This window comes from Sturnira hondurensis, unplaced genomic scaffold (assembly GCF_014824575.4).
Source record: "Sturnira hondurensis isolate 20B ecotype Veracruz unplaced genomic scaffold, ASM1482457v3 Scaffold0021354, whole genome shotgun sequence".
Taxonomy (NCBI): Eukaryota; Metazoa; Chordata; class Mammalia; order Chiroptera; family Phyllostomidae; genus Sturnira; species Sturnira hondurensis.
In genome coordinates this window covers 1,307,272-1,451,450 of record NW_028093985.1, presented here as the reverse complement: position 1 = coordinate 1,451,450, position 144,179 = coordinate 1,307,272, and the positions used below count along the sequence as shown (strand labels likewise).

General features: G+C 37.8%; 1 protein-coding gene, 1 long non-coding RNA gene and 1 pseudogene across 6 annotated transcripts; 1 reads left to right on the top strand and 2 right to left on the bottom strand.

Annotated features, from left to right (window-relative positions):
- Nucleotides 1-26,957: 26,957 nt before the first annotated feature.
- On the bottom strand, nucleotides 26,958-143,928 carry FCHO2 (FCH and mu domain containing endocytic adaptor 2). Of its 5 annotated transcripts, XM_037032452.1 has the most exons (28): nucleotides 143,486-143,592; nucleotides 125,177-125,268; nucleotides 109,523-109,597; nucleotides 106,369-106,510; nucleotides 106,128-106,280; nucleotides 97,106-97,210; nucleotides 91,045-91,143; nucleotides 90,134-90,230; nucleotides 74,890-74,934; nucleotides 73,147-73,219; nucleotides 68,860-68,884; nucleotides 64,294-64,351; nucleotides 63,312-63,487; nucleotides 61,885-61,896; nucleotides 61,496-61,520; nucleotides 60,561-60,603; nucleotides 58,130-58,224; nucleotides 56,225-56,311; nucleotides 51,879-51,982; nucleotides 46,725-46,854; nucleotides 45,030-45,089; nucleotides 43,271-43,382; nucleotides 39,696-39,851; nucleotides 39,200-39,332; nucleotides 34,979-35,178; nucleotides 34,195-34,259; nucleotides 29,348-29,512; nucleotides 26,958-29,071 (listed from the first exon to the last, which is right to left on the bottom strand). In XM_037032452.1, exons 1-28 carry the CDS (start codon nucleotides 143,516-143,518, stop codon nucleotides 29,049-29,051), a joined length of 2,583 nt encoding a protein of 860 aa, XP_036888347.1. In that variant the 5' UTR covers nucleotides 143,519-143,592; the 3' UTR covers nucleotides 26,958-29,048. The 5 variants fall into 5 exon arrangements, with proteins under 5 accessions (XP_036888347.1, XP_036888348.1, XP_036888345.1 ...); XM_037032453.1 differs by lacking the exon at nucleotides 56,225-56,311; XM_037032450.1 differs by lacking the exons at nucleotides 45,030-45,089; nucleotides 125,177-125,268 and having other exon boundaries at nucleotides 143,486-143,928.
- On the top strand, nucleotides 55,889-76,051 carry LOC118977514 (uncharacterized). Its single transcript, XR_005064539.1, has 3 exons — nucleotides 55,889-55,899; nucleotides 59,892-59,894; nucleotides 75,865-76,051. It is a non-coding gene; the product is annotated as an uncharacterized LOC118977514 (long non-coding RNA).
- Nucleotides 103,876-105,975, bottom strand: LOC118977314 (Golgi SNAP receptor complex member 1-like; annotated as a pseudogene).
- Nucleotides 143,929-144,179: the final 251 nt, after the last annotated feature.

The following is a 144,179-nucleotide window of genomic DNA, read 5'->3' as shown; positions in this document are numbered from 1 at the left end:
TGTTCCTCCCTTTACCTGCAGCCTAAGGTTCTTTGCTGTGTGGCTCCAGGTCTCAGAATGTTGGAGCCAGAAGGCAGTAGGGGAGCTAAAAACAGCTGTTTTTCCATTGAGGAAACTGAGGCCTAAAAGACAGAAAGTTAGCCCATAGCTGGTTAATGTGAATCAGATATACTGACTCTTCATTGTTCTTCCTGGGTATACCTGTCACCCAGAGGACCACAAACTCAAAAATGGCTTTTAGATCATTATAACCATACAGACACTGCATCCCGAGGGTATTGCAGCAATCCGTGTCCAGACTGGAGACAATGCCGATCACAGTGTCAGGTATACCACGTTCCGGAAAGGCCTCAAAGCACACCTGGCTAACAAGCAGATTGCCCACAGCGGTGGTTGCCTCACAGCGGTGGCACCAGCCTAAGACCGCAGGCCTGGACTACAGAATTGGCCCTCTTTGCTCAGGCCTGCCGACAACTCCTTGTACGAGAGGCCTCGGGTCTCCTCCCTACTCATTCTTACCTTCTCCCTTATTTAGAACTCAGTCTCTCATGTGTTGTATGTGGACCTGCAAGGGGCCTGTTGATACAGCTGCCCCTCTGGTGCCACATGACTGCAGGCTGGTCACACATGACAGGCTTGAATGTACTGTCACCAAGGACAATCAGATTAGCTTCCACTTGGAATATCTTCTGCTTGGACTGTTTGTGTCCTTTGGAGCCCATCTGACTAAATTCAACTCCATGGAAACCAGTTATGGGTCAAGTATGAAAGACATACCCACCAGCCTTCATGGAGCTGGTCTTGGTAGCAGACCTATGCTTAGGAAAGAGACTGGATGGCCCCGTCACTCTCTGAAACCAAATAGCCTTTTCCGGCCAGTTTAGTAGTGAGAAAAGACAAGCCCAGGCAAAATCCTTAGAAGAGTAGCATCAGAACAAGCTTTAAAAAATGGATGAACCTTGAATTTGGGAAGCAAATTCAGGGAATTAAGCCAAGGCAAGCATTCATGTATTCGGTTAGCAAATATTTGAGTGCTGACCCTGTGCCAATAAAGAAAACAGTACATCCTTTGCCAATGTGGAACTTATATTTTAATGGGGGAGAAAGACAATAAAAGAAACATGTAAACTATATGGAGTATTAGAAAGCACCCGTGCCACGGAGAATCAGAAGTCACAGAAGGAAACTGGGGGGTGCTGGGGAGACTTCAATTTCAATAGGGCAGTTAAGGAAGGCATGTCCCCGAAGGTGACATTGCAGCAAAACCTGAAGGGAATGAGGAAGCAACCATATTCATAAACCAAGATTGCATAACAAATTACCTCCAAATTTAGACGCTTAAAGCAACTAAGATTTATTATCTCTCTGTTTCTGAGGGTCAAGAATCTAGGAGCCACGGAGCTGGGTGGTTCCAGCTCAGGGTCTCTCAGTCAAGCAGTTGGCTCGGGGCTACCTGCTCTGCAGGCCTGACTGGGCGGCTCCAAGTTGGCTTGCCCCCACGGCTGTGGGCAGGAGGCCTCAGCCTCTTGCCCTGTGAATCCACCCACAGAGCCGCCTGGATGTCCTCAGGACATGGCAGCTGGCTTCCCCCAGAGTGATCCAAGAGAGAGCAAATGAGGAAGGCTGGGCAGTGCCTTTTACAATGGCGTAGTCTCCGAAGGCCCACACCACGACTTCTGCTGTATTCTAGTTGTTAGAATTGAGTCTCGAAGTTTCAGGTTGCACTCCACCTCTTGATGGGGGAAGAATCTGATGTATTTTAAAACTATGAATTTGAACCTGTTTTAAAGCTATGACAGAGAAATATAATGGTATTTGGAGGAAGAAGGGAAGAACACTGGCAGAGGAAACGGCCAGTGCAAAGGCCCTAAGGCAGGAACAGGGGAATTCGAGGAAGGAGAAGGAAGAGGCCCGGGTGCATGGAGCAGGTGAGCAAGACAGGGAGCAATAGGAAAGGAGGCCAGAGATGGTAGGTGTGTGGGTGAGCACGCGCACCAGGTTGTGCAGGGCTTTGTTATGGGCCTTTGTAAGTGCTTTGAATGAGATGGGAAGGCTTCGGAGGTTTTTTTTTTTTCCAAGCAGAGTGTGATATGACCTGACTTATTTTTAAAAAGAAGACAGTTGCTTCTGGGTGAGAATAGCCTGAGGAGGAGGGAGAATGGAAGGGAGGAGACCATTTAGGAAGCCGTTATAATAACCCGGGAGAGAGAATTCTGCCTTGTGTTCACAGGGGATAAAGGTGATTGGGTTCTGTATGTATCTCAAAGACAGGGTTTTCCTGGACTGGATTTGGGTTTGAATTGCAAGCTTTTTGGCCCGAGGACCTGGAACAATGGTTCTGGCACTGACCACAATAGGGAAAACTGAGGGCCAGTCAGGTGGAAGGGGGAGTTTTGGGGCTCAGTTTGGGGCATGTTAACTCTGTGATGTCCACTAGGTATTTGAGTGGAGAAGTTCAGGAGGCAGTTGAATACACATGCCTGGCATTCAGGAATTCTGGAAGGAATACTGTCCTGTGGCCGGCAGCGACGCTTGTTACAAAATCAAAAAGGCTGGAGGAGTTGATAGGTGCATGTGTGGCCCCACCTGCCGAGTGACGATCTGCTGCCAAGGCCTCCCAGAAAGCACAGAGCAGGGGACACAGCTGGGAGGGATGAGCTTCTGCTCTGTCCTCAGACCGGTGACCTAAGGGCCACGTGTCCTTCACCCCACAGCACTGGCCGCATGACCCTCCCTGGGGCACTGCCAACCCGGAAAAGACATTCTGGGCGAGTGGCGTGTTTTGGCTTGCAGAATTTACTAGTGCCATTTTTCAGAATTGAAAAAATGACAGAAAGACACTCAGTCATTAAGACTGCCAGCTTTTAGTTTATCTTTTGGTCTCCCTCTGGTTCTGGCCCAAATGTGCCTTAGCGCCCAGAAGGGTGCATTCCTCCTCCAGTTCCTGACACTTCCCGAGACTCCGCTGGGGCTGGTGTGTGGGAATTTCTTCTCGAGTGCTCAGTCTTGGGTCGACATTTCATCGGTTACTCCCAGGACTGCCAGCAATGCCTCTGAACATGGCAAGGCCCCATCGAGCTGCAGACCCCTGCAACAGGTGCTGCGGTCAAGGGCGGCTGAGCTTCCTGGGCATTTGCCTCCTCCCCCACCCCTAAGCTGGACTTAGACCCAGGAGCCTGAGATACAGGTCCGGAGTAAGACTGGCTGATTTGACAAGCTTGAATTGAGGATTTAGATTTAACTCCTTAGCTGATACCCAGTGGAAGGATCAAACTTTTGCAGTCATTTTATTGCCCGGGATGGTGCTGTTATTTTGGCAAGGTTCATAACAGCTCAACTTAAGTGCGGTTGGCTGGAGCCAGGGGTAGGGGATGCACAGAGTTATCTCAGAGAGAGTGAGGACTTGCCTGGTGCTCACGTGGTTTCCCTGGTGGAGGCCTCCACGACACCAAGGGAGAGTCACCCCTTCCACAGCAGCGACAGCAGCTGGGCCGCAGGCTAGAGGAGACCAGACATTGACAGTAAGGGAGACCAGACATTGAAGTGCGGTGACCTCCTGGCGTCTTGTGTTGGCTCCATCAAACACCTACTGCTAAACAGGGCCCAAAGAATGGGTTATTTCTCTACAGCATGTAAAAGGGGGACGAGACAGACCTTAGTTTACATCCTGGCTTTGTCACTGGCTGTGTGACCTTGGCCAAGGAAACAGCTTTCTGTACCTCAGTGTCCTCACCTGGAATGTGGCAATAAGCAGACCTACCTCAAAGGACGTCTTTCCTGGCACATGGCAAACCGATGATAAATGTTTTTCTCTTTGGCCTCTGGCGATTTACCTCACCTTTCATCTGTGGCTCTTCTCCTTCCGGGAGGTTGACCTGATGAATCCATGGAGACGGGAAGGAGAAGGGCAGGGAACTCAGGGCTCTGGGGGAAAACAGAATGAGGCCGTGCTGACTTCTGGTGCTCAGTTTGCTCTGGTTTGGGCTGCCGCCAGCACACCTGGCTTCTCCCTGCGCACATACCCCCGGTGTTTCTAGACGTCCTGAAATGTTTGTGTCACACGATCACAAAGACTCACCATACTAATAGTTACCTGTCTTATCTCCTCTGTGATTCTACTTCTGCTCCACCCTTACCAGCAGGCACCACAGCTTCTTCGGAGTGCCTTGCTGCTGAGGTGTCCCCGAGGGGCTTGTGGGGGCCCTGCCAAGGTGCTCCCCCAGCCAGTCAGCAGCCAGGGTTCAGGGCTCCACCTGCCTCACCTACTCTGGTTCCACCTGCGCGTCTCAGGCCCCATTACTTTGCTCCCGTTCTGGCCCTGAACTTTCTGGTTGACACTTCCGATTCCAAAAAGGATTAGAAGCAGCTTGCAGTGCTCCAAAAATACAGCAAGGTGAAATAAGTAAGAAAGTAAATGAGAAAAAGAAATAAAAAAGAAGCAAAAGGTTCACAGCTTTTCTTGAGTTATTCAAACAGCTTACTGGTAATGTGGTGGTGGTGGGGGGAATCATTTTGACATTGTCCACACAGGAACTTACCTGTTTCAGGATCAGATGTGGTGACCTGTCTAAGACCTTGGAGATGACTCTCAAAATGGCCCGACCCAGACACCTGGGACTGCTGTGGCGCTGTGTGTGGGGACCTCAGCACCTGGGTGCAGCCTCAACAGGTGGCATTGGTCACACACTTGGCTTCTCTCACAGCAACTGCTGACCTAAAAAGTGAAGCAATAAGAACCTGAACACCTGAGAACTGAGAGTCTGATAAATTAAAAGGCAGTTTGGCAGGAAGCCACCCCCCCAAATGCCCCAGATATTAACAAAAGGCGCCTTGTCACACACAGCCACAGAATGCAGGAAGGGCCAGGGCTTGGGGCAGTGTTGATTTAGAAAGAAGAAAAAGAAAACTTCTTTGGGGCTTTTTTCCCCTAACCTACCTCACAGGGTTATTGAAAGAATTAAATAAATATATAGAGAAAAACCCGCTGAGATTTGTGCCTGGAGGCAATTCCAGGAGAAACACCTTCTCCTGAATAATGGCAGCAGGGGACCCCACATAGACCTCCTGAGTGGTTTTGGTGATGGATGCATCTCATTTGCATTCCATAACAAGCCCACGAGGTAAGTACCACTGCGCCCCATGCCCAGAGAGGGCGGGCAGCTCTTACCTCCCCTGGCCAGGGAGAGACAGAGCTGCATGGGGAGCGCCATATTTCTCTCTCTCCCAGGTAAGCCTGTCCACAGCATCCTTTCTCACGGCGCAGGGTGACAACTGTGGCTGTGTTTGCAACATCAGTTTAGAGTCACTCAAGGACAAGCTAACAAACTCTCATTCACTGTTTAATTCTGCCCTTAGATGTTGTTTCCCCAGAGAGACCTCCTACTCTAAACCCTGGCTCCCCACGCCACCCTTGCCCTGTCATTTTCAGAGTGCCTTGTCCTTCCCACTCAGGGCACTCATCACAAGCACAGTTAGTTGTCCCCCCTTTGAGACCACTTTTTTCCTGCTCTTTGCTCTTTAAACCACCATGTCACCATCTGCCCTTCCTGTTGCTATCGTCGGTGACCTTCCAGATCTCCCGTCTTCCAGCTCGGGCTTTGACACCTGGCACTCAAGTCTCTTCTGGTTCAAATCCTGCCTTCATCTTGGGTGCTTTTAACCTCACATGGATGACCCAGCCTTTTCCTCTCGAAGTCCTTCCTTTCCCATCCACCTCAGCTGACCCCTCGCACCAGCTCAGTCTGGACCAGCTGAGACCTGAAACCAGTCCCCCTGCAAAGCAGGAGCTGGAGTGTCTCCTTCCATCTCCCTTACCCCACCCTTCCTGCTACAACGGTCCTTTCCTCCCACCTGGACCCTTTGCTTGCACTGATCAGCTCTTAAGACTCAAATCAAGTCTGTGCCTTTCCATCACACCCATCTGGCATCGCTGCTTCGCTCTGTGTCCTGAGCCTGTGCGTCTGTAGCGGAGCATCCCTTCCATCCGCTCTGTCCTGTGCATTCGGAGCGGAGCGCTGATGGCCAGTGGCGCCGGAGAACCCACCGCTGTCAGTGCACATCTGCCTTCGCTCAACTTAAGGGCCCTCGGTGGCCCAACCCCATTTTGCTCCGAGACTCACTTCCTACACAGNGCTTGCACTGATCAGCTCTTAAGACTCAAATCAAGTCTGTGCCTTTCCATCACACCCATCTGGCATCGCTGCTTCGCTCTGTGTCCTGAGCCTGTGCGTCTGTAGCGGAGCATCCCTTCCATCCGCTCTGTCCTGTGCATTCGGAGCATCCCTTCCATCCGCTCTGTCCTGTGCATTCGGAGCATCCCTTCCATCCGCTCTGTCCTGTGCATTCGGAGCGGAGCGCTGCTGGCCAATGGCGCCGGAGAACCCACCGCTGTCAGTGCACATCTGCGTTCGCTCAACTTAAGGGCCCTCGGTGGCCCAACCCCATTTTGCTCCGAGACTCACTTCCTACACAGTTGTTTCAGCAGGTGACCCAAAACCCAGGGAGCCCTTTCCTCTGCTCTGGCGTCACCCTGACGCTGCAGATCCCCGCCTGGACAGCATGGTTCCTCAAGGGACGCAACCACAGCAGCCCCTTGGCCAAGAATGCTCTGCCAAGAATGCCCCTGACTCGGGGTCCCAGGAGAGAGCTCTTTAATTTGTTCCTGAGTTCTTGTTTCCCACAGCAGGATGGCCCCAGTCATGGGCCTTCAAATCCTAGCCTCCAGCTGTGCCAGTGGGCGTTCTCCCTTTGCAGAGACTTTACCCTGACACTGGACTTGGGGCACCCTCCTAGGCTCCCGTCCCTTATGATGAGTTCCTCCCCGAGGCCCCAAGCATTTCTTGCCGGAGGCCTCAGTTAGAACCATCTCCATCCATGAGAAGGGTGTAGGGGAAAGAAGATAATTTTCCTTCTATGCTTCTGAGTTAAAACTCTGTACTAAACGACAGATTAACAAGCGAAGAACAAACAGACGTTGGTAAACCTCAGAACAAACAGAAGTTTACTGACATGCGCACATGGGAGATACCCAGGGGGAAATGTGGGTATTCCCAGCTGAGGCGGCTGAGAACTCAGGCCCACACAGCATCTGAAAGGGAAAGAGGTGCGGGGTGGTGGCCTCTTCAGCGAGAGCAAACGCTTTTCAGGGACAAAGAATGGGCCCTGAGAACAGATGGGAGGTGTGATAGCTCATGAGGAAGTCTGTCGGGGTGCGGTGTGGACTTTCAGTCTCCTTCCGCCTGACTAAGGTCCATCCCCTCTGATTGTTGAAATGCCCAGAAGGGATTTATGACTGTTGAGTGCCTTCTGGAGGCCCTGCCTTCAGGCAGATGAGGGGACTTCAGAGAGAGCCTGTCCTTGCATTTGCTGTTTCTCAAGTGCCCTGCAGCTAACAATAACCAAGAGGCCGAAGTGGCACGTTTGCGGGTGGCATCTTCTGCTGCCCTTCCAAGTCTTGATATGCAGCAGCTCGACTTTCTCCAGCAGCAGAGAGAGCGGGGAGATGCCACGGGCACTCAAGAGAGGTGCCAAGGAACCAGACCTAACCCCCCACCCCCCACACCAGGAACCAGACCTAACCCCCCACCCCCCACACCAGGTACACGTACAGACTCTTACAGTTTAACTGGTTTATTCTCAGACTATACAGTTCAAAAAAGGTTGCGGCTGGTTTACAAAATACATATAAATCAGTCATATAAAGTGAAATAACAAATACCGTGCTAAAGTAGAGTCCTGCCTGCTGCCCCCCCACCCCCCGAGTTTGAGATCTCTGGAGACCAGAACTCTTGCCCCTCCCTTACCGGGGGGGGGGGGTGCTGCACAAGGAGGAACAGAGGACACGGAGAGTTAGTCTCCGGGAAGCCGCATCTCTTCCCTGCGTGGTCCTAGGACAGGAGGGTGTAGATTCTGGCACAAGCCACGGAGTCATTGGTTGCCACAGGAGTTGAGCGCCGTCCAGGAGACCGATGTTTCTGCAATCCAGGGACACAGGGGAAAGTGCTGGCTGCAGCCCCGCCGCCTCCCAGGCGGTCGGCACCACTGCCTGTCCACACAGAGCCTCTGTGTCCACAGGCGCCCGAGGTCTCTGCGGGGCCTCTTGCTCCTAACCGGCTTCTGCTGGCTCAGCAAGGAGACTTGCCCAGGCAGACGATATAATGGCTCCAGGGAAGGACACGCTCTGCCGACAAGCTATGTGTGTGCCGATCGGACATGGCCATCTCACTAGTCAGGAGACAGAAAAATACACTTGGCTCCTATTTCTGATATTCCTGACTAGCCCACTGTGCTGTTTATGACTTTGACCAGGAGGACTGAAAGATGGAAAACAGCATCTTGGAAATAATTGTGCAACTTCACAGATTAGTAGCGAACCTGACTTCCCATTACCAACTCCAGAGTTGTAATGTGCTTTATTTTCGTTCAATCTTTGACTACTATGCAAAAGAAAAATCTACCCTCAAATCTCTATACTCTTTGTAATTGGACCCATTTCTCTCAACATCCAAGAATTGTAAGAGACCGATAAAAGGTATCCATTTAAAACACGAATCATAAGTGGGTTAAATAGAGATATCGCCCCAGTCAGAGAGGATGTGTGTGTATGTGAGGTGGGTTTCTCATCGGGTAGATTCTTAGAGATTTAGTAGCTGGCCTTTAGGTCATAGGTTCAACTCTCGAGTATTCCAAGGGCTGCTAGTGAATGTTAGACTGAAGTCCTCTGAGTCGAGCCCAACCATTTGTAACCTCAGTGGGGGCAGCAATGCAGGGGCTCACACCCCGAACAGCGAGCAGAGTGGTCAGGGGGTCAGCGAGCGCGATGATAGGGGAGGCTGCGGGTGCACGAGCAGGCGGTGGGGTTTGTGAGGGAAGGGAAGGGAAAGGCCTGAGAATCTCGGCCCGGAGGGAGGAGCATCATCGTCCTCCAGGGGGATTCGGAAAGAAGCAGCCACATCATTCACCGCACCCACAGGGGTGGCGGGGGTGGGGCCTCCCCGCAGCAGTTGCTCCCCGTCTTCCCTAGGGCAGGGCGAGTGCCCTCTTCCTCTCCGTCTTTCCCAGGACAGTCCCCTGATAATCCACAAGGGTGTGCTGAGAAGCAGTATCAGGGACCTGGTGTGCAGGAAGGACGATAGGGACCTCAGGCTGACACGCTGGGCTGCTTCCTGAGCCGGGGAGACCTGGGCCTGGCTCCCCACACAGCTGGGTCCCAGTGCCAGGCTGCGCGCGGACTCCACCCACAGACCTGGAGGAGGAGGTCGCGAAGGCCACATCTGAGAGATTTGACTTGATTGCTGGGAACACGTCTGCAGAGGGCAGGCCGAATGAGGACACTAGCATCACTGGGGAACGTGGGGCTGGCCTCCCCTCCTGGGAGGCACTTAGAATGGGGCAATGGAGTCCTCCTGACGTTTCCAGGTCGCTCCTGGGAGGACATCTCCCAGGTCCATGGAGGCTGCTCTGGGGTGTTTCCAAGTTTCGGGGGACGTGGGGCTTAGGACCACCGAAACTCATGCTCAGCGAGGAGCAGCGCACGGGGAAGCTGACGGGACGGGAAAGTTCTCCTCTCGGCCTGGCCTGCAGAAGGAACCGTTTCTGGTTTTGTTTCTGCTTTTGTACTTGCAGATGAGCTCCATTCCGGGCATTGTGTCTCTACCCCGCCAGTAGATGCCAGTCCTGGTGGAGCCCGCTCTCCTCAGCTTCGTCTTAACTCACTTTGCTCTTTCTCACATTTCCCATTTAGGGGGCGTTTTCTTTTCCCAGGGGAAAGCCCTTATGGGGGTGCCAGCTGGGCAACATCAACCACAAGGGAGAGCCGCCGCGCTTTGGGGTCAGTAACCAGAACGCCCAAATCTCATCCCAGCCCTGAGCAGGAGCCCAGGGACCGGTCTTGTCTTTCTGTGCCTCCGTTTCCTCATCTGCGAAATGGAGTGGTAAGGACAACTTTCTCTGCCGGCCTCCACCCTGAGGCCACGAAGAGAAAAAAGCTTTCTGGAACGGGAGAACCGGCGGGAGCCCACCTCCCAGAAGAGCAGTCACTGGCCAGGAGAATTTGGAAGGTGGCCAGGCAAATCCATGCTTGGGCCTGAGCCTTGTCGGCTCATGGTTCAGACTATGCTAGGGAAGGAACAGAGGGTGCTGGTCATGCCGACGGTGAGCAGGAAGGACCGAGGGCTCTGAAGGCGTCCTGATCCCCACTCCTGGCTGATGCGCAGAGGGCTGCTGTAGAAAGGGCCCTGGGGCTGGAGAGGGGAAAGTCTGCTTCCATCCTAAAACCCTTTACTCATTTCCATCTTAGCAGGAGAGCCCAATGTGTGAAACTAGGCTTGGGCTGGACTTCCTGAGAACACAGCTTGCTCCCAGGGATCCTGCCTGACCTGTCCTTCCTTCTATACACAAGGAAACTGAGGCCCAGAGAACCCCGTGCTCGGCTCAGGTCACGTAGCTAGTCCATGAAAAAGCCAGCACAAAGTAAACGGTCCAGAGGCCTTCTCCTGTATGGAGCAAGGTGGATTTCAGGATGAGCCTGGAGAAATGGAAGATGGACAGAAGAGGCAGCCAGAGGTAAGCAGGGTGTGGTGAGGGGACACCCAGGGAAGACAAACTCCTGGGGGAGAGATGACCCCCCCTGTTCCCAGGTGGAGGAGAAAGTGAGGGCCCGTGAACAAAGGGGGTGGGAGTCTGGAAAGGGGTCAAGTCATCTGAAAGGGGGGTGGTGGCCGAATGTTCACCTTCCTTCACAGTAACTCTGCCACTGGGGGAAAAGCGCCAGGACGCCTTCCAAGCCTTCCAAGCCTCTTATTTGTGTGAGCCTGGGAAGTGGTCAGGGCCTGAGTCTTACTACAATATCTGGGGCAGACATGGGAGATATTGCAGGTTCAGTTCAAGACCCTGGCAATAAAGTACACTGTAATCTTTTTGCTGATGAAGGGTATTGCCTTCGATTTGTAAAACCTCAACATTTGTGAAGTGTGACAAGGTGGAGCACGATGAAACAAGGGGCACCTGTATGTGGCACACGTGCGTTTGGTGGGCCATTAAATGCTATGCAAGTAAAGACTTCCTAGTATTGTAGCATAACTGTGTAAGCTTGAATTAAAGTTATTGCAAATTCAAGAATAGATCAAATAACTAAATTTGATAAGCTGCTGTAGCAGAGCTAATGCCTTTTTTTTTTTTAAGATTTTATTTATTTATCCCCAGAGAAAGAGGAAGGAAAGGAGAAAGGGAGAGAAACATCAATATGTGGTTGCCTCTCCCACGCCCCCTAGTGGAGACCTGGCCTGCAACCCAGGCATGTGCTCTGATGGGGAATTGAACTGGCAGCCCTTTGTTTCACAGTCTGGCGCTCAGTGCACTGAACCACACCAGCCAGGAGAGCTAATACTTCTTAAGGCCAAGGTTGTTCCTCCAATTAAACGAATTAGTAGGTGGTCAGCTATAATGTTGGCAGTTAGTCACACAGCTAAGTCTATTGGATGAATACATAGGCTGACGGCTTCAATAATGACTAATATAGAATAAGTGAGATGGGTGACTCTTGAGGTGGGAAATAGGCTAACGAGTTGTTTTGTGGCAGAAACCAGTGACTGCTGTTCTGCCCATAGGGGACTGCCCATTCTTAGGTTCCCTGGCAGCTGTGTGGGATGTGTAAATGAATGTGTAGAAGGCCTAGTAGGTTTGGTGATATGAATATTGGAAATCAGGCCTGTCCTTTATCATTGTGAATGGCTACTATTTTTTAAAGTTTTTTTCTTATTTTATTACCATTGTCTCAATTTTCCCTCTTTGCCCTCCTCCACCCAGCTACTATTTGTTTTAATGTAAATCGAATTAGTCATTGATGGATGAAAATAAAAAGCACTTATTACTTAGGTTTGGGATATAAAGTGCTTGGAGATAGAGTAACAAGTAATCCTATTATAGTTGGGTTAGTGACAGAAGCAAATAAATTTTTATTCATTTTGTTTCTTAAGGGACATAATGTTTCGATGTTTTAATTCTTTAGTTCTGGAGGTGAAGGATAACAGTGTTTTGAAATTTTTAATTGAAATACAATGAATGATACCGTAACTGATAAAATAGTAATAAATCATGTTGATGTATCTTGTGGCATATCAGTAAGAAGAGGTTGAAACTCTGTCTTTAACTTAAAAGATAAATGCTATTCAAGTTTTTTTTAATATTTTATTTTTTTTTTAGAGAGGGGGGAAGAGAGGGAGAGAAACATCAATGTGTGGTTGCCTCTTGCTCGCCCCCTACTGGAGACCTGGCCCGCAACCCAGGCGTGTGCCCTGACTGGGAATCAAACTGGCAAGACTTTGGTTCACAGGCCGGCACTTAATCCACTGAGCTACACCAGTCAGGGCACTATTTAGTTTTTTAATGACTTTATATTACAGACACTGATCATTCATTGAACTATTTTAGTAGAACTAATTTGAGGACAATAGGCATAAAGATATGATTCAATCAACAAATTTGTGATCATTGTCCATAGTAGTATAAGCCTGATGTTAGGGTTGTTTAATTAAGGCACCTGGAGTGATATTTGTCTTTCAGCCTAGACAAAGGGAAGGAACACATAGCTCACGAGTGCAGGCCATCTTTGGTCAAATTGAGCATTCAGGTTGTTCCTTCTGTAGGTAGAGCTGCTTCATTGTCAACTTCTAGTAGTCACAGTCTTGGCTTTTGGCCAGTTGTAAGAATTACCTAAGTCTTTGTAGTCTGTGTATACACAGCCTGAATATCGTTGGTGACTATAGGTTTTCACAGGTAGGGAAAGTTATTAATTTCATATATTATATAAAGAATTTGCCATGGTAGAACAATTAAAATTAAGATAACTGGTAGATTAGTTCGAACTGTTTCCACCTGTGCATCGGTTGCACTTGTGTGGCTTAGTTTAGTTGTTAATAGTAACAGAATAACGTAAAGTCCTAACAAATTAGGAAAACGATTATTGGTACACGATCATGAAAATGGAGAGATCTTTCTGTAGTAAGTGGTGTCGCACCCTGGCGTCTTAGCTGGAATGGACATGCCACACAGATATAAAGGGTTTGAAACTATAATACTTTAACTTTTAAAAAGCGATGTAACTTTTACTCTCTCACTTATTGAGAAAGACATGGTTGTGATGAGGTTGGCTTGAATCCACTTGGAGAAGGTTCAGTTACCTCCTTTCTTATGTTAAATTTATAGAAATAGGTTCTTCAAATGCATGATGGGGGTGGGGCGGACACCCACACAATCATTTGAGATTGGCAGTTCGAGATGGGCAGTGGTTAATTCTGCTGATGCTTCTGGTTTAGATGCCAATGCTTCTCAGTGTATAAAAACTCCCCATTCGTACTGCTGCTGCCAACGAAGTGAATGGCCTGTGGGTGGGACAGCGTTGCATGTTGTGCTTGCAGCTTGATGGTCGGGTCCTGCTGTGGTATCTGTGAAAGGCCACGAAAATGCTGCAGAAAGAGAGTTGTATTACTGCCTACAAATATAATTGTAAAATAAGTTTTTGCTCAGGCAGAGTTGAGTGTACAGCCTGAAAATAATGGAAAGCTGTGGACAACTCCTCCTACAAGTGGCAAATACTGCTCTGCAGAAAAGACATAGTAAACACGGGTTACTATGGGGTTGGCCAGTAAGGTTTTCTTTTTTTCTGTTAAGATGGCTCTAGTTGCGCTTAGTTGTCTTTAACTTTGTTTGGAACAATTTTGTTAGATTGTATTGTGACAACTATTGTATTATATTGTAATATCAGTGTGCATTAAAAAACTTACAAAATTGGTGAATTTTTGTGTAGCCATTCTAATATTAAACATGGAAGATAATAAGCAACACTTTCAGCATATTATGATCTATTATTAACTGAAACACACAAAAAGATGTGTGTAGTGTGTGGAGAAGCTGCTGTGACCGATCAAATGTGTCAGAAGTGGGTTGCAGAGTTCCAGCCTTTCTGTTCCTTTCTGATTCAGTCTTGGTGGTCTGTGTGTTTCTAAGAATTTTTCCATTTCTTTTAGGTTGTCCAGTTTGTTGGCATTTGTTAGTTCATAATAGCCTATGATTTATTATATTTCTTTGGTATCAGTTATAATGTGTCCTTTTTTATTTATAATTTTGTTGATTTATGTCCTTTTTTCCATGGTTAATCTAGCTGAAGTTTTGTCAACTTGCCTATTTTTTCAAAGAATCAACTTTTAGTTTGGGTAATTTTTTCTATTGTGTCCCTGTTCTCTAATTCATTTATTTCTGCTGTGATCTTTACTATTTCCTTCCTTCTAACCTTGGGCTCTGTTTGTTTTTCTCTAGTTCCTTAAAATGTAGAGTTGAATTGTTTATTGGGGATATTTCTTGCATCTTAATGTAAACATTTATTATAATGAGCTTTCCTCTTAGAACTGCTTTTACTATATCTCATAAGTTTGGGTATGTGTGTTTCCATTTGCATTTGTCTTGAAGTACTTTTTAAATTCCCCATTTAATTTCTTCTTTGGTCCATTGATTGTTTAGAACAGCACTGTTTAATTTCCATGTATTCATGAATTTTCTAGTTTTCCTCTTACCGTTGATTTGTAGTTTCACACCATTGTGGTCAGTGAAGATACTTGATGATTTAAGTATCTTCATACCATTGAGATGATTTCCATCTTCTCAATTTTCCTAAGCCTTGTTTTGTGGCCTAACATATGGTCTGCCCTGGAAAACGTTCCACATGCCCTTGAGAAGAGTGTGTATTCTGTTGTTGGACAGAACGTTCTGCATATGTCTTTAGGCTCTTTGATTGACAGGGTTGTTCAAGTCTGCAGTTTCCTGATCCTCTGTCCAGATGGTCTGTCTACTATTGAGGGGTATTCAAGTCCCCAACTATTATTACACTATTGCTGTTCATTGTTCCTTCTAGTTCTGTTAGTTTTCACTTTATGCATTTAGATACTCTCATGTTGGGAGCATAAATACTTAAATTGTTATACTTTCTTGAGGTATTGACCTCTTTATCAAACCCTTATCTCTTTTTTTCACCAGTTTAAAGTATATTTTGTTTGATATAAGAATGATTACCCCTGCCCCCACTTTTATTACTATTTGCCTATCTTCTTCTATCTCTTCACTGTCAGTCCATGTGTGTCTTTAAGGTTAAAGTCAGTGTCTTGTAGGCAGTATGTCCTTGTATGTTTGAAAAGATCCATTCAGCTACTCTATGTATATTGATTGAAGAACTTAATCCGTTAAAGTTTAAAGTAATTATTGAAAAGTAAGGACTTGTTATTGCCATTTTGTTTGTATTCTTGAGCTTTATAAATCATTGTTCCTTGTTTCTTACCCTTCTGTCTTTGTGGATATATTTTGATGTCGTGTATTAGTATGCTTTGGCTTCTTTATCATGTCCTTTTGTGTAATTACTATAGTTTTTCCTCTGTGGTTCCTATGAGGCTTATATGAAATATCTTAAAATCATAAAATCCTACTTTAAAAAAAGATTTTATTTATTTTTAGAGAGGAGAATGGAGGAAGAGAAACATCGATGTGAGAAACACCAATTGGTTGCCTCTTTTATGTGGCGCGACTGGGGATTGAACCTGCAACCCAGGCATGTGCCCTGACTGGAAATCAAACTCATGACCTTTTATTTTCAGGACAATGCCCAATCAACTGAGCCATGCCAGTCATAGCTAAAATTCTACTCTAAATTAATAACAACTAGAATTCATGAGGTTTATCTTTTTACTTCTCACCCCCCTCACATTTTAGGTTATTAATATTACAATTCATACATTTTTGAATATTGTGTAACTAGTAACAGATGATTGCAGTTATGGTTATTTTTTACCATGTTTTTAAAAATTTTTTTTAACTAGAGTTGTAAGTTAATTACGCACTACCATTATCCTATTACAGAATCCAACTTTAACTATATATTTACCATTACCAGCAAATATTATACTGCCTTATGTTTTTATGATGTTAATTAGCATTCCCTTATTTCCACTCAAAGAACTCCCTTTAGCATTTCTTATAAGACAGGTCTAGCAGTAATGAATTCCCCCAGGCAGTATTTTTTTTTTCAGGAAGTCCTTGTACCTCGCTCATTTCTGAAGAACAGCTTCATTGACTATAGTAATCTTGGTTGACATTTTTGTTTTCTTTCAATATTTTGAATATGTCAACCTATTTTCTTCTGGACTGAAAAGTTTATTTTGAGAAATATGCCTATATTCTTATGGGGCTTCCCTTGTATATAACTTCTTTTATCTTGGTGCTTTAAAAAATTTTTGTTTTGCCTTTGCTTTTTGACTGTTTCATTGCAGGGCCCCAGTGTAGCGCTCTTTGGGTTCAACCTATTTGGAACCCTCTGGGCCTCTTGGATCTGGATGTGTATTTCTCTCCTCAGCTTTGAAAACTTTTAAACATATTTTCTGTTTCTTTCTTTCTCCCCTCCTTCTGAAATTGCCATAATGCAAATAGTGCTCCTTTTCTTTGTGCCCCGTAGGTCCCATAGGGTTTCTTCACTCTTTTTTCTTTATGCTCCTCTGACTGGATAATCTCAATTGTCCTACCTTCCAGGTCACTGGTTCTTTCTTCTGCATGGTCAAGTCTGATTTTGAGGCTTTCTGTTGAATTCTTCAGTTATTGTATTTTTCAGCTCCAGGATTTGTTTTTTCCAGTGGTTTCTATTTCTTTGTTGGACTTCTTGTTTTGTTCATATGTTGTTTTTCTAATTTTATTTCATTTACTGCGTGTTCTTACAGCTCACTAACCTTCTTTAAGAAGACTATTCCTTTTTGACAGTTCTTAGATCTCCATTTCTTTAGAATCAGTTATTAAAGCTTTATTAGGTTCCTTTGGTGGTATCATATTTACCTGGTTTTTAAATGACCTTCGATTCCTTATGTTGGCCCCTGTGTATCTAAGTAAGCAACCTCCCCTCCTAGACTCTGCAGGTTCCCTTTGGCAGAGACGATTTTTCACCGGTCAGCTCAGTTCTGGGTTTCTGGATGTGCCTGTCAGTAATGCCTGTGGGCAGGTGAGGTCTGCGATTACAGTCTATTTGGGGGTGAGGGAACAGTTCTGAGGTTGGAAGTGGGGGATGTATGCCACTGGCTAAGAGTAGCTGGACAGCACTGCTGGCTCACTTTTCTGCCCAAGCAAACTTCTAGGATGGGCTTCACAGTTACTTGGGTTCTAAGATGAGGCTTACTAGACATTTGGGACTGGGTACTAAACTCCAGTATGTGGAGCTATGAATTAGGTTCCCTGCCCGGGCAGGGCAGCAGGATGGGACCCAGGGACTTCATGGTTTGTTATTTAGGAGCCTGAATTAGGCAAGAGTGTACATTAACTATCCTGGTCAGATGAGGTCACCAGTTTTGCCCTGAAGACAAGAAAAGCCATAGGCTGTGCTTTTGTCTACTTCCACCATAAACGGGGCTATTGGATGAGCAACAGTTTCCTGTGCCCTCTGATTCCCTGGTCAGGCAGGCTGACAGCTGTATTCAGCAATAAGAGGGTTATGAAGTAGCTTTCTTGCCCAAACAAGCAGGGAAAAGCAGTTCAAAGGCCACTAATGCTCTTTGTGGTTTGACTCTAGCCAACTGCATCCCAAGTTCCCTGACCAAAGAGGGCCACTGACTTTGCTCACAGCAGGTGCAATAAGCTCTGTCTGTCTTCTTCTCACCTGGAGAATTGCTGGGTTACACAGCTTCTGGGTGTTCTCTCCCACCTAGTTGGGGGCCATCTTCTGCAGTGGGTGAGGTTATATGTTTGGTTCCTGCTTGGGTGGGCTTGGGAGGGCCTATTCCAGACAACTCCCACATTTTCCCAAAACAGGCTTTCTGGTTGAATGGGGCCAGGAGCCATAGCTGCAGGTTGGTCTATGGTTTAGCTCTTCTCCCTGGGCGTAGGCAGCCCAGGCTCTAGGTCTGAGAGAGCTCCTCATTTGGGAAGCCGAGTTAAGCAGACCTGCACCCTGCCAAATTCCCCATGTGCCATGGCCTGGCTCTGCAGATGAGCAAAGCCATAGTTACTACTTCAGTTCTGCAGGTAGGAACTTGGTCTACCAAGACCCAAGTATTGATTGTTGGAAGCCCCTCCCTGCGTGGTCTCAGTTGACTCCCAATGGTTGAGCCCCATAGATTTCTCTGCTGTCCTCACTGGGTGAAACCATAGTAGGGGATTCCATGGAGCAACCCACAATGCTGGGGAGAGGGTGAATGTCACCCCTGGACTCTCTCTTCCCACTGGAGGTACCTTTGGCTCAGGGGATACCTCTCGGGATGGGCTGTACCAGTCATAGAGGCAAAGCAGTCAGTGTGTAGCTTGGTCCTCTTATCCTAACACAGTCTCTCCTGGTCTCTGTGGTGCAGAGGGACACCTCAGCCTTACTCCCTAGTTCCAGGATAGTCTCAGTAGTGGTCAATTCATTGATAGTTGTGAGTTGTTCTGGTGAGGGGGAGCAGAGTCAGGAATGACCCAGGTCGAGATCTTGGTGATATCACTTCCTTTCTTTTTTTCTCTTTAAAGATTTTATGTTTAGAGAGAAGGGAGGAAGAAAGAGAGGGAGAGAAATATCAATGCGTGGTTGCCTCCCATACACCCTCAGCTGAGGACTGGCTTGCAACCCAGGCATGTGCCCTGACCAGGAATTGAACTGGTGACACTTCGGTTTACAGGCCAGCAATCAATCCCCTGAGCCACAGCAGCCAGGGCCCTTTTTGTTATTTCATGAATAATCATTCATTCAGATAACCCCCCCTGAAGCCCCTGGTGGGAGGCCTCCTACTAATATAATAGGGGCAGGGTTGCCAAACTCATTTTCACCGGGAGCCACATCAGACTCATGGTTGCCTTCAAAGGGCAGGATGTGATTTCAACTCCTTAACAGTTAAGGAGTAGTTACATTTATACAGTCCTAAAATTATTTCAGCCCTTTGAAGGCAACTGCAAGGCTGATGTGGCCCCCCGGTGAAAATGAGTTTGATGCCCCTGCAATAGGGAAAATAAAAATAGCAATTAAGGTATTTTTGTTTCATATATAGGTGGAGTGAAAGTATCTGAATTTTATATACATAACTGCAATAACAGTTATGATATAAATGAGTTTATAATTATTATAGTTGTATTATAAATTATAATAGGTATTACTCAACCTATATGAGCAATTGATGAATAGGCTGATTTTTGTAGTTGGGTTTGGTTGAGTCCTCCCCAATCTCCCACTATGATATATAAAATAGCTGTAATTAACAGCCTGTTTACTTTAGTGGATGATGAAATTTGATGTAAGATTGACAGTGGTGCAGTGTTCTGTCATGGTGTTAAAATTAGGCGGGTGTTAGTGGAATAGCTTCTGTACGCTTGGGCACGCAAAGGTAGGCTAGGGAAAGTCCCAGTTTTATGATGAGAGCTATTGTCATTGGCCAGAATACATTAGATTTATAATAGTAGCTATTATTATTTTAATCCTCACCTGAGGACACACTCCTTGATTTAGAAAGATAGGAAGGGGCCCTGGCTGGTGTAGCTCAGTGGATTGAGTGTGGGCTGAGAACCAAAGGGTCGCTGGTTTGATTCCCAGTCAGGGCACATGCCTGGGTTCCACGGGTCCCCAGTGGGGGCCGCGTGAGAGGCAACCATACACTAATGTTTCTCTAACTCTTTCTCTTTCCTTTCCCCTCTCTCTAAAAATAAATAAATAAAATCTTTTAAAAAAAGAAAGACAGGAAGGGACAGATGGATGGAGCAAGGGGTGGGGGGAAGACAGACAGACATTGATGTGAGAGAGAAACATCGACTGGTTGCCTCCCATACCCGCCCTGACTGGGGAGCAAACCTGCAACCTTCTGGTGCACGGGGCGACTCTCAGCCCACAGAGCCACCTGGCCAGGGCCATGCCAGCTGTTACTGAAAGTGCAGATCTGGTGGTTTGAGTAACATATTTAGTGAATGCTCTCATGGCTTGTGGGTCGAATTTGTTCAACATGGAATGACAGCTAATACGATTACTTCAAAGCTGGTTCAGATTACTAATCACTGTGAGTTTAATGTAACAATTGTAGGTCCTGAAATGACAGTAATAGAAAAATAAGGAGATTTATCGGCACAGGGAGAATATAAACCGGCACTCTGGGGGTCCGGGTCTAATGGCGCACGGGGCCGAACTTACTGGAGTAGGGCGTGATGCGGAACCACAGATTCTTCTTTAAATTCTTAGGAGTGGGTTTTATCCCTATAATTCTAGAAACAAGAGGATTGAAACATCTATAATTTACTCTATCAAAGTAACTCTTTTAAGACATTTCTTTTGTGTGTGGTGAGATGATTAGTATAATAAATGACACATGTCATATGCAAAGAGCTAAAGTTAGGAAAATTCTTCATAGATGTGTATTCACAGGAGATACTGAGATTCTTGGACAAAGTTTTGATAACAAAATGGACTATTGTTCTGCTATATGGAGGGTATAAAGTGCTCCTGGGAAGAACATCGTTGTCATGACGACGACGATGACAATCACGTTGGCACGTTCTGCTAGGGAGTGCAGGGCCAGTGGCCCTGCTGCGCACACCGTGTGGCAGCTAAAAATGAGTTGTGCTCCTCCTCCTGCTGGGCCCAGTGGAGCTCGGCTGGTTTCTGGTCTGAGATGAATCATTTTATGGCGAGGGGTCAAGATAGAAAAATTAGTCAGAAGTATTCTTGTTAGTGACTAATGTTGAGGTGAATTTATATATAATAGAATGATTGCTAGTGTTACTTCATATGAAATTGTGCTACTGCTTGTAGAGACACAATCATATTTTGAATTTAAAGCTCAACCCAACCAAAGAATAGTGCACCTGGGTTTATGTTTGATTAGTGGATACGGTACGGGGAACGCAATTCACAGTGCCAGGGCCACAGTGAGGGCTACGATTGGTGCAGTATGAACATCTCGATGATATTAATGGTTGTAGTGGTGGTTCTTTAATGGCTTGATGGCATCAACCATGGGTTGGAACAGGCTTTGGTCCTTTACAGAGTTGAATATAGCCTAGGGCTTTTCATTCTATTGGTGCTATGTAGTAATAAAGAATGTCATGAAGAGTAAAACAGGAATAATTAATAAATGAAAGTTACCTACATTGTTAAGGAGAAAAGGCGAACCTCTGATTATAAAGGTTTAAGTTTTATGCTATTACCAAGCTCTGATATTCTACAAACCCTACTCTTGGGCAGCATTGGTATAGGTTAGATTAAGATCATGTCATCTATTAATTTGAAGGTCCTTTTGTAAAGAAGCATCATTTCTCGTGCTTTTTGTACTATGAGAGAGAAGAAACAGAAACCGACCTAGATTACTGTGGTCCGAACTCAGGTCTCAAAAACTTTAATCACTGAACAAGCGAATCATGCTTAGTAGTTACACCCCTGGGTTGTCCTAATTCAACGCCGAGGTCATAAACCCTATTATTGATACAAACTCTGGAACAGGATTGCCCTGCTATCCCCCAGATAACTTGTTAGGCTTTGTTAGGCTTTGCTGAAGAGGATGGTAGGTAGGCTGTATTAGCAAGGATTAGTGAGGTTTACTGGGCTTTATGTAGAGTGGAATAAAGCACCATCAAGTTCTTTGAGTTGTAGGCATTCGCTAGTAGTTCTCTGGTAATTTTGTTACAGTAACTGTTTGGGTTGAGGACTAAAGCTCAGCGGGGCATCTAATCCCAGTCTGACTCCTAGCTATCAGGTAAGTAACAGTCACTTTCATAATTTTTTTAGCTATAGCTTTTTACAGCCTAATTAAAACTTAACTTTTTAATGAAAAACTTTGACACACTTTATGCTAAAAATCTTTTTTTAAAGATTTTATTTATTTATCTTTAGAGGGGAAGGGAAGGGGAGAGAAGGAGAGAAATATCAATGTATGGTTGCTTCTCCTGCATCCCCTGCTGGGAACTGGCCCCTGCCGGGAACTGGCCTGCAACCCAGGCACGTGCCCTGAACTGGGAATTGAACTGCAGTTGTTTGGTCCGCAGGCCCGCGCTCAATCCACTGAGCTACACCAGCCAGGGCTAATCATTGGTTAATTGGCTGACTGGAGGCTGGTGCAAAATAGACAACCCCTATTCAGTTTAACTCAGTCAAACTTATCACTGCTGTTTCTGGTGGGGGTGCCATTAAGGAAAGTGAAGTGGGCTATTTGCTAACATGCTTGATGCCCGCTCCTTTTAATCACTGGTGATACAGAGGCCGTTCTCACTGGGATGTAGACCCTTGCATGTGTAATTAAGAATTAACAACAAGGCTGGACCAAACCTGTGTTGGTGGAATGAGAAAACTCATGTAGGCAATTCAGTGCCTTTATTTGTGAAGCTACATTAACAAATAGATCAAGTGGCTCCCTGTCCATTGAAATGTGACTCGAAATTGCATGCGAGTTGTTAGTGGAAGTATTTTCAACTACTGGGGAGTAAGTTTTTCTAGACCATAGATTTAGAAGTGACAATTTTAGTGTTGTAAATTTTTGTTTAGTTAAGGATCTTGGCTAAAATAGGTCTCAGTTTAATTTGTAACTTAGATACTTAGAATGGGGTAAGCTTTTATGTACCGTTATATTTTAATCTTGTTTCGGGCATTTGCCAAGATTAATAAATATATACAGCTTAAGGTCTACAGGGGGTAAGGGAAGTTTGCTAAGTTAATTTTTATTTCATAAACACTTATGTACATGTACTGTAGTCCCCCTTATCCATGACTTTGCTTTTTGTGGTCTGTTACCTGTGGTCAACTGAAAATACTAAATTAGAAATTCCCGAAATAAACAATTTTTGTTTTAGGTTGCATGCTATTCTGAGGAACATGAAAAAAAATCTCACACTGCCCCACCGTGTCCCACCCAGGACTTGGCTCACCCCTCCACTCAGCGCACCCATTCCACATAAACTGCTCGGCTTTAAGTCACACAGCAGCCATCTCGATGATCAGAACAGCTCATAGTACACGGTACCTTGTTCAGGATTATTTAATAAAGGCACCAAAGTAATTTATAACTTTTCGCAGTATATTTTATCATTGTTCTATTATTGTTGTTAATCTCTCACAGTATTTAATTTATAAGTTAAACTTTATCATAGGTACATACATGTAGGAAAAACATAGTATATATGGGGTTCAGTACTTCCTGCAATTTCAGGCATCTGCAGGGGTCTTGGACCATATCGCCCCTGGATAAGGAGGGGCTACCACACATGCAAAATTCTCTTACGACCTGTAAGCACTGACTAAGTAACACCTTTTGGCTGATGTTAGTAAAGGTAAATACTGTTGGACAGAAGCCTAACTGCTGGTTGCTTAACTATATTAAGGTCTCAGGTGGCTACAGATGAGTCATAGCATCTCCCCCTAATTACAAAATGCCAAATGTATGATAATTTAGGTATGTGTGAGCACGGGCTGATTAGTCCATCAAAATGTCTTATTTAACAGGACAGAGTGGGTGATTCTAAGTGAGATGGTCATGAAAAAAGAACCAGACACCAGATACAGTTCAATTCTAGAAAACCCCATGTTATGAGCCTGCAGTGAGAAGGGGACACGCTTGTGGACACATCGCTGGTTTCCTGCAGCTGGTGACTAAGGAAAGCCATCTAAGCATGGTGACTGAGAGCTGGCATGACATAACAGGGTATGGACAATCCAGTATTATGTTCTCTGTGAGGGGGTCAAACATGGTGAAAGGAGACTAAATCTGAGGTGGTCAGTGCACAGTACAATATACAGGTGCTGTATTATATAGGACACTTGAAACTTACATAATCTTTAAACAAAGGTTATCCCAGTAAACTGAATTTAAAATACTGACCCATAGACTTGTGAATAAGTGCTTGCTGTTTTGGGCCACAAAAATATGTTCTATGTAGTGTCGATTATCTCTGTTAGTATTACAAATAGACACATGGAATTTTATGTACAATGACCATCCTGTTATGTAATCATACTTTGATGTGCTTATGTCCATGGAGTAAATATGACTGTACATAGTATGTGTCATGCAGATCAAGCATGTAGGTGCTAATACATTGCAATGGGGTAGGCAACTTAATACGTGTAGTACATAGTAATGGAACAGTCTAGAATGTTTTTTAATTTTTAAGAATTAATTTAGTTTTAGAGAGGGGAAGGGAGGGAGAAAGAGGGAGAGAAACATCAACGTGAGGTTGCCTCTCATGCGCCCCTCACTGGGGACCTGGCCCACAACGCAGGGATGTGCCCTGACTGGGAATCATACCCGTGACCCTTTGGTTCGCAGGCTGGAACTCATTCCACTGAGCCACACTAGCCAGAGCTCATTTGTTTTTTGACATAGCACGTGACAATGTTTCTCTGTTCACAAGCAACTTTCAGGAAATAGTTTAAGTAGAATTTCAGTTTTGGTTGCTGATGGTGGAGCTGGAGCTTCTTCCTTGATGACCTAGGGAGGTTTTTTACCTTCTCTGTTGACAAGACCAGAGTAATAAATATACTACAAAGATTCTTCACTTTAGATTATAATTTTTATTAATTTGAGAGAGAGAGAGGGAGAGAGAAACATTGTTGTTCCAATTATTTACGCATTCATCCGTTGCTTCTTGTATGTGTCCTGACCAGGGATTGAACCTGCTATCTTGGAATATCAGGATGACACTCTAACCAACTGAACCACCTGGCCAGGGCCTAGAGGATTATTTTCGATTAAGCTTGTGAGATGGTGTAAGTATGAGAGTTAGAAAATGTAAGACTGATGCAAGTTGGCCAACGATGACAAATGGTTTGTCAACGGGTTGTCTTCCAATTCATGTTAATGCTAGTAGGTCTGCAATGGAATAAGCAACGGATGAGGAGCCAGAACATTATGCTTTGTGGTTTGGATGTAGGGATAATTGCTAGAATTAGAATAGAGATAATCAGAGCTAATATGCCACCTAATGTATTGGAGACGGGTAAGACTGCTTATGCAAATAGGAAGTATCACTCTGGTCTAATGTGAGGTGGAATATTAAGAGTAAGCTGTGTGCAACTGGCTGGATCTCCTAGAAGAATGAGTGACAACAGGATTAGTATAGCTAAGTGCAGAATTAAAAGTCCTGGACCACTCTCAATTGCATAGTAAGGGTGAAATGGAATTCTGTCAGATGAAATTCCTGATGAATTATTTGATCTTGTTTCATAAAGAAATAGTAGGTGAACAATTACTAGGCCTGAAATAACAAATGGGAGAATGAGGTAGAAGACGGAAGCATCAGGTGAGTGTAGCTCTGTCCACTGAGACCCCTCCTCAGGTCCGTCTGACTAGACTAGTGCGGTGTGGAGAATGGCTGAGAGTTCTGGAAACTGCTGCTCCTCAGAAGACCTCATCTAGTCTACAAATGCTACAGCCACTACTGTGAATAAGATGATGCCGTATTTCACATATCTAGGGAGGTATAAGATCCGTAACATAGGCCTCGTCCTACTTGAATGAATAAGCAAATCAAGGCTACAGATGCTCCACTGGTGTGTGCATACTGAGTAATTCATTGGTGGTTCATGTTTCAGCCGATGTGGGTTATGGAGCAGAAGGCAGTTATTACATGTGATGTACAAGTGTATTTGTAAAATCAAGCAGATTCCTAAAAGGGAGGCAAAACTTCATCATGATGAAATATTTAATGGGCTGGTAAATCAATGAATGAGTTACTGATAGTTTTAATTAGTGGGTGGGATTTACAGGTATTAGTCATTAGTATTCTTGCAGTTGAAATGCAATTATTTTTCATGACATCACTAGTTGATTAAATTCCATGTGAGAATAACATATGTTGTATTTATTTTAACTATGTAAGTTTTTAAAGTTTCTCTTCAAGACTCATTTATAGTGGTTTAGGGATGGCTGTAAGTAGAACTGGTTACAGTATTATAATTTTTGGTTGATCTTTTCTTAGGTTTATTAGTTTTTTAATTTATTTGGGGGGCAATGTTGGTAGTTTCTGGCTACACAACAGCTATAACTACTGAGGAATATCCTGAATTTTGAGTTTCTAATATAACTGGACTATTTCATTTGGTGTTTTTGATAGAGGCTATAATAGTTTTACATATTTTGAAGAATGATGAGGTAAAGACTCTATTTAAATGTAATGGATTAGGAGATGAGTAACTTATGACACCAGAGATCCTGGTGCTTTTAATGAGGAGGCTATGGGGTTGGGATTTTGCTGGTGGTAGTGACTGGCTCATCGCTGCTTGCTGGTGTCTTGACTGCATCAGAGGTTACTCGTGGAAATTAAATAGGAATAGGCTTAGGGCTAATGTAATGAAGAGAGAAAAAATATAATTAGGCCTTTTGGGTCAGAGATTAGTGTTGAGACTTTTGTTTTGAAAATGGATTTTGATAATGTTTTCTATTTAAGTCTAATGATAATGATTCTGATTTTTGGCTTGCTGAAAGGCCAGTGTAAAATAGTTTTATGTAACAAGGTTAAGGCCAAGTGCTAGAATAAAACCTGAAATAGTCATGGCAAGGGCTGTTAATTTTAGATAATAATGCATAGGGCTGTGTGCCTGGCCATGATACAAAGCTCAAGACCAATCATGACTTCCTTACCCAGCTGGTGGTGTCCTAGCATCTGTGACATGGCTGTTCCTGTCAATAGGAGTACAAAGTCACATAAACTAGCTGATAAATTATATATTACATGTTTATTAATGGTACAACTTTTATGTAAAATTTACATTTTACGAAAAAATCAAAAATATTTACAAAATTTTCTAAGATAGATTTGCATTGTTGTAATTACAACTCAAAGTAGTAAATAATTCTTAAAAACTCACATTTGTTAGAGTTCTGTGTTTACAAATTCTTGGTTAAAGAGACAACTACAAAGTTTAATCACTATACATAAGCAAGAACCAGCTTGCTAAACACATTTCCCTTTGAAAATCTACTGGTCTCTTTTTTTTTTAAACAACATTAATGGGGTTTAAAATGAAAAACCAAAACAAAACACCTCAATATAAACTCATATGGCTTCAAAACTGTAACCTGCACCCAGTACAAATTTATGTATTGACACTTTTTATGGTGTGAAGACTGTGGTAATTAAGAAAGTGCAGAAGTTTAACCACTTCACTAATTTGTACGTTTTTAGGTAATACTTGATTAAAAACAAACATTGTAAGTATAATGGTGTCTGAATTCCAATAATAAAATATTAACCGATCAATAAAAATTTAACTGCTATGCAGTTACAGTTAATATTCAGTGAGGGACTATAACTGACATTTAAAACATCATAATAAAAAAGTTGGAATTTCTAGTTTTGTTTACTATTTAGTAAAGATGAACATTTGAGCAAATTGTCTCCCGTATTACTTTAGTCAAATCTAAATTTAGAATTGGGCTAACACTGAATACATTAAGAAAGCACACACTGTGTTATATCTATATTGCTAACAAGTAGATTTTCTGCTGTGTTTAGTGTAGCAACATGGTACATAAATGTCTAGCAGTTTTACTTTCCGTAAAGCATAACAGAAGTTAGTGGTTTTATATAAATTATCATATACAACACAATTTATCACTTCCATGCAAAATGCAGGACAACCGGTATTTATCCTCATAAATAAAATTTCCATTTGTAGATTATGAAACCTTGTCCAAAATATTTAATTCCTTCAATTAATCAGGATTTGCTATAAAGTTAGGCTTTTTACTATTTAATTATTAGTTTAAGAAATGTTTAACCAACCCATCACTCTGAAAACATACAAATTGGTAATTTTTCCAATCATTGAAATTAAAACAAATGGCAGACTTCTCTAATGCCAGAAACAATGTTTTCTAATAATTTATGTTCCTCACAAAATACTATAAAATGCATGCTCACAACACATTCAATAAATAAATTCCCAATGATAAATGGAGTGGGGGGAAATATTAAATTGAGAGTTAAAATACTAGTTACCAATTTACCATTATAGTTTTTCAGAATTTAAGATTTACATACTTTTGATAAAGTTAAGACCAAATAGCTGAAGGTAATTTTTCCCCTTGTAAACATAAGCCATTAGGTAGCTCTTTCTCTTTTAGTGGCTACAGTGTTTCACTAAAGAAGTGAGCCTGGGTTCTTAAGTATCAATTATCCTTTAGTTATTCCAAATTCCCTTCCCAATTCCAGCCAAAGTTGTTTACAAAACCTGCAATTATCCTGTAATATGCTTGACCACCGTAAGATTCTGAATAGAAGATCCAGACTGTGAGGAAAAAAGTGAGGCACATTTATGAACACAAACTGGATAGGCACATTTCTGGTTTTTGTTACTGTTTAAAAAGGCACACATTATGCAATCCATATAAAAATAAATTAAATCTACAGCATTAATTCATCAAAACAATCACAACTTCTATAAAGTTAACTGCAGAAGTAAATTTCTGTCTTTTGCAAGCTTATTTTAAAACACATTGCACTTGAGGATTAAAAAAATCATATAAAACACCATTTACAGTTATATGTTTATAAAAATCAAATGATAAGGTTTTTGCATACAACTTGGACTCTGGTCTGATTACTTTATGGCACATAACTCAATTTGATTGAGTGTTCTAAATTAACATTATCCAAAACTTAGAATCCATTCAATATCAAACTTGTAAAATTTCAAAGCTATCTCTGACTCTAAAATTTTATGGAAAGTTAAATTACTTTGTGCTTGCTCTCATGAAAGTTTAGGCTTGATATTACACTATAACCCCGTTTTTCAGAATAGATACTCAAGATAATTTAAAATTTCAGCCTATGAAAACTTTTTTACTGAGAAGCTGAATCAATGTGCTTCCTGAATATTGCAGTTGATCATTTACAGCGTTGAAAACCATTTCAGTGCTATTTCTTCTGATGACTCACTTTGAAGGTGCAATTTAATATTTACAGTCGGCTTTCAAATATGTCTAAGTTTTAAAGACATAATATAAGTTAGAATAGTGTTTGGAAAGAACAGATAATGCAGAATGGCAGGTCTGTACTACTCCCTTGAGCCAACCATTTTGCTAGGTCCATCAACAATCCGCCAGGTATCGTCCTGAAAAACACCAAGTAGAGCTTTGCAATTATAACTTCAAATGAACTCCAAGGACATTTTCACTGTGGTTGAAGATACAGGACCCCAGTTCCCATCTGCTGTTTACAATACATTATAATCAGATCACAGGTGTTCGGCTAGAGTGATCATGGATATTCTTTCCCAGGCGTGTCTCTACCTGGCGCCTTATTCCAAAGGTCAAAGAAAAAACTTCCTGGCCTTTAGAACACAAATGTTTCCCATATACATGAAAAAACCTGAAATCTCCCAACTTACCAGTGGCAAACCGCTTCTTCACTAAGGAAAGTCTATAGCCAGTGCCTACAAGTTCAACATCCACTCCTGAGAGGGTGCTTCCTTCACTGAGAAACTGCACTGCAAGTGTTGTGGGTTTACTGGGTCCTTCTGAAAGATCAAATTTTGCTCGGAGGGACCCAGAACCTGTAAGGGAAAAAAAAAAGAATTTACACAGGGTAACACACATTTCATACAAAAAAAAATCAAACGAGAGCACTGATAGGCTAAACTATTATCAGTCCTATGCCAAATTCATGACATGTAAACGAATCATAGTCCTATTTCTAAATCAGACTTTATTCAGTGAACCTAAATTTTCGTTAACTAAGTAATCTTAATTCATGCTTCTCTTTGAGACGCCGTACAAATATCGAAGGCATTTACGATGGAGGTCCCCATGCTGCACGCGCATGCAGAAGTGAGCCAGAAGAGAAGTCAGTGAGGGTAGTCAACGGGAAGAGCCAGGAGGAATGTGAGTAGGAATAAATTCAAAATGAAAGGAATGCTGTATGTTGTATCATGGGGGTGGGAGAGGGAAAAGGAAAAGATGGCTAAGACTGAGAAGAGCTCTATCAACATTACTATTTTCTATTTATCTTTTTTTAAAAAAAATTTAAGGGATCTAGCCCTGGCCCAGCGTGGCTCAGTTGACTGGAGTGTCATTCCATAAACCAAAAGGTCACAGGATGAATTCCCACTCAGGACACACACCTAGCCTGTGGGTTCCGTCCCCAGTCAGGGCGCATGCAAGAGGCAGCCAATCGATGCTTCCCTCCCTCCCTCCCCATCCGTCTAAAATCAATTAACGTGTCCTCAAGTGAGAATAAAAAATTAACTGGTCTAACATGCAAAATAGATGTTGCAGAAGTACTTTCTTTTTGATATAACCATTTATTCAACACGCCTCATGCCTAACAGCATGGCAAAAACAGTAAACCAAATAATTATGAGGGAGATGACAAGTGCTGTAAAGAGAGTTCTCAGAAGCCGTGGGACACGAAAGCACATAAAACGGTGGTGGGGGTGACCATGCACACTTCAGGCAGAAGGAACTACAGCTACAGAGATGGGAGACTGGGGAGAGCATGATGCAGCTAAGGGAACTGCCTCTGTGCCAGAAGGGCTGGAGAACAGGAGGAGAGTGGTAGAATATGAGCCTGGAATGGTAGCAAGGAACAAGCTCTACGTATCTCTACATGCCACGATAAGAAATTACCATATGGAGCCACCAAAGGTAAGGAAGATTAAAACATTTCAGATCCATGTTTCGGAAGGGAGGATAGGCGAAAGATGCATGGTATGGAAACCAACTGTAAGTCCACAAAATAGTCTAGGGCTCTAGGTGACAGAACCAGGGGATCTGAACTAGGCTGAGGAAAAAGGGAATGCATCTGACGTTTGTTTTTAGGAGCTGGAATCAAGAGGTGTGAAAGGAGTTACTAGGTTTCTGGTTGGGCAAAGTGTACAGATTGCTACGTAGCAAGAGTGACATTCTATGATTCCTTGCACATAAATTAAACATTATAGAGAAAACCTGGAAGAAGCTACCTTAACACTGATCCACCCCATACTACTGTCAGTAGGGGAGATGAACTGCAGCCAAATTCTTAACCACTGTCTAAGCCCCCTTTAAACTTGTACAATTCTTCTTTTTCAGAGATTTTACTAATTAAAAATTTTTTAAAAAATAATTTTATTTATTTTTTTAGAGAGAGGAGAAGGGAGGAGAAAGACAGGGAGAGAAACATCAGTGTGTGGTTGCCCCTGACATGTCCCCCAACTGGAGACCTGGCTCACAACCCAGGCATGTGCCCTGACTGGGAATTGAACCAGTAAGGCTTTGGTTCACAAGGCCTGCGCTCAATCCACTGAGCCACACCAGCCAGGGCTAAACTTATACAATTCTTGATTTGCAATTCAATCCTGTTAAAGTTCCACCACAGCCCAGGAGCAGCCACCTTGGCAATCCTTAAACTTTAGAATTACTTCCTGTCCCTCGTCTGGGCATAGAGCCAAAATAGGAATAAATTTCTATTTTACAGTACTCTAATTTGGTATTTCTTTTTAAACGCTGACCAACCCAATCAGAACCACATTTATAAGACTTTTTCATTTCCTCACATGGGCACCCTGATATACGAATAGCAGAGAACTATTAAAATATCTGGTTAGAGCGGGCCTGCGAACCATACGATCGCGGTTCGATTCCCAGGCAGGGCACATGCCTGGGTTGCAGGCCAGTTCCCAGCGGGGGATGCAGGAGAAGCAACCATACATTGATGTTTCTCTTCCTTTCTCCTTCCCTTCCTCTGTAAAGATAAATAAATAAAATATTTTTTTTTAAAATCTGGTTAGGAATTTTGTATTTTATTTTTTAGAGAACAAATTCTTTTTTTGGTAAGTAATTGCCCTAGTATAGTTCCATAAAATGGGAATATAATATTATACATCCTTTTATTCCTTGCTAACTGGTTTTAAGCCCTCAATTCAACTAGTATTTCTGGTCTACATCCAGTTTCAGCTATAAGTTTCAGTTCTGTTCCCCCAAAAGCCATACAGGTAAAGGAAAAGTTGATCCCACTGACTACCTGAAAACAGACATCCTTTAAGTGTCAAACAGCAACAAAGGAACTGCAAATTAGCTTGGTGATTTCACAGCATGTGGTTCTCTAGTAAGAGTCAGATTCGACATGACAGGCATAAATGAATAGGCAATACAGGTATGTTCCTGGTCCTTTATGCAGAAATATATAGGAAAAAGACTACTGGCAATGTTTTTATGCTTTGATCATGTTATGCTTAAAATATTCAAAACAGAAAAAACTCAGCAAAACCTACTCAATAGGAAAAGTTATTGGAAATTAATTAGGCATTTAAAAGACAGCAGGATAGTCCTGGACAGTGTGGCTCAGTTGGTTGGAGCGCTGTCCAGCAACCAAAAGGTTGCACGTTGCATCCCGGTCCAGGCGTGCCACAGTGCATGCAGGAGGCAACCAACTGATGCTTCTCTCTCCCACATCATTATTTCTCACTCTCCCTTCCTCTCTCTGCAAAAAGCAATGAAAAAAACATGTCCTTGGGTGAGGATTAAAAAGGGGGGAGCAGATTATCCTTTAAGAGAAAATGCAAGTAATATCCTGGACTGAGTTAGGGGAGATACAAGAGTGCTGAGCCAGCGATGACTTTTCCTTTGCTTTGAGACACAGATGCGAACTTGGTGAGAGGAGGCAATTAACTTTCATCTCCTTCAAAAAACTGTAGAATTGAAGGCCATTTATGGTTGGTTTAATAAAAGGAAATGATCAGGAAAGGCTTTCTTAGGAAAATGACATAGAAAGAAGAAATTAAAAAAAATCTATTGGGTGACACTGGTTAATAACACTGAATTTGAAGTACACAATTCTGTAATACATGATCTGTACATTACACCGTGCTTGCTTACCACCCAGTCTAGTCTCCTCTTGTCACCACATATCCGACCCTTTTATCCCCTTCGTCCTTCTTCCACCTCTGGCAACCACCATACTAACTGTCTGTGTCTACGAGTGTGTTTGTTCACTTGTCACTTTGTTTTATATCCCACGAGTGAAATCATATGCTTCTTGTCCTTTTCTGTCTTATTTTCACTGAGCATGGTACTCTGAAGATCCATCTACACTGCCCCACATGGCAGTGTTTTCCTTTTATGGTTGAGTAGTATTCTGTTGTATGTATGTACTGCATCTTTAAAAAAAAAATCTAGTCATCCACTGAAGGACACTTAGGCTGTTTCCATAGCTTGGTTACCTTGAATGATGCAGTGAACATATGGGCACATACATGTATCTTTACAAATCAATGTTTTCAAACTTTTGGGGTACATACCCAGAAAAAGGCTTGCTGGGTCATACGGCAGCCCTATTAATTTTCTGAGGAACGTCCACACTGTTCTCCACAGTGGCTGTACCAGTCCACCTCCCCACCAGCAGTGTGTGAGCTTTCCTTTTGCTCCACATTCTCTCCAATGCCCGCTATTGTTTGTGTCATTGATACTGGCCACTCTAACAGGTGTACAGTGGTATTTCATTGTGCTTTTGATTTCTCTTAAAGCTAGTAAAGTTGAGCATCTTTTCGTTTATCTGTTGGCCATTTCCATGCTTTCTTGGAAGTGTCTGTTCAGGTCCTCTGTTCATTTTTTAATTGGAATGCTTGGATTTTGGTTGACGAGTTATTTGAGTACTTTATATATTTTGGATATCAGCCTCTTAACAGAGGTATTGTTTGCAAATATCTCCTCCCACTCAGTTGGCTGCCTTTTTGTTTTGTTGATTTCTTTTGAAGTGTAAAAACTTTAGTTTCATGTCCCATTCATTTATTTTGTCCTTACCTCACACGGGGGCTCTGTAAAGTCTGAGAGCTTCCACATGATCTCTGGGAGGCCAGGAGGACTCCCTTATCAGTGAGCAAAAGACTATGTTAAATCACTTTCAATGATTATCAAGTGACCTAGCTGGAATTAATGTTCTCTTTCTTTAAATTTATTAGGCATTTTCTCTTAATGTCAGCATGTGAACATAAGAAACTTCTACATAATATTTATAAAGTTACAGCAAAACAAACTTTTTTTTAAATAGAGAACGCATACTCAATTTAGAGGGGGAAATTGCATTCTGAATCTCAACTGATCCACTCTTATTTAAGGTATTAACTTCCACCTAGTGGTCAATTCTAGAACTGAAGGCATGAAATTCCGGGAGAAAACCTTCCATAGACATGCCTTCAAAGGTCCATTTTCAGTGACCTCACATTAAAAAAAAAAAAAAAAAAAAAGGCAAGCATACACTTACCTCCATTTTCAGATTTTTCTGAAACACCAGACAGTTTCCAAAAGGCCCTCATCTGTTCTGCATTCCTATAACATAAATTTTCAGATTAAATGGCTAGTATTATATACCTTATACAGGGAGGGCCCTCAATATATGCATTTTAAATATTTCACTAGAACTACAGTACTAAATTTACTTTCAACAGTATTACCTGGTGATTATAAAATGATACTATCTTTCTCAAATAATGCAATTTTTACCAATTTATGTGATTCTTCTCATTTCTATCAATCAGAGAAAAGAAAGTTGAATGTGTAGGGGGCTCAGTTCCTTCATTATTCAAGAAAAACACATTTTTATTAAATGGTGAGATAAATATTAAGACTGCTTACAGTCCATACTAATATTAATAGAGAGGACAAGAGAGGTAGTTAATAAATGAAAATAACTAATACTACTTAACACTAATCAGATAAGTATCTATAGATATGCCAGGTGTTATATTAAACCCTGAAAAGAATTATTATAATCTTTCTTTTTAAAATAAAAACACAAAAGTCTAGAGAGGCTAAGTAATTTGCCTAAGGGTAAAGTAGTCTTGAAGCATTCAAGTCTGGCTGATGATAGCAAAATTAATTTATTTTGGATTGAGGCTAACGTGGTTTGTCTAGTCAAATGAACATCTTTTTATAGCATGTTTTCTATGGGAAAATGCACTAAGACTTCTCAAACTTACATAATTGAGGTTCTAAAAGTTGAAGGTTAACACAAATTCAGTAGGAATTCAGAAATCTACTTAATTTACCATATTGCAGGGGGAAGGGACTGCATATTTGTGACGCCGCCATCCACTGGTACCACCACCTGTATGTTAGAAAGCACACTCGGTGCCGCCATAGCTTCTGGGTTGTACTTATAATCCACTCTAAGATCTGTGGTGCTGGCACTACATTTCCAATATGTTGCAAGATTTAGAGGAGTGGACTGAATACCATTTGATGATACCTTTAAAGAGAAAAATAAAAATTACTTGACCTGAAAAGTAAATAAGTTATGTCAGTGACATGCATACTTGAACACAGGAGTTCACAGAATCAAAAATAAATGAGGGAGCTGTCTGTTGCCAGGGTAAAACAGGAAGTAGTAGGAGCCACTCCCAAAGTCTGGACCTGGAATTACCTACATCAAAATTTTCCTGGTGCTTGTTTAAAAATGCACATTCCCCTGGCTCTAAATGCAGAAACTCTGATTCAACAACTTAGGTACAGAGTCCAGAATTCAGCTATGTTATGAAATGCTTCTTATTTATGCATGTAATGTTTGAAAACCTCTCAACATTCAATACAGAATTCTAAGTTTTTTTATGAATTATGAGAATTTAGATTTAGCCCTGGCTGGGTAGCTCAGTTGGTTAGAGTGTCATCCCAGTAAGTCAAGGTTGTGGGTTTGATCCCTGGTGAGGGCACATATGAGAATCAACCAGTGAATACATAAATATAAATAAGTAGAACAACAATATCAATGTTTCTCTCTCTCCCTAAAATTAGAGTTTAGATTTAAAACAGAAAAAATGGAGGAGTTATCATGAAGTTCTGCAAGCCTGGAATTAGAATACTTGCAACTTTAAATGTCTGATTTTAATCACATGACCCATAGTAAATATTACAATTCTAACTCTTCAGTTCCTTGCTCAAATGATTCCTTTCCAATGAGACCTACGCTGATCATCCTGTATTTTCTGAATTGAAAATACAACTTTTTATACCTTACTCTACACACTTTCCCCATACCACTTATTTTCTAACACACAACACTATTTACTTCTTATTTTACTATCTCCCCATCCAACTCCCAGCAACCAGCAAGCACTGAATTACAAATGTTTGTTGCATGAGTGATAAACGAATACTTGGAATAAATTTTAAGCCAACTTGCACTTTTTTACTCCTTAAGTATTTCCTAGAAACATAAGCCATTTTAGATGAGATCGGGTACGTTCAGGGTGGTACGGCTATAGTTGAAACATGAGCCATTTTAATAAAATTACCCTACTAAAAATTTGAACACTACAGAAGTACATGCAATAGGAAATTTATCCCTTGGCATTCTTAACTCCTCACTGGTAGCATAGTAGCACATATCCTTCCAGATTTTTTAGGCATATGCAAACCTGGAGTTGTCTCATTCTCTTTAATGGTTATAATAATTCATTTAATCCATCTCGTCCTCTGTGAATGTGTAGTTAGGTGGTTTCCAAGCAAGGCTGCAGTGAATCCTTTGTAACTTACCTCCCCCACATTTTCCCCCTAAAAAACAGATTCCTGGAAGTGGAGCTGTTGAATTAAAGGTTCAACCTTCATTTTTCAACCCTGGCTGGTGTGGCTCAGTGGATTGAGCCTGCAAACCAAAAGGTCACCAGTTCAATTCCCAGCGAGGGTACACACCTGGGATTTGGGCCAGATCCCCAGTTGGGAGTGCACGAGAGGCAACCACATACTGATGTTTCTCTCCCTGTCTCTCTCCCCCTTCCCCTCTGTCTAAAAATAAATAAATAAAATCTTTTAAAAATTACGTTTTTTAAAAAAAGATTTTATTTATTTATTTATCTTTAGAGGGGAAGGAGAGGGAGAGAAACATCAATGTATGGTTGCCTCTCGTGCGTTCCCTGCTGGGAGTTGGCCTGCAGGGAACCTGCCTGCAACCCAGGCAATGTGCCCTGACTGGGAATCGAACCGCGATCATCTGGTTCGCAGGCCCGTGCTCAATCCACTGAGCTACACCAGCCAGGGCCCTAAAAACTACGTTTTTCAACAATCTAATAGAATTGCCTTCTAAGATATTCTATTAATTTGTACTCCTATTATCAAATAGTCTTAACTCTTTTATTTTATTATTTTTTAAAGCCAGTCAAACTGAGTGGGGGGGTTGTATTCCAACTTTAGTGACACTAACTTTAGTTGAGTTCTGGTACCCACCACCATCAGGCCAGCCACAACTCTTTTATTTAATACAGCAGTCTTTATTTTTGTTAATTAGATGGCTAGAACCAGTGCCTCAGTGTTATCTAAAAACGCACTGCTCTGATCTCTACTGACATCGAGCATTTTCCCCTAAGATGTTTACTGAATTATTCAACTTTCACTTACTAATTTATAAGGGCTCTTTGGAGTAAGCCTTTTGGTCTACTTATATTTTACAAATAGTTTTCCTTCAGATAAAATACTGATTCTGTTAAGGGTTTGCTTGTTTTATACACAAATTTATTTTTAGTCAAATAGTTCACTCTCTCCCTGCGTGGTTTCTGGGTTTGGTATCATTCTTAGAAAGGGCTTCCACACATCAAGATTAAAAACTGTAATAAATCCCTGGCTGGTGTGGCTAAGTAGATTGAGTGCTGGCCTGTAAACGAAAGGGTTGCCAGTTCGATTCCCAGTTGGGGCACATTCCTGGGTTGTGGGCCAGGACACCAGCTGGGGGCACGTGTGACAGGCAACCACACATTGATATTTCTCTCCCTCTCTTTCTCTCTCCCTTCCCCTCTCTAAAAGTAAGCAAAATCTTTAAAAAAGTGTAACAAATAGATATTATACTTCTATATACACATATGTCCATAAATAAACATATATTCACCTACAGTTTTTCTTTATGGTTTCATTTATTATTAAACCTTTGATGCATGTGGATTTGATTTTGGTTTAAGTTATAAGTTAGGGATTTAGCTTAATTTTTCCCCAAATCTCTAACCTGCTGCCTCAGCACCATTTACTGAAAATTCATCATTTCCCCATTGCCTTAAAATGTTACTTTGTCATATAAACAATTTTCCATTTATTCTTAAATCTGTTTCTAGATATTCTATTATTTTTCCCCATTCATCTGGCCATGTACTTTTGTGCCAGTTGCAAACTATTTTAAATAGTGTCGCCTTATAATAATTTTCCTATTAAAACTAAATCATTACTCCACATTACTATTTAAAACATCTCTTAACTTACTCTAAATTTTATTCTTCCAGAAAACTTAAAAATGACCATCTCCAAACACAAATACATAAACACCTGTACTGGGTTTCTGGTAAGTATTACATTAAATTTATAAATTAATTTAGAAATAGCTAAACTTTTTTACAACTTGAGTCTTCCTGTAAATGAATAAAGTACTCCTTCCTAACTATATTCAAGTCAGTAAAGAGAAAAACATTGATCAATTGCCTTTTCATACCTGTTGAGCCCAGGAATTGTAGGCACCTGGACCAGGGGCCAAACCCACTACCTTTCAGTTGTGGGACAACACTCCAACCAAGTCACACTAGTCAGGGTGAAAGCTATTAATTTTTGTATTAATTTTATAAAAAAGATTGTATTTATTTATTTTTAGAAAGGGGAAAGAGGGAGAAAGAGAGGGAGAGAAACACAGACGGGTTGCTTCTCATGTGCCCCAACCAGGGACTGGGCCCACAACCCAGACATGTGCCCTGACTAGGAATTAAACCTGTAACTTTTCACTGGGCAGGACGACGCTTCTGAGCCATGCCATCCAGGGCTGTATTCATTTTTAAACTGCCCAGTTCACTAAATTCTTCTATATCAAGTAGTTTTTCAGTTGATTTTGGGTTTTCCAGAAATATAGTAAATTACTAGTTACAGGTACTATTATTATTTTATTCTCTTGTCTGAGCTAACACATACGAAAAATCTTACATGCTAACAGAAATAATGGTTGTCCTTGCCATTCCTGACTTTGATTGCTTCAGGTATTTTAAGACTGATGCTGCTGGCCTTTTTAGGTTAAGGATGCATGCACGTATTTATGTTTACTCAATATTTTAATCAGAAATAGATGGTGAATTTGATCAAACTGGTTAAAATCTTCATAGGATTATTAATAGATTTTTCTGATTTTGAAATATCCTTGCATTCCTGAAATGAACCTCTCTTGGCCATGACATATTATTTATTTAATGATGTATAATATTCCCTTTATTAGTATTTTAAATTTATGATTTTTTAAAAAATAGGACACTTACCTGATACTTTAATACATCTACGTTATAATAAGAAGCAGTTGGATTTTGCTCTGATAGTTTCTTGAGGTAGACAGTAACAGCTTGCATGTTCATCCAAAAATCTTTTGTGTTAGAATCACACTGTGATGGGTCACTGCATGTATAAGAGATAGGTTTGTTACTTTATTTGACTTATCTTTATACTTTGCCTCTGTACAATAATTTGTGATCTGGGTAAAACTAGTAGAAAGGAACCAAAAGGTGGGATGAGGGAAGGCTAAAGTCTGGGGATAAAGAATAAATCATAGAAGCTTGCCTGAGAGATGAGAAAGATGGACAGCAGAGAAAAATTTAATGATGCAGTAATTACTTCTACCATCAAACACAAAACAAAGACAGCAGAAGGCTGTTCAATCATAAAAATAATTTTGGTATTGTCTTCAAATTAAGTAATTAGTACTTCAAAAAAGAAAAAAATCTTAAAAAGAAGTTTCACCTTCAAAGGAAAAGTACAAACCTGAACACAAGTTGTGCATTTGGAAGAATCTGCTCTAGTCTGCTGATATTTTTCACCCTGAAGCACAGCACAGCTGGAGACGGATTGCTAGTGAAGACTTTAATAATTCCACTTGGAAATGATATTGTCATATCACCAGTGATCTTCACAATACACCTGAAAATTGGGGATTTTGACATTTTTAAATAGTTTAAGCTGCTTTTATCTCCATTTAAAGCATATTTGATTTAAAAAGGACTTTATGTATATAATTATGAATAAAACTTTTTAAAATTTAATTATTAAAAAATATTCCTATGTGAAATGGCATACTAAACACAAACACAGGGACACTGGTGACATCCCCCAGCTTGTTTATTGAAACCACCCCAGCTGTCCTCGAAGGTAACCCTGTCCCCTAAATTCCACAGAGTACTGGCCTCAGGGTGGCATCAGATGGTACATGTACTCCTCGGTCCTCATTGCCAGTTCCAACTCTGTAGTCCTTCCTTCCTTCCTAAAAACCACCAGCTTCTTTTGAAACCCAAACATAACACCGAACTAACAATACCTGCTAGCCCATCCCTTTCAAGTCATCTGCAACACTCCCTTCCATTTTCTGAACATTGTATAGCTCCTGGCCCACTGTCAGGAGTAGTGGTACAGAAACAGACCATCATAATTTGTTAGTGATTTCAATATCCACTCAGATATTCCTTTCAATATTCTGATCACTCAGTTCCTTAGCGCCTCACCTAATGATCCTGTGTTCCAGTCTACCTCAGCCACACTGCAGCCACTCCATGATCTGTCACCACCTATCTCATCACCACTTCCTCTTCTTCCAACTCCTTCCATCTAGTACTGCATTTCCGGCACTTCTCCAGCCTCATTAAAACCTCCACAATTTGGTATTCCTACCACCTTTTGCATTCATCTTCACTCATTCCTTCCTATCCTCATCTCCTGGTCCATTATTATACACAACTCACATGCATAAGCCTTCCCTCACTCTTCTTCCACTTGATTATACTTGCTTGCCAATGCAGTCTTGTTAGCTTTTCACCTACAGAGCGAACACGACGAGAGAAAAACATAACCACACAGCCGACCCTCTTGTCTGCATTCCCTTACTGTTACCTGCCAACACTACCACATTACCGACCTCTTTCCATACCTTTGCCTCTTCCTTCCAATCTGCAATGTTCCCTCTCAACACTAACAGCCACTTTACTTTAAATTTGACTGAAGAAATAAAATCAGAAGAACCTCTCATACCATCACTACAGAACTCCTAATCCAACTGACTCTGTATCTATACATTTTGCTTTCCCTCCTGTTTCAACTGATGATCAGTCTATGCACCTAAGGCCAATCTATCACATCTGCACTTAAGTACCTCTCTTCCTCTTACATACCAAAGGACTTCACTCTTGGAACTGTCCCCAATCTTTACTGAAGTTTCAGTTTTCCCCATAAATACTGGATCTTTCCCGTTAGCATACAGACATGCTAAAATGCATATAATCTTAAAAAAAAACAACACTAAAACCAGTAAAAACCTCTTCTGATTCTATCATCTCTCTTCTACTACTACCCCATTTTTCTGCTTCCTCTTAGAGCAAAACATCCTGGAAGAGCTGTCTACATCTGCTCTCTCCAAATATAGTTGCCTATTATTTGCATCATGTCCTGCTCCTGGACTTCCTCTAAACAGGATGTCATCTCCACCACTCTGCTAAAATTGCTTTCGTGAAGGTCAACAATGACCTCCCAACTGTCAATGGTCCATGTTTCTTGACCTGTTAGTGGCATCAGATATAGCTTCACGAACCTTCTTTCATGAAAGGGTTTATTCACTTCGTTTCTGGGACACGGGTCTACCAGTTCTCTCCTCACCTCTCTTGTTGCATGCTATCTCAAACGCCTTTGCTGGATCATTCTCATCTTCCTGTTGTCTAACACTGGAGGAGACTGGGACTTAGTTCTTCTCATCAGATACCTTCTCTACTCTCTAAGGCCCCTAGCTTTCAGTATTATACCCAAATCAATGACAACTACCGTATTTTTTGGTCTGTAAGACGCACCTAGGTTTTAGAGTACGAAAAAAATTGGAGGCTCCTGCCTCCTCCAACCTCAAGCTCCTGCCCCCACAGCAAGGCAGGTAAGCTACATTCAGACTATAAGAGGGACCCCCATTTCCCCCCCAAATTTGGGGGGAGTGTGTCTTATGGTCCAAAAAATATAGTAGATATTTTATTTCTAACTTGAATCTATGCCCTGAACTCCAGAATCATGCATTCAGTGATCAACTCAATATCTCTAAGTTGTCTTAGTAAAGCACTTCAAACTTAGTCTACCCATTCACTAAATCTTTACAACTGTTTTCAAAACATATTCAGAATCTTACTGCCATTTACCATCTCATCTGCTAATACCCACAGAGAAGCCACCATCATGTCTGATCTAGACTTCTGCGGTTAAACTCTCTGCATCTAGCCTGGCTCCCTCCAGAGTTTACTCTCTATACAGAAGCCACATGCTACTTCAAAACTACAAGTAACCTCATCACTCCTCTGCTCAAAAGCCTCCACTGGCTTTCCACCTCACTCAAAAAAAAAAAAAAAATCCAAACTCCTTATGGTCTGTGATGCCCAACCTGAATTAGTCCCTCTACAGGACTCACTTTGACCAGTCTCCTCCTTGCTTACGCCCACTCAGTAACATGGTTCTCCTTGCTATTTCTTAAATATGCCAAGCATGCTTCTACCTCAGCCCCTTACTCTCAATGGAATGCTCTCCTCTCAGCTGCATCACTTACTCCTCAATGTCTTTCAAACATCTGTTTAAAAAGATTTCTTTGATCATTCTATCTAGAAGAGTAGCCCTCCACTGTAATTCTCTATCCCCTTACCCTGGTTTATTTTCCTTGATAGCATATATCAATACCCCTAACTTCTCATTATTCATTCCATGTACATTCAGTCAACAAATATTTGAGCACTTACTATGTGTGAGACTGTTTTAAGTGCTGAGGATACATTAGTAAACAAAGTTCTCTCCTGAGCTCACATCATTGTGAGAGAAAACTAATAATCAAAGAAACTTTCATGATAATGCAAACTTACAACAGTCTTACACATAGTAGGCACTCAAATATTTGAAGAATGAATGTAGGCTGAATGAATAATGTTGCATGAAAAGTAGGGGTTAAATCAATCCTGCAAGACTTTCAGGTATTGCATTCTAGGCCTCTCTTGTCAATGTCTGACTTTTACAAAACATACACATTAGGTCAAGATTCAGAGTTCTATCCCTGCCTAAAACATCTTCCTGCTTTACATATGGACCAAAGCCTGGGCAAGCATGTAAATAAACTGGGGGGAAAATCCAGTTTATTTATGCCAGTTTATTATATACTGCTGATTATAGTGATTTTTTTTAAGTTTGAAAGACAATCCTTAACTGACTATATCTGAAAACAAAAAGCAGGTAAACTCTAGCCTATACAGAATCAAACATAACTCTTAAAATTTACCACCAAGCCCCTCCACCCCTCCAACACATACACACATTTGTATTTTTTAAAAACTCACTTGGTAGGATCTGCTCCTTTAAAGTAGGCATTAACAGATTCTGTAAGGGCAACTGCCACAGGTAAGGTGTCCTGATTTCCAAGGCTGACGGGGCTAGGACCCCGTGACACACCTAGAGTACATACAGTTCACTGTTAAATCCTACTGAAAAACATGTATTAAATACCAAGACAGGTATAGTAACAAGGTTAGTTTGTCACAAATAACTCTATTACTGATTTCAATGATGCCCCCCAAGTAAAATCTGGAGGTTAAAAATATAGTCTAAAATAGTACAAAGGACAAAAAAAATCAGAAAATGTCACAATGACTTTTTCTTTTAAATGTAGTGACACAGAAGGGTTGGGTTATGGAATGTCAAGGAAAAAGCCCTTCACCTGAAGAGCTAAATAAAATTACTGAACTATGGTGTCAAAATCAGATACTAAATTCTTTCAAGTTCTACCAATCGCATACATCAGGGCATTGAACTGGATTTTTCTATTTGTTATACGTAATTCTCTTTTTACCTCTTTTTTTCTCTAATACCTGTATTATAATCCCATATTACCTTGTCTTGATAAATGTAACTACTAACAATCATTTTTTATAACACTCCTTACACTCAGATACCTTTAGAATAAAATCATAATAAAGCATGGTCTTTGAAAAGCATAATAAAATGTAAGCAAAGTTTATGCATGTGTTTAAGTTTTTTTTAATGTAAACTAAGTATCTGGTTTATCTTATAAAAGAAAAATCCCTCAAAATTGTTCACTGCCTTTCTTTCTTTCCACAAAAGTCCCTTTCCCATTTGTGCCTTCATTTAAAATATATGATAAAATTTATAAAATAAGTCAACAGTTGTAATTATTCATTCTTATTTTAAAAATGAATAACCTAGGTCAACATGTAGTTCTGACATTTGAATTTATGCTTTGTTTATATAAACATTGCACAATGTTCATAACCACCAGATACTTTTATTTCAGAGGTGACTGATTACCTCCAGTGACAGTCACTTCTGTTACACTTGGGGGATTAACTCTAACACAGCTCAGTACTGGCTTTCTCTGCCTCACACTACACCTGAGGTTCTACTAATAGAAGAAAGACCTTTTGTTAGTTTTGGAGACCAGGAAAAGTTTGTGGTATCCAACAACCTGAAGGAATTTTGACTTAGTTCTTTACAGTGAGAAAACTAGCTCGGTGTTTCCAGATACACGGGAACAAGAAGTGCTGCTCCCACACCACTGGGAAAGGGAACCCCACAACCGGACAGGACAACTGGAAATTTTAGGGGGAAATTAAAAACCCAATACATTTTAGGGGGAAATTGAAAACCTACTAATACAAAATTTTATTCACAAAATCACAAGTTCTTTACTAGCCACTAGTATGTACCAGACACTTTGCTAAGGAGGTGTGAAGAAAAAAGTGCCTTAACTGACAGTATTCTTTCTGCTTCTTTTATAATCACTTTTTTTCTGGTTCCAATAGCTTTTTAGTTAAGATTTATTGATATTTCTCAATGCTGAGAGAAGAGCAGAGAGATGGAAGATAATGCAAAAATATCATGTTTTTATAGTTGGGGATTTGACGCTTTATTCTACATAGCAACTGTACATAATTAGTACAAAATGGAGAGAGTTAAACCTCAGAGTTAATCTTGATTTCTGAGACACCACACACTGCTAGAAAAGGAAAATGTAGATAACAAAGTATTTTAGATACACTTTAGGATCATTAGTTAACACATACATTTGCTTTTGATAAATACCTTGTGAAGTCTCACAGTGCTTTTCAATTTCAGAGAGTGTCCCAATCAAATTATCATCTTCTATCATATTTAAATAAAACAAAATATTGCAGGAAAAAATACTTTCAAGAAACAATAGACTCAAAAATTTACATCTAAACGAAGAGCTGAATAAGCATCACAACAAAGAAAAAATCCTTTAGGCGGATTTAAAGAACCTTTGTTGTACAAAACCCACACATATATATATCCTACCACCTTCCTCACCAGAGGCACCTGTTTGTAGTTCTACTGCCCACAGTAGCTCAAACTAAAAACTTATGTACCAACTTAATCAAAATTAAAGTTTCCATCACAAACAGAAAACCTTCTGAATAATCTACAGAAAATGGAGAACTAAAGCTAATTTTGTTTAGACCACCTGCCTGATTTCTAATAGGACCCATCTATGTATTTTATGACTAAAATGTAAATTCTGCAGGAAAAAATGAACAAAAACCACTATACAAAAAAATATGAATTGCTGTCACAGCAAAGTGTCAACTTTATGTTTTCATAAAGTTAAAAATGAGAAAAATGCTATGCTCACAACAGTATATAAAATAAGACGATAACATCCTACTTGAACATTTAGAAATAGTCATTTTTTAATCTCATTTTGGCCTATATTACTTAATCCATTTTTACAAAGGCCACAGTTCTGACAAATGAAGTTAGATAATAATTAAATCAGCTTACTTAGTGCTGTGATTCTCAAACTTAGCATGCATCAGAATTACTTGTAAGGCCTGTTCAAGGCTTGCCTGCCCCACTCCCAGTGTCTCATTTAAAAGGTTATATTTCCAGTAAGTTTCCAGGTGATGCAGACAGATGCTGCAGGCCCAAGCACCACACTTGGAGCACTCCTGAATTATGTTCAGTTAGTACCTACCAGTGATGTGCATTATCAAGGATAAATCCATCATTACTTAGAAGGAAAGGCAATGGGGACAGCCAAAATTTTGGTAAGTTGTTGCTCTCGAAACACAGCTGTTTTGTTTAAGTGGCTTTGTGCTTTGTTTATCATACTAACAGTGGGTGAGAAAAGTACTATAGTAAGAATTTACAGGAAAAACTGGATAAAGGTGATGACAGAAAAAACTCTTGAGCAAAATCTAAATGTAATACTGAAGCTGTTCAGTGACGTTTAGGTTTATACAGCTATGCCTTAATATTTTTTAAATCTTTGTGATTTAAATTCTTGTAGAAAAAAATAATTCACTGTAAGCATAAAAACTCCTTTTTCCATTGAATCAATTATTTTTCAAATACAAACTTTCTTAAGAATGCAAATATCAGTGCACAGCAGAAAGGGCTGCATTATATTTTGCCTTCAACTACAGTATTTATATTGGTCCGTAGTTCATTAATTTAATGCATTTTCTCTTTTTTTTCAATTACAGTTTATATTCCATGTTATTTTTATTAGTTTGGGGGAAATTTCATGTGTTCTTAACAGTGCTAAACATGGTTAAAATTCTCCTACTTAGACAATATGAATTGAATAAGGAAAGGAAAATGTGCCTGCGTTGATAATGCCAGATGTTTGCAGAAACCCAAAATTTCTAATGTTAAATTCATCACCAGCTCATTAAACAAACAACAACAACAACAAAACCCCAGTCTGATCGAACTTTGGATGCTAACTTGCACATGTAATTGACAATAATTCCTTACCTATTGTTGGAGTATTGGCAGCACTTAATGAAGCAGATGATGAGATAGAGGAAGAACTTTCTGCCCGAGCTAAAGGAGCAGCAGGAGGTGGGCTGGTGTTGGAACTTACAGGTGGACTGAATGGCCTGGGCTTAAAAACAAACATTTACTTATCAAAATGGTGAAACAATTCCTCCTTTATCAGAAAAAGATTATTAGGTATCAGGTAAGTTTCACTTTAATATACTAAACCAAATTTATTTATGTGAGTTCTTTATACCTCAAAATTAAAGATGCCACAGGTCAAATAATTTTTGAGAAAATATAAAAAGTTTATTTTAAGATAATGCTGCCAAGAAAATCCTTGTACATAAATAATTTCCTGTGTATCAAAAAGTATGCTTAACATAGATTCTTAAAAGTTAAATAATTAATTTAAACAGTATGAAGGCTTTCCACACTTATTGCCAAATTGCTTCCCCAAAGGATTATTGAGTTTACTGCTTAAAAATACAAGAAAATAGCCCTGGCTGGTGCAGCTCAGTGGACTGAGCACGGGCCTACGAACCACACTATTGCGGTTTGATTCCCAGTCAGGGCACATGCCTGGGTTGCAGGCCAGTTCCCAGCGGGGGACACACGAGAGGCAGACATACATTGATATTTCTCTCCCTCTCTCCTTCCCTTCCCCTCTAAAGATAAATAAATACAGTCTTAAAAAAAAAACAAACAAGAAACTGTTTCTTTGCACCCTTCCCAGTAATCAATGGATGAGCCTTATAAGATAGAGAAAAAAAATTATAACTTTTAGCCAATTTGTTAGATAAAAATAAAATAGGCATTTTCCCTTTTATAAGTTGTATGTATTAGCTTTGTCTGATTTAGTTTTGGGAGAAAATAGTATTACCTGAACTTTACTAACCCTTCACTTTATTTGCTACAAATATTTTCTCCCTAAATACTGCTTGCCTTTTACTTCTGGTGTTTACAAATTTCCACATTTTCCTTTATAATGCATTTTAATACTTCCTCTTCGAGAAAGTTAACACCAGAGGTTTGAGAAAAATCTTAATTTTACTGTCTTCCTACTTTTCTAATTTAACATAGAAACAAATATAAATTCTTTCCTTCCAAATTCTTAATTGTTCCAATAATACATTAACAAAACTTACTGAGGTATTTCACTTTTTAAAATAAGGCATATTTGGCTTACTTAAAAATAACCTTTTCCCATTTATAAAAGAAGTAAATAAATACAGTATTTACTCAGTGCCTACTATGTGTCAGGCCACAGGTTAGGTACTAGATCCAAAGCAGTGAATGAGACACTATTTCTGTCCTTAGTTGAGGGACTTGAAAAACAAATGGCAAAAACAAACCGTATAAACATTCACATGCTAAAATGAGAGTCAACTCTTGACTGCATAAATATAAATTTACAGATGTAAACTTATTAAAATTAGAAAGTAATGCCCAAAGTGTCTTATAATTGGTAAACCTCCAACCCCACTTAACTATTTTTAAACTTAGTTTCAGAGAATGGCTTTTTGATGACTCATTACTATAAGAAATGGGTTAAAAAAACTACAGCAAGGTGTAAAAATGCAGTTATGTATGTATACAGACCAACTGGGGTAGTGCAAGATATGAGGCCAAATAAATAATAGATTCAACAGTTGATTTGAAACTAACAAGTTTGAAAAAAAGTCTTGAAATCAACTACTGTGGGGGACATTTATCCTGTGACAACACGGCCTCATGACCAATGTAACGTGGCTGCATTTTTACAACCTACAATTTAGAATGTGCCTCTTACAATTTTTTCGGGAAAGGCAACAGCAGCTTTTTTCTCAAGTGGTTTTCTCTTGTTTTAGAACACCACTCTCTAGTACTGCAGCCACTAGCACTTGAAATGTGACAAGTCCAAATTTGAGATGAGCTGTAACTATAAAATACAGTGACTTCTGAAGACTTAGCACACACATGAAAATAATGTAAACACTCAATAATTTCCATAGTTACATGTTAAATTGATATTTGTATATATGAAGTAAAATATATATCATTGTTTTCATTTATTGATGTCGCTACGAGAGCCTTTAAAATTATGTATGCCGCCTGCATTTTATTTCTGTTGGACAGTGCTGCTTCAAACATTAGTATGCACCAGCATCACCACCTGGAGGGCTTGTCAAAACACAAGTGCTGGACCACCCCCCACCCCCCAGACCTTCTCATCTGCGTGGGGTAAAGCCAGAGAAAGTGAATTTCTACCAAGTTCCCAAGAGAAGCTAATATTGCTGGTCTTGGGACCACATTTTGAAAACCACTGCTCTAGATCATGGAGGGGTTCTTTGTAGGGGCGTGGGGAAGGTGTGGTTATAGACCTTCTGACAAAAGTGCACATAAAAGCATGCAAGGAAAAGGGCACTCGGTGTGCGGCTGGAGAGAATTTGAATCAGCATAACCTTTCTGGTGGGCAGTAACAGAGCAATCATCAAGAGCCTTAAAAATGTGCACACCATTTAAGTTCATGGATTTCACTTTTAAAATTACTAAGGAAATAACGTCTCCAAAAACACAAACATAAAGATATTCATTAAAACACTGTTTATAATGGAAGCCTGGAAATAAACTAAATGTCAAATAAATATCTAAAAATGTTTGGAAATTTAATGCTGGCCACGGTGGAGAAGATAGAGCATTTCCATTATAAAAGCAAGCCCTCAGAGTGCGGTCTCTAGAAGGCTCTCAAGGCCAGGACAGAAAGTGAAGGGTGAGAAGAAGGGTTCAACTACCAAAGTCCCCCTTATTGAATAGACTTAACAACACAGAACTATTTCACAAAAAATTCTACCACTTTAAAGAAGTCTGAAAACTATGAAATAATTCATGATACGGAAAAACGTTCTCAAATTATTTTCAAGTGAAGAATGAATAAAAAACATGTGAGAGAAGACCTTCTATTTAAAAAATATACACATACCACTCACAGTAACTAACTTTTTGAGCAAGTATTTTCACTTGACAATGGGGGAAAAGTAGGTATACAATCTGAGTACGCAAAACACAGAGTTTATTCTTGTATTATTATTTGCTATTGTATTATTTTCCACATGAACAACTGTAAACCTGCTTTACTCCTCCCTGAACTAAGTTATTTAAGTATCACAACAACCTAGGAAACAGATTCAAAATAAAAAAACCTACCTAATGTTGCTCAGGTAATTACTGGCTAATAAACTTGTGCTTTTTAACAACTATATTTTATTACCTCTGAATAAATAAGTACTTATGCATTCCAAAAATCATGAGACCTGGCTGGGTAACTCAGTTGGTTAAAGCATTGTCCTGTACACCAAAAGGTTGCAGGATCGACCCCTGGTAAGGGCACGTCTGGGGGCAGCCAATGTTTCTCTCTCTCTCAAATCAATAAACATATCCTTGGGAGAGGATTAAAAAAATAATGAAAGGATATATAACAATGTTAAACAGTGGTTAATCTTTGGTAAAATATAGAAGGAATTTTTATGTGTTTTCTCTATTTTCCAAATTTTACAATATAATCATGCACTGCTCTTTAAAAGATTTTATTTATTTATTTTTAGAGAGAGGAGTAGGGAAGGAGAAAGAGAGGGAGAGAAATAACAATGTATAGTTGCCTCTCACGCATCCCCAGGTACCCCCTGGGGACCTGGCCCACAACCCAGGCATGTGCCCTAGACTGGGAATCGAACCAGAGACTCTTTGGTTTGCAGGCCTGAGCTCAATCCACTGAGCTACATAGCCAGGGCCATGCATTGCTTTTGTAATCTAGTAAACACCCATGTTATTAAGATGGAATAATTTCTATATGACTTAAAAAATAACCGTCTCCTTTGCAGCTGGTGTTTAGTCTTTAATTTCACTTCCATTAAGTCTGTTCATTGGGATAAGGTATAAAAGAAAGATGTCACCATGTCAACACTTGATGCTCAAGCTTTTTCATTTAATCATGAAGCATTTTCTAACTATGTACCATATGACAGGCATTATGCAAAGTAATAAGGATATGAAATTGGCCATGGCATACTCCAGTAAGGGGAACACACACAAAGAAAGTATGGCTGGTGAGGGGAGGGAAAGAGAAATAGAATGTGATTTGTGCACTAAGAGATATATAAGCAAAGTATATGCATGTAAGAATGATTAAATCCACTGGAGGAGTAATGATCAAATAGGGCTTTACCTGCATGGTGGTATTTAACAGGATCTTAAAGGAAACTGAGAAGCATTTCAGACAGAGGAGACATAATAAGACATGGATGTATAAAAAAGCATGATATGTCTGAGGGACTGTGGAAAGTGTCAAGTGGCTGTACTTAGGCTGCAAAGAGGAGAAAGTTGGACAGTCTGGTCTGGTGATGCAGGCAGTTGAGCAAGTCGGACAGTTAATTGGATAACGCAGACAGTTAATGAAAAGTCTCGTATATGAAGCTAAAACATTCAATCACATGAATTATGAGGGACCATGGGATATGTGTATCAGGGGAAAAAGAAGATAAAGTCTGACTTATAGAAATTTAATTCTGACAATTAAACTGGCAATTAGTATAAAAGATAAAAGCAAAGCAGAATAGCTCAGAAGCAAGAAGAGCAGTTTGGGAGAGCCTCACTCTGAAGAGAACCCATAAAATTTCTTTCATTATCTGACAACTTTTGAAGACCAATGTTTTTTTCTTTTTCACAGTAATATACACAAGTCAATCAAGTGATGAAAATGACAGTTTCCTTATATACAAAATAAAGCGAGCTGAACTAGATGCCTTCCAGGACTCTCCTGGCAGTATACTACTAAGGCCAGGAATCATTTCTTTCTTAATATTTGATTTTCAGCAAAATTATATAACAACTGCTTCTCAACTACCCATTCTCAAATGGGTACTGAATAGTATTTCTAAAATGTGCCAACTTTATTAGGAAATCTTTTTCCTTCTCAATAATGTCTTGTTCCAGAGGTATAATAATGAGGTAAGACAGGGGAGTAAAGAAAGTGTCTGGGAAAACATTTCTATACTTCGAAGACTGAGTAGAAAATTCCAAGCATATAACTGTAAAGAGACATACAGAAAGATATCACTTGCATCTTAAATTAAAACAGTTGTAATTAAAAAGAAGAAACATCTGAGTACATACTATTTCATTAATCCCACTGAGCTTGCCGGAAGGAAGCTTTGGTCTGGAAGGAGGCCTTGGAGGTGGGACAATGGCGCCAACAGAAAGAGGAGTCGTGGGCCTGGCTGGTGGGGGGGAAATTGGAAGAAAATCATTAGTAAATAGCAATCTACACATAAAGACATTCTATTATAGAGAAACTGTTAGGATTCAAATCTTATTTTTCAGGAGTTTCTTAAAAATGTAATTATAGATATTTGGTGAAATACTAGGAACCTATCAAACTTTTTTTGAAGCTACCAATAATAGTCCTGGAAAAAAACCATTACATTTTCAATAAAACTGACACAGATACATTGTATTCCTGTTTCATTTATTTACACATATAAAAATTTAATCTGATAAGTTAGCTGGTGTAGACAAACAATTTAAGGCCTAAGGTCTTTAGTTTTACTGCCCATACACCTACTTTACAGACAGAAATGTAAGACCGAGCCTTCAAAACACCACCTTCAAAACAGGAACAGGAACTCTAAATAAAACTTACCTTAATTAAAACTGTAATTTGACTTTTTGGAACCACGTTATAACATTTTTTGTGATAAAAATTAAAATCATCTTTACTAAAGAAATTTCCCTTGCACTAACTCATTTTTGGTAAGTGTTAAGTATAGTATATTAACTTTCCTTAAATCCTATAAAATTTAATGTTCACTGTTGTTCAACACCAGATGCAAATTTTTCAATTTAATAAATCAGAAATACTAACACTCAGTATCCCTAATCAAAAATAATTTTCATGGACTCTTACAATAGGACTTCCAGCCAAGACAGAGATGTAGGTGGAAACATTGCCTCCTCACACAACCAAATTTAAGGACAACAAAGATTTAGAAACAAAAACACACCCAGAACAGACAGAAAATTGAACTATACCGAAGTCCAACAGCAACGAACCATTCATTCCATTCATTCAGACCGGTAAGGGGGGTGGAGTTGGCTGCCCTCGGAGAGAGGTCACAGGAGGAAAAAATGGTGGTTGGCAGACACAGGTGCAGGAAAAAAACAAGCAAACCCAGTGAGGCACGCAGGGCGGCTGGCTGACCATAGTCACACATTTGCACGCAGATAAACCAGGCAAAAACAGGGAATAAGACAGTGAAACCCAGGGCCCCAGTGACCGGAAATAAAACCTAAAGGCACCAACTGAAAAAAATTGTGGGGTGGAGGTGCCGGGAGAGGCTCTCAGACTCACAGGAGAGTTCATTGGGGAGACCCACAGGGTCCTAGAACATACACAAGCCCACCCACCCAAGAACTAGCACCAGAAGAGCCCAATTTGCTGGTGGGAAGCGGCGGCGGAGACTGAAATCCGAGAGAGAGAGCAGAACAAGTGCCATTTCTCCCTCTCTGACCCTGCCCCCACATACAGCATCACAACCCAGCCACTGGGTTGCCTTGCCCTGGTGAACACCTAAGGCTCTGCCCCTCATATGTAACAGGCACAACCACACCAAAAGATTATGACTCAAATGGGAGAACAGAGCCAATACTTTTAAGCGACCAAGAGATAGCCAACCTATCAGATGCACAGTTCAAAATACTGGTGATCAGGATGCTCACAGAACTGGTTGATTTTGGTTGCAAATTAGATGAAAAAATGAAGGTTACACTAAGCGAAATGAAGGAAAATGCACAGGGAACCAACAGTGATGGAAAGAAAACTGGGACTCAAATCAATGGAGTGGACCAGGAGGAAGAAAGAAACAATCAAACAGAAAAGAATGAAGAAACAAGAATTCAAAAAACATGAGGTGAGGCTTAGAAACTTCCAGGACACCTTTAAACGTTCCAACATCTGAACTATAGGGGTACCAGAAAGGAAAGAGGAACAGCAACAAGTGGAAAACTTACGTGAACAAATAAAGGAGAACTTCCCCAACCTGGCTAAGGAAATAGACTTCTAGGAAGTCCTGGAAGCTCAGAGAGTCCCAAAGAAGTTGGACCCAAAGAGGCACACCATAATTACATTACCAAAGATTAAAATGAAGGAGAGAATTTCAGAAGCAGCAAGTGATAAGGAGACAGTCACCTACAAAGGAGTTCCCATCAGACTGTCAGCGGATTTCTCAAAAGAGACCTTACAGGCAAGAAGGGGCTGGAAAGAAGTATTCCAAGTCATGAAATTCAAAGACCTACATTCAAGATTGCTCTATCCAGCAAAGCTTTCATTTAGAATGGAAGGGTAGATAAGTGCTTCTCAGATAAGGGCAAGTTCAAGGAGTTCATCATCACCAAGCCCTTATTATATGAAATGCTAAAGGGACTTATCTAAGAAAAAGAAGATGAAAAATATGAACAGTGAAAGGACGGCAAACTCACAGTTATTAACAACCACACCTAAAACAAAAGCAAACTAAGTGAACAGCTAGATCAGAAGCAGAACCATAGAAATGAAGATCACATGGAGGGTTAGTGACAGGGGAGTAGGAGGAAGAGAGGGGGGGAGAAGGTACAGAGAATAAGTGGCATAGACAGTGGGGAGAAAATAGACAGGGGGAGGGCAAGAGTAGTGTGGGAAATGTAGAAGCTAAAGAACTTATGACACATGGACATGGACTAAAGCGGGGGGATTGTGGGTAGAAGAGGGTGTATAGGGTGCAGGGGAATGAAGGGGGGAATGGGACAACTGTAATGGCATAATCAATAAAATATATTAAAAAACAATTCTCATCATTGTAGAAATTAATGAGTGGAATTCAAATGTACATCATCAGAAGTCACATAATTCAGAAACTGAAGAATACGGAAGAGAAGAAATGTATTTCAGTTAAATTTTGTAAGTTTACAGATGTGTAAAGTTAAAAATATATAAATGGGGAAACAAGAGGTAATAAAGCTGAGGACCCTTGGTCAGCGAGGGAGCACTGGAAGCATGAAAAAGAAGAAGATGGAGGTGGAAGGAAGCAACCTAGAGAAAAAAGGCAGTTGGCACAGGAGCAAAAGTAAATGCCATGGGGGGGTTGGAATCATTTAGAAAGCACCCATATGAAAGGAGAAAAGATGGAAGTAACTTAGATTACTTAAAGAAAACAGTAGAAGGCTGGTTTGAAATCAAGTTTGGTTTCTAAGGCTGTTGCCTTTGTTCAGTCAGCAGCAGTCCCTTCACGCTGTTCTTAAGCTGTACAGCGGAGGAGATGTGCGCCAGCCTGAGGACCATCTCCTTCCCTGTGCTATGACACATTTACCTTGAAGATGCGTTCATTATCAACGCAACCAGCACTGACCAATACTCCAGCCATTTCAAACTTGTGAGAAAGCTTAACACAACAGACATTAATTAACACTCTAACTTCATTATTGGTCAATCACGTGGCCTTTCCAACTGGCAGTTAGACAGACTCAAAACCAAGACTAGTAGACGTGTTAAGTTCAAATAATCAGAAATTGCTGTTTGGGGAAAGCTAGTAAAACTCTTTATAAATGAATCTATTAATTATAAATTATCAATAAATGTATAGATTATAAATGAATCTATCTGCATACGTCAATTAGGCACTGCTTTCAGAAGCCTTTGAAGGAGACTATTACAATTATTTATAACCTTAAGTATTTTAATAGTGTGGGATTTTTTTGTAGTAAAAGTGATGCTGACATTGGAGCTCACTTCCAAGAAATGTCTATTAGATGCAATACATGAGGAAATAAAAAGTGGCTTGTAAAGTATAAAAACACAGATAAGAGCTAATCTACACCTGCCCTCTGACAATGCCTAGAGAGAATAGATAAGGCCTGTTTCCCACACCATTCTTTATCTAAAAAAAAAAGCCATACTAATCTAGACTCCAGAAGCAATGATAATGATGCAGAAGAAAAATCAGCACTCTTCTTAGCTTCTTCTGTCATTAATTTTTGAGGACATGTGATATTAAGGCCAAGGCCACTCTGACCCTCAGAGATGCAGCTTTTGGGAGATCTCTCAACCAAAGCATCAGGAAACCTGAAGGTATTTTCGGCTTCCCAGTACGATCTCTGGAATGCTGTCTGAGCTCCTGTGGAGACATGAACCTGTAACAAGTTCATCAGTAAAGGAAAGCCACTGATTTTGCAACCATGAAGCAAAAGGAAACTTATTCTCTCTGGCGGAGCTATTAATTACTGTGTAACAATAATGATCTCTTTCAATATCACTAATATTCTCTGAAGGACAAAATAATTTATGGCATTATTTTTCAGACTACAGAGGAAGGTTAAAAATGCATACTAAAGTGAATTTTAAAACTAGAAAAGTGTAACAAATATTTTATCATATCCTAGCTACTAAACAGCAAATGACCACTGAATAAAAAAATACATCACTTTTTTACCTGAATTGAAAGTGATATGGGTAAAACATTCTTTAGACAGGTAGCAAGAGGAAAAGAGAATGCTTTCTTGAAAATAAAGAGACTGTGCTAAAGAAAATGAGAAACAAAGGGTAGAGTTACAAACATAACTAAAGCCTCTAAGATACCGATGTAAAATTTTTTATTAAATATTTGAAAAATAACTCATAAAAGAACATTAACAAAACTGAAAAAACATTGTTTAGGACCCTCTTCATTCTACATACAAAACACCATTCTGACATTCTTACCAAACAAAAAAGAGACTTAAGGACAACTTCAGCTTTTCCTCTACAATTTTACTTTCCTTATACTACCTACTGGCAAGGTTATTTTTATAAAACTAATTACTAACAAATGCTCATTGAGAAAGGCTATGATGACAATTCTGAATATGTTCAACTATCTATTGACTACTTCTTGCTGTTTTACAAGTATTAGATACAGACCACGTACTTTCCCTTCAAAATTACAGATTGTTTCAGGTTAAGGTTGCCTAAAATACGATTAAAATTATTTTTAAAATATTACTTTCTAAACAAATTTTAAATACTAGTGTTCATTTTATTAATAATAAAATCTTTCAACAACGCTTATTGTTTTTGTTTATCTGCCAGAATACAAAAGATTTCAGAAATGGTAATATCTAGATTTGAATCTATGCTTCATCAGTTTTTTTAAAGATTTTATTTATTTATTTTTAGAGGGGAAGGAAAGGAGAGAGAGAGAGAAATATCAATGTATGGTTGCCTCTCATGCGTCCCCTGCTGGGAACTGGCCTGCAACCCAGGCATGTGCCCTGACTGGGAATCGAACCACGATACTCTGGTTCGCAGTCCCGCGCTCAATCCACTGAGCTACACCAGCCAGGGCCATCATTTTTTAGTTATATGATCTTAGAGAAGTTCCTGACAATCTCTGAGTTTCTAAAATCCCCGAGAAAGTTGAAGATCAACTTAAAAAAGTGACTTTATTTTCTTACTTTGAACAAGCAGTGGTTTTTATTAACCACATATTTCTGAGGTCTGCTTTGAGTGTTGGCAAATGAGAATTTATATTTTGGAGATAAGAGAAACTTAACACACTCTTGCCAAAACAATTTAAAAGCATTCACCAAGTCATTTTAGTCCCTGTTTGGGAAGTGCTAAAACCTTTCTGGAAAGCAGTTTGGCAATAAGTATCAATGAGTGTATCTTGTGACTCTTTTTTTTTTTTTTTTTGGTGACTCTTAAATCTCATATTGATAAATTACTATAAGGATATTATGAGCCCTGGCTGGTGTGGCTCAGTGGACTGAGTGTCAGCATGCAAACCAAAGGGCTGCCAATTTGATTCCCAATCAAGGCACATGCCTGGGTTTGCAGGCCAAGTCCCCAGTTGAGGGTGTATGGGAGGCTACCACACATGGATATTTCTCCCCCTCTCTTCCCTTTTCTCTAAAAATAAATAAATAAAACTTTGCAAAAATGATAAGACATGCGCAAAATTCATTATATTCATGAATGTTAATGATATTAGAAAATCAGATGCAACATAAATGTCCAGCAAGAAAGCACTGGTTACAGTAATGCACATCTATTCAGCTGAATTTTATCAATATACATTATGGTTATTTAGGCATCAATATAGCTTAGAAATAAATATATAAATGCTTAGAAATAAATTTATAAATAAAAACACCTGTTGATGTCTGATAAGCCATAGGGTCCTTAAACTAAGTTAACAAAACCAGTGTAAAATTATTGTTATCTGGCAGTATGATCAGAAGACAAGTTTAATAAAATTTGGATTATTAAGTACAATAATAAACAATGAGTAAATCAACTAGAAAAAGTAACTACTAAATTTCTCAGTTTAAAATATATGTGTAAATATACATATATTTACCTGATGATGATGATGAAGTTAGTGAAGCTGAAGATGATGAATCAAGAGATGGTCCAAACAGAGGGTCCCACGCAAGTAAATCACTGGTCCCTTTCCTTCCATAGTGTTTCAAAAATAAGGATTTTAATAAAGGAAGATTTTATTAGTATAAAATCTAGTCACTTATTATTTCACAGAATTATAACAGCTCAACATATATGATTAAAAAGTTTGATGTTTTGCGAATGGAATACATGAAGAAACTTGACAAACTTAATAAACCAATATTTTTTAAGCATTTTAAGTAGAAATCTACAATAGCAGTGTATGAAGGTGGCAGGGAGAGAGGACAGAATAGAAATCCCCACTTATCACACCTCGTCATTCTTAACAATCCTAGGGGCTGTCAGAATAGAAATGATTTCAGCTTTACTCATTTTCAAATGAAAATAAGCAGAGTCTCTACATGAGCTGCCTAAGAACACACAGTTACTTAATTCTACAACAATTTCAGGAGTTAAGTAATGTGAAATCAGATAGAAAATTTATAAAGCACTGCTTATTTTCAAAGAAAGAGAGTAAAATATTTTTTAAAAGTCCTTCTCATATACACAAGTAAGCCCAGCAAGTTGATATAAACTTCACAGATCTGCTCACTGCAGTAGATGATGTAATTATCTCAGTGAGCTCCCTGGTTAATTCACTGCCTGAGCCAGCAAGGCAGTCTGGTGAAATATCTGGGTCAGACACGCCTTTTAAAGAGATATAACAAAAACTATGGACAAAATCATCAAGGGGATCAACATTCTAGTTTCAAAAACTCACCATAATGCATACCAATGATTTCCCTCCACGGACCTCTTAAAATCCACTGTACTAGTTACTCTCTGGATTCAACTTCTGGCTCTTTACAAACATTTATGTGAATGTAATCTCTAGATCCTGAAGTACCTCTTTTTAAAATTACTTTTCCCAGCTTTACTGATGTATGCTTGACAAATCAAAATTAAGGTGTAAACACAGAAATGAAATCCCTATTAAAACAATGTTTTAAAGCAGTAGTCCCAACCTTTTTAGCACCAGGGACTGGTTTCATGGAAGACAATTTTTCCACCGACTCAGGAGGGGGACAGCAGGTGGGGGGTCAGGAGATGGGGTGGAGCTCAGGCAGTAATTCCAGCAAAACTTCACTGGCTAGCCCACTGCTCACCTCCTGCTGTGTGGCCCCATTCCTAAAAGACCACAGACCAGTACTGGTTCATGACCAGGGGGTTAGGGACCCCTGTTTTAAAGTATCAAACTGCCATTATTTTCTTCAAATATTTTTTCAAAATCTTAAAAAACAGACACATTAGACAATAAAAATGTCACAATGATCCACAGGCAATACAGCTATTATCTCAACACACATCTACATGGACACACACAACATTTTGCATGATAAAGTGTAGCTAGAATTACAATTGCATAAATGATTCCTAGTTTTAAAACATTCTACAACTTACCTTTAGAAATGGTAAGTCAACTGAATACCACCACTATATTCAATTCATGCCTAGCTTGAAAACTATCAAATAATTTTAAACTACCCATTAATTAACTATCCATTAATTAAGCCTACTTTTATTTGTGCAAAAACATTAAAAGAAAGTATTCTTGATAGATACAGAATGAAAAAGGACCCATGCAGTACTGGCTTAAAATATTTTTTCTTTTAACAGCTCGGATGCTTTCCAGCCCTCTCCTTTTTCAACTTGAGATAGTTCCTCATTTTGAAGCTCAGGAAGTATACAGTCTATTTTGTAAGGTCACAGCCGAAATTGAAGGGAAAAAGTGAGAAAATTTCCATGAGAATAACCAGCTGAAATACAGACATGTATAAACTTGGAATACTATCATTTATTTAGAAGCAGTGAGGCCATCAAGGCCAAATACAATTGAATGAATTTTTTAAAATTTGTTATAAAAAAATTTTATCAAATGAGCAATGAAAAACTCCACAAGACACCTGACAGCTTAAGAAACAGGTTAATTCCCACCCTATTGGAACTAAAACTGCAGAGATAATAAAACTAGAAAACAGGACAAAGGATACTTCAAACTTAAAGGTAGTGGGGAGAGAAAAATAAAAAGGTGGAGGAAACAGGAATTCTAGGGCAAACCATTCTGTATAAAACTACAATGGTGGGCATATCATTATCATTTGTCAAAACTCACAAGATGTATGACACCAAGAGTAAATCCTAGTGTAAACCATGGACCTGGGCAATAATGATGTGTCCATTAGGGTTATCAATCACAACAAATGCGCTACTACAGAGGGGAGGCTGAACGTCTGTACGGACAGAGTATACACAAAAACTCTGTACTTTCCATTCAATTTTGCTGTGAACCTAAAATTGCTCTCAAAAAAATAAAGTAGTTGTTAAAAAAATTTAAACATGGGACTTACTCATTAGATGCGGCAGATGGTTTCGATTTTGTTAACTCTTCACCTAATTAAAAATTACCTCATTACTATAAGCAATTTTAAAATTCTGGAATTAATAAATATAATTTAAACAAATGTGAAAGAAAAATCAACTTTTAACAAGTTTTCTATTATGAAGAATATTACAATAGCTGAAATTCTGCTAAATCTTTATTTCTTCTAACATCTGTGGTGAGAAATGTAAGTTGAATAGACTAACTTCTCATATTTATTAAAATAAAACGGCTGTTCAAAAGAGAAAAATATGGGCTACAACTTTAAAAATTAGGACAAATGTTTAAGTACTATATGTAAGTTATCACTCAAGACTTTTAACTGATGAATTATGAAAGCATTTTTCAAATTCTAAGATTATTAGTGATTATTACATTGACCAAAAGTTATTACCAACTCTTGAAGGATCCTACTTAAAAAAATTACAATTTGTAAAACCTAGAGCAACAGTCTCTATAAAATAGTCTCTTTTGCATTTGTAAGATGAATCATTTCATAAGCAACTAGTACACAGGGGAAAGGCATCAGTAATGCAAAGGTCATGTTGGTTCATCAGCAATTTTCCCTGCAGCTCAATGTAATTTCAACTTCTTAACAGTTAAGGAGTAGTTACATTTATATAGTCCTAGAATAATTTCGGCCCTTTGAAGGCAACCGTAAGGCTGATGTGGCCCCTGCTGAAAACGAGTTTAACACTCCTGGTTTAAGGCGTGTCTCAAAGCTAAAAGAGAGAATATAATTTGTCTTCTATTATAAAATAAGTATCCTTTTAGTCTGTTGTTGTTAAGGATCATGATGAGAAAATCCTATTTCTGTAACTACATATGTAAAGCCATAAGCTTAGCAAATTGCCTGATAAATTGTAATAGTAATAAAGTAACCAACTTAAATGTCAGACTTACTAGATGAATGCTGGTTCATCTGCACCTAAAATAGAAATACAAGAATTAAGTAGCATTAAATAAATAATTAAATCTGGTAATGAAATTATTTCATAAACTGTTAATACTAGGAACCTAAATTTTAAGTTGCATTTAGTAAATCTGCTCAATTGTAAACTGCAGTTACATAAAGATACACAGAAAAAACTTTTAGTAATTTTCATACTTAAAAAAATACATGTACTTTTAATATTCAATGAAATGCATTTAAATATTAAACTATTAAATGTCTAAAAAACTTACAATGACTTGCTAATTTATAATATTTAATACAAATATTTTGAAAATCAATGTTCAAATATTACAATTTTTTAAGGTCAATAGGTAAAAATATAAAATCTTGCACTTACTGGGCTGTGTCTCTAGCAGCACATAGACAAAGAAAAGAAATAGTGATTTCTTTAGATTTTAGAATATATTTTCCATTTTCTCTCACCAAAATAAATACTTAAATAGATAAAATATCATACCTTTCAGTTCTAATAATTTGTCTACTCCCTTCTGAACCAGACCTACCATCTATACACCGTAAAAAGATACGCTGATGGGGGAGAACACTGACGCCAGATGAGCAACTGGACAGTAAGATACATTCACGATGTCCTCTCTACGAACCCAATATTAACAACGAACAATTTTATGATTATTATTTATTTTCTGAGAATGAAATTAATACATTTTTTAAAATAAATATAAGAGCACAAAAGAGCAATTTAAAGCCATCAGAGATTAATAATGCTGAGATTATTGCTTAACATTTTGATGTATATTCCTCTAGGTTTTTTCTATTTACATATATATTTTAAATTAGTTATGCTCTTAGACAATAAATGTTTTTAATGGTTTCACAACTTTCTACTTCATATATTTATATACCATAATTTAACTTTGTAATTTAATCTTAATGTTAACTAGTAATGGTAGAATAAAACCTCACTTCAGAAATCTGCCTTTTTGGTGGAAAAAATAATTCTAAAATTAAATTTTAAAACTGAATGAGTGGGAGGAAAAAAATTTTTATCCAAACACATAGAATTACTTACAATATATCATCAAATAACAATATGAAATAGTGAGAAGTTTTATTCCCTATTATCAAGAAGAACAGATTTCATATCAATTATGAACATGTATTGACATACTAAATATCATTCTAAGACATACTTTCTTCCCCCAGAGTTTAACAATTTTGAATTTGGACTATGACATCAATGGAAAGATATAGTATGACTTTTTCACTCCCTCAAAAGATATTAAGTATAATATCTCAAAAATGAGAAATCAATCACTATAACCAAGAATTCCTACCTTTCCCTTTCCTTCTATGAAAAGTATACAAAAACAAATGTTACACTGACAGACAAAAACATGCAAAGATATCATTTAATTCATTTTTACAGAATTCCCTTCTACATAAAGTTCATAAAACATAGACAAAAACTGTAAAATTTGATAAGGAAAAGATTAATACTGCCACTTCACAAAATTCTGCCGGAGTCATACAGCACTATTTGTAGAACAGAGTAGTAGAAACAGATTTTCTTTTGCTTCCTTTGTAATATTTTCAAAAGGAAGCAAAACTAAGCCAAACTCACAAGTTCATTTGCCTGTAAAAAAATTATAAACTATATATCTCAATAAAGCTGAATTAAAAAATATAAATATTTCATTATCCAACATGCTAAACTATTGTTAATGATATTTCACTTTTCATTATTCTGAAAATTAAGCAGATGCAGGTAGTCACGGTATTTTTTTAAAAAGACTTCTTACTTACAGATATTGCTGGAGAGAGTGTTATATTTCCTATAGACAGTTTTAATTCATCCAAGGAAGCCATTGTATGATGTGAGTTATTTGGATGCATAGGTTTGATTTCTATCCGATACTTCTTTGGTTCTTCATCTTCAGAATCAGAATCACTTGATGAGTAGAAATGGTTCTCTTTGGTATGTGAGTATCAGTTAAAAAATTTAGTTTTTAAATTGTCTTAATGTATAACCCTTTTTTCACACATTTATAAAAAGTTAACAAAAACCTTTAAAAGAGATAGGACAACAGGATTCTAAACAAACCAAACAAGCAAGCAAAATACGACTAATGACATTCAAATATGGAACAGGCGACAGGGTCCAGAGGGGAGAGAATCATAGGGGAAAAGGGAATGGACTCACATGAACAAGTATAAAGGACACATGGACAATAACTAAGGGTGGGGGGTGGAAAGGGGAGGGAGGCGGGGAGCATGGGGTGGGGGGCGGGCAGGGTTGGGAATATAAGACAGAAACCTGTACGTGAACAAGAATTAAATAAAAATTATATTAAAAAAATAATAATAAAAAAAAGACCTATGCAGATCTGAATTCAACTCCCACTTCTAGAAATTTCTAGCTGTGTTCCCCAGAGTAAAATTTCTATTCCTGCTAGACCTTACTTTTCTTATCAATAAAACGAGGATTTTATAAGGATAATGAGAAAGAAGCACATAAAGGAAAGTCTTTTGTTTAGTAATTGAGACATAGTAAGTACTCAATAAAAAACATACCCTATTATTAAAAAAAAAGAGAGAGATAGGACAGACTTTAACAGAAATATAACTACTAACTTTTAAAAATAAAAACATGTCAAATAAAGGATATGGAATTATTTTATGATAATTAATTAAAAACCGGAAAATGCTTTTTTAAATAATAGAGTATTTTAACCGTCCATTTATATGACAACACAACCATAAGAATATTCAGATGATAAAAGGATATCATTCTGATTTGCTTCTGGTTTTATACTATAGCCTTCTTCATCTACATCAGGAATGTTCTATGGGAAGAAGAAGAAAAAGAAAACTTTACTGTAATGATGGTACCAAACCACAAAAATATAATTAAACCTTAACTATTACTGAGGGGATATATCATTTATCAAATGTCAATAGATTAACAAAATCTTAACACTGTGGGGAAATTATATCTTTTAGTTACTTAGCTTCAAATCACACTCTATTCTTCAGAAGTCTGTAATAGAAAAGCATTTCAAAATAAAACAGAAGGAACACTGAAAGGTATAGAATAGGTGTTTGTGTGAAATGCCAGCAGTTCTGTAGATAATCAAAGTTTTACAGTAAAAAAAAAAAAGCATGAGACTTCCAGTCAAGATGGAGGCATATGCAGACATCCTTTGCTTCCTTGCACAACCACAAAAGGATCACAAATAACCTCAAAACAAAAAACAACCAAAACTACCAGAAAATCAAACTGTATAAAAGTCCAACAACCAAAGATTTAAAGAATCTGGTTCCACTAGCCATATTCATCCACATGGGTAGGAGGGCTGGAGATGGAGAGCCCGGGAGAAGAGGATGCGGTGTAATACCAGCAAGGTGGCTAGTGGAACCAGTAATCCCACATTCATGTGTGGTAGATAACATTGGGAGGGATGCCTTGCGAGCAAGTGACCCCAGCCCCAGGCCAAACTGCACTGTCCAGGTTTCCAGTGCCAGGAAAATAAAGCCTCATAACTTCTGTCTGTAAAAACCAGTGGGGATCAGGGTGGCAGAAGAAACTGCAGGTTTCTTAGGAGAAGCCATTTAAAAGGCCCACATGGTCCTAGAATGAATGCAAACCCACCCACTCTGGGAACCACCACTGGGGCAGCTAGAGGGTGTCAATCACATACGGGGAGGTAGGGGTGGGGGTGAAATGACTGGAAACAAGGTGGGGGCCGAGCAAGTCTCAGCATCATTGTTCCCTCTCCAACCCTTCCCCCACATACAGAGCCACAAAGCAGTGAAGTACGTTGCCCTGCCCTGGCAAATACCTAAGGTTCACACCATACAACTTAACAGGTACACTAAGACAGGAAGTCAAAGCGGCTCTACTTAATACACAGAAACAAACACACAGAAGCTGCCAAGTTGAGGAGACAAAGAAATATGGCCTAAATGAAAGGACAAAACCCCAGAAACAGAACTAAGCAAAATGGAGGTAGCCAACCTATCAGGCAAAAAGTATTCAAAGTGATGAAAAGCAAGGAACTATAATCTAGATTACTCTATTCATCTAAGTTATCATTTAGAATGGAAGGGCAGATAAAGTGTTTCCCAGATAAAGCAAAGCTAAAGGAGTTCATCACCACCAAGCCATTATTATATGAAATGTTAGTTCATCAAAACTATGAACATTAAAATGACAACAAACTCGTAACTATCAACAACTGAATCTAAAAAACAAAAACAAACTAAGGAAACAACTAGAACAGGAATAGTATTACAGAAATGAAGATCACACGAATGATACAACCTATAAATAAATATGCGGTTCTTCCTATACAAAGATGATTTTAAAAAAAGAGATAACATGGAGTTATCAGTGGGGAGGGAGAAGAGGGAAAATGGGAGAAAAGATATAGGGATTAAGAAGCGTAACTGGTAGGTGCAAAATAGGGAGATGTTAAGAACAGTAAAGGAAATGGAGAAGCCAAAGAACTCATATGCATGACCTATGGACATGATCTAAGGGGGGGATTGCTGGAGGGAAGGTACCAGGTGGAGGGGGGCAAAGAAGGAAAAATTGAGACAACTGTAATAACATAACCAATAAAATATACTTTTAAAAAATAGAAGTAAAAGTGCAAGACTTTCTGTGTCTGTAGAAAGGAGGTGATGATATCAGAAGACAGCTTACATAAATGGAAATAAATATATACAAAAACACAAAAAATAGCCCTGGCTGGTGTGCCTCAGAAGATTGAGCACCGGACTGTGAAGTAAAGGGTCACCATTTCAATTCCCAGTCGGGGCACATGCCTGGGTTGCAGGCCAGGTCCCCAGTAGGGGGTGCCCGAGAGGCAACCACACATTGATGTTTCTCTCCTTTTATTTCACTCTCCTTTTCCCTCTCTCTAAAAAAATAAATAAAATATTTTTAAAAACGCAAAACGTAGAAATAAAAGACTACCTAGAAAGTTAAAACTACACTAAAACACTACTTTTACTCCTGAGACTGGCAGAAATTCAAAAGCTTGAAAATACCCTCTGTGGGCAAAGCTGTGGGGAAATGTACTCTTATACTTTGCTGGTATAAATACAAAATACCACAGGTCCTTGGATAAGTTTGTTTTGCTATAACATTGACTAGATGCCACAGGAACTTAATTCTTGTTTATATCAATTAGCTAGCTTATAGTAAAAATGGTTTAGTTATACAAAGTTTCACTTGAAGTCACAGAACCTATCAATAAGATTGAGGACTTACTGCAGTACAATCCCTCCAGAGAGAAATTTAACAATGTCTAAAAAAATATGTATGTGTTTAACTCTTCTTCCACCCTGGAATTTCACTTCAAGGAATTTACCCCCAAAGTACACCCTCAACAATTTAAAAATATGTACACAACAAAATTATTCACCAAAGATTATCAATAACTCAAAATTATGGGAAAGTACCTAAATATCCAAACATAGTTGAATAAACTATGATATATACAAAAAATACAGTAGTATACAGCTATTGGAAAATGAAAAACATTTTTATGGTCTGATATGGAATGAGTTCCAAGAAATACTGCTAACTAAAAAAAGTACAGAAGGATATATATATAGTATAATATCTTTTAAGTAAGAAAAAAGGAAAATTGAAATAGGCATATCTGCTTATCTTTATGAAGAAAAAAACAACACTGGAAGAATAAATCACAATAAAGCTGGTCATCTCCCAGGCAAAGCGACGAAGGGGAAGGGATACAAGAGGAAGGGCACTTCTCTAAGTATGCCCTGGTAATTACGTAAGAGAGTATTTCTACTTTCAGAACACAGGATGTTCATTCTAATTTGCATCAGAATGAGACTATTTTGACCATTTCTTGTGTTTAGATAGCATTTTTATTTTTTTATGAAAAGTGCCTGTTTTTAATTAATGCTCTTTTCCTACAGGGTGTTTGCTTACCTTTCATACTGATTTGTGTAAAAACTTTATGATAGAAGGTAATTAGCCCCTTGTCACATGTCTCGTAAATACTCTCTGCTGATTCATCTTTAGTTATTCAAATCTTTTATGGGATATTTTTTCTAACTTTATAAGTTTTTTATTTCTACATAAACTTACCAATTATCTCTTATATGGCATAATAATTTTTTTAGAAGCCCTTTTCTAATTCTAAATACATACTGACTAAAGTTCAAAATTGGTTCATACTGGTCATCACAGAATAGAATAAAATGAGCTGAGAGAATTAGAAATGTTTTACTTAGGGAGTATATATAAAATAAAACATGAAGTACTAAGTGATTCCATGCAATGTTGCAATCATCAAACAAATGCTATACACAGTTAATTCAAAAATAAAATAAATGCATGAGTGTTAAAGTAAATGGCAAACACATCTGCTTGCTTTTTCATTAACTAATAAACCAACTATATCAAAACAGGCAAATGGTAAGATAAATGTTTTAACTCTAAAAACACTGATGATTCCTAGAGCTCATTAGGAGGCTATTTCATTATTTTCACTATAAATTTATTAACAAACCATAGTTTTCTTATTTTGAAGCTGAAATATGAAACAAAGTACTAATTTTATCTTAATACAAAACACAATGTTTCATAAAATATCTAGTTCTTTTTTTGGTACAACCATTATGCTGTAAAAAATGAAACTATTTTGGAACCAAAAGAAGCAATAATTATGCGAGCAACCAGTAAGGGGAGGAGATGAAGAGCCTGACGCTGCACTCAGCAACGTGACCATTGTGTGAGGAGCGACCTGGAAATGTGTGCACCACTCACACCACCTGGTAAACCTGCTCCTCTGCTGTAACCACAGAGCGCTCCACTTGCTATCTTCTTTAATTACATATAGAGAAATATATTTAAAGAAGGAATAAAAACAAATTTTCTTTAAAACAAAATAAAAAGCACAGAAAAGTACTAACAATAGTTATTTTTCAAAACAACAATCTCTTCAATAAATACGGGAACAGATAGATCTCAGACTAAATTAGTAAGAATACCTCATTTCAAAATAAAGCATGCAGATTTGAGATCTGGCATACTTCCCGAGAAAGAACAATATGCTGTGGCACCACTCCCCCAATTTTAAAAGTTAAATGTCCACTTGCCAAAGATAGTTAGAAACATCTTCTATTTAACAGGAAAGCATTGGCATATAAAGCCAGAAGTGCATGTGTAATATAATTTTAATAATGAATTTACAACAACATGATTACTATTTTTGTTGGAAAAATGTGTAAACAACTGAACCCAAACATGTTGGGTATTTCCTAATAAAAATGGCTAATTTACATTGTTTATATCCAAGTAAAATCTACTTACAAGTGAATCTGCATCAGGGCATTCCCTATTAAAACAAACAAAGTATTAGAAATAACCAACTATTACAACTGTCTGATAATAATACTTTATTGAAAGTGTTCACCTTGGTATGTAAGCATAACTTTTATTTAAACCCTACAAAAATACTTAGAGAAATTATCTCGTAAAGATTAGAATATATGCCAAATAAGTTTAAAATTCAAAAGAAAGCATCCCTGTACCCATAACACATGACAGAATAAAATGCAAGCATTTTTAAAAGTACTTTCAAAAGTACTTCTTTCCCATAAATACACACATGAATCTTATCAAGGAAGCTGTCAGTCTTACAAGGATTTCTAGTGACCTTTAATTCTTCAGGGAGACAAAGTGTAAAAAAAAGCTTCCTTCAGAGAAGAAAGCCTGGCTTGGTAAATAACATTTCTACATAAATTTTCAAAACTTTTTAAAAAGTCTACACTTTCAAAACTGAAGTTTAAAGTGTACTACTTTCTATAAGCTGGTCTATATAAAAATCAAAATCACCTTTAAAAGAAGATTTTATTTACTTATTTTTAGAGAGGAGCAAAAGGAAGGAGAAAGAGAGGGAAACAAACATGGATGCAACCCGACTGGAGACCGAACCTGCAAACCAGGCTTGCAACCCAACTGGGAAGTGAACCAGAGACCTTTTTCGCTTTGCAGGACGAATCCCAACCAAGCCACACAGACTGGGGCAAAATCAGAACAACTTCCTCCAAATTTGTTAAATAAGTACTTAGACTTCCATTTGGAATAGTTTTCTAGTCTAACGTAATATATAGTTCAGAACTGGTATTTTATAGTTTAACTGATAAACAAATATGACTGGATATACTGTAAATTAGTAAAAATTTATTTTAAATGTAAAACTAAACCATAATAACCAACCTTCTCAATTAACCAAATAAAGACCTAAAAATGTGAAATTAAAGACATTGAAACCACGAGGAATAAGGTTAGAATAAATTCTATGTATACATTTTAAAACAAATTTACAAACAAAACTTAGAGAGTGCGTATTTAAAAGGCATTTGGATTAGTTACATAATCTTTAGCTTGAGACTGATAATGCACATTATGTGAAAATGTGGCACGTTAGCAGACTGAAAATATAGACTTTATGTTCACCTTATGAGCCAAATTAACAATAAAAAGCACTAAATTAATATCTAGGATAGACAAGTGATCTCTATCTCCCCAAAGACTAAAGCACAAACCAGGAGAGTCTACAAACTCAAGAATATTGCTACAGGAAAATAGAATAGAACAGACTGAAGAAATGAAAAATGAGTGAGATGACTGTACTGCTTTTAATCCAAATGAATCACCATAAGGTCAGGGTAAATGCAAATCCCATATATCGTTATATTTACTTAAAATCACAATTTTGAAAGAGCTTCCTTACTATTGGTAGATGAGAAAAACCTATGTACAACATTTTGCTGTGTTATGCACACTTTTTTAAATTAAATTTTTGAGGGAAAAGTAAGGATGCTCCTTATACCTGGGTATAGTGATTACATACCATGGGCATAATGATCCTGTGTATAATGCACACAAAAACATGAGTGCACATTAGCCACGGAAGCACATTATATGCGGCAAAAGATGGTACTCTGAGAAAATGTTTTACCAGAAAGGCACTGTAATAATAAATTCACTCACTCTACAGAATCAAATCAATTAAGATGTTAGAACATTTCTACTTTCTATCTTTTTAAAAAGGTACAGTTTAAAAATAAAAGCAAGCATAAAAGCTCCAGTTTATTCTTTGGCTTTAAGCCAGAACTCCTGAGTCTTTGCGTTTAAGTACTCGGCTGTTTGCCTTCACAGTGGGCTCTATGAGACCTGCAGATAAAGCCCCGGAAGAGCATACTCTAAGCAGGACACCTCTTCCACAGCTGCTAGCATTTCAAAAGCCTTCAGGCTATGAGAGGACGTTTGTCAAGAGCCTTAGGCATTTTAAGCAAAGTAAATTCTAACATTTTTTTTTCCTGCCAGGAAGTGTTGACAGAAGGAAATTACAGTGAAGTGGTTTAAGAATAATTTTCTGCCCTAGCATTCTCATTGGTAAAAATATTCCAATATCCAAATGGCCAAATGATCACATTGGAAAATTATTCATCATGAAAAATTATTTGAAAATACATATATATATATATATATATTATAAAGCTCCCTGAATGAACTGCTTTGAAAAATATGTATTATAAAAATATTTCACTTACAGCCATTTCTTTTTATAATATAGTCACTAACATATGAACTGGTGCATTAAAAACTTACAAGTCAATTGTTTAGATTTCCAAATGTATTTCCAATGTTATAAAAAGAAATTAGGTTCCATTCCCCTCTTAGCAAAATACTTCATAAATGCTCAAAAAAGACATTTGCAGAATAGATGGTAACTATAGATATAAATCACTTTGCAACTGGTCTTAATTTGTTAACCAAATACACCACTTGGGAGAGGGGAGGAAACAGACATTTAGAATGGCAGAATTCTGAGAAACTCAGATAAGAATATAACTAAGTAGTAGGCAAAAACATCCAAACCACAAATTGTTCACTTGTACTGCAAATATAAGTACTCACCAAAATATTCAATCTCATGAGAGTTCTGATTATGTGAGAGAAGTATGGATTTTGAACAAATTTTCAGCCAAGTCTGTGAATCACTTTAAGACATTTACTTAGTGTCTCTACAATCCAAATGGGTAGGGTAATTATGAAAAGAAAAAATTCTTTCATTCCAGTTTGTCTCTGGTTAATCATAGCTCAATGACTGTCAACCCCAGGTGTATTTTACAATCACATAGGCTGCTTTAAACAAAACAAAACAGAAATTATGCTGGGGCCTCTTGCCCGAGAATCTGGATTAATTGGTCTGAGATGGGATCTGGCATAGATGTATTTATTTTAATTTCCCAGGTAGTTCTAATGTGTAGTCAAGCTAGCAAAACCTCACTTACCTAATACTAGTTGAAATTCTTTCATGCTAAATTATATATTCTTTGCATACTGCTTTCCTATTTTTGAAAAAGGTAAATCAAATGTATACTCCATCCTCCATCTAAAAATGATGGCTAGTATAAATGTTCAAACATGTTAGTGCTTTCTTCCCTCCCACATTTAACATTTTCCACTGAGGCATACAGTTGGTCCAACTTGATACTCTTTGACTGATACCCTACAGTGTACAGATACCCCTTGATTCATGATGGGGTTGTGTCCCCATAAACCCATTGTAAGCTGAAAATAATGTAAGATGAAAATGCATTTAATACATAGCCTACTGAATGCCGTAGCTTACTTAACCTAGACTACTCTAAATGTGCTCAGACACTCACATTAGCTTTCAGTTGGGAAATTATCTTGCGTTTCATCTCAAGAGTATTTGCCTTCCTCTTCTCACCAGAGGCAGGAGACACAGATGGGCATTTTTGTAGACATGATAGGATGCAAAAACACAAAACAATGTATCTAAAAAACGCTGGCATCACTGTACACTGTCGAGTACCAGTTATTTAATCTCATGATCTAAGGACTAACTGGGAGCTGCAGCTGGCTGCCACAGCCTAACATCACAAGAGAGTATTATACTGCACATCTCTAGCTGGCAAAAGGATAAAAATTCAAAATTCAGAGTCTACCACCTTCACATCGTTGTAAAATTGAAAAACCGTAAGTTGAGCCACTGTTAAGTCAGGGACCATGTGTACTATGTTGCTAGTGTTTCTGGATATTGTGTTCTGAGCACATTTAAGGCTAAGCCGTGATGTTTGGTAGCTGTACTATAAAAGCATTTTCGACTTCCTGTATTTTCCACCATGACAGGTTTACCAGGAGGTAACCCCACGGTAAGCTGAGTAGCCTCTGACATAAACAGTACGTCCCTGCACGGTTTGGGCTGTCTAGAAGGACTTTCATCAAATTGTTGACTGTGGGTTTTTCTTACACATCAAGACTTAGAAGAATCTTTAGCTTTCCCTGTATTTTTAATATTTTAAAATATGCATATTATCTTACAGAGTATCTTAAGTTTCCACTTTAAGATACTAAAGCTTTCATCTTAAAATTTTAAAATAAGTGAATACTTTTAAGTAAAACCAGAGAAGCTGGCAAATGTATTTAGAAAAGTTTGTATTTTTCAGCCCTCAGACATATACAATTTGACTTATTTCCAAACTTTCCTTTTTCAAATTCAAAACAAGTTTAATTATTTATAACAACAGAAAGGATTTTAACAATATTGAATATACTTACACAGACTCTGCATCTTTTTCCTTTTTAATTATTCCTGGCAAACCAAATGTCTTCCTTTTTCTTGGTTTTACACCTTAAAATAAATGTGTATTGTTAGAGAAACACAGCTGTTCCTGACAAATATATTAAATTTTCGAATACATCTTATACCTTGACACACTATTTACTCATTAACTGTTGATACTAAATTTGGGTGAAAGAAATAAATATTTATTGCTAAACCCTAATATTTAAATAAGAGTTATAGACTGTTTAGACTTATATTAATGTAACACAGCCTATTATTCACCCAAGGTTTTAGAACATTCACTCAATTGATGAAATTCTCTTTTCGAAGTATTCCCTAAGTTACATCAGGCAAAATAAGCATTTGCAGATATCTTAAAACTTCCAAGAAAGTACACTATTCACTATATCAGATTTTATTATAAGTACAAGTCAAATCATGTTTCCTTTTTGGAGGGTCGCAAAATAGAAATATGTTGTTTTAAATAAAAAGACACAACAGATCCACTAACAGTAATAACACAGAAAACTTATAATATGGCATTCATGTTATATCTAATATAAGCGAAGTTCATTTATGGATCCTACCGTAAACGAACAAATTTATGGCAGGATCCATAAATGAACAAATATAATTTTTGCTATGCCCAATATGGCAGTTCTTTCTACTCCTCTTGCATGACAAATTAAGGTCTAAAGGTCAGTCATGCTATTAAATTACTGATGGAATTCAGCACTTAAAGCTTACCTGCTTACTCTATGAGAACTAGAGCACACCTAAGCTGACTTCTCATCTTATAGAAGAAGAAACTCAAGGGTACTTTCGTTCTCCTTTTTTAAAAAATCAGTGGTATATAACTAGTAAACACTATAAGCCAGGATTATAATTCAGGTGTCTCACAATAATGTACTTGTATTCAAGCAAAACAAATTCCCTAAACCATACGTTTATACAGCATATTATAATATTTTAAAAATCAAATACAGTTTTATTTTGAGTATTATTTACTATCTACATTTTATAATAACAAAAGCTGAAGTTCAGAGAATTTAAATCATCACTGCTCTCAAAGAGCTAGTAACTATAAGAAGCGTAGGCCCCAGAGCTCCTGACTGCTCCAATAATAACCTTGCACACAAGAGCAAATCATTTCTCTAAATTCTTACACAGGTCTTAGAAAAATCAGAATTTTGCTTTCAAATTAGATCTAGTTGCTCACAAAGTAAGATAAATAAAATATGATGAAAATAGCAGCCATCTCTTGGGTTTCACACTATGAAAAACATCAATTTAAGTAGAGTGTGGACCCTTCCTCAAGTCAAAGCATCACCCATCTGAATGATGGTAATGTCAACATCAATGCATAACCTCATTAATTACTGAAGCATTATCTACTATAGGACAAGCACTATATATTAATATACAGTAATGAGCTTTGTATTTATGACATCATAATGTTTAAAAACGAGTATCAATGAGGAAAAGAATGTCAGTGTGTATTTGAAAACAAGTGCATTTACATTTAATTTTCAAAATGTATATTCTAACCAATAATAATCCTTTCAGCTAACCTCAGTTTATTAAGCAAAGATGAGATTCTGTAGGCCTCCAAACCATACTCAGATTTTTTTCATCATTTCATACACATGCTGATACCAATAGAGAGCAGCCCCTCTATTTTTTCAATAAACAGAAGACATTAGCTAGTTGCCTCACGTCACAGCTGGTTAACTTACCTTCAACTGCACTAGCAGGATCACATTCTTCAAATTCAATAAGGCCTAAAAAATATACATAGGTATATATATGAATTGCTAGTTTAAAAATAAAAGCTGGTAGAAAACAAACAAATCAAACCCCATTACAATAAAGCTGATCCTTAAACAACATGGATTTGAACTGCGAGGTCCACATTTATGTGGATCTTTTCTCACTAAATAAATACCTTTGCTGGTTTTGATTGAGTTGGCTGCTCGCAACTGAGGATCAACTGTATGCAATGATCTATACCACTTTGTACAGGGAACTTGCGCATCTATACACTTCAGTATCCTTGGGGGTCTGGGAACCAATCTCCCGATGAATACCAACAGACAACTTAAATTTCAGGGGAGTAAAGCTATATACAGATCTTCAACCATGAGAGGGTCACCACCACCAACCCCCAAATTGTTCAAGGGTCAACTGTATCTTTTGAAATGTTCTGAAATGTGTTCCAGTGCCATGTGAAAATCTTAAAATATGAGTAATAAATTTAAAAATCAAATAATCCTAACAGTTTAAAAGATGGAGACTAGCTTATTAATATGATCATAATTTACTGAAAACCCTTTATATACAAGGTCTATTTGGAAAAAGTCCAGCCTTTGTTAAAATTACCAGAATGGTTTGCACGAAATTGATATAATACGCATGAGTGAACAATGATGACTTCACTGTACTAGTCAGTGGGGGTGGTAGGTCCTCTTGAGTGAGCATATGTACTGTGTGGCCTTCACATTAAAAATGACTGAGCGAGCAGAGCACTGACTGTATCAATTTTTGCATTAAGCTTGAACATTCCTCCACAGAAACTATTCGGATGATTCAGAAGGCTTTCAGGGATGGTGCGACGAATATGGTGCAAATGACAGTGGGGCACAAATGCTTTAAAGATGGTGAAGAATCTATTGAAACTGATCCATGTTCTGGAAGGTCTGCAACAAGCAGAGCACCTGAGAATATTGAACATGTACAGGCTACAATCACCAAAGATTGGTAACTGACAGTGTGAGACCTAGAAGCTGATCTGGAGACTCCAAAAACGACTGTGTCTGAGATTTGGATGCAGGATCTTGGCATGAAATGAGTCATAGCAAAATCTGTTCTGTGGCTTCTGCTGCCAGAGCAGAAGAAACATTGTGCTGTAGTTGCTAATGACTTGATTCAGACTGCTACCAACAAACCAGATTTCCTCAAGCAGGTCACAACCAGAGATGAATCGTGGGTCTACAGCTATGAGATGGAAACAAAGGCCCAGTCATCCCAATGGAAGTTGCCTGCTTCTCCATGCCCGAAGAAGGAATGCCAAAGTCGCAGCAAGATCAAGACCACATAATGTGCTGTTTTGACTGGGAAGGTGTTGGCCATCACGAGTATGCCCCTCCAGGCCAAACAATTAATGAGGAGTTCTACCTCAATGTTCTTTGGAGGTGCAAAGGTGTTCTTTGAGAGATGCAATACGACCAACAACAGCCAGGGCTGTGGGCAATTGGTGATTGGCGGCTCCATCAGGACAACACGCCTACTCATGCATCATGTGTCGTGCAGAGTTTTTTTGTGAAACATCAAGTCACCCAGGTGACTCAGCCCCCCTATAGCCCAGATTTGGCACACTGTGACTTCTGGCTTTTCCCAAAACTAAAATTGCCTTCAAAAGGAACAAGATTTCAAATCGTTCAGAAAAATATGACAGGAAGCTGATGGCGGCTGGGAGAACTGTGTGAGGTCTCAAGCTGCCTACTTTGAAGGGGACTGAGGCATCATTGTCCTATGTACAATGTTTCTTGTGTCTTGTATCTTCCATAATAAATGTCTTTATTTTTCATATTACATGGCTAGGTACTGGACAGATATAAAAATATGTCTTGAAACACTTTGACATCACCTTAGCAAATATAGCATATATTCTTTGAAAATTTTCAGGTAGCTTTATATACATGAAAATACTAAAGGAACAATTTTATATTGTTCCTTAACAATATAAAATTAATCCCTTTAAATAAAACTCTACTCCCCCCCCGCCCCCCACAAAACCTTTTTCCTATACCAACATAATCTTCATGGCTTTTCTCTTTATCTTTTCTAAACATACCCTTAAAATTCACTTGAAATAGGAAAATGTCCAATAAAAATAAACTATTCAAAATGACATTTTAAAGTATAAGATGTCAAAGCCTTTCAAATTATATATATATTTAAAATTTTTAAATGAGTACCATCCACCCATTCATAAGCTTTTCTAAAAAGATCGGAATACTAACAGTTTGCGGTATAATAAAACTAGATATATCATTTTGAAGACACATTAAATCATGCATGAAAAGAGATGTTCTTTCCAAGTAGCATATGCTCCACATGGCAAAGCTTCTCGTGCCTGACTCAGTGCCGGTTGACAGCTCAGCTGCATATCAATGCATATTCTGATCACACACAGCACGTCACTTCTGAACTGTTTAACAAGTAGGAAGTTTATTTAGCATCCCTCAAATACTGCCCACTGCCCATGACTCTGCTATTTAGTCATAAGACAAGTTACTCTTCCTGACAATATCAAAGCCAGAGCAAGAGCCAGAAAGAATAGTTTGCTACAAGTGGAATTTTAACTCTCTCAGGCTCAATTAATTCTGTTGTCAAAATAAGTAACTGCTTTTAGCACTTAGATTTATTCTGGGCCACAATGACAATTTAGTTTGTATAAAAGTAAGACCACTGTGGCTCTGTCTCTTTTATACATTTCTAAAAATGACATCATGAGTTCAATTATGAGTTCTCTCTTGAGAGATCATGAGTTCTCTCCTTTTGAGAGATCAATGATCTAAAGCAAAACAATTCTTACATACAATGCTTTAATCATCAGGTAGGAATAAATTACTGCTATCCAAAAAAAAAAGAAAAAAGTCAACAACCTAAAGAATTCATCATACTCTAACTTGGATCAAAACTTTTACGAAATGCTATAGGAGGAAAGACTATTCATTTAACAGTAATCTTTAATCACCATAACTATTTTGTGGAATGATGCAGAAAATAAAAAATGTGAAATATTTAATTAATAGTTCCCATTGTTTCATAATCAATTCTAACTCTAAGGCCATGAACAGGGAAAATCTGCAACTCTGTCTAGTTAAAGTAAGCCTCAAAACTCAAATAATAAATCAGGGCTACTCAAATCAAGCATGTTCCTGAATATGCCCACCTAAACCACAGAACACTTGGTTCCAATTAGATGCCAAAGTCAAAGATACAAACATGCCCAGATCCTCAAAGTCTACACAAAAGTCCAGCCAGGACACAAGAGGTAAAGGTATATTCCTTCACAGAGTGAAGTCTATGACAGTGAAGGCCGTAGGGGAAGAGGCAGAGGGGCAGGAGGGAGGAAAGAAAGATGGGTGTGACTCATAGTAATGAAAGTCAATTACACACTCTCTAGTTTGCTCTTGGGTCTGTGGAACGTAACACAGCCACATTCCTACATGCCTGGGATGACGAACCAGGCAAGCTAACATGGAAAAGGCCAGCAAATTCCAGCTTGTAGTGATACGCAAAGGGCACGGAGGCCCAAGTTCTGGTTTTACCACGTGCTGGCTGGCTGATTACCTTGGACTAGTTACTTACTACTTGAGAATCTAAGTCATATCATTTTTATAAATGATATGAGGAATAACAATAATACATTTCATCATATTTTTCTTTTTCTCTCTACACATATATATGTAGTTTCTTTTCTTTTTCCACTTGCCAAATCATTTACAAGTTGCAACATCAATGTCACTTCACTTCAAGAGTATTTATTTTAATAAAAGGCTCGAGGGAAAAATTCCTTCAATCCAACGGTCCCAAATCCCAACCCCTGCATCAGAACCACCAGGAGGGCTTGCTTGTTCAACCACAAACTGCTGGGCCCCACCCTCAGTGTCCTATTCAGAAGTTACAGGCTGGTGTTCAAGAAAGTACATTTGTAACAGATTTCCAGGTGATGCCCGTGGTCCCAGGATCACACTTTTGAAAACTACAGACTTAGTAAACCCCTGGTTCCATCGCCAAACATTCAGGAAATCTAGAGAGTGTTTCTCCAATTTTACTGTGCATACAAGCTGCCTGGGAATCTTATTAAAACGCAGATTCTGATTCAGTAGGCTGGGGGAGGGTGTGAAACTCTATACTTAAAACAAGCATCCAGTGATGTAGTGCTCCAGCTTCTCAACAATGGCTGCATATTACAAGTAGATGAGGAATTTTAAAACATACTGGTACCAAGGACCCACCCTATACCAATGAAATCAGTGTTTGTGGGATAGTGCACTATCTACATTTTCTTTAAGAAAAGAGTAATGGCAAGGAAAAAAATTCTGTAAGTTTTTCTTATATGTACCTACGGCTAGAGAACCAGGGATGAGGCAAACTTACGAACCATGGTCTTAAAACAAACAGAATTTTAACCATGGAATTTCAGTCACTGTAAAAACTTCCACATTTTCATTTCCCCAAATGCAGAATCTTAACACTGAAATATAATTTGCTCCTACATCCAAAACCTGACAATGCCTCCATAACCCCAGACTTAGTCATATTTTCACCATGTAATCTTGATAAAACATTGGGCAATTATACCCAGCTCACCATAACCTCTTTTCTCTGGTGACCCACCCCTTCTCCACAAGTGGTAGAGAAGCCATGTATATACTGCACGACTTAGTCAGAACTGCCTGGACTAGAAAGATTACCTGCCTCAACATTACTTGAACCAGACCTTTTTCTCAAAAATTTGGAAAGGGACAGAAACCTGGGTTAATTCTGAGCTGTGGCTGCCATTTAAAAAAAGTAAAAGTACCCAGACATTACTGGGAGGTCACTTTAGGTCATGTGCCTGGAAAAGCAAAGAAAGCCATTCTATAGAATGATGATGATGATGAATAAGAAGAAGAAGAAGAAGAGAATACTGCCACATAAATGCAGAGATTAAATAAAGAAAAATCAATACCTAGTTTGCCTATAGGTCTGGGTTTCTTTCTGGAACCATGGCTACATTTCTGATTTTGGATCCTTGGGATACCTCAGTTTCTTTCCATTAAATTTTCTTTTAAGTTCAAATTGGCTTGAGTTAGCCCTTTTTACAGACTGCAAAAAAGTCCGTAACTCTGTCCTAGCTATTATACACATATAAAAATTATCATCAGCTAATCATCTTACTTTATTCTATTTTGCTGCCAGTGTATACATTTAACATTCAAATAGAAAACTAAGCTTTCCTTAAAGCCTGTGCAAAACAGTTTAATAGTAAATATTTTACTAAATATTTATTTAGTAAATAAATGTTATTTATTTACTAAAGTAAATATTTTACTAAATATTTATTTAAAATAATTTTAAATAAATTTAAAAATCAAAATAAATTTAAAAATAAATTTAAATTTAAAAATTTTAAATAAATTTAAAAATCTGTGGACCACAAGGTCTGTCACATCTACTGACCTCTGTTGTACGTAGCGTGAATGTAGCCACAGACAATACAGAAAAAAACCTTCGGACACTCAAATCAGACTTTTGTAATTTCAGTATCACAAAATACTGCTCTTCTTTTGATTATTTCCCTTTATCATTTAAAAATGTAAACCTATTTTTTACAGTTCTCACAAAAATAAGCATAACTAAATTTGGTTCAATGGCCATAGTCTGTCGACTCCTGTTTTAAAAGGTGTAAAAATGAATCATCATCAAACGGCATATACATCCCACAGGGCAGATTCCATGCCCCTGCCCCAGGTAGCCAGGATACAAAAGGTAAAGGTACATTCCTTCACAGAGTGAAGTTTTTCTATTTAATTTCTTTTGAAGGCCCCCCCTCTTTTACTTTCTTGTTTGTGCTAATCTATGTTATCCTACCCCCTAATCATTATTCATTCTTCTCTTCTCTTTCTCTGGTCATTGCCCCTTGTTATCAAAGAGAAAAACTGACTTCTGGTCAAGATGACAGTGTAGGCAGACATGGCTAGCCTATTCACACAACAACATCAAAATTATAACTAATATACAGAACAGACATCACTCAGAACCATTAGAAATAGAGCCGAATAAAAGTCCAACAACTACAGAATTAAAAAAACCACATCCATCCCGACTGGTAGGAGGGGCACAGATGCACAACAAGCTGGTCCCACACCCACAGGCGGTGGATAAAAACTCGAGAGGGGTATCTTGGGAGCAAGGAGTCCCAGATCTACACCTGGCCCCCAAGCCCAGGGTTCCAGTGCCAGGAAGCCGAGTCACCACAACTTCTGGCTACAAACACCAGCGGGCATTAAGTTGGTGGAAGAAACTTCTGGAACCCCAAGCAGTTCCTCTTAAAGAACCCACACACAGACTCATTTACTCAGACTCACTCCCTCTGAGCTCCAGCGCTAGGGTAGCAGCTTGAAATGCACCAGTGATATACAGGGACAAAGTGGGGTGTCTGGCTTTAGGGTGGGGGGGGGCATTGTCCCTTTGCTAAACCCTCCCCCAACAGAGCCCACAGGATGGTGCCACATCCCAGACTCAATTAACCTGGCTAATACTGTCTGACCCACCTTGGAGATCCCCAGACACTCTGCCCCACCCAATTTAGGGGCCCACTCAAGCTGCTTTTCCATGTGAATGGCTAGTCTCTAGGCTCCTGCTTCACAACTTCCTAAATACTCTCAAATAAGCAGTAGTTGACTTCAGTGAGCCCCAGGCCTGGCACTAGCAGCAGCCAGATTAGAATCACAGTTTGGCTTCCCCTGGGAATCTCCAAGCCCAGCACAAGTAGCAGCCACCTCAGATTACTTTATAGCTCAGACACAGTCCCCTGGGCCAAAGACAGGAGGAGGTTGACCTTGGCCTGTACCACCTGGGAAACCCTGGGGCCAGCAGACCCAATGGACAGCTACAGACCATGTCAGAGCACTACCACCCTGCCCCTGCACAGCTGACCATCCATGGAGGGCACGGGATGGTGGTCAGTGGTCACAGCCAATCCTTGCAGCTGACTGGTCTGGGTAAATACCTCCATTGACCTGCCAACAGCAACCAAGGCTCAACTAAGAGGAGGATGTACTCAGCCCACGCAAAGAGTACACCTTGAGTACCCAGTCTGGGTGGCTGAGTACTTAGGGGAGGCTGTGCCACTGGTCCCTACAGAATACCTACTAGGCAACACTATGAAGACAGAGTCAAATCCAATACATAGAAACAAACACTAGGTGACTGCCAAAATTGGAGACAAAGAAACATGGCCTAAATGAAAGAACAGATATCAAAACTCCAGAAAAAGACCTAAATGAAATGGAGATAAGCAATCTATCAGATTCGGAGTTCAAAACACTGATTATAAGGATGCTCAACAAACTTAGTGAGGGCCTCAACAGCATAAAAAAGATCCAGTCAGAAATGAAGGATACACTAATTGAAATAAAGAAGAGTTTACAGGGAATCAACAGTAGAGTGGATGAAGCTGAGAATCAAATCAATGATTTGAAACGTAAGGAAGCAAAAACAAACAAGCAAACAAAAACAATCAGAACAAGGAAAAAAATCCAAAAAAATGAGGATAGTGTAAGCAACCCGTGAAACAACTTCAAGAGATCCAACATTTGCATCATAGGAGTACCAGAAGGAGAAGAGCAAGAAACTGGAAATGTGAAAAAACAGTGAAAGAAAACTTCCCTAATTTGGTGAAGAAAATAGACATGCAAGTCCAGGAAGCACAGAGAGTCCCAAACAAGATACATGCAAGGAGGCCCACTCCAAGACATATCATAATTAAAATGCCTAAGGTTAAAGAATCTTCAAAGCATCAAGAGAAAAGAAATTAGTTAACAGATAGCTGTCAGATGGGAGGGGGGTGTGGGAGAATGAAGATGTGAGGGGATTAAGAAGTACAAAGAGGTAGCCCTGGCTAGTGTGGCACAGTGGCTGAGTGCCAGCCTACAAACCAAAGGGTTGCCGGTTTAATTCCCAGATACGGCACATGCCTGGGTCGTGGGCCAGGTCTCCAATTGAGGGCATGTGAGAGGTAACCACACATCAGTGTTTCTCTCCCCTTTTCCCTCCTTTCCCCATTCTCTAAAAATAAATACTTTTTAAAAATCTTTCCTTATTTAAAAAAAAGTAGTTGGTCATAGAATAGCCATGGAGATGGTAAAGTACAGTATAGGAAATGGAGTAACCAAAGAACTTATACACATGACCCATGGAGATGAACAATGGTGGGGGATCGCCTGAGGGAGTGGTGGGCACTGGGTGGAGGGAGAGCACAGGGGAAAAATCAGGACAACTGTTAATAGCATAACCAATAAAATATAATTTAAAAAGAGAAAAACCAAGTAATCACAGGATATCTGGTGTGGTTTATGGGTCTTTGTCTCTTCTTAGCTATTTTTAATTTTGCTTTCTACACAAGATAAAAATCTAAATCTGCCTCTCTAGTTTAAACAAAAATTGGTGGGGGTAGTGGTTAGTGGCTCCATTTATGGTTTTGGTATTATTCCATATCTTTGATGGTTCTGTAAAGATAGTCACTAGATTTTGTTTTTTTAACTGTTTGCTTTACCATACACTTTATTTATTTATTTATTTATTTATTTATTTATTTATTCATTTACTTATTTATCCTCACCCAGGATATGTTTATTTATGGGGAGAAGAAGACAATGGGGGGGGCACACAAGCAATTGGCCACCTCCCACAAGCACCCAGACCTGGGATGAAACCTATAACCCAGGAATGTGACCTGACTGGAATCAAAACAGGAAACCTTCTGGTGTACAGGATGACAGCCACCCGGTCAGGAATACCTTACACTTTAAATTAGTATCTAGTGTAAAGCTAAAATATTCCAAATACTATCTAATCAGTTCATTTCATTTAAGCAGTCTGACTACAGTAATCTCATTTTTCCCTTTTTTTGTGGCTAACTGTTGGGGTTTTTTTAAATCCTCACCCAAGGATATGTTTATTGATTGAAAAGAGGAAGAGAAACATCAATGTGAAAGAGAAACACTGATCAGCTCCTCCCATATGCATCCCAACTAAGGACTGAACCTGCAACCTAGATATGTGCCCTGATGGGGCCGAACCTGTAACCTTTCGGTGTATGTGACGATGCTCTAACCAAGGCACCTGGTCAGGGCTGGCCAATCATTTCTTATATCACCTTTCTCAGACTTTTCCTATTTCTATCTTCACACATAGTACAGATTTTGGAAGTCTAAAAATGGAAGCTATAAACCTATATTAGCATATAATGAAAATACAGATGTGTTTTTGCTTGAACATATTAAACACTGGCCTTCCAATATTTCACTTTGTTTAAGTTACTCATCCTTTTGTTTCTTATAAGTAGAAAACCGCTTAACTTTTATGAATTATAAACAGCATACAGTAAAATCAGCAGAATGACTATAAAACAGAAAACTTCAAAAATAAGGACTTTGCCCTGACTGGTATGGTTCAGTGGGTTGAGCACCAGCCTGCAAACGAAAGGGGGTCAGTATGATTCCCACTCAGGGAACAGGCCTGGGTTGCAGGCCGGGTCCCTCTGGTTGGGAGAATGCAAGAGGCAACCAATGGCTGTTTCTCTCACATGCCAATGTTTCTCTCTTTCTCCCTCCCTTCCCTTCTCTATAAAAATAAATAAAATCTTTAAAATATATATAGATTTTAACCTCCTGTGGCAACTAAAATACATAAGAACAGTCAGAAATATTAGGATAATGTCATTAGAATATAAAACAGTATCAAAATTAGAAAACACCTATTTATTCATGATACTTTCAGATCATAGGTGCTTCAATATTCCAAGCATCGTCCAATTACAGTGACTCAAATTCCAGAACAGCCACACACTACAATTAAAATTAATTTCAAAAACAGTGTGGAGGTTCCTCAAAAGTTTTAAAATTGAGCCACCATAAGATCTAGCAATTCTACTTCCTCATATCCAACTTAAAGAAATAAAATCACTATCTCAAAAAGATATCTGTACCCCCATGTTCACTGAAGCAGTATTTACGATAGCCAAGATGTAGAAACAACCTGTGTCCAGTGACAGATGAACATAAAGAAAATGTAGTATGTCTATTTATACAATGGAATATTCAGCCACATAAAGAAACTCTGCAACTTAGACTCTGTGGGCCACAGGGTCTGTCACATCTACCGACCTCTGCTGTTCTATGTAGCGTGAATGTAGCCACAGACAATGCAGAAAAAAAACTTCTTTGGACACTCAAATGACAATGTGGATGGAACTTGAGGGCATTATGCTAAGTGAAGTAAGTTAGAGAAAGACAAATACTATATGATCTTAATTATATATGGAATCTAAAAAAACCTCCTAGAGAGAACATGGGGTGGTGGTTGCCAGAGGAAGAGAGTGAGGAGTGAGCAAAGCGAGTAAAGGTGATCCAAAGGCAAACCTTCTAATTACAAGGTTAAAAAGTCCTAGAGATGTAACACAGCATGGTGACTACCGTTAACAATATTTTACTGTATATTTGAAAGCTACGAAAGTAGTTCTGAAAAATTTTTACCACAAGAAAAAAAACTGTAACTATGTATGGAGATGGATATTAACTAAACTTATTTTGGCACTCACTTCACAATATGTACATATATCAAATTGTTATAAACAAGTACAATATTGTATTTCAAGTATATCTCAATAAAAAGTAATGACAAAAATGTTACTGCATATAAGTGGTATATAAAAGTCTCAACAAATAGGAAAAAAAATTTAATGCTCTCAGTGTTGACTGGCACAAGAAAATTGGAGACTAAATTAAGGGTTATATATCTTTCAACACATAACTGACTTTAAAAAGTAGTAATTTTCAGCACAAGAGAAACAGGTTAACTTTTAGGGTTACGTAGTTCTTAAAAAACTGGGCCTCTTTTTGAAATGTGTATTCCACAGGACTAAAACTAATTTGGGAAGGAATTCATCCACCAGAGGGGGCCCTTACAAAACAGGAGAAATAAAATGTTAACAGCAACCAATAGCATACAAATTGAAAGTTAGAATACATCTTACAAAGTAAAATCCTTTAAGTCTATAAATTCCATATACTAGCATATAAAATTCTGACTGTTATTTTTCTGAAAAACACAAAATTTTCATCATTGCATTCATGTCTCTGTAAGCTGAACAAATATACGGAGGTCTGTTCAGAAAATATCCAGCAACGCAGTATGAAAAATAGACAAATTTAGTGAAGAAGATACAAGAAACATTGTACATAAATTAATGACGCCTCGGTCCCCTTCAAAGTAAGCACTGTGGGATCTACTCTGGGTTCACCTGTAGCACCTGCAGCACAATGTTCCTTCTGCTCTGGCAGCAGAAGCCACAGAACAGATTTTGCTATGACTCATTTCATGCCAAGATCCTGCATCCAAATCTCAGACACAGTCGTTTTTGGAGTCCCCAGATCAGCTTCTAGGTCTCACACTGTCAGATACCAATCTTTGGTGATTGCAGCCTGTACATGTTCAATATTCTCAGGTGCTCTGCTTGTTGCAGACCTTCCAGAACATGGATCAGTTTCAATAGATTCTTCACCATCTTTAAAGCATTTGTGCCCCACTGTCATTTGCACCATATTCGTCGCACCATCCCTGAAAGCCTTCTGAATCATCCGAATAGTTTCTGTGGAGGAATGTTCAAGCTTAATGCAAAAATTGATACAGTCAGTGCTCTGCTCGCTCAGTCATTTTTAATGTGAAGGCCACACAGTACATATGCTCACTCAAGAGGACCTACCACCCCCACTGACTAGTACAGTGAAGTCATCATTGTTCACTCATGCACATTCCAGTTTGCTCTCTTTGGCTACAAGGTTATGTCGATGTTGTGCAAACCATTCTTGCAATTTTAACAATGGCTGGACTTTTTCCACACAGACCTATGTGAAAGAGCTATAACTGGTCACCCACAATAAGTCAATTGAGAAGTAGTATTTATCCTTTCACTCAACTCCACAACCCCCCCTTTTTTGTTAGTTCTAGGACCACTTTTTATGAAAGTCAGTAAGTGTCGACAGACACACTGAAACAGTCACCTAATTCTGGGTCTAGTGATTCTAGGAAAGCCCATGCCACGACCATTCTTGGAGTCTCTCTCACAACTTAGCTACAGAAATTTTCTACATCTATCAGTATATCTTGAGGCCAGTATATTTAAATTTATAAAGAAACAATATGCATTATTATCTACCTATTAAGACTATATTAATTTTTGAAAGTAACATTAAGTACTCAATAAATGTAACATTATCTCATGTAAACATCACAACCCACTGAGGTAGGTATTATTATTACCCCCACTTTAGAGATGAAGGCATTAGGGCTTGAAGGTCTCAATGCTAGTAAAGAGTGGACTACAAACTACAAGGCTAAGTATTGTGCTGTGTCACAAATAAGAACACTGAAATTTTTACTGAATTGTAGATTCACACAGAGTTGTTCATAAAAATACATGGAGATCCCTTGTATATATCTGCCTGGTTTCCTGTAACATTTCATAAGACTACAATATCATGTTGCAAACAAGATACTGACAGTCTACCAATCTGGTTCAGACTTCCATCTAAGGCATTTTTAACCAGGCAATACACCTTTGCTTTTATTTATGAACACTTCTAAATGCTCTATGTAAAATTCAATTTGTCCCCCAATTGTTTTACTTTTCTTAACTGGTCTTCATTTATAATTTAACCTCTTTTGAAGGAATTTTAGGGCTTCTCACTACTTTGTGGTTATGTATCTCAACATCCAATTCTCTCTATATATGTAAACTTTACTCAGTTCTATTCTAATTGCTCCAAATCATCACCCTTGGAGTCAAGAATCCTGACACACCCCCAGCTCTGCCATGTACTAGTTTCGGCAAATCATTTAACCTCTCCACATTTCCCTCATCTGAAAAATGGGAACAACAGTACCTACCTTCAAAGAGTTGCCGAAGATCAAAGTTTGCCTACCAAGTTCGCACGGCACAGAGTTAAGTGCTCACTAGACTTTAAGCATAATTTACTATTCCCTCACCAAGACTTTTCACAGAGCAAATCCACCCACTCCAACCCCCTTAAACTGCTAACCTCACTATTATATGCCCATTTGTTCGCACAGCCAACAAAAATGTACTGTTTACACATAAACAGATGACTCAAATATAAAACTTTCATTTACAAGTACACAATTATTAAAATTTAAGGTAGATAGCAAGAATGCCCCAAAAAAGTACTTTCAAAGTTCTCTGGCACTTTTGAGGCAGAAATAACACCTGACCTGACTCTTAAAGAATGTACCCATTAGACAAATAAATGGGAAGACACGGGGTAGGGAAGGTGCAGCATGTAACATTTTCTGGAGTAAGGACATGAGGGCAACTAAGGTACCAAGAGACACGGAGGGGCTTGTATAGGAAACAATAAACAATACAGGCTGGCTGCATTGAAGGGTATTTGTAAAAGGAACGGTGGAAAATAAAACTAAAGACTACTCAAAGCCTGATCCTGAAAGGCTTTGAATCCAAGTCCGGAGTTTAAATTTCATTCTGTCCACAATGAAAAGTCAAAGATTTATGAGTAGTACAATTATGAGTTCATGTTATAGCACATTCATGTATAGTCAAAACATGAATGTGCTATAACATGTAAAATAGTCTGCTATGCTGGTACTCAGACACCAGCTGCTGCAACTAATCAGGCTGGTAGAGACAGCATGGAAAGGTCTGAAGGAAAAAACTACTAACATAATTGAATCACTGAGATTTGAAACGTAATGAGTAGGAAGAAGAAAAGCCAAGATGATTTAGTTTGAAGTTCTAGTTCTGTGAACTGCACTGAAGAAAAATGGTTCCCAGACTTCTCCACAAAACACTTATTTTCCTGAATTCCAAACCATACTTTAACTTCTTTATTGGTCTGAATTGTTTTTACCTGTGAAACAAATTATCTTGCAAGAACATGGTAGAGTAACTAATGAATAGAAATCTGCAATACTGTAAGTATGATGAGCAGGGGAAGGAAATGAGTTACTTACTACATCTGACATATCATAACATGCTTATTAAAATAAGAATACCAGTAAACATTTGTTCATAAAATAGGAACCGGGATTCCTGTATGCATTTGTTCACTGGTGTATCCCCAGTGTCTAAAAACAGTGTCAGGAATACTGTTTAGTTTTCAATTAATATATTTGTTGAATACCTTTTCATGAAGATGGCGCCCAAAGCCAAGAAGCCCTTGGCCCCCAAAGCTGAAGCCAAGGCAAAAAAAAAAAAAAACAGTGTTAAAGGCATCCATGGCCTCAGAAAGAAGATCTGCATGTCACCCACCTTCGGGAGACCTAGGACACTGTGGCTCCAAAGGCAGCCTAAATATCCTCAGAAGAACTCCCCCAGGAAAAATAAGCCTGACCACTATACTATCATCAAGCCCCCTAACTATCCAATCAGCCATGAAAACTACAGAATGCCACAATATGGGTGTGTTCACTGTGGATGTCAAGGTCGGCCAGCACCAGGTCAAACAGGCTGTGAAGAAGCTCTGTGACACTGATGTGGCCAAGGTCAACACCCGATCAGGCCTGATGGGGAGAAGGCCTGTGTTTGACTGGCTCCAGACTATGGTGCTCTGGATGTTGCCAACAAAACTGGGATCATCTACACTGAGTCCAGCTGGCTAGTTTTAAATATAAACATTTTACACTATAAATATATACATATCTTTGTTGAATACTATGTGAATGAGAAACAAAAAAAGGTATTAATTTTTTGAGCAATGGATACAGTTTATTCTGTTTTTTTAAATTATTTTATTGTTCTTCAAAGGTATTAAATTTTAAGAAACATTCTTCATTGGCCTCAATGCTCTGGGCACTCAATATTCTCTCCTGCTATTTTTCTCATTAAAAATGGCCTTCTGTTGCTAACTTACCTTCAAAAATATAAACTGCAATACATTCATTTAGTCAAGGTTATAATAACGATTTTTAAGTAGCACTGAATTATTAACCACTAAAGGTTAAAAAAATCTTAAATATCATCAGACACAAAGTAAATGATACCTGAGATTTTAAACAAATTTTTAGGTATCTCCTAAGTTCCATTTTGCAGTTTTGGAATTCAAAGGCAAAAACATTTAGTTGCTGAATGGGAAATGTGAATACATTTTCTTGCAGAGTTTATCATCTTACCAGGTCTTTCCTTCCCAGTGCCTTTTGACTCAGCAAATTTTTGTATCAAGCTTTCAACTGTAGTATTAGCCATGTTATTTATAAATTCTTCATGGACCTATTAATATGAGATAAAGATAAAGTCTTTTTTTTCCATAAATACTTACTGTATATAAGACAAAATTTCCACAAAGCAATTAAAATTCGTTAACACCAAAATATGTATTTTCTGACCCAGAGCCTTTGAGAATTTTCATGTATTTAACATGCTCCATTACTTAACCTACAGTGTTAGTAGATCTGTGGGTACCAACCACTATTTATGTGAACTCCTTAAGATATGGCTGCACAACCTTAAAAGTAAATGCAGTTTCATGTTCTCTTCCTATAATGTTTTAGAACATAATTCTTCTTCTTGTTCTTTTTTTTATCACTTTGAATACTTCTTGCTAGCCTCTTCTTAGAATATAATTCTTATGATAAATAAAAATTACACAGGCAACTGAAACTCCTTTAGATCTTTAATAAAAAAATAACAAACTTCATCTTTCTCTACTATATTTCAATGAATCACAAATTATGATTAAACACTTATATTTTTGGAAAATATACAAGTCTAAGTACAAGTTCTGTAACTTACTGAAGATGCTGTTCTAATTTTTAAAACAGTAAAACTTTAAAAATTAAATATTTTAAAATTGGTAACTTCATAATTTTAATGTAAAGAGGACTAAACAGTTAATTAAAAAATTAATTTGAATTATCATCCTTGGTGGCCGGTCAAAAATCCAGTTTATTTTATATTTAATATATTTAAATATGTATTTTTTATCTGAAATATTTCAGTAGCATGTTATGAGTTTTGGGTTCTTAAAGAGTCATAAATGAACATAAAATTTTGAAGAATCAGTTCAACAGAAATAAAAACTTACCTGGCCTATTTGCAAATGAATTTCCTTTATAGCATTTGACAAAGATCCTATAATTTCCTTTATGTGAATGAGATGAGTTTCTTCAATGTCTTGAAATTTCTGAGTAGCAAATATAAAGTTACATACATAAAATATGTATCTACACATATATACATATATGCTGAAATCAAAAGACCTTTTAGAAGTTATCTCAATACAGCTGACCAAATTTAGCCCGCTGCTCATTATTACATGATTTTAGCAATGCTTCTAGACAAATGAATTTAGTAAACATACTGAAATACAGCATGGAGAAAAGTTAATTTTTTGTCATGCCATTTCTCAGGCAAACATCAACTTTTTCAGAGTTTGAAGATAATGCAAATTAAAACCTATAATCATGGTGAGAAAATAGAGACTCAGAAGATAAGAGTGTCATAAAAGCCAAGGTAGAAAAGTGTTTCAAAAACTGAAAATCAATTAGTCACCAGAGCAAAACTGCAGTTTACTTCTGAACTTTAAAATCTAGACCACAGATTCTGAGAATGTCTTTCTAATCCTTGAAATGTTAATACGTGGTCTTCAAAAGAGATACCCTGTGGTCAACTAAATTCGGGAAGCCTGCAAACTCACTGAGCAGTTTTCATCTGAAGGTGGGGATGCATAAAGATCACCTGGGGAATGTTTTTAAACTACAAAACAGATCTTCCACTACAATGAGGGGGGGGGGGGGCGCGGCGGGTGTGGAAAGAGGCGAGAAAGTTGGAAAAAATTCCCGGGTTATTCTGCTATTTATTACCCAGTAAGAAAGCCACTGCTAGACTTGGCCTCACAATAAATGTTAAAAATTCTGAAAATTACTAAAATAACAGAACTTGTTTTACTGTGTTTAACCCAGTGTTGTCCAAAATTCTCTGACCAAACAACCCTTTTTGTTTTTCTTTGTCTATGAATATCTATTAATATCTCACAGAACAATATTCCTCAAAACAGGATTTGGGAAATGCTGAACTAGCCATTTTCTTTCTTTTTTTTCTTTCAGATTTTATTTATTTGTTTTTAGACAGAGGGAAAGGGAGAGAGGGACGGAAACATCACTGTATGGTTGCCTCTTGTGCACTCTCTGCTGGGGAACCGTCCCACACCCAGGCATGTCTGCTGACTGGGGATCGAACCAGCGACCTTTTGGTTCATAGGTCAGTGCTCAACCCACTGAGCCACAGACCCAGGGTAGCCATTTTCAAACAAAACACGTCTGTCATTTCTATTGCACAAGCCTGTTTACCCTCCCCATCCCCCAAATTAAATCAGTTCTAAGAAGTAGGCCTAAATGTCTTGTTATTTTTCTCTGGCTAGTTTATCAAATTAAATTCCCTCACCCCATATTTAATGTCCAGTTTTCTTCAGCACTGAGTTCCACAATCAAAAAATCACTAAGCCAAATGATCATGTCCATACTTGTGTTAAGACCCTGAACTTTACAAAGAAAAATAATGGTGCAATTACAATTTTGGCAATAATGCTACAATAACCCAAACACTTTAATCAACTTTATTCATGAGGAATACCAGAGTTAAAATAGAGTTCTTGTCTTGATGAATTTTGACCAAATTTGTGAGAATACCAACAATGCAAGATCCTGAATTAGTCTTAAGAACTCAGGAATATTCAACAAAAGCATGATTCTGTTTTATGTTCATATTATAAGAAGTCACCCTCAACTTAAATTTATGTAACTTAATGAACAAAATATTGCCTTGCAGACGGGTAGACTTAAATCTAGGAATGCTTGGTCAAAATGCCACTAATCACATATGGCTGACTCCTAATTCCAAGAAAACCGTGCTGGCCTTCTCATTCTCTTTTGAAACAGCCACAGTGAATAAGGCAGATCCCTAATTATTTAGAAAAATCTTCAGTATGAAGCCACACACAAACTCAACACATGATTCAGATGCAATTCTAAAATTGTGCTGAGTTGCTTTTGATGAGGAGACACTGCTAAATATCACAGTTCCTCAAAGTTAGTAAAGCAATTCTACAATGGGAATATACTTTTAAATGTTTGAATATATATAAAAAAAACTTTCCTGAACAAATTAGATTTTTCCTCCTTGCTATTTCAAATTCACTGTTTGTACACAGTTTACATAAGTATATAAAAAGTACAATTCTTTATGCCATCAAAGATATATATAAAAGCACTATAGTCCTAAATCCTTGCTTAAACAATTCTCAGTCTCCTAGCCATCAAACTATTTAAACAAAATCTCCATATTGTCTGAAGTTTTTCAAGTGTCTTTAACTGATCGTGATAAAAAGCATAAACACAAAGACAAGTCACAATTCTAATCATGCTTATTGTTAACCACAAATGAAAAAAATAAATCACAAATACTACAAATACTTTCTAACCCCCTTTCATCCCAGGGACTCAATCTCCTTCCCCCCTAGCAAATACAGGTCCTGCCACCCAAATTTGATTCTCATTAGACTGACAGGTCCCTTCCCACTGGGGTTAGGTCAACCTGCTTAGCTTGAAACAAAAGTGGAGATGTAGAATAATTCTTTTCACTTCTAAACAACACAAGTTAAAGACTGCCGTCTATTAACAAACAATAGTTAATCTGTTCTGCGAGGGTACGTGTGTGGGGGAAGGAGATGGGGACTGAGAGAGAGAGAACCAAACACATTAGCACAGATACCATCATCTTTATTTAAAAGCAATATGGTTAATTATACATCTCATCAAATAAATTAATGTTCCCATCTTGGATATGGCAGGATAAACAAAACACCAATTTAGAAAACAAATGTCATGAGGAAGCAGAAGAGAAAGATAAAAGGAGGAAAAAATGAATGCTTAAAATTCTTGAAGAATACTTTTATAAATATAAACAAAAACCCCAAGTCTAGCAAATTCTAATTCCTGTTTCTCCAAAATAAATAATGGAAAGGAAAATATTTTCATTAATAGAAACTAGTCATTTTGATGCAAAATTAACAAGTCAACAACTGCCTTATAAAAGAGTGTTGTAATGATTTAAAAAACAAAAGGGCACTTGCTGAAGTCTACAATGATCTTACCTTTTTATCTCACTAGGATTGGAGCCTCAATTTAACACAACTAAGTATAAACCTTTCTTGAAATATTATCATTTCCCAGCTGCCATGTCATTGTATTTCCCAGTTTTCTTCTTTCTCTGGCTTCTCCTACTTAGGTTTCAGCATCTCTTCTACTAACCCAGCAGTGGGGAATCTCTCAGATTCTTGTGGCTTTCTTCCCCACACTCTGTCCAAAGGTGATGTCATTCTGGTGGCTTTGTGCGCTGGCAAGCCCCTAAGTTATACTGACCTACAATATTTTATTCAAAACCTTTGGGGCCAGGTGTTTTGGAATGCAATATTTTGGATTTTTAAAGGAAGGCAATATGGTGTTATTACCATATATTTCATAATACTACCAGCAGGATCTGCAGTGGTATCTATTTATCCAAAACAATATTTCTAAAGGAAAACATGTATTTAGTCTAAGTAATATAAATAAAGACTATAAATAGTCTCACATTAGTTTAAGTCAAGTGTTGCTGCAAAATGAGTTACAGAAAAAATCTTTTGGTTTTTGGAGTTTTGGGAATCCAGAACTGTGGGAAAGGGAATGTGAATATTATGTCAGTCCAGCCTACTTAGATCCTCCAAAACTTCCCACTCGTCTCCACTTCAGTACAGGCTATTCAAAACTGAACATCTGGTCCCAATCTGACCCCTCACACGAATAGTTCTTCATCTAGTCTTTCCCAGTCATCTCTATCCATACAGACTTAAAAGCTAGAACCTAGAAGAGCTCTTGGTCTCTCTAAAATTCTTCCATCTACTCCACTCCTGCCATTTCCAAATGCATTCACTTCTCTCCTTCTCCAAGGCCGCCACACTGGCCCTCATCCTTTTTATCTCTCTACTAACTGCATTGCAAAATGGACTCTTGACTCCTCTTTGGCCTCAGTATAACCTATTCTTCACAAAACTACCAGAATCATCTCGTAAAATGCAGACCACGTCATGTCATATGCTTGCATACTATCTTCCAGGATCTTTAAACTACTCTTAGAAGAAAACCCAAACTCTTACTTCAAAGTTGGTCCTTGCCTATCTTTTTCTTTAACCTCATGCTTTACCATCATCTCTTCTTACTTAGTGTTACTAAACTTTTTTTACTTTATTTAATGTGACAGCTCTTTTACATCTCTGGGTCTTCATACCTATGGTCCCCAATGCCTGGAATACTCTGGCCCTGGAATGAATCTCTGACTCATTCTTTAAGCCTCACTTTTAAATGTCACTTCTCCAAAAATGCCTTTCCTAACTCCCTAATCTAAATTAGGTCACTCCAAGTATTCTAGAACTCATGAAAGCCTATTCTTTTCCCTTGCAATCTATAATAATTTATAACTTTATATTTAGGTATGCATTTAATATTTGCCTCCCTCCTCTATACTCCTAGAGCAGGGAGATATTTGTTTTATTTGCACAGACACAGTATACACCCAGCATCTGGCACAGTGCCCACAACATGGTTAGTAAAGATGGATCTATGTATGCATGCTTGTATACAAGCATGCATGCCTTTTGGTTTGTGAGATCCTTTACCACTCCCAGGGAGAAGGCTCTTTAGAGTCCAAACGGTCAGATTCATAACTTCTTCTTTCACACTTACTAGTACCTACCAAGTACTGAGACCTGTTTTAAGTGCTGAGAAAATAGCAGTAAACAAATCAATCCTTGCTTTCCTGGAATGTTACATTTCCTGGAACTGACCACTTACATGGTCAGATAATGAAAAATATGGGTAATAACTAGCTGGTGTGCCTCAGCTGGCTGGAGCATCATCCCATATATCGAAAGGTTGCAGGTTCAATTCCCAGTCAGAGCACACACCTAGATTGTGTGTTCAGTCCCTGGTAGGGATGTATACGAAGGGCAACCAAACAATGTTTCTTGCATCAATGTTTCTCTTCCTCTCTCTCTCTTTTTCTCCCCTTCTCTTTAAAATCAATACAAATGTCCTCAGATGAGGATTTAAAAAAATGGGTAAAAGAACCAGTGTGTTTCACCATGTTTCTAGCCCCCTCAGACATAATAATTAAGAATAATGTTCTAAAAAGAGGTGCCTCCACCGGCCCCAGTACCAGAGTGAAGCCAATGCAGCTGACCCATGATGGACAAGTAGCATTAACAAATAAACCCTTGCTACTGAAAGCCACTCAGAGATGAAGGGTTCTTTGTCACTTCAGCATATCCAACCTATCATGACTAATACAATAAAATTCATGGTATGTTAGATAATGAAAAGGTTCTCCGAGTAAAAAAACAAAAACAAAAAATCAAGAGGGTGGAGGTAAAGTTTTAGGAATGATTCATAAAACACATCCACCTTAAACTTAGGCCCTTAATTAAAGGCTCTAAGAACATCAAATCCAATATAATTATCCCAAGCTTATGGAAGACGGACATTTTTTTATTGTTACTGACTTCTCTCACTAAAATGGAAATTCTATTAAGGTAGTGTGTTTTGACTATCTTGTTAACTGTTGTATCCTCAACATTGAGTCATTTCGAGTTTTCACCTTAACATTTGCCAATGTCCTCATTTTCCCTGATTCTCTTTAAACAGCCTCTTCTATCTGAATGATCCATTTATAAATATTGCGACTTGGTCCTCATCTCCAAAACGAAATATGTATTTTTAAAATAGCATTATTAAAACACTGAACGGGGGAGGGCAAGAATAGTATGGGAAATACAGAATCTAAAGAACTTGTGACACATGGACACAAACTAAAGGGGGGAACGGGTGGGGGGAGAGGTGTGTAGGATGGAGGAAAATGAAGGGAGGAAATAGGACAACTGTAATGGCATAATCGATAAAATATATTTAAAAAATAAAAATAAAACTAGAGATAATAAAAAACATGGAGATTGTACATTTTTAACATTTAAAAATGTTTAAAATTATAACAAAATTTATATTTAACTAGTAAACATAAATATCCTTTTGTAGATTTAAAGCCTTAAAAATACCAACCTGAGCTGTTTCTGTCATTTTCTGTTCAAAATCAGCTTTTGCTAATGCATATTTTTCCACATACAGTTTATAGGTATCTGTAGCTTTCTTAGATTTAACAGCTGCCTGTAACAAAACAAAAATATTTTGAACTACAAAATGACCTTTCTTCTTTCTTGATGTAAGTTAATAATAACAATTTAATGCATTTAAAAGATGTGGACTACACTGAAATCAATATGACAAAGTAATTTTAGTATCTTTTTTTCAAGTCCTCCTTAGTAATATTTTTTGTTATAGTCACACAATAAAGCAGAAATTAGATGCTGACCCAATAAAATGTGTTTTGGAAAGTTAAATTCTCTCCTCATTCTATAACCCAAACTAAGATCACATAACCAGATTATGATACAGTATAACTAAAATTTCAATGAACAAAAATGTGACACCATCAAAATAGGCCTGACACTACTTTCTACATGTGTAAGTTCTCCTCCCTCAGCGACACACATGTGGTTCCACTCAAAGTCTAATTAATAACTATAAAGCTAGCTCAAAAGTTGAAAATATCAGTTTTCCTTGATGTCTGTTTCCATTATCATCCAGCAAATCTATAAATTTCATTTTAATCACAACCCATTTTTTCAAGATTTCTATTTCTTAAAAATTGTTACTGCATTATTACAGTTGTAGTTCAAAGTTACTTATTCAATAAAAACTTAGCATATTAAATACCAAGCAGTGAAGAAAATGAAGATGAACTATGTAGAAATCTTTTCCTCAATGACTTCATAAAAGACAATTAACTTCTACATGAACACCAAGAAATAGGTAGAAAGTTACAAAAACACAGAAGTAAAGATATTCTGTGGAAGACAGACATTCAGGAAAGGAAAGACTGGGTATAACTTATAAATTGGCTAACAAGAAACCAGACTATTCTCAGAGGACTGATCAATCTGGACAACGAATTTGAAGAGGGAGTGATGTTGAAGTAAGAGTTTAAAGAAGATTTTTTTAAAACTATAGGATTTCAAGATTACAAAGATCTTTGTTTTCTTGACGAAGTAAAAGATGGGTCTGCTACGAGTAAAAAAGAACAGGATATGGTTGGGAGCTTCTGGAGAATGAAAAAAGTTTCAAAGCATGATTGTGGAGGATGCAACAGGTAATAACTAGATGAGTAAAAATACTGCTAAGAGCCACGAAGGATTAAGTAAAGCTGGAAAACACGGAATTTGTGTAAAGCCAATCAGAACCAATATATAATTATTTCTACCTTCAGAGTAAGAATTAGAAAGCTGGGTTTACCTGGAAGTTTGTGATCTGCAAGAATGCACAGACTCCTACTCTCTAAAAAGGTAACTATACTCATTCTAAAATATAAGTGCATATAGTATATTAAATATATATGTTCTATGCTTTCCTGCCTTCTTCAATAAAGCATACATAATGCTGCTTTATCATGTAGTATAAAGAAAACTGGTTTTGCCCTGGCTGGTGTAGCTCAGTGGATTGAGCGCGGGCCTGCGAACCACACAATCGCGGTTCGATTCCCAGTCAGGGCACATGCCTGGGTTGCAGGCCAGTTGCCGGCAGGGGACTCACAAGAGGCAACCGTACATTGATCTTTCTCTTTCCTTCCTTTCCCCTCTAAAAATAAATAAATAAAATCTTAAAAAATATTTTAAAAAAACAAACTGGTTTTGGAGACCAAAGACACAGGATTTAATTTGGCTTTGTCCTTGCACTTTACATAGTTCTGTATTCCTAAAATGGGAACACCACCACCTATGTTTTAGAGCTTTGGTGGTAATTAAATGCACTTTAGGTAAAATGCTTGGGGCAGGGTCCAGCATATAGTTTAACTGACAAAATAAAGGGTATCTGCTATTATTATGGTTTCTAAAATGAATATAATCAGGAAAATATATCATTTTGCTGTTACTATATCTAAGAGTTTTACAGAGCTCTCTAGCCCTAAAGTAAGTGGCTATAATAACTTTCTAGTCTGCTCCTAAAATTTTTTCCTTTTACTTTTTCCCCAATATCTGGCCATTTGACATTATTTTATACTACTGTTACTATACCTTCCTCTAACATCCTGGCCCTGTTCAAACACATAACAATTAAATCAGATAAATATTTAAAGTTTACTACGTACCTTCATAGGAAACCCAGATAGCCGGGTTTACTAGAATTTAATTTAAAAACAATTTTATTTTTTAAAATATTTTATTTATTTTTAGAGAGAGGGGATAGGAAGGAGAAAGAGAGGGAGAGAAACATCAATGTGTGGTTGCCTCTCATGGGTCCCCCACTGGGGACCTGGCCTGCAACCCAGGCATGTGCCCTGACTGGGAATCGAACCGGTGACCCTTTGCTTCACAGGCCCTTGCTCAATCCACTGAGCTACACCAGCCAGGGCTTAAAAACAATTTTAATGACATGGTTTACAAGGTTTCCTTTTGGATTTTTTTTTTTTAATGCCAAAAGACTTTGGTTTCTTCTTCCAGCTACCTAAAATTTTCAGGCTGTACAACCTACAATCCATGGAATGATTTTTAATAACGCAACCTAGCAAAATGATACAGTCCACCACTGGTAGTTTCTTCTTTTCTTGTTCCTCAAACTAACACCTACTCTTTTTCTTTGCTGTCTATTAAGTGCCTGCCTAATAATTTGTGTGCCAGCTATTGATAAAGACATGAGCTGTGACCATTCATAGAGATACTGCAATTTGAAAGAAACTCATGAAAATGGAAAATCCCACCAAAATACAACTATAATGACTGTGTCAATACTTTTAAAGTAACTTATTTCACGGGATCTTTCCTATTTTCTTTTCACAAGTTTTGTTTTTACATCTGTACAAAATAAGGTATCTCCCCTTTTAACCTACATTAAAACCTCTTTCTAACCACTTGTTCTGCACTATTCAATGTCTTGACTCCCCCAAAAGAAAGGTTCTCAAAAATGAGAAGATGATATGTACTTAGCTTTCAATAACCTTGATTAACATCTAGCACATAACATGACAGACACACAGAAGTGAAACATTATTCACTATTGCACACAAATGACCACTTCAAAATCAACAATCAATCAGAAAAATATTTGAATAAACTATTGAGAAAAAGCAAGAATCTAGTCTACAACCTATATATAAAACAAACTTAATTTTTATTATACTTATAAACAGAAAAAATTCAAATATTTTGCTATGATTTTTTCCAAGTAAACATATTTGTTGTGTTGTGGACAGTACAATGATCGTTTCTGATTCAAAGGAATTTATAATCTAATAGAAATAAAAGACGATTGCCCTGGCTGGTGTAGCTCAGCGGATTGAGCACGGCCTGAGAACCAAAGGATTGTGGTTCGATTCCCAGTCAGGGCACATGCCTCGGTTGTGGGCCAGGTTCCAGCAGGGGATGCATGAGAGGCAACCACACAGTTATTTCTCTCCCTCTCTCCTTCTCTTCCCCTCTAAAGATAAATAAATAAAATCTTTTAAAATTTTTTTAAAGTTTAAAAAAATAATAAAAATAAGTAAACAAAAGAGGACTGCCTGGAGGAACATTCTCCTTTTAGAACACCTATAATTTCTCTCTAGAGCAGGGGCATCAAACTCATTTTCCCTAGGGGCCACATCAACCTCATGGTTGCTTTCAAAGGGCCAAAATAATTTTAGGACTGTATAAATGTAACTATTCCTTAACTGTTAAGGAGTTAAAATTATATTCAGCCCTTTGAAGGCAACTGTGAGGCTGATGTGACCCCAGTGAAAATAAGTTTGACATCCCTGCTCTAGAATATAAAGTAATTATTTCACAACATTATTCATGATCATTAAAATTATAGGCCTTGAAGCGATGGGAGGAAGTCCCTGAAGCATCATTCCCTCTTCCTTTACTCAGTCTCTAGAATTCAAACTAGTTTTGATATTCAAATCTTTACTGAATCAAGAGAAGTAGAAATACTAATTTTAAAATTTTACACTTGATCTTAGCAAAAAGGCCAAGAAGAAATTAATTTAAAAAATTTAAACCAACATATTTTATAACTTTTCCCCCCACAACATTCTCATCATCATCTTGGTCTAGCCATTCTACTCAGCATACAACCTGACTTGTTCACTATTTCTGACTGTGAAATTACTGTCTTCATCTCAGAGGATAAGAGCCAGATTTAAAACAGAACTGTAAACAGGTAAGTCTTTTGGAACATACTTTTTGGTAACAGAAAACTGCAAATTTTATTTTTATCTTATTTGGAAGCATGAAGAAAAAGTTACCCTTTTTAAGTTCTAACTTACATTCTTTATATCAGCGGTCACTCTTCCAAGGTAAAAACATTCCAGAGTATTAAGGAAATTACATACCAACTTAAGCATCTTGGAAAACTGACAAAAGTAATACTTGCTAGTAGAAAAATAAAATTAAAAAATTTTTGTTGACTCATGAGGTGTTTTAAATGATAAAAACCCTTAAAGAAAACTAAGGTTATATGAAAGAAGTAGAGGGAGATTTAGAAGGTAATTGTACTGGAAAAATCTACATATTTTAAAATTGTGTTTTATTGATTATGCTATTACAGTTGTCCCGATTTTTTCCCCTTTGCCCCGCTCCACTCAGCACTGCCCCGCTGCTTTGGCAGTCCCTCATCACTGTTCATGTCCATGGGTCATGCATTAAGTTCTCTGGCTACTCCATTTCCTATGCTGTACCTTCCATCCCCTAGCTATTCTGTAACTACCTATGTGTACTTCTTAATCCTCTCACCTCTTCACCCATTCCCTTACAACCCCCGCTAATCTGGCAACCATAAAAATGCTCTCCATATCCATTATTCTGTCTCTGTTCTTCTTGTTTGCTTCGTTTGTTTTTTAGATTCAATTGTTGATAGGTATGTATTTATTGCCATTTTACTGTTCATAGTTTTGATCTTTTTCTTGAATAAGTCCCCTTAACATATCATATAATAATGGTTTGGTGATAGTAAACTCTTTCAGTCTTTTCTTGTCTGGGAAGCTCTTCATCTGCTTTTTGATTATAAATGGTAGCTTTGCTGAGTAGAGCAATGTTGGCTGTAGGTCCCTGCTTTTCATGACTTTTGAGTATTTCTTGCCAGTCCCTTCTGGCCTGCAAAGTTTCTTTTGAGAAGTCAGCTGACAGTGTTATGGGAACTCCCCTCCAGGTAACTAACTGCCTTTCTCTTGCTGCTTTTAAGGCTTTCTCTTTATCTTTAATCTCTATTATTTTAATTCTTGATGTCTCTTGGCATGGGCCTCCTTGCATCCACCTTGTTTGGGACTCTGTGCTTCTTGGACCTAAATGTCTATTTCCTTCACCAAATTAGGGAAGTTTTCTTTCATTACTTTTTCACATAGATTTCTAATACCTTGCTCTTTCTCTTGTTCTGGTACCCCTATGATGTGAATGCTGACCTACTGAAGTTGTCCCACAGGATGCTTACACTATCTTCACTTTTTTGGATTATTTTTTCTTCTTGTTCTGATTGGTGGGGTTTTTTGTTGTTGTTGTTGTATGTTCCAAATCATTGATTTGATTTTCAGCATCATCCACTCTACTGTTGTTTCCCTGTAAATTGTTCTTTGTTTCAGTTAGTAAATCCTTCGTTTCTGACTGGATCTTATTTATGCTGTTGAGATCCTCACTAAGTTCCTTGAGCATCCTTATAACCAGTGTTTTGAACTCCACAACTGACAGATCACTTATATCTACTTCATTTAGCTCTTTTCTGGAGTTCTGATCCATTCTTTCACTTGGGCCATGTTTCTTTGCCTCCTTAATTTGGTGGCCTCCCTGTGTTTGTTTCTGTGTATTAGATAACAGCTGCTTTGATTCCATCTTAGTAGTGTGGCCTATATAGAAAAGGCACTTGTAAATTGTGCAGGGCAGAGCCTCAGATAATTGGCAGGGCTGAACAACCCACTTCACCTCTTTGTGGCTCTGTATGTGAGGTTAGGGGGTTCAAAGAGGGGACAATACTGCTGCCTAGCTTCTGGAGGCCTGCCTGGCATTCCACCTGCTTCTGGTCATGTCACCCACCTCCCATGTGTGATTGGTGCCCTTACAGCTGTTGCTCTGGGTTTGTGTACACTGTAAGACTATGCAGGCCCTTTAACTGGCAAAAATGCAGCAGTTTCTTCTGCCACCCCAAACGCCACTGGTTTTTACAGCCAGAGGTAATGGAGGTTTGTCTTCCCAGTGCTCCAACCCTGGGCTGTGCAGTCTGGCCTGAGGCTGGGATGGCTCACTCCCAAGGTATCCCTCCTGGTTTTTATCTGCCACACATGAATATGGGGCCCACCTTCGCCACTTCCGCCACCCTGTCTCCACAACTCTACCCCTCCTATCTGTCTGGATGGATGTGTCTTCTTTAAATCCTTGGTTGTCTGGCTTCTATACATTTCAGTTTTCTGATGGTTCTGAGTGTTATTTGTTTTTGAGATCTTATTGTAATTCTTTCCATAGTTGTACAAGGAAGCAAAGTGTGTCTACCTATGCCTCCATCTTGACTGGAAGTCTTAATGTTCTTTAATGTAGGTTTATACTGACTTATCTCTTTGAACCTCAACACAAATGTTCTTGTTCAACTGTTTTATAAATTTAAATTTTATCTGGACTGAGTTCTCATTCCAACTGTTAAGTTTATTGGTGTCTTAGTATTAGATTTCTTAGCTATGCTCTAGAATTTTGGCTATTTCCTCATTTCAAATGGGAAGTTTCTCCCCACCCCACCCCCATCAGTACTGCTGGACAACTCCACAGAATACAATGTAAATGGTACCTCCTAGAATTGTGTTAGGCTCTACTCCTTATGCTTACCCGTTCTGATTTAGCAGTTTTCAGGTTATCTCCTGCCAGTCCCCTAAGGCCCTAGTTTAGCATCAGTCTTACAAAAGTAGTGTTTAATTACTTACCCTGAAAAATATTGGGGATATAACCAAAATACTCATGAACTGGTTCCTTGGCTTGACTGATTCACATTCAGAATTATATCCCTCAAACCCCAACTTCTAATAAAGCTTTAGCCCTAATCAGCAACCCAAGAACCTATTTCCTTCTCTACCTTTAGCTTTATACAGTGAGCAGGGCTCCTTTTGATTATCTTTTTTTTTTCCCCTTAGTGTTTTGTTCTTAAAACTTAAAACAGATGAAGTATGTGTTAGAAAAAATACAGAAAAACTGTGGCTTCAGCTCAACCTGACAGTGTCAAAGAGTCCATCACTATCAGTCTTCAAATAATCCTGCTGTTCAGGCTAATTATCAAAAACAGTCCGCTTCTCCTCCTTTCCAGATCTGGGCCTGAAAGTGGTACTTGTCAATAGTTCCTAGACCTGTCCCATCAATGGAAAGTATATTGCAGCAATAGGATGGAACAGACATCACCCCACCCAGGATTAGTGAGTCTAACCTCTTCCTAAAGTTGACTCATGGGATCAGGCTGTTCACAGAAGGAAAACCATTGGCCAGTGTTCACTTTGCTCTGAATCGATTTCAACATTCCTCTCGGTAAACTCTTATTTTCTTTTGTTGCCATAGCAATGCTTATTGCCTCTTCTACTACAAGATCTGAGTTTCAAAGGTGCTCATATTCTTTTAAAAATAGTTCAGTTCTTCTGTTGTTTAGTCCAGACCCACTTTTATATGATTCAATATCCTTTTGTACTGATCCCATGTGATACTCCCTTTCCTGTATTTCCATACAGTTTGCTTTGGTTTTATAGAATTCATGTGCATAGTCCTGCAGTATAAGTCTGTCACTGTAACATATGCATCAGGGCTGCACTCAAGGAGGGAACACCCACCCTGTGGATAAATTCTGCCATTTTTTCACTTCCTCCTGTAAGCCTTGCCAAAAGCTGTTGAACCTCAATTGCAATTTAAAAGGGGTATTGTGTCAAGAGCTTTACCTGTTGTGTCTTCCAACTCAGCACTAGTTTCAGATCAAGTTTATTTTCCAGCTGTCCAGCCTATTTCTTGGTATCTTCCCAGTAATTGCTTGTCCTTGCTAATATCTTAAGTATGGAATATGCAGTCCACTTTACCACACAAAAGCCAAAATCCACTGCCTAACTTAGGACTTTGAGTCCTACAAGTCTGTACAATCAACCTCTACATGCCACTTCAGGTTTCTGTTCTATTTCTGGTTTACAAAGGTAGCATTCTTTTTTGGACCTCGTTATCTGTTGTTTTTCCTTCTTATATTTCATTCATAATTGCTATGTCTAGAATGGGAGGTGTTTTTAAACTGCGAACTTATGACGCATCATTTCTCTCCCCCTCCCAATTTTTATTTATTGCACCAAAATTAAAGGAACTATATTACACTGAATTCCATCAACTGTTTCGATTTTTCTATGTTCTCTTTTTGTTTCTGCTCATGCACGAACACTTTCATGATTATGATCAATGTAATATGGTTACAATTTGGTTTTTATTTTTTTATTGGATATTTCAAATGCTTTACAAAGTTTTCAAAATTATCACTCCCTACAGCTCATTCCTAAGAGAAACTATACCACATCAAACAAATGAATGGTTAAGCTGTTTTGAAAGGGGGGAAAAACCTACTTTCAATTAAAATGCAAGTGGGGAAAGGGTTGTGGTTTACCACAGTACTACAGAAATGTGCCCAAAGTCAGCAATAAATTGACCACAACCTATATTTAAAGCTTATCTTCAACTATCTATACCTTTGTAAATACACCAAAGTCTTTCTTCAAAAATGTTTTACCTCATTGTTAAATCTTATTCCAAGCAGTATCTCAATTATATTATAAATATGTCCTGTAATGTGTCGTTGAAAAAAGAAATCATTCCTCTTTACGTATATGCTAATTTACTTACCATATACAACATATTTTACAAACCTACTTCTGTTTCACTCAGGTAGGTCACTAACACTCAGAGGTACAGTGTAATCTCAACATGAGATCATCCGTGAGTGAAGATTAATGCACTCGTATTCAACAGTGCTTTGAAACCATAGAGGAATATTTTATTATAATTACCTTTTCTATTTCTCTTTGTGTAGCTCCTTCCTTTTTCAAACGTTCTTGTTCTACACACTTGGCATTGTAATTTTCCTTGGATTTCTGGAGGGCCTGAGTTATGCTCTGAATGGTTTGAACAGCTTCCAGAGTTCCTGCAACTTCTTCTTTCGTCTGTTTCATGTGAAATGATTCATCAAAAACAATCAAACTATAAGACACTCAATATTTGACCAATCAATCTTTTAACAAAAAGTGATACCTTTTTATGTGACTTTACTTGTTCTTCTCCATACTTCTGAACTTCCTTAATTAATTCTTGTAATTTTCTAACAAGATCCAAATGACAATTAGCTAATTTCTCTGTAGATGTTTTGAACACATCCCACACTGGTGCAAATGTTCTAAGGGAAAGAAAACATGAAAACAATTTACTTATAAAAAAGTTTAAGGCTCCAAAATAGAACCAGTGGAATTAATATATTCAGCCACTTTAAATAGGCAAAAGATGAAATTAAAATATATTAAAAATTAAATGACTAATAGACTGACCTTACTTCTTAAATCCCTGGATAATAATGAAATAAAATATTTCTGGACCTCAGACATACAGAAATAGGCTAACTACTTATCACACCTCTGGCCATGGCCTTCACTTAAATTATATTATTTTCTGAGTTGATTTGGCTATTCAGACTTGTATCAGAAGCATTTCTAATCACTGTCTTCATTCAAAACGCTTCATCAATAATAAAAGTTTTAATTTTAAAACTGTTATCTAAAACCTTTGGAGGCATTATAATTTTATCTAACTGAGTACTTCGACAAACGCTAAGAGCATCCCCTTTCTGCTACACGGAATAGGATGCATGACATACTTTCCTACCACCTTTTCTCAATATTGAGAATTTATTATTTTCTGCAGGTTCAACTACTTCCAAGAATTACTTGCTATACTGTAATAGTTTCAGATAGTAAAGGATGCCAATGATTAATATAAACTAATCTGGTCAATAGAGAACAATCTAAGAATAATTTTATCCAATGCTTTCCTCAGATACTTCCTAAAATATGTTCAACAGCACTTGCTTTGTTACGTGACAAAACTTCTAACAGAAAACAAAACAAATAGCAGCAATAATCTTTAAATCAGAAGGACAGAGAAATCACTTAGACTAATATGTACTCTATGCCAATTATTCCATTTCCTACCCAGTAGGTAAAGCTAACAATGCTCATTTTAAGCAACAGTAAATATAAAGAGGATTTTAAAAATACTTAGGACTGTCCTGATTAGATCTCACTTCACACTTTGAAATCTCTCATCAGCACTAAATCTGGCACACAGTTAGATGGAAACTTTTGAAAGAAAAAGGACACCTAAAATGTATCCACTTGCTATAGCACTAAGTGATGTACAGACTTGTATCTCACTTCATGTAAACCTGATACATGATAGTCTAGACTTCATAAGGCAGATAAGACAGGAGTGTCCCTTTACTTTACACCAAAGGATTCTTTACAGTGAAAAGCGGTTCAACATAAAATTTCTTTAAAGATAGGTTTAAAGAATTTCAAATATCATTTCACTTACAAAAGTTTAATACACACAACTTTTTTATAGTCAAGTAATACACATGTATGTATAATAAATACATGTTTATTAAGAAAACAGACAAATTCAAAATATATTTAAATGCAACCAAATACATAAAGATAAAATTCAAATTCTTGCCTAAATATGCAGCAGTAAACAAAAACCATTAATATTTAAAATCGTTGTGCTCTTGAGATGACATTAACACACAATAATAAAACATCACCTATTATTTATGAAAAGCACACATTCCAAAGACAGAAATGCTTTCAGTAACTTTACTATCAGGAAACACAGCTAAAGTCAATTTGTGTTTTTTCTATCTCCCATTTGGTGATTAAAAATGGGTTAGAATTTCCTATAATACACCATGGCCAGCGCTGATTGGTGTGGCTTGGTTGGTTGGGCATCACCTGGCAAAGCAAAGAAGGTCGCTGGTTGGATCCCTGGTCAGGGCACATGCATGGGTTGCTGGCCTTGTGAGGGGCAACTGATTGATGTTTTCCCTCACATGTAGATGTTTTTCTCCCTCTCTTTCTCCCTCTTTCCCCTCTCTCTAAAAATAAATAAATAAAATCTTTTTTTGTAGTTACTTTCTGAGCCTTCCACTGTGGTTAATAAAGAAGAAATTATGTTTTAGAAGAGATATGTTTAAATAGAGGGCCCAGAAATAGAAGGGCACCAGAAAAGCGAGGCAAGAAATGAAAAAAATAATAATGAAGTTATACCGAGAGAGTAGAAGGGAAAGAACTGGAGGAGGACTGAGAGAAAAGAAACAAGAACTAACTAACTACCAGTCCCTGATCTCCTCATCAGAAAAAGCCGATAGCTGCCCATCCTTCCCAGCCAGTGTACGTGGTCACAAAAGGTTCTGTTAGCTGTGGCTGTCAGCACTTACACAACGGACAGTGTCACTACTCTGCAAATGAACTGAGAGTCCAATTCCTTTTTATCTCATCGTAAAGCAGAGAGACTTTTATTTAAACTCACTCAGCGACACTAGAGAATACTTTCATAAAGTCATTCTTAAACAGTTTTTGAATCAAAAAACCATGGCGATCTGATAGCTGGTATAGACCCTCTTTATTAGAAATGAGTTATAACACATACACAAAATTTCACAAAATTGCAGGGGATTTATCAGAAACCCGTAAGAAAATGAATCTTTTACTAAATATCACTTTAAAAACCTTTATGTGTTAGACAAATTATTTTCACACCTGAGCTAAAATAGAACCTCTCCCTCAAATTTTAGATAATTAAATCAGATTAAGTATTCCTTCCATAGTTGTTACGGTTCAAATTATGTAATTATCCTTCCCAGAGTTGTTATGGCTACAAGCAAATCTCACTTTAAATATATTCTTATTAGTATTTATTTTCCAAAGAGTACATTTCTTCAACACAAACTCTTTAAAGATTTAATGATAGTCTATAAAAATCATGAGGCATTTTAAATGCATTTTAACATTTCAATATTTTGAGTTTTTAAAGATCATTGTTCAGCAGTATTGAAATTAACCTACAGAAAATTAGAATAGCATGCATTACACATATTTATAATCTCCAAATTACACTACTGAATGACTATGCTATTTAATAAAGGGGAAAAAATAAGCTTCACATGTTCTGACTGCATTAAGTGATTCAGCAAGTTGAATTACATTTTCAACCAAAAACATAGTCACAGATACATAAGTACATTATTACATATTTTACATTTATGAATTATTATACCCTCAATAAAACCTAATATTCTGAACAACTTTGCCTAAATTAACACTGAAAAAAAAAAGTTCACCCAAAGAAATGAACTCACCCAAGTTGTGAATAATTGCTCGCAGATTTTGCTAGTTTTGTCATTGACCTGGAGTACGCCTCTTCTATTGTAGCTCTGTTAAATAAAATTTCCTTGTTATAGTATCTCTTGTTTAATAACCAAACACATAGGAAAGTTATGAAAATACAAGAAAAACTGTAGAAACAAAAAGATAACTCCAATTACACATTAAAGTAGGTATATTGCTCATGAATTTCTGGCCTATCTTTAGATGTTTTTTGTGCACATCTACTTAAAGAACTAGTCTGGTATAGAACTAAAATAATTTACATCACCAAAAAACTTAAATGAAGTCACCGCTCTTTTTATCTTTAGTACCAAAAATTACTTAAACAGAAAACAAGAGTGCTACTTCTTGTATGCTTGCTCTCTCTATAAACTGATTCAGTGAAAAGTCATTTATTTTTAACACTTAGTATATACCATATAGCTTAATTATTCTTCAGCATTGTGATTTCATTATTACACACATTTAATTAATAGAACAAGAGATTGGTAAGAGTCTTTTGTATAATACTAAATATAAATTATTAGCAAGTCTGAATTCCTGAACTTCAGGGCTTAATGTATTTTGTGATTATATCTAAAATAATAATAAACATTTCACACTAAAATGCTGTTTCTTATATAACTACTATTTACCTTATAGGATTTCAGGCTTTAAAAGAAATATCAACCAAAGTCGTTAAGTATGGGATAAAAAAATTTTCCTGTAAACACATAACATATAAAAGATGAGGCTATCCTGGCCTTCTTCCTACTATAAAACTTAAGTTCTATCTTACCGCTCCTTCACTACCTTGTCGTTTCTCAATCTGCACAACCCTTACCAGTATAACAGTTCACAACCACCAATGCCCTTCCATTTACTTTGATAAGTTCAACAAACTTACTACTTTTAATATCCAAATCCAGATCTCCACACGGCTCTTGGTTTGTCTAATATCTAAATGCCTCAAGCACAACTCTACTTAGATTCCTTAATCACCTCAAACTCAGATTATCTCCAAAACTGGAGTTATAAACCAAGCTAAACCAGGTTTATCTCCAAATTCTACTCCCCCATATCTATAATCCACTCTCTAACAAAAAGAAACCATTAAGAGGATACCCACTCAATTGCTGGCATTGTGACCTTTTTCTGCTCCTTTAAATTTTTTCGTCTTTTTAGTATACTACATTACAAAAGTAGTATTGGATCTACAAAGTTAATATGGGAATATTAATACCTCAATGGATAAGTTTTTTAATGGCAAGAAAAAAAGGGATTCAATTTCCAGTAATAGTGACCTGACAGAAAAACCTCCCAATGAGGAAAACTAGAAAAACAGTGGGGGGAGAGGGGTGTGTGACTAAAAGGCATCTGAGAACTAAAGAGGCAGTTAAGAATCAGTAGGCCAAGATCCCAGAGAATGTCCAGAGAAGTGAGTCAGCTATGTAGGGCAGCTTTTCCCTTGGGGGCATGGAGAAGAGGCAGCTAAGACTGAGAAGTGGAGCATAGCTTTTCACAGCCTCTCAGGGTAAGGGAGACAGAATCATAGATTCAGGCCTGCCAAAGGTTTTTAGAAGCATGGGAAATTCCATGCCCTTTAAAGTTGAAACTCCAAGGGTAAGGATGAACAATAAATAGGCAAACCTTCAAAGGGACTGCAACCCATCTCTTTTCAAATCCTGATACTGTATTCTACATGGATATTTTATATACATTCATACAGCCACCAGGCACATGAGGAGAGAAGACACAATGAACAAAAACCAACAGGAACAACTGAGCAATGTTCCAAAAGCTGAGATTATAAAACCTAGACCTTATGAGTTTATGTATTATGTTCAAGGAGATGATAGATTAAATCAAGAATTTCTTAAGAGAACTAGAAATCATTTTTTAAAGTGGAGGACAACACAGGAAATTTGAAAAAAATACAAATTCTATACCTGAAAAACACAAAAGTTAGTATCTCAATGGATGAGGTTTACCAGCAGACTGAATACACTGCAGTGAGAATTAGTAAAGTAGAAAAGAGATGGGAAGAATCTCCTGGAATAAAGCTCAGAGAGACAAAGCATGGAAAAGAGAAGAGAAATAAAGGACTAAGGGCAAAGCAAAAAATTCTAAAATATATGTAAAAAGAAAACAAGTGGGTCGGAAAAACTAACAGATAAAAATGGAGTATTTTCCAAAATTGACAAAAGATATCAAACTAGAAATCCAAGTAGCCCAACAAACCTTAAGAGGATAAATAACAAGATATCTACACCTAGTCATACCATATCATACCATAGTAAATCTGCTGAAAATCAAAGACATTACCACAAACTGCAAAACTACAAAACTCTTAGAAAATAACACAAGAGAAAACCTAGCAGATGTTGGGTATAGTGGTGTCTTTTAGATAAAATGCCAAAGACCCTACCTTCAAAACAAATCATTCTTAAGCTAGACTTCATTAAAATGTAAATTTCTACTCAGTGAAAGAAAATGTCAAGAAAATGAGAAGATAAGTCAGTGACTGAGAGAAGCTATTTGCAAAAGACACACCTGAAAAAAGAACTGTTACCCCAAATATACAAAGAATTCTTAAAACTCAACAATAAGAAAACAGCTTAATGCTCCCCCCGTTCGAAGAAGGAACTCTTACCTTTTGTGACAACATGAGTGGACCTGGAAATTATTATGGTAAGTGCAATTCAAACACAGAAAGACAAATACCATATGATTTCACTTATATGTGGAATCTAATGAACAAAATATACTTGACGAAAAAAACAGAAACAGAGGCATGGATACATGGAACACACTGACAGATGTCAGGGGTGGGGGAGGAGAGATGGAGTAAGAGGATGAAAGAAAGGGAAGGGATTAGCTAAAGAACATATATGCACTACCCACAGACACACACACCAGTGTGGTGATGGTTAGAGGGAGAGGGGGCCAGGGCTGAGTGGCGGAGGTGGACAAAGTGAGAGGGAGGAAGGGGACGCCTGTAATAATGTCAACAATAAAAATACAGTTAAAAAATAAAAATAAAAATTTTAAAAAGAAAACAGACTAATTTTTAAAAAATGAACCAAAGACCTTAACAGACACCTCTCCCAAAACGATAAATGGATGGCAATGTACCATACTAAAAGATGTTCCACATCATATGTCATCAGGAAAATGTGAATTAAAATAACGAAATACCATTATATACTTATTAAAATGGCTAAAGTTTGAAATCCTGACAACACCAAATACTGTCAAGGATGCGGAACAAAAATAACTCTCATTCATTACTGGTGGGCATTCAAAATGATACAGCCACTATGGAAGGTAGTTTGGCAGTTTCCTACAATACTAAACATACACTTAACCCAAGCAATTGTGTTCCTGGGCATCTACCCAAAGGAGCTGAAAACTTATATCCACACAACAACCTACACATGGATGTTTATAGCAGCTTTATCCACAACTGTCAAAACTTAGAAACAACCAAGATGTCCTTCATTAGGTGAATAAATAAACTGTAGTAAATTCACACAATAGGAGCTTTTCTAAGCCAGAAAAGACATGGAAGAACCTTACATACATATTACTAAGTAAAAAAAAAAAAAAACAACCTAAAAAGGCTATGACATAATGTATGATTCCAACTATATGATATTCTGGAAAAGGCAAAACTATGGAAACAATAAAATAGGGCACAGAGGATTCTCAGCACAGTCAAAATACTCTGCATTACATTATAATGACAGATACATGTCATCACACATTTGTCCAACAGTAGGATACACAATATTAAGAGTGAACCCCAAGGGAAACTCTGGTCTTTGGTAATTATGACATGTCAATAAAGGTTCATCCTTGGTTAAAAAAAATACCATTCTGGTTTGTGATGATGATAATGGAGGAGGCTATGTATGCATGGGGGTGGGGGCATACAGGAAATCTCTGTATCTTCCTCTCAATTTTGCTGCAAACATAAAAGTACTCTAAAAAAAGAGTGTTAGTGTTTTTTTAAATCTACCAAATGAAATTCTATACCCAGCAAAAAAATAAATGAAAGTAAAGCCCTAATGAAATCATGGATTTAGGTGATGATGATCAATGGCCATTATCACAAAACAGACACAAGCACATTTTATATGCCTCCTATGGCAGTACACACCACCACCTAGTAAGTATTCTTGTCCAAACACAGAACTGACTGTGATCTGATTCACACTGCTAGATTTTAAGTGACAATTTAGGAGTAGTATAGAGGTAAAGGAAAATGCTGAATAGAAGTACAAATGTACAATTAGTATATTCCAGGATGTAGGACCCTCTACAGAACAAATAATCTGGCTTCCTCAACAAAAACAAAAGTTAAAGATCAGCTAGAGAGATCTACGGATTAAGAGATTCAAAAATCATCCCAAGCAAATAGAATGTGTAAGTCTTGCTGGGATCTGTACTGAAGGAAATCAACTACATGTACTCTGTGTATGTATGACAATCAAGGAAAATTGAGCACTGACTAGGTACCTGGTGACACTAAGGAACTAATACATATTTTTAACATGTTATGGCAACGTTTTTTTCAACAAGGCCTTACTTCCTACAGATACATGTGAAATGCTAATGGACAAAATGTAATTTTTCTGAATCCAAGATTTGTTTTGTAACAATTCAATAACAGTGATATGGATAGAGGGAACAAGACTGGCCAGGACTTGGTAACTGCTGAACCTCAGTGCTTGCAACATAGGGGTTCATTATATTAAATTCATAACTCTTGTATGAAATTTATATATGTTTGACATTGTCCATAAAAGCATAATAAAAACTTTTCTAAATGAAAATAAAGATATGGTCAAACTAACAAAAACTGAGAATTCATCACCAGCAAATCCACATTACAGAGAATATAAAACAGATGTTTTTAAAACAGAAGAAAAATAATTCAGGACAATGTATCAGGAAAAAAGTAAAAAAAAATTTTTTAAGATTTTATTTATTTATCTTTAGAGAGGAAGGGAAGGAGAGAAATATCAATGTATGGTTGCCTCTCGTGAGTCTCCTGCTGGGAACTGGCCTGCAACCCAGGCATGTGCCCTGACTGGGAATCGAACCGCGATCGTGTGGTTCGCAGGGCCGCGCTCAATCCACTGAGCTACACCAGCCAGGGCAAAAGTAAATAATTTTAATAAATTTAAATAATGACTATACAAAAATACTAGGAACATAGAAGAATAAAATACATAACCTGAAAACAAATCAGCTGGATATTAGAATATTTTTTAAATTATCATTAATTTTGATAGATGAATAATATTTCAGTCCTTAGCTGTTATAGATACTACATATGTAAGTATTTATAGACATAATAATTTCATGCCACAGAACTGCTTTAAACAAGACTGGCAAATATTAATAACTGTTGAAACTATAGTTCATTACTTGGTGGTTTATAACACATTCTCTATTTGTGACCAAATTTCAAATTTTCCATAATAAAGTTAAAGAAATACAAACCAAAAATGTCATGGAAGTATATATTTCCATAATAAAAAAGGGTTTTTTTTTAAATGAAAAACATTTAATTAGCATAGTAAAAAGTTATATACATACATGAAAATGGCATATAAGGTACATGTTAGGTGGTAGTGTTATAAGCTTCCTGTATTTGCAGGAACAGGGCAAAAATACTATTTATAATTAGATGTTAACAGGTCAAGGAAGTATGTTATATAATCTCTAGGATAACCACTAAGAGAACAGTAGAGAAGGGTTATTACTTCTAAGCTAAGAAAACAGAATTTTTTTTTAAAAGGCCAAAAGGCAAGAAAGAGGAGGAAAAAATATAAGCAAATTGGAAATACAAAACGAATACTAAAATAGTGCAGGGGCTGGCAAACTACAGCACCATCAGCCATATCTGGCCCATTGCTTTTTTTTATAAATAAAATTTTATTAAAACACAGCTATGTTCATTTGTTTACTCCTTGACTATGGCTGCTTTTGTACTAAAAGAATACAGCTGAATAGCTGTAACAGAAATCAGATGGCATACAAAACCTAAAATATGTATTTTCTGGACCTATACAAAAAAAGTTTGACAACTGAGACAATATATTTGAAACCAAATAATCTGTAGTTATAACCAAATGTAATTAACTAAATACCCCAATTAAAAGATACAGAGTGCCACCTTAGCCCCTCCCTGACTGCTGCTGATCAGTGAGGTGGGCATTGTCCCACAAATTGACAGGTCATGGGTTTGATTCCTGGACAGGGCACACACCTGGGTTGTGGGCCAGGTCCTCATTTCAGGGCATGCAAGAGGCAAGAGATCAATGTTTCTTTCCCTCTCTTGCTCCCTACATTCCCCTCTCTTTAAAAATATATAAGTAAAATCTTAAAAAAAAAAAAAAAAACCACTGTCACCCTGACTGGTGTGGTGGAAAGGTTGCTGGTTTGATTACCTCTATTCCCAGTCAGGGCACTTGCTTGGGTTGCAGGTTAAGGTCCCAGGTTGGGGCACATAACAGAGGCAACTGATTAATGTTTCTCTCCCTATCTTTCTTTTTCCCTCCCTTACCATCTCTCTAAAATAAATAAATAAATCTATAAAAAAAGATAAAGATTTGTCAAAGTGGCTTTAAAAATAAGAAAGAAGCACATTTAAACCACAAGGACACAGCAAAGAAAAAAATATACCATGCAAACACTAACCCAAAGCAAACTAGTGATATTATAATAACAAAAACGTAGACTTCAATATAAAAAACACTGCAAGAAACATGAGGACACTACATAATGATAAAAATTTCCAGTTCACCTGAAGATGTAATAGCTAAATTTACATCCACTTAATAACATGACCTCAACTATACATTTAAAGCAAAAAGTGACAGAACTACATGAATAAATAAAAACCGGAATCAAAATGATTTAATACATCTCTCAAATAAACAGGTCAAATAAACAGGATAAACAGGAACTGATCAAATAAACAGGAATTTTTAAAAAACAGTAAGGATATATAAGAAATGAACAACAGAACTCAGAAACTTACCATAATAAATACATATAGAACCCTACAGCTAACAAATACAAAATACAGTTTTTCAGGTACATGCAGATATTTACCAAAATTGACTCTTTCCTAATCCATAAACTAAGGGTCAACAAATTTCAAAACACTGAAACCATACAGATTATGTTCTCCAATCACAATGCAATTAAGCTTGTAATCTTTGGTAAAAATATACTTTTAAAAATCAACACATATGGAAATTAAGAAATACACTTCTAAATTACCCACAAGGCAAGGAAGAAAGCATAATGCAACAAAATATACTCATATTAAAACTCACTATAAAAATCCTAACTCAAAATTAGGAGGTGTAACAAAAACAATGCTCAAGGGAAATTCATAGACCTATCTATGTAAGCATATAAGGAAAAAAAGGGTTGAGAATCATTAATTTAAGCATCCATCCCCAAAGTTAGAAAAATACTAGCAAATTGAACAGAAAGTCAAAGGAAATAAGGAATAGAAGTTGATGAAATAAAAAATAAATATATAATAAAAAAGAGACTCAATAAATCCCTATAAACCAATGTCAGTCCAATGAATTTAATAAAAATTTTAAAAAATTAAAAAAATACAAAAAACCAAACCCGATAGTTGATTGTTTATAAAAACTATTAAAATCAACAAATGCTAAATGAGACTGACCATGAATAAAAGAGAGAAGACACAAATAACCAATATTAGGAATGAAAAATAAGACACCTGTATAGATGTTGCAGACATTTAAGAAGTTCATTAAAAGAGATTAACTATTTGCCAATAAATTTGAAAATTTAGATGAAATTTTAAAAATCCCTTTAAAATGTATCTTACATTCTCACAGAAGAACTGGAATAGCTGAATAATCTTGTAACTATTAAAGAAGTTAAATATGTACTTTAGTACCTTCCTATGATTCCAAGCACAGATGGTTTCACCAGCATATTCTATGAAATACAAGGAAGAAACTATACTCTTTCAGAAAATTTCCCGGATAAATACAAAAACAGGGGATATTCCCCAATTCATTTTGTGAGGTCAACAAACCTTGACACCAAAACCTAACAAAGACATTCAGAGAAAGGAAATGTTCAAGGCAATCTTACACATATACACACAAAAATCCTAAATATAATCAATAGCAGCAAACTGATTCACTAATACATAAAAAGGATAATATATCTCCATCAAGTTAGGTTTTTACCAGGAATGGCAAGGTACTTTAACATTCAAAATTCAGTGTAATTCAGCCCTAACTGGTGTGGTTCAGTTGGTTGAGCATCATTCTGCAAAGCGAAAGGTCATCAGTTTGATTCCCAGTCAGGGCACATGCCTGGGTTGCGGTTTAGTCCCAGGTTGGGCGTATTCAAGAGGCAACCAATTGATGTTTCTCTCTTATCATCAATGTTTCTCTCCCTCTCCTTTTCTCTTCCTTTCCCCTCACCATAAAAATAAATAAATAAATTCTTATTAAAAAATTCAATGTAATTCATGTTAAGAAGGGGAGAAAAAAGAAAGAAAAGTAAAAAACATACTTCAATAGATACCAGAAAAGTATTTGACAGAATCTGGCATCTGATTTAAAAAGAAAACCTAAACCTTATCAAAATACTATGTAAAAAGCAATTCCATAATTTGATAAGTACTAGAAAAAATAGAATATATCACATTTAAGAGTGAAATGTGAGACTGGGAACAAGACAAGAATGCCTGCCATCCCCATTTCTATTAGGATTACACTGGAGATGTTTTTAGGCAACACAGTAAGTCAAGAAAAAGAAATAAAAGATATAAGGTTTGGAAAGGAAGAGATAAAACTGTCATTTGCACACGACAAATGTACACAAAGAAAATCCAAAGGAACCTACAGATAAACTATCAGAACAGCAATTATTGCCAGGCTGCTGAACACAAAATCAATATATTTTAAAATAAGTGAGTTTATATAAATTTGTAACACATAACTGACACAGTGCTTTTACCCAAAATATACAAAGAATTCCTTCAATTTATTTTTTTAAGAAAGGGGCAGGAGAGAAAAATAGGCAAGACATGAACAGGTACTTGATAAAAAAGAAAATGCAAATGGCAGAAAAATATATGAAAAGATGCTCAGTTTCATCATTCATCAGGGAAACATACATTAAAACCACCACAGATACTACTACTTGTCAGAGTGACTCGGATTTAATGGCCGCCAATGCCAAGTGTTGATGAGGATATGGAGCGACTAAAGCTCTCCGACAAGACTGCTGGTGGCAGAAACGAGTTCAACCAGCTCAGAAAACTCTTTGACGTCACCTACTAGAGTTGAGCAGATACATACTTGATGACCTGGCAATTTTACTCAAGGCTATACACTTAATATAAATGTAAATGTGTATGTGTGCACCAAGGCAAATGTGCAAGAATATTCAAAACAATATTACCTGTAATAGCAAAAAACTGGGAACAACCCAAATTCTAAAACTGTAAACAGTAATAGATAAATACATTTTGCTATGTTTACGCAATTTAATAAATAGCTGGGTAAATGAATTATATGAAACTCAATACAAATGAATCTCACAAACAGTGCTGTGAAATAGGACTTGGACAACAAATACTTATATACAATTAAACTGATACACTTAATACAAAGTTCAAAAAATAGGTATAACTTCCTCTGACAGATGAATAGATAAACTGGGATATCCATAAATGGAATACTACTCCACAGCAAAATAGGATGAATTATTAACACATGCAACAATGTGCATCAATCTCAAAATAATTATACTGAAAACACCATACAACAAAGTATATCCTGCATGATTCAATTTATATTGCAAATGCAAACTAACCTAAGCATCAGAAGCAAATGAGAGGTTAAAAATAAAATGAGTGTTTGCTTAGGGATGGCAGGAAGGGACAGGAGGAATGGATTACAAAGAGGATGATGAACATGTTCACTGTCTTAATTATGGTGATGGTTTCATGAATATAAGTATATGTCAAAATGTATCCCATTATATATTTTAAAAATGTCAGTATTCTATGTGTCAGTTATGCCTCAGTAAAGTTACTGTAATGGAGAAAGGAGGGAGGAAGAAGTCTGAATGACTGAGGAAATTACCTTTTTGAGCCCCCATTTTCTTATCTGTAAAATGAGACTTAGGGTTTTGATAGTTAAATGAGACAATGTATGCAAAACCCTTAGTGCACACTATACGTTTATGTGTCTACCTTTTCTTCTTTTCTTTCTCATTCACTCTTTCCAAAAAACATGAGGATCTCTAGTTTTGTCAGGTTCCATGCTAGGCAGTGTGACAAAACACAATATTGTATGCTTTGTCTGTTATGGAGGAACAAAAAAAATAACAAAAGTGAGTAATTACAAAATGTTATAAATACCACAAAGAGCTATAGGAAGTTGAGAGAGAATCTAGTAAGTTTTTCAGATCTAGTCAAAGACATTAGGAAAAGTATTCCTAAAAAAGTGACTACGTTGCTGAGCTCTATAGGATAAACAGGAATTAACAAAGTAGAGACAGGAATAAGCACGTACAAAGCCTGGACTAGAAGAAGTCTGTCAATATGGCCAATGGCTCTGGAGAGAAAAGTATAAAGGGTCTGGTGTGAACTAAAGTTTGAAAAGTAGTTTTAGGTCAGACTATGCAGGCCTACCATAAAAGTAATGGGAAATCTCTGAAATGGTTTAAACAGAAGTAACAAACTGGTCCGCAGTTTTTAAAATGTACTCCAATTAAAGTGCAAAGAATAAACTTCAGAAGAACAAAAATGAATGTAGATAGACCAGTTAGGGGCTACTGCTAAAGTTTAGGCGACAATAATGGATAGGATTAGAATAATGTCTTGGATTAGGATAATGAAGTTAGAGATTCATTCTATCAAAAAAAATCTTTAGTAAACTTCAAGACAGCAACATAGGTAAACACGGTACTCACCTCCTCCCACAGCCACATCAAAACTGCAGCTACAGAAAAACCATCCTTCAGAACTGCCTGTAATCTGGCTGAATGAAAAGTCATGCAACTATGGACTTAAAGAAGAAGCCACACAGAAACTGGTAAAAGAGGCCAAGACACCGAAAGAGCTGGGCCCACACCCACATATGGAAGATAAAAATTGGGAGAGGTATCTTGGCTTCAAAGGTCCCCCTGAAAACTGAGGGGTCCCAGCCCCACACCAGGCCTCCCAGCTCAGGGTTCCAGTGCCAGGAAGAAAAATCCCCATAATTTATGGCTGTAAAAACCAGTGGGGCTTGAGACTGAGGAAGACAGAGGGAGGGCTTTTGGAGTCCCAAGGAGTTCCTCTTAAAGGCCCGTGCACGGACTTCTCGGACGCTCTCTAAGCTCCAGCAATGGGGCAGCAGCTTAAAAAGGACCAGTAACATATGGGAATGAAATAAATTGTCTGGAATCAGGGCAAAAACTAGGGGGCAGCTTTCTCTCAGATAGAAGTGCTAGCAGAGACCAATGTTCCTTTGATGGTGGGTACCATTATCTGAGAATCAACCTGGCTCACACAGTTTTCCAGGCCCTAGTGATTCCCTGAGGACCCGTCCCACTCGAATTTCAGTCCCATGAAGCTGTTTCCAATAACTTTTCCATACAAATGGTCTATCTTGGCTCATGCTTCAGATTTCCCTACAATCTCTCAACAAGCAGCATATGACTTTGGCATGCCCTGTACCTCTCACCAAATGGCCCCAGCTGTGGCACTAGCAACAGTAAGCCTTGGTTCACAGCTTGGCCTTGCTGGGCATCTCCAAGGCCAGCACAAGTAGCAGCTATTTGCAGATTATTTTGTAACGCACACTGGATGGCTCTGAGCAGAACAAGGCAGCAGCTGACCTTGGCCTGTACCTCCCGAGAGGCCCCAGAGCCAGTGTACCCAGTGGACAGCTTCATACCATTAGAAGCATCACCATCCCTTCACCCCCCACAAGCAACACACTCAAGGGGCAAACTCGGTGGGCATCAGACTCCTGCTGAAGTCTCGTTCTGTGGGGTGGGCCCCTGCACAGCTGATCCTCCATAATAGTTGAAAATCAGTGGTTGGCAGTCAAAGCTAGTCCTGCAAGTGATCAACCTGGAGGTAAATCCCTCCCACCGAGGTGCCAATAGCAATCAAGGCTCATCTACAAGAAGAGGGTATACACAGCCCACACAGAAGGCACGCCTCAAGTGCTCTGCTTGAGTGATCAAGAAGGCTGTGCCACTGGACCCTACTTAACACCCACTACATTAGTCCAGTCTACCCTGCCTGGGAGACATAGTAGCAAGCTCTACCTAATACACAGAAACAAACACATGAAGGCTGCCAAAATGAGGAGACAAAGAAACATGGTCCAAATGAAAAAACAGATCAAAACTCCATGAAAAGGACTAAAAAAATGAAGACAAGCAATCTACTAGATGCAGAGTCCAAAACAGTGGTTATAAGGATGTTCAAAGAAGTTAGTGAGAGTTTCAACAGCATAAAAAAGGACCAGTCAGAAATGAAGGATACACTAACTGAAATGAGGAATAATTTATGGGGAATCAACAGTAGAGTAGAAGAAGCCTAGAATCAAATCAGTGGTTTGGAATATAAAAAAGCAAAAAACAGCCGGAACAGCAAAAAGGAAAAAAAAAAAAAGAGTCCAAAAAATGAGTATAGTATAAGGAGCCTCTGGAACAACTTCAATTGTACAACATTTGCATCATGGGGATATGTGAAGAGGAAAGAAAAAAACTGAAAACCTATTAGGAAAAAAATTACAGAAAAGTTCCCTAACTTGGTGAAAGAAATAGACATACAAGTCCAGGAAGGGCAGAGTCCCAAACAAGATGAACCAAGATGCATCATAACTAAAATGCAGAAGGTTAAAGACAAAGAGAGAGTCTTAAAAGCAGCAAGAGAAAAGCAGTTAGTTATCTATAAGGGAGCTGATTTCTCACAGAAACTTTGCAGGCCAGAAGGGATTGACAAGAAGTATTCAAAGTGATGAAAAGCAAGGGCCTACAACCAAGATTACTCTACCCAGCAAAGCTATCATTTAGAATCAATGGACAAAGAGCTTCCTAGATTAAAAAAAAAAAAAAGTTCATGACCACCAGACCAGTATTATATAAAATGTTAAAGGGTCTTCTTTAAAAAGAATAAAAAATATGAACAATAAAATGGCAATAAATAAGTATCTATCAACAATTGAATCTAAAAACACAAATAAATGAACAGGCAGAACAAACAAACTCACAGAGAGAACATTTTGATGATGGCCAGATGGGAGGGAGTTTGAGGAAATGAGTTATTACAGAATAGTCATGAGAATGTATTTTACATCCTCATGTATTCTATGCGAGGATGTAAAATAGAGCATAGACCACAAAGTCATTAAAATTCTAATAACTATGTATGGTGTTAGATGGGTGCAAGATTTATCAGGATGTCATTTAGTAAGTTATGTAATGTCTAACCACTGGGGTGTACACCTGAAAGAAATTTAATAATGTATATCAACTGTAATTAAAAAATAAAAATGATTTTCTAAAAAATCTTTACTGAGGGCCTACTAAAGGGGCAACCACTCTCCCAAGTGTAGGAAACAGAATAACAAGCAAAAATGACAAAAAAAATCCCTGCGCTCATGAGGTTTATATTCTAAGACAGACAAATAAATACATATTGCCTGTACCAGATAGTTTAATTTTTATAAAGAAAAATGAAGCAGCGAAGGGGAAGTGGAAGAAGGGATTGTCTCACTGCTTACAGATTCAAAAAGGGGTAGATTCTAGGCAAAGAAGAGATGGCCCAGGATTCCTGGACTTCTTATAGTGACTGACACAAAACAGGGCTAAAGGCATTACAACAACAGCCTTGATGGTCTCAAGGTGGTTAGTTATGGTAGTCATGCAAGTGTTGGGGAAGAAGGCAGGCTAGGGGACATTCCAGAGATGCAAAGATGGGGGCCTTTCCTTGACACCTGCCAATGATGGTACAGAAGCCAGAGAGGGATAGCTTTATCCATAGTACTTAGAGCTTTTTGAGGCCCTCTTAACTCCAGTAGAGTGGTGGAAGCCATAAGAAGATTGGTGTTACATGAAAAAGTTTGTTCTCCAATTCCTACCAGTCAGTTAACTCTAAGTAGATAGAACTTGTACTTTACCACTGTATTCCCAGAATCTAGAAAAGTGCCTGGCACACAGCAGTCAGTGTATATATACTGTTGAAAGAATAAATGAAGTATTGTATCTTAAGGGAAAATACCCCTATATTATCAAGGTAAAGATTGTAAATGTTTTCATTTAAAAATTACCAAGTGGGGTGCACCAAACAGCTTTAATAATTTCTAAATTAACTATTATATTATAAAGTCTTCAAGACAACCACATCTTGTAAATTTGCAGAAATATACTTAGAAATTTTTAAATAAAAGTTATAATAATACATAACTAACTGTAAGTTCAAAAAGTATACTCTTTTCAAGTTATTTTAGTATGTTGTTTGCTGACATGTTTATTTAAAGAAAAGGTAATATTTTATCCTTCAAAGTTCCTGAATATTTCTATTGGGACATCTTGCTATCCCATTCAATAAAAAATACGTAGATAATATTTGCAAGCAGTCATGTGTAAGCCAGTTTAACAAATGCCACTTGGAGCCACTATTTACTTAGCCTCCTGTGGGTAGGTCACAGATAACTACTACTTTAAAGCAGTGGTCCCCAACCTTTGCACACCAGAAACCAGTCTCACAGAAGACAATTTTTCCATGGACCAGGGATGAGAGGGGGGATGGCTTCGGGATGATTCAAGCACATTACATTCAAGATCACCTCCTGCTGTGCAGCCTGGTTCCTAACAGGCCACAGACGGATACAGGTCTGTGGAATGGGGGTGGGAACCCCTGCTTTAAAGTATTGGGTTGGCCAAAAAGTTCATTCGGTTTTTTCCATAAGAAGGTTCTAGTAGCACTTAGTGGTCTTTAACTTCATAGGAAACAATTTTGTTAAGACTGTATTGTGACAGCTGTTATATCAGTGTGCATTTTTTAAAAACCTTATCAAATTTGGTGAATTTTTGTGTGGCCATTTTAATATTGAAGATGGAAGAAATACTCAACATTTTTGGCATATTATGCTTTGTTATTTCAAGAAAGGTAGAAGCACAACTGAAGCACAAAAAACAAAAAAGATTTGTGCAGTGTGTGGAGAAGGTGCTGTGACTGATCAAACAGGTCAAAAGTGGTTTGCGAAGTTCCGTGCTGGAGACGCCTCACTGGGTGATGCTCCACACTTGGGCAGGTCACGTGAAGTTGACAGCGATCAAATCGAGACTTTAACTGAGAACAATCAACGTTATACTATGCAGGAGATAGCCGACACACTCAAAATACCCAAATCAATAGAAGTTATTGGTGAAAATTAAAAATGTCTCTTTTATTTTATGGAAAAATCCACACAACTTTTTGGCCAACCCAAAATAACTATAGTATATTTTTAACAACTGCACTTGATTGCTTCACAACCAATTTTTTTTTCAATTACTGGTACTTATATTCTAAAATTTAACTTGTAATGAATTGTTAAATGACAAAAAATACATACCTTTCTCTTACAAAATCTGCTAGTTCTTTTGTCGATATCTGTCCATGTTTCATATTATGGTAAAGGACATCAAAGCCACTATTTTTTTCCCCCTACAATTTAAAAAGATTTTTAGTGTACCAAAAAATAATAATAAAAGAATGAGAGAAACAAATATCAAAATGACAAGAATAACCCTGCATTAACTAATGTGGAATTCTGACTTTTAGGTGACCTGTCTTTCCTAAATGTGACCATTGTTATTCACGTATGACTTTAAACTGGATCAAAGAAATGCTGTAAGGTTTAATGAAATTTATAATTTATTACATATACAATCACATCACATACATGTGCATACTCTATAATCATTCATAAGGGGCATATTAATTCAATTAATTCATATTAATGAAACTAAGTCTGAAATTTTAAGGAATAATATGCAGCATAATTTGGAAAAGATAAACATGAACCTCTGTAAATATATTACCAAATACCAATTCAATTCCTTGAACATGCATTAAGGGATTCCTGATTATTTAACTCAACAACTTTCAATTGGCTTACCATGACAAACTGGTAGTCTGCAAGAATTTTTAAAACATGCAATACCTGACTGTTTAGTCAGGGGCACTGACCTCTTTTCCCTTAGATTGTCAACTTAAAAAATTGCAAGAGCCAACAAAACAACAGCCATCCACTGTGAATAAATCAAAATTATAGCTATTTTTATTGGCAGATCAACAAAAAATATATGTTGGTATGCCACAAAATTTCAGTAATTAGTTTATGAGTGTCATGAGATGAAAAGGCTGAAAACTGCGGACTTACCTCAAAAGTATGTGCTTTAAAATTACTAAGTCTTGATTTCTGAGTCAAGACAACATATTACTAAGCATATAAGTATCGAATACTACAAGGTACTTTATAATTGCTAATATATCTCTCAGTAAACTTCAGCAATTTGAGAAGTGAGAAAGTAGGTAAAATTTCAAAAAAAGAACAGTAACAGTCTATTGGCTCATCCTCAACTAATGGGAAATTAACAGAACCAGACCACTAAATAGTACTACAAAACCTTTCTACAACACTACAAAACCTTTACTGTTATTTAATCCAATAAATGCTAAATTAGCAAGTCATAACAACAACAAAAAACATTGAAAACATCAATGTTGCAGTGAAATATTGGGTTGGCCACAAAGTTCGTTTAGTTTTTTCTGTATGATGGCTCTAGTAGCACTTAGTTGTCTCCAACTTCATTTGAAACAATTTTGTTAAGGTGTATTGTGACAGCTGTCATATCAGCATTCACTTTTTAAAAACTTATCCAAATTGATGAATTTTTGTGCAGCCATTTTAAAATTGAAGATAAAAGAGGACATGCAATATTTTCAACGTATTATGCTTTATTATCTCAAGATAATATGCTTTATTATCTCAAGTAGAAACACAATAAAAAGATTTGTGCAGTGTATGGAGAAGGTGCTACAACTGACCGAACGTGTCAAAAGTGGTTTGCAAAGTTTCCTGGTACTATTGACATTTTGGTCATATAATTCTTTGCTCTGGGGCATTCTTACATGCATTGGAAGATGTTCAGCAGCACCCCTGGCCTCTACCCACTAGAAGCCAATAGCAGGACATAGCTAACATACTCAAAATATCTGAATCGATAGAGTTATCAGTGAAAATGAAGTGTCTTTTACTTTACGAAAAAAACTAAACGGACTTTTTGCCAACCCAATAAAAGGCTATCAATAAACCAAACTCAATTAACTCTCCTCAGTGAGCAGTTTTATTTTTCTTCCAAAAAAATAAAATAATGAAGAACTGAATATATTTACTGGAAATAAAAAAACAATGCTGTAAGCCAAGTGTTAAACAACACTAATTTTTTCAAAGTTTGTCAAAAACAGGAAACACAAAAACTTCCATGTGTTGTAGATATGTTGAAGTGATCCCTAACAAACGTCAGATAATATACCAAGTAATTAGTTTTCGACACATAAAACAAATTAAAATGTTTTATTTATAAGGAGATAATATAAATATCCTTAGTATTTTGAACATCCATTTCCATTTTTCAGAAATAGAACATAAAACTACAGTCTCTTAAGAATCCAAACACATCCACGTGGCTTCTACAATTTTTCACATTTAAGATAAAGAAAAAATTTATTATATAACTGTAGTTTTTACTTCCCCTGGGTTTTTCACAAAAATTTATTCCAGCCAAAGAAAGAACATTTTTTTAGGTAACTATCACCACTAGCTATAGCAAGCAAAGTAACATCATTTTGCATTGCTATATGCAATTACTAAATATGCAGATTACTAAATAAAATCACAGACAAATAATGGCAGGCCTGAAACCTCTGAGGGCTTCATTCCATTACTTGAATATAATATAGAAACTACAAGTGATTAGACGACCCACCAACTCCAGTATTATGAAACCTCAAAAAAACAAACCTAAAATCTAAAACCTTAAAATCCAAAGTCTAAAGCTCTCATGCCCCAAGTTCTCATCTGACAACACCATCTAGCAATATTTTGTCAATAGTTCTACAGAATAGTTTTGGTGGTCATATGTGGAAAAACTGCTTCCATACATTTTATTCTCATTTGCACATAATTCTAACTAGTCCAGGTTACCTAGGTTCCCAATGTGCATTATGCATAAAGGGCAAACAGGAAAAGAGCTGGGAGTGATGGGCTATGCAAACCAGAACAAAGACCACTAGGAAAAAAAAAAAACTTTACCAGGCCTACAAGGGAAAGAACAAAAAAACAATTGTTAAGGAGACAGGAACTTGGAGACCATCTTGTAATTCGTACAAGAAGGTCCCGGGAATGTTGTCTCTGTTACAGTACTTTAAACATTAAGTAATCAAAAGAAGAGGTTACATGATATTCAGATATCTGGGTTCTCATTAAGTTTGTGAGATAAAGGAGTAGCTCTTTATTTGGGATGTTCAGATATCCAAACAGCATATTACTTAAAATTCCCAATACAAGGAATAAGGTGTACTAATTTGCTTACTATACTATATAATATTAAAATAGTAACAGTAACATAATTTACCTTAGGAAAAAGTACTAGCTACTCCAACCCTCAAGTCTTCACTTGGAAAGTCCTCCTACTAAGGATGTGATGCGAAAGAAGCCTGCCTCAAAAGGCACTAAGGGCTAAACATAAACGCCCTGCGTGATTACTAATCCATCTGTCAACTCTACCTATTTGAGATTTATACATTTCCCGATGTCGAAAACTGTGATGAGTCTGACTCTAGGCCCCATTTTTTTAAACAATTTCACAAACCTATTAACACAAATACTTGTTAATCATAACCTTTTCTTTGGTGCAAACAAAGCAAAATATTTAATTCCTCAAAATGACTCTTAAAAAATTCTAAGTCAAGGTGTCTAGCAAAGAACCCAGGTTTTAGTGTCACCTTATCAAAAACTTACTTTATAACCTTGATAAGTTGATGATACACTGAATATACATTTGACATACATGTACAAAATACAGTAGGAGACTGAGCAATGTGGTCTATACTTATTTGGCTTTGGTGTCGTCACACAAAATATTTGAAATTCTGGGAAAATAGGAAGAGAAACCACTCTTGCAAGTTACTATCATAACTCATATAATTCTGCCACCATTTTGAGACTACCCAGTATTTTTTTTAACTAAAAGTACCTCCATGCAATTTCTATAACTTTTATAGTAGCCACCAACCTTTACAGTAGATGGTTCTAATACAAAGAAGAGTAAAATAAGAAAAATTTCTGGATTGCATATTCATTTCATTATACTAGACCTTGAAGTGGATACATTCCTATTATTTTCAACACAAAAATATTTTTTCTTAACATATTCATTAACTCGAGCAAGCAGAACTTTCTTTTCTTTGGCTAACTAAAAATACACAAATGTACAAATAACATGACAAAAGACCTTATTATCAAATAAAATTACAACTAAAGAAGTATTCTGCTCTTCAATCTTTTACTAAATCTGTAAATGTTCACGAACTTTGATTCAGAAATTCCACTTTTAAAAGTCTGGATCACAAACACACATACAAAAAATATGTGGAAGAATACTCACTGCAGTGCTGTTTGTAAAGCTAAAAATTAGAAACAATTCAAAAGTATCCACTAACATCACTGTTTAAACAAATGCCAGTACACCCTACAATGAAATAATAGTGTTTTTAAAAGACTACAGCAGAAAAAAAATTGCAGATTTTAAGTATTAATTTAAAAAATCTACCCAGCTATACTGCTGGTAAAAAAAAAAAAAAGATACAATAGCCAAACATAACCTATGCTGGGAACAACCCAAAAGTCCATCAGCTGGTAAATGGATGGACAAAATGAGGTGTAGCCATAAAATGTAATACAATTTAGCAATAAAAAGGAACAAACACCGACACATGCTACTTTATGAACCTCATAAACACTCTGGTAAGTGAAAGAAGCCAGACACAAGAGACCACATTTTGTATGATTGTATGAAATGTCCAAAACAGTGAAATCTATAAAGAAAGTAGACTAGTGGCTGCCCAGAACTAATGGTGGAAAAGAGAATTAACTGTATATGAGCACGAGGGATCTAATGACTGGGAATATAAAAATACTCTAAAACTGATCTATGGTGATGGTTGCACCACTCTGTAAAGGTACTAAAAACCATTAAACTGCATGCTTAAAATGGGTATCTTTTATGACAGAAAAAATATGCTTCAATAAGATTATTTTAAAAAAAGAAAAAAATGAGACACTGGGAGATTTTCTTTTTCTCTTGGAGAATAGTTTTACTTAGTTTTGTCTTAACAAATTGGTTCTTGTTACCTTGATTCCTGGAGATTGGTATCTTCCTCATTAAGAACAATGTATTTTTTAATTTTTATTTTTAAAAAATTATAGATTTATAGGAAACTGCTGAAAAATGTACAGGGAGGTTCCACATACAAGCAAGATTTTTTTTAGTTGAATGGTCAAATCATATTTACTTAGAAAGGTCAGCCCTCCCTAACAGTTGGATATGGTTGCTATTTATGTTCATTGGTAGCAGATGACTACAGCATTCATAATGGCCCATTCTTCTATGGAGGCCTGATGTTGCTTTTTTTTTTTTGGTAAAAAAAAATTAAACTGAATTTAGTTAAAAAGGAAAGTGGAAAACAAAAATCTAGTAGGATTTCATCTTCACTGAAAAAACAACATGTTGCGCATATATGTATGTATACAAAAGGAATCTGAAGGCATACATACCAAACTATTGATAGCAAATTATTTCTGGAAAGGGAATGATGAGTATAGAATCACTTTCCAATAAAAATTTAATAATAAGTAAGCCAAGTCTTCAGTATAGACATAACAGAGTTAAGAGCTATCATAAAAAGCAGTTTCAAAACGCAATTTTCTCCCAAGTATACTACAACTGTTGATATAAAATCTTGCTTATCAATGGCTGTTTATTACCTCTGCTCAAATTTTTAAATTACTTTTTTACAACAATTTTATTGAGATGTAATTCGCACACCATACAATTCACCCATTTAAAATGTACATTGTAATAATTTTAGGGTATTTACAGAGTTGTGCAACCATCACCATAATCAATGTAATATTATTGACACCCACCAAAAACAAAAACAAGAAAACCCAGAACCAAATACAGGCAAACTTCAGTGTTCAGTTCCAGACCACCGTAACAAAGTGAGTGTGACAAAAAAGCAACTCGTAAGCTTTTTGCTGGTTGGAAGGTCTTGTCTCCGATTTATAAAAAACACATCTGTGAAGTGCAATAAAGTGAAGCACAAATGAAGAACACCTGTAGCTAGATTTTCAAGAGTAGGTATTTAGTAATCAGTCATGAGCTTCTTTGCAGCTGGCTATTCATTCATTTAATTGACACAAGTAAATACATACGTCCACAAAGAAATCTGACCAAGAATGCATACAGCAGCATTATTCATAAGAGCCAAAGGGTGGAAACAACCCAAAAGTCCATCACCTGACAAATCAATAAACAAAATGTGATGATACACTCATGCACTAGAGTATTATTCAGGCATGAAAGAGGTAAAGCACTGATATATGCAATAACATTGATTAACCATGAAAACAGTATGCTAAGATAAAGCCAGTCACGAAAGACCACATACTATTGGATGATTCCATTCATATTAAAGTCCAGAATACAAAAATAAAGTAGACTAGTGGGTTGCTTGGGGTGGTGGGTAGGGATGTGAGTAATATAGGGGATTATAAAAGGTACAAGGTTTCTTTTTGAGGTAATAAAAATGTTTTTAAATTGCCTGTAATGATGATTGCAAGTTATTACCAAAACTGACTGTGAATATTACCAAAAACCATTGAACTGTAGGCTTGAAATGACTGACCCATATGGTCTGGTATGGCACGGTATGGCATCAAATGGACAATACGGCTCAATAACGTTGTCCAAAAAGTTCAGTAAATATCTGTATCCTTTTTAATCAATAAATTCTTGCAGATAAATTTTCAGTATTAACTGACAAAACCAGCTATTAACACTACTGTTGGCCCAAGGAGGACAACTGCTATGAAGGTATGCACTAAAATAAGATCTTTTATCTGATAATCTTAACGTACTTTACAAAGAGGTATGACTTTCAGAGAACATCAACTGATGTTGTAATTCAATAAAAATAAGTGTTAAAAATCTTTGTATAATTACTCCTAGGATAAAGTAGGAAAAAAGTTTTACCATCCTTTGAAAAATGAAAAGTCCAGAATCATACAGGTCTTTTAAAAACTCAGTTCCTACTGTTTCCTCTTACCACTCTAATTTAACTAAGATGACTGTAGTTAACAGTTTGATATGTATCAGTTCAGATTCCTTTTCAAATATATACAGTAATATACTACTTTTTAATGTGAAAATGAGGTTTACTCCACATATTGTCTTGCACTTAAATTAGCAACTGAAGTGAAATTTAGCTGAAAAGAAAAACTGTAAATAAGGTCACCAAGTCACTAAAATGCTCCTATTCTTTTCAAGCCTAATGTAATCTATGAATAAGATATCCTTGAAATTTCAAGTTTAAAGTTTAAATTAGTCATCAAACTTATGTTGGAACTCCAAAGTCATCTTCTTCTGGCTGATTTTATAACTTTATACTGAAAGTTTCTTATATAGATTATAAAATACAATATAACATATTTCCATTTGAAAAAAAAGCATACCTCCATTAACAAGGCTATGAAATTTCTATTTTAACTAAAAAGGATCTCATCAAGGTTTTTTTTTTTTTAATTTTTAAATTTATTTATTTTTTTAATATATTTTATTGATTATACCATTACAGTTGTTCTATTCCCCCCTTTCAAACCCCTCCACCCACACCCTCCCTCTCCCACCATTCTCCCCCCCCCAGTTTATAACCACGTGTCTCAAGTTCTTTGGATTCTATATTTCCCCCACTATTCTCGCCCTCCCCCCTATCTATTTTCTGCCTACCATCTACGCTATTTTCTGTGCCTTCTCCCCTCTTCTCCCCCTCCCACCCCCGTTTCTAACCCTCCATGTGTTCTTCATTTCTATGGTTCCACTCCTGATCTAGCTGTCTTCTTGGTTTGCTTTTGTTTTAGGTGTGGTTGTTAATAACTGTGTGTTTGCTGTCCTTTCACTGTTCATCTTTTTCATTTTCTTTTTCTTATATAAGTCCCTTTAGCATTTCATATAATAAGGGCTTGGTGATGATGAACTCCTTGAACTTGACCTTATCTGAGAAGCACTTTATCTGTCCTTCCATTCTAAATGAAAGTTTTGCTGGATAAAGCAATCTTGGCTGTAGGTCTTTGGATTTCATGACTTGGAATACTTCTTTCCAGCCCCTTCTTGCCTGTAAGGTCTCTTTTGAGAAATCCGCTGACAGTCTGATGGGTACTCCTTTGTAGGTGACTGTCCCCTTATCCCTTGCTGCTTCTAGGATTCTCTCCTTCATTTTGGTCTTGGCTAATGTAATTATGATGTGCCTTGGTGTGTTCCTTCTTGGGTCCAACTTCTTTGGCACTCTCTGAGCTTCCTGGATTTCCTGGAAGTCTATTTCCTTTGCCAGACTGGGGAAGTTCTCCTTTATTATTTGTTCAAATACGTTTTCCACTCGTGGCTGTTTCTTTCCCCCTTCTGGTACCCCTATAATTCGGATGTTGGAACGTTTAAAGATGTCCTGGAGGTTCCTAAGCCTCTCCTCATTTTTTTGAATTCTCATTTCTTCATTCCTTTCTGGTGGGATGTTTTGTTCTTCCTTCTGGTCCATTCCATTGATTTGAGTCCCAGTTTCCTTTCCATCACTATTGGTTTCCTGTGCATCTCCCTTCATTTCAATTAGTTTAGCCTTCATATGTTCCTCTAATTTGTGACTATAATCAACCAGTTCTGTGAGCATCCTGATAAATAGTGTCTTGAATTGTGCTTCTGAGAGGCTGGCAATTTCTCGGTCGCTTAGAGTTATTGGCTCTGGGACTTTGAGTTCTTCTTGTGCCATCTTTTGGTTTGTTCGTGCCTGTTCCATAGCAGGATCAGAGCCCTAAAGTGTTCACTAGAACAGGGCAACTCAGTCGCTGGGTTGTGACGTTGTATGTGGGGGCGGGGTCAAAGAGGGACAATGGCTCTCACTGGTCTTGCAGGGCAACTAAGTCGCTGGGTTGTGACGCTGTATGTGGGTGCGGGGTCAAAGAGGGACTATGGCGTCCTGTCCGCCGCCTGCAACACGGCCCTCACCGGTGCCGCAGTTGCTGCCGTCACCGGGCCCACGCGTTTCGTCCCTCTGCACGCGAGTGTGCCACCGCCGTCAGCCCTCGCCCCCTGGGGCCTGCGTGGTCTGTCTCACTGTGCACGAATATGCGCCCGCGGTCTGCCCCGCACCCCAACTGGTTCCCGTCTGCCTGCGCGTCTGGGTCGGGGGGCCCTGTCCTGCCCGACCCTGCTCGCTGCTGGCTCCGCCCCTCTTACCGTCCCCCTTGAATGGTTAGATGTAGTGGGACTTCCGTATAATTCAATTTTCTGTCCTTTGGTTGTGTCTTTGTTTCTCCAAACCTTTGTTGTATTCAAACTTGGTTGTGGGAGAAGGCACAGTGTTTCCACCTATGCCTCCATCTTGGCGGAAGTTCTCATCAAGGTTTTAAGAGCCACAAAAGTAATAGTAGAAAAAACACAAAACTATAAACCCCACAGATTCTAGTTAATGGTCTGGCTTCTCTTTCAAAGGCAACAGTAAATTAAATACTTAAATTTTTGAGTCTAAGAGCTGAAAAACAGGCAGAAGGTAAGAGTATAGAGTGTATAAACTAAGAAGTTGAGCGATGGCTGGTGTGGTGCAGTGGACTGAGCACCGATCTGTGAAGCAAAGAGTTGCTGGTTCAATTCCCAGTCAGGGTGCATGCCTGGGTTGTGGGCCAGGTCCCCAGCGGAGGATATGCGAGAGGCAACCACACACTGATGTTTCTCTCCCTCGCTTCTCCCTCCTTTCCCCACTATCTAAAAATAAAATAAAATCTTTTTTTAAAGTTGACTTTACCTTTCCAATTAAAAAAAATATATATTTTAGAGGGGGAAGAGAAAGGTCAGGAGGTGCTGTCCTGTGAACAATAATGCGCCTTAACCTTCCTTTGAACTCCAGGCCACTTCATAAATAAATAAATAAGCATCACTTCCTACCTTTCTATATGCCCCTTTTACTCTAGCTCTTACCAACATTTATTAGCAAATCTTGACAAGTCACTGCAAAGTATAACATTAACACATGTCTGATGTAGTCTCACCTTATCTGCTTTCTCTAAAAGACAGAAATAAAACATTTAACTAAAAATACATCTAATTCTAAAGATACTTTTATTTTCTTTGAAGAACTGCCTTTTTAGCAAAGAATCTCTTAAACACTTTTGATGGGAATTCAACAAATATGCAATGACAGCCCCCCGGCGCTTTTCTGCCTTGAAAACTGCTGGACAAAAAGAATAAAATATATGGAAGCAGTTTTTCACATATGACCACCAAAACTATTATGTAGAACTATTGACAAAATATTGCTAACGCAAAATACAATGATTAAAATATGTGGAATGAGCAGTGCTCAGCAGTCAAACCTACTCAATGCAGGTACAAATTTACTCAAACATTTGTCAATGGACTGAAAGAAATAAATCTTATCAGATTAAAAAACTGTTTCCTGCCCTGGCTGGTGTAGCTCAGTGGATTGTGCATGGGCCTGCAAACCAAAGGGTTGCTGGTTTGATTCCCCGTCTAGGGCACAAGCCTGGGTTGCGGGCCTGGTCCCCAGTAGGGGGCCTCTGAGAGGCAACCATACATTGATGTTTCTCTCCCTGTCTTTTTCCTTCCCTTTCCCTCTGTCTAAAGATAAATAAATAAAATCTTTTTTCAAAAAACCTGTTTTCTCACTCATCAGATACTACTCCCTAATCTTTTAATTATAACTCACCTCTTTAAATCCTTCAAGTTAAATCCACAAAGCTATCTAAATAGATATTGCATATGGATTTAGCAAAAATAGTAGTTGTATTTTTTTCATTTTTATATCTTTCAAATTTTCTGTAATTCTTACATGAATGTAATTTTCATTACTTTCAAAATGAAAATAATAAAACTTACTTAACAATTTCAGCTTACTCAAAAACACTTCAAGCTATGCTTACAAAACACAGAAGGCTGCCTCGTAAACTGGCATCTTGTATGTATCAACACTTAAATCTCCAATCCGTGTAATTCATAGACGTAACAAAACAAAACTAGCAATAACCTAACTGTCCAGATGAGGAAGGTGGTCAAAAAATTTGACCTCTCCATTCCATGGAAACCTATGTAGTCACGGAAAATATTTTCAATACTTAGCCACATTAGAAAAATGCTTAGCGTCACTTGAAAACTCTATAGATACAAACTACATAGTAAAACCCCCATTTTAAAATTTGCATTTGTAAGGATCTCAGATGATAGAGGAAAAGGCTATAGTAATTTCTACTTTCTTCTGTATTCTTCTGTATTTTACTTATTACATTATAATGGTTATAATTAAAAGGGGAAACCATTTTCACTGGCTGTTATTCACCAAACCAGAAACTAACACCGTTAGTTTTAAGGTCCCAGCTCCACCAACTAGCTTTACTTATATTGTGCTTTCCTATCTTTTCCCTAGTCAACCAAACATGCTACTCAATACTCCTGCAATCCATCAAAGAATTGTATATGCCCAATGGAACTGATGGAATTATGTGCCTTATCTTCATCACACAGTTCACTAATCATTTCTCAATTTAATCCTCTCAAACTCTGGTCATTCCAACAACATTCTTTAGCATTTTCATCAACAGGCATAACTATACATCTCAATTGCTGTTGTGCTGTTTTTGTTTCTCCCCACTTCTGACCAATTTATGCTAACTTCTGTGGACCCAATTATTATTAAAGTTCTTCTAACTCTAATATTCTTTAATTTTTCCACACTAGGTAAATTGAAAGCCAAGCCCTACTTCCCTTTTCAAGTCTGTATGATCCCATATTTCTATATGGATTTCTTAAGATTAACTATTCTAGAATTATGAAATCAGGATGGATAATCTCAAAAGATACCCCATCTCTCTCTCTCTCTCTCTCTCTCTCACACACACACACACACACACACGCACACACCCCTACTTCCAAAGGTCTTATGCTAGCCAAATATGCAGGATAATACAAAGTACACCTGTTCTCCCATGCATTCGCCTAAATAATTTGTTCTGAAAGGATAAGAGCACTAAGGATTTAGTGTGTAGGGCTAAAAATAACCAGACAGCGAATTTTTATCCTTTCTAAATCAATGTTCTAAAATCTTTCCCTGAACTGAATTTATGTAGACTAGATCAGTATCAATTTCTCACTTTCCAATTCCTTCTAGATTAAGGCAAAAATACAAGACGATCTTCCCTCCACCCCAACCCCCACCAAAAAAATCTAAGGGCCTGACAATAAAATGTAGTGCCTCCTAAAATACTACGATTTTATAATGTCTACCTGTCAAGTCTACTTAAACCTAGTTAGATGAATCTGTAGTCTGCATTTTCATAGCCTGTTAAAGATGAAAACAATTTGGGCATGGATAACTGGCTAACAGTCATACAATAATACATTTTAACTTAGTGGATGTTATTTGCTTATATATACACATAGGTTATCTCTGGAAGTCTACATGAGAAACTGGTAACTGAGAAAGTGATTGCCTTTGGGGAGACCTTGATGGTTGGAGAAAAAGGAGACTTTATACTGTATTTATTCCCTTTTGCACCTTTTGATACTGAACCATGTAAATTTCGTAAGTCTGTTAACTAATGTACATATTTAAATATACATACACATGTACTTTTAAATTTTTAGTGTATCTTCTGATGGGATCATATCCTAAGCAGGTACCCCAAACTACAATATCCAGAAATTTCAAGTAATAGAAAGTCTATATTCTGGTTTTCTATAGTCAGTACAACTAATTTTCTAAAGACATATATTTTTAAATTATCCTATTATTAAGTAATCCCAAAGAATGTGTGTGTATGTGGTTATTAGTCTCATCTAAGATACTAAACTTATACTAAATATCAAACAAAAATATAACAATGTTTTGTGTTCAATGTCCTATTAATAGCAATTCCAGGTTTTAAAAAAACCTCTTGGTTTATCTGTATAATCACAGATGAAATTTGGGATATATAACCAAGTGCTCCAATTTTATTTAAAACTTAAGTATGACAAAAACAGTGAAATCAACAAACAAATGGAATAAGACTGTTGCACTGGTTAATCAGTAAAAGAAATAAGAAAAAACTTCAGGATAAAAATTCCTAAAATAACTGTTGTCCATTCTTGATATGCTGACTGGAGATAATCTTTGGAAAAAGTTAACTAACTAAAAATGTCAGTTTATCACAATGTGATGTATGCTAAAAAATACTTGGTGCCTTTCAAAAAATGCCTCAAAATGAGATCTGTAAGCTATTTATTTAATTAGGCATGTTATTCTCCCCCTTCAATAATTATCACCTATGAAATCCATTCCTTAAAAAAAAAGTTAACTCCTGAATATAATAACCTGAACTTACACAAAACATAAAGCTATTTTAATACTTATGATGCAATGGTAACATAGAGACTCTCAAAAGTATTACTAACTAGCCCTGTCTGGTGTAGCTCAGTGGATTGAGCGCGGGCCTGCGAACCACACAATCACGGTTCGATTCCCAGTCAGGGCATATGTCTGGGTTGCAGGCCAGTTCCCAGTTCCCAGCAGGGGACACACGAGAGGCAACCATTCACTGATATTTCTCTCTCTCTGTCTCTCTTTCCCTTCCCCTCTAAGATAAATAAATAAAATCTTTAAAAAAAAAAGTATTACTAACTAGTACTCGACTCTTAGGAGAATGGGACAGCACACAGACACACTTCCTCACTGTAATAATTGTTGATATCTTTTAAAAATTATATATATTTTGATGAGCCAACAGCTGTTTTGACATATTAAAGGCAATGGTATAGTGCCTGCTATTAAGATTTTTGACACCCTGCCATCGTCCTGATACACCATGGTTATGGGTTCGATCCCAGTCATGACATATACAAGAATCAACCAATGAATCTTAAATATGTGGAGCAAAAAATCTCTCTTCCCCCACACCTCTCTCAAATCAATAAATAAAAACTTAAAAGATTTTTGTAGTCCAATTTTAATAGAAAAGAAAAACATTTTCAGCTTGATTATCAATGGCACTTATCCTTCATGGCAAAAATTGACTTATCAGCAACAAAAGACCTGTCATTTAGGAAGTGCAAATATTGAATACATTTATCTCTTCTTTACTTAATATTATATAAGTAAAAAATCTGTAACATAACATATGGTTTGAGTTAAAAAAATCATATTTTAAAGAAAAAGGCAGGATGTACTGCTTTCAAAAAAGCTTGAAGAGCGTTTGAATACTTTAAATTTTCCTCTAATAAAATGCCACAACAAAAGGTTTGTCTTTTTACATGTAGGGAAAAAAACAATTAATAGGATGTTTGGTTACAAATCTAAAACTTTAAAGGTTCCCATTATCTCACTCTGGCAAGTCTTATTTTGTTCTGACAATGTTACTTTAAACATTCAAGGAGAAAAGTAAAATTAGTTTTAAGTTGTCTATTTTAAGAAATTATTTTGTAAGTGATCCCAAGATATGAAAATTTTTAAGTTGTTTTAAACAGACAACCATCAAATTCTCGGACGTTACTTGGTTCCTAGACTTCCCTAGTTCATTTAATCCTCATCCAGAGCTTTCAAAACTCTAATCAGTTAGAGCTTTCAGCCCCAACACCAGTCTTGGAAGTAAAATAAAATGCAGTCTATTTTAACTATTTCTGAATAGTTAAAATATTCACTATTCACTCAATAGTGAAGAGAAGGCAAAGCCTGAAACATAAATTAGATTTGGGATTCACTGTAGATTTCAGATAGCCAAATTTATTCCTCTATTAAAAGGGCCTGAAAAAAGTACATACACAAAACTTGTACAAAAATGTTTATAGAAGCATTATTCATAATAGCCAAAAATATCACACAAGGCTATGTTCTCAAAGCTCAGCTAACAGAAAACAAAAGATAACTTTAAAATGCTACTAAATTAAACTTCCAAAACACATTCATGCATCAAAAGTATGCAAAACAGCCCTAGCTGTGTAGCTCAGATGGTTAGTGTTATTCAGATACATCAAGGTTGAGGGTTCGATCCCCAGTCAGAGAACATACAAGAAACAACCAATGACTACATAAGTGGAACAACAAAATCATGTCTATCTTTCTCTCTCTCTCAAATCAATAAAAATTTTTAAAATATATTTTAAAAATAAGCAAAACATTTTAAGAATGTCATTTTAAATGATTATTTTAAAAGTCGTGCCCTGGCTGGAGTAGCTCAGTGGATTGAGCGTGGGCCTGCGAACCACACAATCGCAGTTCGATTCCCAGTCAGGGCACATGCCTGGGTTGCAGGCCAGTTCCCTGCAGGGGACTCACAAGAGGCAACCATACATTGATGTTTCTCTCCTTCTCTCCTTCCCTTCCCCTCTAAAGATAAATAAATTAAATTTAAAAAAAATAAAAGTCGTATAGCCCTGGCTGATGTGGCTTAGTGAATTGAGTGCAGGCCTGAGAACCAAAGGGTCACTAATTCCAGTCTTAGTTCAGGGCACTTAGTGCCTGGGTTGCTGGACAGGTCCCCCCCACCCCACCCCTCGTAAGGGGCACTCAAGAGGCAATCACACATTGTTTCTCTTCCTCTCTTTCTCCCCCTCTTCCCCTCTCTCTAAAAATAAATGAATAAAATCTTTAAATAAAATAAAATAAAAGTTTTATAAATTGACATTGTAAAACCTAAAAGTCTGATAGGCTAATAGGCTAAACTAAAAATTCATGTGGAATTCAAGGGGCCCCAGAATAGCCAAAATAACCTTCAGAAAAAATAATGAAATCAGAGGACTCATACTCCTGATCCCAAACTTACCACAAAACTACTGTAGTCAAAACAATGTGGTACCAGCATAAGTATAAACAATGGAATACAACTGTAAATCCAGAAATAAATCCATATAGCTATGGTCAACTGATTTTCAGCAAGGATACCAAGACTATTCAAATGAAGAAAGAAGACCCTTTTCAACAAATGGTGCTGGGACTTTTCACATGCAAAAGAATGAAATTTTATCTCTTCTTCACACCACACACAAAAATTAACTTCAAATGGATCACATGCCTAAATCTAAGAGCTAAAGCTAGAAAACCCACAGAAGAAAACAAGAGAAGTAAATCTTTGAGACCTTGGGAAGCATCTGAGATCTTGCTCCTCAGCATATGTTGTCGGTTTGGCTGAAATAAACTTACAAAAATCCCCCCCCTCAAAACCTTGGTGACATTGGTCTAGGAAAGACTTCTTAGATAAATAACAAAAGTTTAACAGAAAAATCAGATAAATAGGACATCAATGAGACTGCATCAAAATTAAAAACATTTGTGCTTCAAAGTACACCACCAAGAAAGTGAAAAAGATAACCCACAGAACGACAGAAAATGTTTACAAAGTCATATATCTGATGAGACATGTACCCAGAATATAAAAAGAACTCTTAAAACTCAGTGAGAAGACAAACCAATCTAAAAATGGGCAATGAATCTAAACAGACATTTGCCCAAAGAAAATACATACGTGGGCAATAAACACATGAAAAGATGTTCAACATCATTAGCCACCACAGAAATGCAAATCAAAACCACAATGAGATCCTACTTCATACCCATCCACCATACACCAGTGTGGCTCAGTTGGTTGGGCGCTGTCCTGCAAAGCAGAGGGTTGACAGTTCAATTCTGGTCAGGGCACATGCCTGGGTTGCAGGTTCATCCAGGGTCCAGGAGTGAACAAGGGGCAAATGAATGACATTTCTCTCTTACATGAATGTTTCTCTCCCACTCTTTCTCCTTACCTTCCACTCTCTCTCTAAAAAAAATAAAATCTTAAATTAAAAACAAAAAAAACCAAAAAAAACCAAGAAGTGTTGTCCAGCATGTGGAAAAACTGGAATCCTCAGACACTGAGAGTGGAACTGTAAAATGGTTCTGTCATTCTGAAAAACAGTTCGGTAGTTCCTTGAAATGTTAAACAGAGATTTACCATACGACCGACCCAACAACTCCATTCCCAAAAGAAATGAAGACGTGTGCACATAAAAACTTGTACAAAAATGATCATAGCAGAATTATTCATAAGAGCCAAAAAGTGGAAACCAGTAAATGTCCATCACTGGTAATGGATAAATAAAATGTTGTGTGTACACAGCATGTATGTACACACAATGGAATGCTTAGTCATAAAACTGAATTAAGTACCGGTACAAGCATGTTACATCATGAACACTGGAAACACACTAAGTGAAAGAAGCCAGTCACAAAGGACCATACACATGATCCCATTTATTTGATACATTCAGAAGAGACAAATCTACAGATGAGTTGCCTAGGGCTGAGGCAGGAGGGAAACAGGGAGTAACTGCTAATAGATCATTCTTTCTGAGGTGCTAAAATTGTTCTAAAATTGACTGTGGTTATGTCTGAACACTCTGTGAACACTCAAAATAATCCTTGAATTGTACACTTAAATGGGAGTATTGTATGGTATATGAATTGTGCCTCGGTAAAGCTGTTGTTTAAAAAAGAAAACCTAATGTATTTACGTTGCTTGTGGAAAACAAGGAACATAAAGACAAATAACTACGAACTGATTTGATTACTACAAGTTCATGCTTGAGACACTTAGAAATAAGAATTTAAGGCACAATCCTATGCACTGAAAGATTACTCCTTTAAATATTTCTAAACGTTAAAATGGAATTGTAGTACTTGAAACTGTCAGGGCATAAAATGAGATTCAACCAAGATACCTGAGTAAACATATTACTTTCCTGTACATGGCTGAACTGTACTTCCCATGACAATAAACAATAACTACAGCAAAACACCACAGGGAGAGGGAGAAGTCATTCTTAAAGAACCTAATACTAATAATGTGTTCAGAGGAGGGGTGTGGAAAGAATGAGGAAGGGGAAGGAACACAGGGACAAGGGGAAGTCTCGGTGCACTTAAGCCCCAAGAATCCAGTTACATTAAATCCAACTTTTATTCGCTTTGTGAACAGGCCCAGAGGCAAAGTCCTGGGCACAGACCAACGAGTCGAATTGCGAAGCCGAGAGGAAATGCCGATCCGGCCTCAGCACGGAATTCAGTGTGAAAATGGTGGGGGGCAAAAGGGCTCAGATGGGGGGCTGGCGCGGGAGCGAGACGAGCCCCCTCCACCTGGCTGGGGCCCGCGCTCTCCGACAGCGCATAGCTGGGGGCGGCCGCGCCACGGCCCGTCGTGGGCGTCCCAGCCGCCGAGCACGCCCGGCGCCCGGAGCCTCCGGGGCCGGATCCCGTCTCCCGCCCCATTCGCGCTTTGTCCCAGCGCGGGCAGCGGGCGGTCCTCAGCCTCCCCGCCGCGGGTTGAGGGGCCACGCTGCCAGCCTCCGTTCCCCGCAAGAGCTGCGAGTCCGGACGGCAGCCGACCCGTCGCCCCCCCAGGCTTTATCCAGGCGGAACCCAGCAGGCGGCGGTCAGAGGACGCTCACCCTGTCCCAGGAGCCGCTGCCGCCACGGTCCCCAGCGCAGAAAGCCTTGGACTCCGAAACCCACACAATTTCTAATACCCTCCTCTTACCCAAAAACTCTCGACGAAATGCGCCATGACCATCGTGCCGCCGCCGCCGCGCCGGGTTCTGCGTCCGCGCCCGCCCGCCGCCGTGTAAACACCGGCCCGGCCCCCACGGCGCCCCCGCCCTTCGGCGCCACCGCCTTCTTCCCAGAGTCCAGCCCGTACCCTCCAGGGCGCATGCGCCACCTAGCGGCTGCTGGGATGGGACAAACACTTAAAGCCGTCTGGTGCGCGCATGCGCCCGAGGTCCCATTCCCGGGTTTTAGTGGCCTTTTTCTCACTCCCTGGCGCGGGCGGAGGTAGATTGAGTATTCGCTTGGGAATGGTGGAGAACTGGCTCCCTGAGGAGTCATCGGGACGACTATCCGCACCATCTGTGGTGTGACGGGTACTGGACCAGGGACTGAGCTAAGAGAGGGGCCAGCTAGCGGCATTTGAGCCTGAAGCTTGGCTGCCAGCTCAGTTTCTTCTCACAAGACTCGCTTTCCGTGCCTTCCAGGATCCGAATGGATCCTGAGGCTGGCCAAGCTGGGATAGGGGAAACTTGGCCGCTAGCCACTTGGAGGAGATTCTGAGAAACCTTTGGTCAACCTTTGGTGCTTTTCCTTGACAGGGCACTAAGAACCAAAAGAAAACTTTCCGAGACCGGAAAAGGAGGGAAACGCCCAGTGTCGCCAGATTGCCCCTGGAGCGGCGCGAG

Bases quoted from the DNA above. Each gene is read 5' to 3' on its own strand.
- FCHO2 (XM_037032450.1), bottom strand. From the start codon at position 143,913: ATGCCGCTAGCTGGCCCCTCTCTTAGCTCAGTCCCTGGTCCAGTACCC. The intron at 106,511-109,522 runs GTGAGTTCATTT...TCTTTCCCTTAG, and splicing joins AGCAATTATTCACAACTTGG to AACATTTGCACCAGTGTGGG. The intron at 73,220-74,889 runs GTAAGTTAACCA...ATTTATTTTAAG, and splicing joins TCCTGCTAGTGCAGTTGAAG to GTGTAAAACCAAGAAAAAGG.